Here is a 142,178-nt window from a genome sequence, read left to right on the forward strand (position 1 = left end):
CTTGTGAGGAACTCAGGCTATTGGAAGTTGTCTTAACTGGCAGAGCATTCTTTCCTGTCCATATACTACTCCCTTTCTTCAGTGCCTTCCAAAACACATGTTTCGGGGGCTGGAGAGATGGCTCAGCGGTTAAGAGCACTGGCTGCACTTCCAAAAGGTCCTGAGTTCAATTCCCAGCAACCATATGGTGGCTCACAACCATCTGTAATGAGATTTGGCGCCCTCTTCTGGTGTGCGGGCATACATGGAGGCAGAATGTTGTATACATAATAAATAAATCTTAAAAAAAAAACAAAAAAAAATAAAACACATGTTTCTTGGGGCTGGGCTGTAGCTCATTTGGAAGAGTGCTTGCCTAGCATGCATGAAGCTCTGGGTTTGATTTCCAGCACCATAGAAAAACCAATGGTGTGCTCAGCTGTAATCCAAGTACTTAGGGAGGTTGAGGCAGTAGAAGTTAATGTCATCTGCTATGACTTTGGGATCAGTCTGGGCTCCACGAGATCCTGTCTGCAAAACAAAACAGAAAAAGGAAACAACAATAAAAATAGTTCTTTTTTTTCTTTCTTTTTTTTTTTTTATCATCCCTGCTATGTGAAAAAATAGTTCTTGCTTATACCGCTGTGCCATAGTTCTGCTCAGGGTTTTTTTTTTTTTTTTGTAGTTTTTCGAGACAGGGTTTCTCTGTAGCTTTGGAGCCTGTCCTGGAACTAGCTCTTGTAGACCAGGCTGGTCTCGAACTCACAGAGATCCGCCTGCCTCTGCCTCCCGAGTGCTGGGATTAAAGGCGTGCGCCACCACCGCCCGGCTATCTGTTCAGCTCTTGAACACATAGTGATACATAGCAAGTGAGACAGGTAAGGAGGAGTTTCAACAGAGGGCGGTTGAAAGTGGGGAGAATTTTCTGGATTGCGTGAGGAGGAGGAGGAGTAGGATAATTTGCCTTTGCTTTCCCCAATCTATGTCCCTACCGAAGGTACACCTCTCAAGCCTGTAAACCCACATTACAGCCTCTGGGCTGCCTCTGTTGCCTGTTGGCACCCTTTTTGTTCAGGCTACTCTCAGAATCTGTTCAGCTACTAGCTAGATGATATTTCCCATGTTGGAGTGACTTTGGATCTACAGACAGACACATACACACATCCTTGCCTTACCTCCTGCAGCACCTGACTGGATCTGAAGTGTTTGGAGGGAATCGTGAACATCTCAGCAGATTTACAATTGCACTCTGTAGCAGATACAGTGAAATGTCTGATTTATCTCTCAGTAGATACTCAGTTTTCCCGGCTTACAGATTTCATAGCTGAAAGGCACCTAACAATGTAGGCTGGACACACGGTTAAATCAGTCTGTAGCTGCCTGCCTCTAATCCAAGTACTAACCAGTACGGACTATGCTTCGCTCCTGAGATCTGACGCGTCTAGGTGGTAAAATCACAAACTGCTACACGCTTCTCCTGACCCCGCTCCAAATGGATTGTGTGTGTGAAGGAAATTGGGGCCGGGTAGTTATGATGCACCTACTTTGACTTCCACGCTGCGGAACTCGTAATCCCAAAAGGCCTAGTTCGAAGTCCTCGAAAAATTCCAGGTGGCAGTGTGGGAGATGTAGGAGCCTCTGCTTCGGATGCGACTCCAACTCGTGGCTAGTTTAATTTATTTATTTTTATTTTTGTGGAAGCAGGGGGGCGATCAATGAAGGGGAAGGGGCGGGGAGAGGGAGGAGGTGGACCCAGAGTGCTGACGTATGCGAGGGCGAGCCAATGGCTACTGGGGGGCGTTCCCTCCCATTCAGGACTCCTCGCCTGGTTCCGAAGGTATGTTAAACAGCTGCTTTTAATTTGGTCTCCCCAATTTCGGTCTTTTGGGGGGCTAGTTCCTTTGCTGCTTGCTTTGGCTGGCCTAATGCTGTGTAGGTGCCGTGGTCCCCAAGACCGAGTTGCGTGGAGGCTCGGAGTCCCGCGGCCGAGGTAGGCTAGAGGCAGGCCAGGAAGAAGAGCGCTTGGCGCCGCCTGCTCATAGTGTGTTTCTAAGCCGGACTGAAGCCGTGGGGAGGGGGCCAGCCTGGCCTGGGGTCGCCCTTCCGCCGGCCGCGCCGCCCAGTTCATTTCACCAAGCAGTCGGTTTCGGTAGGTCTCGGCAGCGCATTGGTGAATGGGCCGACAGGAGACCAACTGCTCTTGTAATGCTTTAAAAATATTTTAAAAGAAAAAAATCTCATAAAGAAAAAAATGAGGTATTTTTGTACAGCGAATGGAACAGGGCCGGGCTGCGGCGCGCGGGCTCGGCAGGGGGCGGCGGCCGCAGCCTGGTGGGTCGGGCCCACCGAGCTCGCGGTGTCCGGAGTTGGTTGACCGCTGGAGTTTAGAGCAAGCCGTGGCCGGCGTTCTTTCTCCACTAACCAGGATGGGCGAGTGCAGTAGCCGCCCCAAGGGTTTGTTTCTGTCGGCAAACTTGGTGGGTCGGTGGGCGAGCTCTGGGGAGGCGCGGGCACCATGGGCCCGCGGTTGTTAAGGACTCTGGGGGCGGGAGCAGTGCTGTATTTGCGGGAGATTGGGGGCGGGAGAGGTTCTGGCCACTAACCCCGGGAGCCGCCGGTGTCTCCGAACTCCTGAACCGTGGCAATCTAGCAAGTATTCGGCGCCAGAGCCAGATAGGCTGCGATCCGGCGGGGAGCGCCGGCTGAGTGTCGAAAAGCTCCAGGAACTCGGCGAATTCAATTCGCGGCCCCAGCTGATCCCCTTGCAAACATGGAGCTGCCTCCTTCCCCGCCCACCTCACGGTGGCGGCGACTGCTCCCTCCTCCCCGCGTAGTGTGCTGCCTGGGCTCCTCTTTCCGCGAGGTGCCGCTGCGTGCCACAGGGCTGCGTACGGGGTGGGGGCAGCCGTGCGCGCACGCGCGCGCTCGCTCACGAGGGGGTGGCCTGAAAGGGGCAGTGAAGGTCGGAAACTGGGAAAAGAGACTCCACGCTTGGAATAGGGAAAAGGAAATGCATCAGCGGGCGGGGAGTGGCGCGCCTGTCAGCCGGATGGCGGCTTCGGGCCGAGAGGCGGGGCGCCAGCGCAAAGTGTGGGCAGTGGCGGTGTAGCGAGGGGAGGGGAGGCTCAGAGGCAGGCAGAGTGGCCACTTCGGCCTCTACTGCCTGGCCTAGACTGTTTACTATCTCCTGCGGGGAGCTTGTGCAACCGGCCTGCAGGGGACCCGAGAGGGGCGGGGCCATTTCCTCTTCTACCCTCTTCAGGCTCTCCAGAGGCCCCGCCTTCTCTTGTCTTCCACTGGTTGGGTGCGAGTCCCTTTTTCCCTTCTTGTTTATGGATTGGATGACATTCTCTAGGGCTCCGCCTATTGGGAGGCTGGACTGGAGTTTAAGTTGCTAAGATTTTTTCTTCTTCGAAGGGCGGAGGGAGGATTCCTGGGGCTTATGCGCTGTGCAAGCCCCCGCCCCTTCTTCTGATTGGCGAATTCCATAGGCCTTCCCCTTCTAGGACAAGCTAGGAGGGGACGTCCTCCTGCTCCCTGCCCCCGCTTCTCGTGAGCGCGCTCGGCACATGTTTGCGGCCCGCCTAGCTCCCTGCAACTTCCCTCCCGCCCGGAAGTCTCAGGCTCCGCGCCCTTAGTAAGGGGGGCGGGGAATGCCTTGGAGGCACACAAAGATTCTTCCGAGTGTAGAGATCTAGTAGTCTTACAATTGTGCTTTTGCGCTGGAAAGTGTAGCTCCGGATCTGCCCCATTGAGGGCAGGGAATGAGTTCGGGTCAACCGTTGCTGTTTTTCTTCGTGCCCCTTGACTTCCTTAAATTTAAGTTTGAGAAGGCTTGGACACTGGCCGCATCCTTAATTCCCTGGGTAAGACAGTCGTGGTCCTTAGCCTACGGAATCTGATGACAACCTTATGATGGAACAAGATCTATGATACTTCGTTCTCTTGCGGTCAAGGGAAGTCCAGGAGACCTATTTCTGGCAAAGACTGGGGGGGGGGGGCTTGTTGATACCATTGTGGGAGTTCTGCGTGGTAGGAACCCAGTATAGTGGGTAAGGCGTTTCATTTCAAGGTAGGAATCTGTCAGTTCTAGAGTGCTGCTTTCTCAACCTCTGGACGGTTTGGCCCCGTGTTTTTCTTATTTTTAGAGCCCTGTCCTAGCCTAGGGCTTGGCTTGGTTACCACTGTGACCGCTCCCACCTGTCGGGCACTCTGTAGTTCACAACTCATTACTATGGCCTCGCGGCATGGAGCCGTCCTCGGAGTCAAAACCCACCTGTTGCCAACACTTATGGTAGTCTCCGCAGGATTACAGGAGGGCAGCATTGGGTTTACGAAACGTTTCCCCGTGCAGTATCTCTTGGGGATAAACAACTCTAGGGAGAAATTTTTCTTTTTCTTTTTTTTGTCGGTAGAGCCCTGGAAGACTAGTCCTGCCTAACTGTTCCTCATGGTGCAGCTAAAGCACCCCCAAAGCAACATGGGCTTTGGTCCCACGCTTTATTGGTGAATAAATAAAAGGAACTAGGTATTTGAAAGCACTTCGTGTGCTTCACGCATTGTTACTTACCCAGAGGACTTAGAGACAGCCATTAACGCATTCTGCCAAAGAGACTATGGGTGCTCCCCCAATTTTTTTTTTTAAGAGGCTGGTCTCTAGTTCTTAAATTCAAGCAATATTCCTGCCTCGTTCTCCCGATGAGTTGGGATGGCAGTTTCTTTTCTTTGAACAGTCATTTTCAAGACCACCCCCTCACACAGACACACTGGAATTTTTACTCATCCTCTGAATATGAATGCATGCATCCTCAAGGTTTATTTATACCGTGGTCTGTTCGAGTTATTTTGTATCTCAGTTCTCCTGGCCTAAAATGTCTCTGGATCTACCCTGCCAATAGGGAATACATTTTGCCTCATGCTCCGCCTTCCGGAGGCTTGCCCAGGCAGTGACATTTAAAGGCCTCCGCTTGCTTGTCTCCGCCCTCTGAGGGCTGCGTATTCAGGCTGTCGGAGTGTCACAGAATGCAGCCAGCCGTAGCGACTGGCTTGTAATCTCCGGGTTTATCAGTTTAAAGCTCCAGACCTTAATTTGGGAATCTGCTGCTGAAAGTAGCTGCTGAATGGTCCAGAAGGCTGTATTTAGGAGACAGTAAAAAGTGTAAAAATAAGTGGGTAGAAGGATAAGATTTTCTGTCATTGTTTTGGTAAGTCCTCTACGGTGGTAATACTACTGTCTTTTCCTCAAAGTCCTAAAGCCTCGGGTTTCAACCCTGAGCTCCGCGCCATTTCCAGTTCGGGCCTTGGAACTCTGAGCTTCAGTCTCTAGTGTAAACATTCCACAAAAGGACTGCTAAGGTTCAGCATCGCGCAGGGCGGAATGGGCTCCTTCCTGGACCGGCACCGTGTCCAATGGCGGCTCCTACCGGCGCCAAGATAATCCAATCAGATTGCTGGGGGCGGGGCCTGGCCCAACAGTGTGGTGGGTGGAGTCTGCTTCACTTACAGACATTTTTACCCCACATTGGTTACTTACCTTCCTGGGGCTGTGAGAGAACCGAAGGTAGCCTTCCAATGCGGTGACCGGCGGAGGCGGGAGCCGATTTGTTAGGCCTGTGGCTGGGGCGGTAATGGGGAGGGATATGTGGGACTCTCCAATGAAATGTGAGGAGGTGCTTTTCTTCCTCCAATAATATTGCAGCCTGGGGGAGGGATCCGGCAATCAGTCTCCAATAGGCGGGGTTGAGTTAGGGACGCTCCCCGCCAATAGGGGCGTGGAGAAGGTGAGCGGCTCGCCCTCCCCTCCCAGCGAGGAAAGGAGGCGGGAGTAGGTCTGTACGGCGCGGTGATTGGCTCAACCTTTGACGGATGGGTAGTATATCCCGTGGCGGAGCGAGGTTAAGCCTTCCCTCGGCGGGGCGGGCTGGGAGAGTGGGCGGGATTTCCCGGGTAACAGAGAAGCGGCCGCGGCGGTAGAGGCGGCAGAGACGGTTTCTCCATCTTCCCCCCTCCCCTTCCCCCCTTAGAGTTTCCCTCCCTCCCTCCCTCCTTCCCAGTCTGGGCACCCAGGCCTGTGACCGCTTCTTGAGCGCATAGGAGGTTGCCAGTCCGCTCTTGCGGGCCTGTGCCCGCGCCGTTCCGGGGCCTCCGTGCTGAGTGCGAGGCTCACGCCGGGAGCGACGCGCAGGCTGAGTGGCTGGAGCTTTTGCGGTAAGAGCACGCCGCGTCGCGGTCTGCCCGGCAGCTGGGTGGCGGGTAACCTGGGTCTGGAGGGCGTGTGTTTTTCGGGGGGGCTGACCTCGGCTTCCCGTGCGTGGCTATGGGAGGCGGAGCGGGGCCGCACTCCGTGCGGGAGGGGGGAGGAGAGCGTAGTCCCGGTGCGCACGGAGGGGCGGGCCCTCGTCCCGCCGATCAGAGGCGGGGCCGGCGCGCGTGCAGTGGTGGAGAAAGGGGCGGGACGCACTCGCGCTAAATGCCTGCGGCTGCGGCCCCGCCCCTCCTCCCCGCCGCGTGGGTGGGGCCTTGGGCTGTATCGCTTCGGGCCCGCGGGGTTTGCGGGTCGGGAAGGTGGGTCTCCCGCGTGCGGCTTTCAGGGCGCGGTGGCGAGGGGGCGTGAAACCCATGTTCCCCCGCCTTCGTGGGATCCGGTTGGCCGGAAGGCGCGTTCGGGGCTGCGATGCCACGCCCCCCGCCCCGCCCCCGCCGGGGTTTCCGCCTCCTTGGCAGTGAAGCGGCGCCGGGGAAAGCCCGCTGTTGCGTCTGGCCGGGACTTGGGGATCCGTGTGTGCCCCGCCCTGCGTCCCTGTGGGTGGGAGGGGCTCTCGCCGACGGGGAGCAGTGGAGGTGTTCGGACTTTATATGCTGTGGCTCTTTAGTTTATTCTGCCGTGGGCATAGGGACCCTGAGCTGTAGTCTTCTCTACTTTGCTCCTAACATCGTGGTTGGTGCCGTAACAGCTAAGAGAGTAGAAGCGTGCTCAGCGGCTCCTCTTAGTCGTAATTATTGGGAGGACATGCTCAGCGTCCTCTCAGTGTCCGCGGTGGGGTGCGGCTGATGCTGTGCCCATGCTTCCGCGGCAGTGACTGGTGGGGGAGGGTCAGAGCCATCAGGGGCTGGAAACGTGGAGGGCGCCAACCTTTCCTGGAGTTCTCTTGCTGTTCAGCCACTGTGTGTGGCTTTATGGGCGGAGCTTCGCATCAGCGGGGTAGATAGCTAAAATTTGCGACCAGTTTTGGTGCCTTAGGACTTTAGACTCAGTTTTGTCCTTCGAGCTGCTCACAAATCTGAGATTTTATTTTTATAGAAAGGAATGAATTTAAATTTTAGTCTCAACTGGTTTTTGACAAAGATGATTTTAAAAAAAATGTGCATGTTGGAATTTATCAGAGGCACATAGTCATTGCTCTACCACTAGACTATGTATCTCAGGCTTGATTCCTTTTCTTTTTCTTCTTTTTTTGGAAGATGGGGCGTATTCGAGACAGGGTTTCTCTGTGTAGTTTTAAGCCAGTCCTGGAACTCGCTCTGTAGACCAGGCTGGAGATATCCACTGGTCTCTGCCTCCCCAGTGCTAGGATTAAAGGTGTTTGCCACTGCCAGGCATTCCTTCCTTCCTTCCTTTCTTTCTTCCTTTCTTTCTTTCTTCCTTTTTTTGTTTTTGCTTTTGTTTTTAAGTTAGGAGTTTCACTCTGTATCCCTACCTGGCTAAGATTTTTTAAACTAAAAAACTCTGATTTCTTGACTGATACTCTCACCAAAGGTTTTGTTACATAATCATAGCACCCCAAAGGTAAATTAGAATTTAGTATTCTTTTGATTTTATGTAATGGTTAGTCCATAAAGCTTAATGTTGCTCTTTTTAGATATAAAGTAGGTTGGACTCCTATGGAACCTGTATAGCATACCCCTACCAACCTGTGCTGCAAAATTACTTTGGCCATTATGGATTTAGTGCATAGGTAACCATATATATATATATATATATATATATATATAAAATTAGATGGGATGTTGTTAGATCTTAGAAAAATAACTTTTATATATAATTAGATGGGATGTTGTTAGATCTTAGAAAAATAACTTTTTATGAAAAGTAAACATTGAATCCTTATTTAGGTACTGGTGTCTGAATGAGTATGTTTAAACTGCTTTTTAAAAATGATTTATAGTATGTGGTTTATGTGTACGAGTGTGTGTGCCCACCCGCTAGGGTCAGAAGAGGGTGTCAGATCCCCGGTAGCTGGAGTTCACAGGTGGTTGTGAGCCACCTGGGAAGGGTCTGGGAGCCCAACTCAGGTCCTCTGTATTGAGCCATCTCTGCAAGTTCTAGATTTGTCCTTTGCTCAGTAGAGGCTGAAAACCATGCACTGTGCAATACTTAAAGAGGTTAAGTGTTCACTTTCAGCTAAAGAATTAGCAATAGTAATAGAATTGATGTGGAGGCCAAAAAATAAGAGCTCGGGTGTTTTACAGATGTATAAACTTAAAAGGTAGTGGATGATACTTTGCCTTTGAGGAAAGTTTGGCCAACCTATAGTTAATTCTACCATTTGAAGTTCAGTCTGGGAAATACTGATGACTTTTTTTTTTTTTTGGTCTTTGAGACAGGGTTTCTCCTCCTAGCCCTGGCTGTCGTGGAACTGTAGACCAGTCTGGCATAGAACTCTCGGAACTCAGCCAGCTTCTGCATCTCAAGTGCTGGGATTAAAGGCGTGTGCCACACACCCAGCATAAGATATATTCTTATAGAATGTACAGTATATAGTATGCTAGAGTCACAAATCCTAGGCTGTGGCGCACGCCTTTAATCCCAGCACTCGGGAGGCAGAGGCAGGCGGAGCTCTGTGAGTTCGAGTCCAGCCTGGTCTACAAGAGCTAGTTCCAGGACAGGCTCCAAAACCACAGAGAAACCCTGTCTCGAAAAACCAAAAAAAAAAAAAAAAATTCAAGTAAGAGATGCTTAAGAGACCGCTCAGTGTTTTAAGAGCAGTGTCTGCTCTTCCAGAGGACCTGGGTTCAATTCCCAGTACCCACATGACAGTTCATAACTATAACTCTAGTTTCAGGGGATCCAACACCCTCACAGAGAAATGGCAGGCAAAACACCCATGCACATAAAAATTTAAAAAATAAAATTAAAAAAATTTCAAGTAAAAACTAGTTAGGATTTTTTGTACTTTTCCATACATCAGTATTATATGCTTTAGTTTTGTTCACAGTTAAAATAGCTTAGAATTATTAGCATTGGGAGCACGGACAGGTGGCTAAGCTGTAAGAATGTGTATTACCCTTGCAGACACCTGAGTTCCATTTTCAGTGCCTATGTCAACCTGTAACTGGAGCTCCAGGGCCTCCATGGGCACCTGAATACAGGTACATAGATTCTCCATCTCCATACTCATAATTAAAAATAGTAGGAAAATATCTAAAAATCATTACCATTTTTTTTTCTTTTTTAAGAATCAAGATGGGTATTAATCTAACAAGATCTCTGGCAAAAACAAAGCCCTCTTGACAGAGCAGCCAATATACTGAAAAGCTATCCAGGGCAACTTTAGTCTAGGAATTTTTACTTAAAATTCAGAGGTTGTGTTCATGGCCTTTAGTAATCAAACATAGTGCTTTCCAGTTTCAGATGACTCCCCCAGTTGAAAGTACGTTAAATTATATCTTTTGTATGTTCTTAAAAAATGACAGTACATTTCAAACAATAGCTTCTTCCCTCTGGTAAAACGGGTTTACATTTACTGAATTGACTCTGCCCGAGGCACTGTACATTTGTTAAAGGGTGTGTGTGTGTGTGTGTGTGTGTGTACGCATAGGTATCTGTGTGAGTGCTATACACACATGTAATTTAAGTTTTATGTCAGCTTTGGATTGTGGAGTGGTGAAATAAATGGACTATGCACTCTGTAGCCCAGGCTGCCTAGAACTCAACATGATTTTTTTCTTACTTCGCCCCAGCTGATTACATCTTTGACTTGAAATACATGTTTTAAAAGTGAAGATGTCTGATGAGGTGGCTTCAGTGGGTAAAGACACTTGCTGTGCAAACTCTTAAGACTGAATTAGATCCTAGGAACCCACTTTGGAAGGAGAGACTGATTGCTGAAAGTTGTCCTCTAACCATCACATCTTTGTTACCTTCCCAACAATAATAAATATTTCAAAGAAAACAAGGCATGGGGCCAGGGAAATGTCTGTCAGCAAAGATGCCGTTCAAGTAAAGGACTTGTCCTATTCCTGGAACATACGAAATCTAAATGCTTGGTAGCCTGGGCTTGAACTCCAAACACTGGGGGAGCAGTAAATGATAGGGAGGCTCTTGGGATCGACCTGTGTGGGCCAACCCCAAATCAGAAAGGAACTTGTTTGAAAAATAAGATGGACTTATAGGGATTACAGCTGAGGTTGACCTGGCTCCTACATGCACACATAAATAAATAGGGGCAGCAGTATGGCACAGTGGGTATAGCTCTTGTGACTAGGGCTTGGAGGCCTGAGTGTGATCCCTGGAACCCACATAAAGGTGGGCAGAGAAAACCAGTGGCACAAAGATGTCCTTTGACCTTTGCACAAGTGCACACTTCAAAATCATACATATATACAATAGTAATTTTTTAAAAATATTTATTTATTTATTATGTATACAATATTCTGTCTGTGTATATGCCTGCAGTCCAGAAGAGGGCACCAGACCCCTTTACAGATGGTTGTGAGCCACCATGTGGTTGTTGGGAATTGAACTCAGGACCTTTGGAAGAGCAGGTAATGCTCTTAATCTTTGAGCCATCTCTCCAGCCCCAATAGTAATTTTTTTTAAAGGGAAGAAAAAGCCAGGAGAGATTACAGTACCTGTAATCCCAGCACTTGGGAGATGGAAGCAGGAGGTCAGGTGTTCAAGGCAGCCCTTTGCTACTTAGAGGGTTTAAATCAGCCTGGGCTACATAAGATCCTGCCTCACAAACTCAGACTAAGTGACTGAGGAGAGAATAGCACAGAGCGGCTTAGACCACATCAGTGGTTAAGACAGGATCTGAATCCAGGGAGTCTGCCTCCACTACCTCAACCATGTAAAGTTGCCTCTGCTTTACTGAGAGAGTAGAATGTAAAATGTGTGTGCATATATGTGTGTGTGTTTTAATCACAAAAAATGTGTGTACTTAAGAAAATGAGTTGTGTGAGGGGAATATGAACTCAGTTTATAGAGTGCTTGCTTTGTGTGTCTCAATCACTGATTTCAGCCTCCACAGCCTCATGAGACCAGGTATGGGGACAAACCTGCAATCCTAGTACTTGGGAGGTAAGTTGAAAGTAGGTTTCAACTATATATAGTGAGCTTGAGGCCAGTAAGAAATATGGCCTGTAAGTTGGCTTAGCAGGTAAAAACAATGGTTGCCACACCTGATAGCCTTGAGTTTGATGCCTAAGACTCAATGTGGTAGAAGAAAACTGTAAGTAGGCATCGCACACATGCACACCCCCCACTCATATCCTGTGCAACATTTACCACCGTCCAGCTTCAGAACTTACTCATCTTCCACTGTAGGAACTTTATATACATGAAGCAGTAAGTCTTCTTTAACAGAAGTGTTTATTGTTTAAAGTATACATGTGAATACTTTGGAGACCAGAGACATGGGATCCCCTGGAGCTGTAGTTATGAACTACTTGATACTGTTTCTAGGAATTAATCTCTGGTCCTCTGAAGGAATAATAGCAAGTGCTTCGAACTGCTGAACTCACTCTTTAGTCCCTACCCCTTAATTTTTATTTTATTTTTGAGGCACGGTCTCACGTGCTGTCCTGGAATTCACAGAGCTCTTACCTGCTTCTTCCTCTTGAGCACTGGAGTTAAAGTCCTGTGCCACTGCATAGCACACTCACTTTTATCTTTTGTGATTGGCTTCTTTTACCTAGTTTGTCCTCACCGTTCACTGATGTTGTAGTATATGTCAGAATTTTCCTCCTGTTTAAGGGTTAGTACTCTTGTGTAACGTACCACAGTTAACTTGTTTTTTTTCTACCTTATAGATTCGTTTGTCTATTTTCATTTTCTCTGTATGTTTTGCCTATAAGTATGTATGTGCATTTTTGGTGCCCAAAAAGACTAGAAGAGGGCATCAGATTCTTTGGAACTAGAGTTACAGACTGTTGTGAACCTCCTTGTAGGTGCTGGGAACTGAACCTGGGTCCTTTGGAAGAGCTGTTAGTGTGTTTACCCATTGAGCTGTCTTTCCTACTCTGCTTGTGTTTTTATGAATAATTCTCAAGTTCTTTAGTTCTTGGATCAAGATCTAGAGGTGGGATTGTGCTAATTGTGTTATTTATTTTGAGGAGCTATCAGTCTTTGCTTTGTGAAAAAAGGTTTGGGATGGGGGTGGGGTGACTGCAGAGATGGTTCGGTGGTTAAGAGCACTGACTGCTCTTCCAGATGACCTAGGGTTGAATTCTTAGCACCATGGCGCTCACAGCCATCTGTAATTCCAGATCCAGGTAATCCGATGCCCTCTTCTGGTCTAGTGGGTACTAGGCACAAAAGTAGTACACAGGCAGACATACAGGCAAAATAAATACATCTTTTTTTGTTTTGTTCGTTTTTCGAGATAAGTAACCCCGGCTGTCCTGGAATTCACTCTGTATAGACCAGACTGGCCTCCAAAGATTTGCCTGTATGAAAGGTGTAGACCACCACTGCCTGACTAAAATAAACACATCTTTAATAAAAGAATTGGAGCCAGGCAGTGGTGGTACACATCTTTAATCACAGCACTTGGGACGCAGGGCAGGTGGATCTCTGAGGAGGCCAACCTGGTCTACAGGGCAAGTTCCAGGACAGGCTCCATAGCTACTGGGAAAAACCAGGGGGGGGGGGATTGGGCCTTGAATTCTGAGAGTGAATTGAAGTGCCACCCATTTAATTGAGCACCTGCTTAAATTGCTCTGGGCTGGTGAGGAACAGTCTTTGTCACTAAGAACTTAACATTCTTGTCAGGAAAGACAAGTAGAGACATGCTTTTACCACACATCATTGAACGTTAAATGCTTTAAGAATCAACTGCAACCTGTTGTAGGAGGTGCAGAGGAGGGACATGGCACTTGGATATGTAGGAAGAGGAGACTCTACAGGAGATACACAAGAAAACCATGTGCCTTCTCTGAGCTGTTGAGTGTCCTTAGGTATCTTAACAGTAGTCCTGATGATGGAGGATAGCATCATCGTGAAATTCAGTTCTCTATGTGAAGTCCTTCCTTTAGGAGCAAGTGCTCTTACTTGCTGAGCCCCCCCCCATCTATCTTTTAGATTTATTTCTAAGTGTGTGTGTGTGTGTGGAGGGGGGACATATGGACATGTAGGAGCTCAGGGAGGCCAGAAGAAGTTGGATTCCCTAGAACTGGAGTTACAGCTGCTTGTGAGCTGCTTAACATGACTGATGGGAATTGAACTCAGGTCCTCTGCAAGAGCAGTATATACACTTTTAACCAAGTCATTTCTCCAGCCCCGGAAGTCTAATTTCTTGATGTATGTCTCAGTCATATTATTGTAGTACACTTATAAAAAGTACTTGATAGAAGAGTATTTGTTTATAGTGGTTTTTCACTTGACTGTTTGCTTATTTAGTATGTTCCATAGTGTGAATATCCCTCAGCACTTCTGTGGACATTGGACAGCTTGAAGTTGTCAGTCTGTTCTTCTAGCATGTGGATTCTAGGGATCAAGCTTAGACTGTTAGGCTTGGCAGCAGATGTCCTACCCACCAAGCTATCGTGCTAGCCAGCATTTTTCCTTTTGATGTAACATTTACATAGAATAGAATATATGTGTTGAGTGTGTGGTGTGTGTGTACATATGCGTGAGATCATGGTGTACATATTTTGTGGCCCATTTTCACTTAGCATGTCTTCAATTGAGGATGAACACTGATTTTCATAATGACTGTTCATTTTCTCACAATATGGATGGAGCTCAGTTAGCTAATACTTTTCATACTCTCCTGCAGTAGTTAGACTTGGCAAATGTGTAGGACAGAGACAGGGTAGGTTAAGTAGTGTGCACAGAGATCTACCTGCCTCTGCCTCCTGAGCTCTGGGATCAAAGGTGTGCACTACCACTGTCCGGCTTAGACTAAACTTTTAAAAGCTTTCAAGCCAGTGAGATGGCCCAGCAGTAAAAGCTCTTTCCAACACAGGTGTGACAACCTGAGTTCAGTCTGGAATCCAAGTGAAAGGGAGGATGTGGTAGTGTGCGCTTGCAGTCCCAGAACTCCTATAGCTGGGAGGTGAAGCCAGTATAAGCCAGGTGGAAAGTGAGAACTGACTCCCAAAAGTTGTCCTCTGACCTTCGTACTTGAACCTTGATGCACTTGTGCAAGCACTCAGTTCAGACACTCACCGTAATAAACAATAAGGGGGAGGTACCCCCTATAGTATTAACATACATTCTTATCCAAAGGACCAGCAATTATTTTCTCTTAGTTTTTATTTTAAAGTAGATAGCGTTTTATTTCACATGTCTTTGATTAATTAGGCTTCCCAGCTAGTTCTGAAGCTTTTAGGGGGCAAAGAGTTATCTGTGGTCTTCCTAATCTTTGTGTTCAAGTTTTCCATATTTATAAAATTGAGACTAGAACCAAGTTCAGTGCGGATGTCTGTAATCCCGGTGCTCTGGAGGCACGGGTAGGAGGATTATGAGGCAGGATCCAGACTGCCGTTACACATCAACATCTTACCTCAAAAGCAAAAAGTAAGAAGTGAAATAGAGAACGGCAGTACTTAGCAATATTGCTGGAAGAGTTAATGTTTGTTATTCCATGCATATTAACTATTACTGTCATTTTTCTTCTGCGGTTAGAACATTCAGCCCTTATTTCCACAATACAAGTTCCACATTGATGGATTCAACCAACCTCAGATCAGAAATATTTGGGAAAAAATAATACATCTTTACTCATCACATACAGACTTTCTCTATTTGTTCTCTTGAAAATATAGTTTGTTTAACTTGCAGAGTATAACAAGTTGCCTAGAGATTAAAGTATATGGGATAATATGCTGGGAGATACATAGATTATATGCAAATATTACATCAGTTTGTATGAAAGACTTGATGCCGGTGGGTTTTAGTATCCATGGGTAGAGTGGTTCATATCTTAGAACAAATTTTCTATAGTGTGAGGAGTGTCTACAAAATTAGTGATAGCAGAGCCTTGTGGGTCAAACCTGTAATCCCAGTTCCCCAAGATTGGTCTTCCTAAGTAACAGTGAGTTCAAGGTCAACCTGAGTAACTTGGTTTTTTTTTTTTTTTGGTTTTTCAAAACAGGGTTTCTCTGTGGCTTTGGAGCCTGTCCTGGAACTAGCTCTGTAGACCAGGCTGGGCTTGAACTCACAGAGATCCACCTGCCTCTGCCTCCCGAGTGCTGGGATTAAAGGCGTGTGTCACCACCGCCTGGCCTGAGTAACTTGTTTAAAAAACCAAAATGGGGTGACTGGGTTTGTAGTTTAATGGTACACTATTTGCATTAAATTAAGTTGACCCCAACATTGGTGTTGCCCACTGCCCCAGAATTGGTAGACTAGATGAAGGAATAGGTTCTGAAAGGTAAAGTAAGATTCCCTCCCTCCAGACGTACTTGACTCAAGGGGTTTTTGTTTGGTTGTGGTTTTGAGTATATGCGTTTTGTTTTTGGTGCTGTTTTCTGAAGCAGAGTCATGTAAAACTCTAGCTGGTCCTGAACTTTTTGTGAAAGCCTTGCTAATCTGGTCCTTGTGGTGATGCCTCTGTCTCCTGAGTGCTGGGGTTATAGGCATTCTGACTTCAATGATACTAGTAACTAAACTAAGGAATTCTAGGAATTTGGGTTATACTTTTAAAACTTGACATTTAGCCAGGCGGTGGTGGCGCACGCCTTTAATCCCAGCACTTGGGAGGCAGAGGCAGGCGGATCTCTGTGAGTTCGAGGCCAGCCTGGTCTACAGAGCTAGTTCCAGGACAGGCTCCAAAACCACAGAGAAACCCTGTCTCGAAAAACCAAAAAACAAAACAAAAAAAAAAACTTGACGTTTTTATGTGTAGGGGTATTTTGCCTGAGTGTATGTTTGTGCATCTTGTTTTTTTTTTAAATATTTATTTACTTATTATGTATACAATATTCTGTCTGTATGCCTGAAGGCCAGTTGAGGGCGCCAGACGTCTTTACAGATGATTGTGAGCCACCATGTGGTTGCTGGGAATTGAACTCAGGACCTTTGGAAGAGCAGGCAATGCTCTTAACCACTGAGCCATCTCTCCAGCCCCCTGTTTGTGCATCTTGTGAATGAAGGTGTGGAGCCTACAGAGGAGAGAAGAGGGTATTGGACCCCTTGGAGTAGAGTGACAGGTTGTGAGCTGCCATGTGGATGTCGGGAGTCGAATCCTGGACTCTTAACTGCCAAGCCATCTTTGCAGTCCCATGGGTTGTATTTAAAGTATTGGGAAACTAGTGGTAGATCAGATTCCTATTTGAGGGATATTTTGAAAGCGGTGTAGAGAATAGAGGGCGAGAAATGCTTGGGAAGTATGTCAGCTGTCTTGATGAGGAGTAAAGGAGTGGGTGTGTTACTTAAAGGGAAGTGATTCGTTAGGGAGATAGGAAATTGACAAAATAGCATAATTAAGAGAAAACGCAGGCTCTGGATAACATCTCTTCAGTTTTATATAAATGATCCAGGAAGAAAAGTTCTGAAAATAAATGTGGTTAAATATGTCATAAAAGTAGTTTCTGACTGGGCATGCAACTTTGTGGTAGTTGCTTAGCCTACAAAAGGCCCTGGGTTTGATCCAGCACTGAAACCCACAAATTACAGTTACTTTTACTTTCTGTTTGTTTGGTTGAGAGACAGGGTTTCTCTGTGTAGCCCTGGCTGTCCTAAAGCTTGCTCTGTAGACTAGTCTGGTCTTAAAACCCAGAGATCCATCTGCTTCTGCCTCTGCCTCCTGATTGCTGGGATTAAAGATGTGCAATACCACCTCCTAGCTTGACTTATTTGTATCTCAGGCACCAGGTATGCATGTTATGCACTGACGTATGTGCAGGTAAAACACCCATATACTTGAAGAAAATTTTTAAATATTAAAAAAATAGTAAAACAAATGTTAAAACATGATCTCACAATAAAGATGCTTTTAATACTTAACCAGTGAAAAACTCACTTAGCATTTGAGCATCACAAACAAACAAAAAACCCCCACAGGGCCAGGGCCAAAGCTACAAAAGTTCAAGAGAGTTTGTCTAGAATCTAGTGCCTAACAAATATTCTTTTTTTTTTTCTTCGAGACAGGGTTTCTCCGTAGCTTTTTGGTTCCTGTCTTGGAACTAGCTCTTGTAGACCAGGCTGGCCTTGAGATCCGCCTGTCTCAATCCACCTGTGCTGGGATTAAAGGCGTGCGCCACCACCGCCTGGCCCTAACAAATATTCTATTTTTCATATTCCTTTGCTATGTTCTTCATACACATTTGTTTATTTATCATTTATAAAATATTGGCATTTTGGTAGAGATTAATCTCAAAAGATTAACATCTAAGTTTTAATCCAATAAAAGCTAAGCCAAACTCTGGTTTCATTTGTGGCTAGAAGTAGCAGCCAGCAGTTCTTATGGAATTTGTAGTTTATCCATTTATTTTTTTTAATCTAGTTTCTCTCCCAAAATAGGTGGAGGTTTAGTGATCTGTGACACAGCCTCTATGTGGGTGCTGGAAACTGAACCTAGGTCTTCTGCATGAACAATCAGTGTTCTTAACACTTCCTTAGTTACTTCTAGCTCTCAAATAACATGCATAAACATGCTTAACCCTTTAATGTGTATAATTTTTAATGTTGAACTAAATAAATTAGTTTTTAGTAGGTAATCATAATCAGTTAAGGCATTTTGGCATTTTAAATGATTTCGCCTCAGAGCTGTCTGTCTGTTCAACTCTAGTTAACTAAGTCGGATGTACTATATCACATACAAACTTGGGAATAATTCTTGGATCTAAAGTTATAGACCAGAGTATATCTGTAGCTTGAAGTTTTTGAAAAGATTAATTATTGTATTTATTAAGAGTCTTCAGATATGGGGAATAATGTACTAAATCTTAGCCATTACTGAGTTTTCCTTTCCTGTGTGTGTGTGTATATATGTGTATGTATGCATGTGCACACATGCATGCAAGGTATATTCTTCAACCTGGAGCACTCCAACTTGGCCAGACTAGCTGGCCAGCAAACTCTGGAGATTCTTTCTCTGGCTCACCTACCACTTCTGCATCTGTTGGGTTAACAGATGCTGACTGCCCAGCCCTTTAATAAAGTTGGTTCTGAAAAACAGTCTAAGTTGTCTAAGGCTGCCCTTGAACTTCGAAACTGCAATTCTCCTGCAGGCTGTCCCCCAATACCAAGCTTGTCCATAACTATAATTTTTAATCTTCTTGAAATAGGGTTGATGTCTTTAAGTTTTTATACATTAAAAGTTGTTTTGTGTATGGTAGTTTTTACCTGCATGCTTGTCGGTGCACTACTTGCATGGTTGGTGCCATTGGGGCCCTAAGAGGGTGTTAGATCCCCTGGAACCTGAGTTGCTGAATTATTGTCGTAAGCTGATGTGTAGGTGCTAGAACTCAAACCTGGGTCCTCTGAAAGGACCAGTGCTCTTAACCAGTAAACCGTCTCTCCTGTTCCAGTTTTATTTGTTTTATGAATTCTGGAGATTGCACTTAGAGCCTCATGTTTGCATAGCAAGCACATTACTGATTGAGCTTTCTCCCTAGCCCAAGTAGACAGAATGTCTGCCTGCCTGTTCATTTGTTTTATTTTTAATTGTGTTTGTGTGTGTATATGTTGTAGAGGCAGGGGTGAGGGAGGGGGGACTGTGTCCTTGTGCACATAAGTGAAGTTTCTGCAGAGACTGGATCCTGTTTAGTCGGGGTTACAGCGAGCTGTGACCTAAGAGGTGTGGGTGTTGGGATGGGAACTTTGGTCCTCATGGTTGAAGAGTAAGCACTCAGCCCCTGGAGCATCTCTCTCCAGCCCCTCTTTCATTTGCATAGTGTTTCTTCTGAGTGCATGTATGTATGCGTGCCAGGGAGTGCGTGCCTGTGTGTGTGTGTGTGTGTGTGTGTGTGAGAGAGAGAGAGAGAGAGAGAGAGGAGGGAGGGAGGGAGGGAGGGAGGGGGGAGGGGAGGGGGAGGGGAGAGAGAGAGTGTGTCAGAGTCAGAGGAGACTTACAGTTGCCTTTTCTTTTCCTTTATGGTCCCAGGAATTGAATTTAGACTGTCAGTCCTGGCAGCAAGCACCTTTCCTTACTGAGCTATCTTGCTGGCTTCTAAGTATTTCTTCTTAACTGTAGTATATTATGTTTATGTTAAGGATACTGATGTCAGAAATGTTCAGGAAAAAAGTAGGTTCCTGGACAAAGTGCATTTAGACTTTGTGTACCCTTTGATGAGAATGCCACTCCCTACAAAGGTATTGTTAAGCTGAAGAAACTTCTTGTACTTAAAGAATGTGAGAAAGGGCCAGAAGGAAACTTGGAAGCCATCTATTCTATCTTAAGTTTTTTAGTTTGAGGTGCTAAAAATTACTTGAAAACAAGAGTTTTTTAAAATGTACTTTTTTTTTTTTTTGAGACAGTTTTTCTATGTAGCACTGACTGTCCTGGAACTTGCTCAATAGACCAGACTTGCCTCGAACTCAGAGATCTGCCTGCCTCTCCCTCCTGAGTGCTGGGATTAAAGGTGTGTGGCTCCACCACCTGGCTGTACGTTATTTTTTTTAACATAACCTTTGACCTCATTTTTCTGGCATATCATCACTCTATGATAGCTTTAGTTGTAACAATTGATAATTATGTAACGAAACCCATCTAATACTAGCCCCTCCTTTCACCTTCATAGTGTGCATACTCTGTGCCAGTACTAAATTTTGAGAGTTGTATTTGCAGCATATGAGTATATAACTAGTATTAGCTATAATAGTGTTTTGGGAGCTACCTTTGGCTACTGTTCTACTGATGTGAAGAAACACCATCAGCAGGACAATTTAGAGGAAAAGCATTTTAATTGGGGGCTTCTTTACAGGTCAGGGTTATCGTGGCCAGGAGCAGGTGGGCAGGCATGGGGTTGGAGCAGTAGCTGAGAGCTTATTTGTTGAGGCACAACTAGGAAGGGGGGAGGGGGGGGAAGGGGGGAGGAATAGCTGGAAATGGTGTGGGCTTTTGAAACACCCAATGACATACCTCCTCCAACAAGGTCACATCTCCTAGTTCTTCCTAAACAGTCTATCAACTAGGAACCAAGCATTCAAATATATGACCTAGGGGACCACTGTCATTGAAACCACCACAGGAGAATGACTAGAAAAGGAGATTTTTAAAATTACTTGCAGTTTTGAATTGTAGGATTATTTTCAGCTTAGTGTTACCAGATTGATTAAAACTCTCTGAACCACGTCTCTCCTAATCCCAACTTGCTCGCTGTGAGGTGTGTGTAAACTATTTGGTGATCATTTCTAAGATGAGTAGATCAGTTCTGAAAGTCAGGCTTACATTAAACTTGGGGAACTGCGTCATACTAGAGGGAGATTTTAGTTGTTACTTTTTGGATTTTACAGGTTTGTAGTGCATTCCTGAGCATGAGTGCAGAATGAAGCGACGTTTGGATGACCAGGAGTCACCGGTGTATGCAGCCCAGCAGCGAAGGATTCCTGGAAGCACAGAGGCTTTTCCTCACCAGCACCGGGTACTTGCCCCCGCCCCTCCTGTGTATGAAGCAGTGTCTGAGACCATGCAGTCAGCTACAGGAATTCAATACTCAGTGGCACCCAACTACCAGGTAAGCTAGAGCCAGGGGAGGGAGTAGGAATAAGGGGTGAGAGTGGTGGTTTCATCCATTGAGAGTGGTTTTTATAGAGCATAGAGCTACCCACGAAAAACTTGACGTGAAATACCTATGGAGATGTTTTGAATATATGCATATGGTAGTGTGAAAACCACCAGATAACAAAAGTCATGTAATGACCTCTGAAGTTCTCTGCATATTGCTTGTTGACCCTTAATCTTTCTTCCACCTCCTTAAGGCCTCTCTCTCTCTCTTTGTGAAATTTGTTCTCATGGAGCCCAGACTAGCCTTGGACTTCTGTCCTCCTACTTTAGTTTCCCAGTTGTGGGGTTATAGGCTTGTGCCACCTTACCTTGCTTCTTTGTGTTAGTTGAGGTTAATTCCAGGGTCTTGTGCATATCAGTAACCACTAACCTTTCTTTGTTACTACCTTTTCTTTCTTCCTTCCTTCCTTCCTTTCTTCCTTCCTTCCTTCCTTCCTTCCTTTCTTTCTTTTTCTTTTTTTTTATCTTTAGGCAGGGTCTCACTGTGTAGCTGTGACTGACCTGCAAGTCTTGGTTTAGACCAGGCTGTCTGTCTCTGCCTCCAAGTGTTTGGATTAAAGGCATATACTACTACACCTCACTTGGCTTTTTTATTTTAATTTAATTCTTCAGTGATAGAGATTGAACTCAAACCCTCATGTGCCAGTAAGCACCTGAGTGTCAGTTTCTCAGGAGTCTCCTGTGAAGCAGTGTAATGCTTGCATGTGAGGCTGATGGAGCAGTAAGTAACAGATGATTATTAACTTAGGACTAGAAGAAAAGGGGTTTTGCTTGGGGGGTTATTTTTATTTTCCAAATAGATTTATAGTTATCTTGTCTGTTAGATACAGTTGTATATATCCTCAGTGGTGTGTGCTTGTAGTAAATGCAGCTGTCTCAGATATTAGCAGAGGATAATTAATGGTGCTATCTTGTTACTTCGAAGTTCTAGGGACCTGGTCCACAGCCCTTGCTTGCTGGGCAAGCACTGCCGCTGAGCTCAGATCTTCAACCCATATAATTAAGTTTTTTTGTTGCTTTTTGTCTTTTTTTTTGGGGGGGGGGATGGGTTTAGAGACAAGGTTTCTCTGTGTAACAGTCCTGGCTGTCCTGGAACTAGCTCTGTAGAACAGACTGACCTTAAATTCTCAGAGATCCTCCTGCCTCTGCCTCTCAAGTGCTGAGAGTAAGGCATGTACCACCACTGTCTGGCCATATGATTAAAGTTTTATGAAAACCTGTAAAACACATAATTTGAAATAGAAAAGCTCAGATTGAGACCCCTTATGAAACATGTATGGATTAGAATTTGTAGAATTTATTTAATTTTTTTTTCTTTCTTTTTCCCCCCTTTTTTTCTTCTTTGAGGTAAGGTCTCTTCCAACCCAGACTGTCCTTGAATTTGTTGTGTAGCTGAGGAAGACTTAAACTTTTGGCCTCTGTCTTCCAGCTGTTGAACTTGCAGGCAAGCACCAGCACATCAAGTCTGAGTGCTGGAGGTGGAGCCCGAGGCTTCAGGAGCACTGAGCACATACTCTTTCAGCTGAGCTGCATCTCCAGCCCCTTCCATATTTTCTTATCCATTTTCTTAATAATATAATAATTTTCTTTTATATCTGTAATTTTACACACAGTTGTTTTTTCTCTCTCCTGCACAGAGTGATTTTTATAAACTTGTGAGAATTTGTGAAAAGCCTTGTTGTTTTCTAAGTTGGGGTGTACAGTTTATACTGCATAGAGAGAAAGTAGATTTTACATTGCTCAGTCTCCTCATTTGGAGATGAAACAGTCAGATCTACTGACATTAAAACTGTCCCTCCCCCCATTATTTACTTATTCTTTGTTTTAGAGGCAGGATCTCCCTCTGTAGCTTAGGTTGACCTGAAATTTTCTATATCGATCCAGTAGACCTCAAACTTAGAGCAGCGCCACCTTCTTTAGCTTTTTTACTTATTTATTTTTTTAATTTAATTTCATTCTTTAAAAATATTTATTTATTTATTCATTCATTTATTTATTTATTTATTTATTATGTATACAATGTTCTGTGTGTATGCCTGAAGGCCAGAAGAGGGCACCAGATCTCATTACAGATGGTTGTGAGCTACCCTGTGGTTGCTGGGAATTGAACTCAGGACTTTCGGAAGAGCAGGCAATGCTCTTAACCACTGAGCCATCTCTCCAGCCCCTTCTTTAGCTTTTTAAGTGCTGGCATTATAGGCATGAGCTCCTACTTTCGGCTTTAATAGTTTTGAAATAGGAGAAGTGCTCAGGGAATTTATTACTATTATTACTATTTGTGACAGGGTCTCACTGTATGTACTTATATACACACACATATACTCACTATACATACATATATACGTACGTACGTGTGTGTGTGTGTGTGTGTGTGTGTGTGTGTGTGTGTGTGTGTTGGCTGTTCTGGAACTCAGAGGTATCTGCCTGCCTCCACCTCCCTAGTGCTGGGGTTAAAGATATGTGCCCCACACCTTGCTGAAATTGCTGAAATTGAATTATTTTTAACATCTGTAAAACATTAAATATAGGAGGACTATAACATCAGTAATTCCTTTTTTTTCTGGGACATTTCGTTTTGTTAGTATCTTTGTGCATGAAGGAATACATAGGCATGCTTTGTAGATTTGTGTTATTTTTCAGATGTGTTTGAGGAAGAATGCCCAAGCCTGAATTTGTCTGTATTTTTCTCACTCCAGGTCTCAGCTGTGCCACAGAGTTCTGGCAGTCATGGGCCCGCCATAGCAGCAGTTCATAGCAGTCATCATCACCCCACCGCTGTCCAGCCTCACGGAGGCCAGGTGGTCCAGAGCCATGCCCACCCAGCGCCACCAGTCGCACCAGTGCAGGGACAGCAGCAGTTTCAGCGGCTAAAGGTGGTGTTCTGTTTCTTTACTTGGGTCATTGTGTCTTCGGCAGGAAGTAATGCCTTCACCTAAGAGAGTGGGGTTTGAATTACAAGAGGTTTTGCTTTTGAATCCTATGTGTATTTCCTTTTTTGTATATTTTCCTGTGTCTGTGCCTAATCCAGAAAAACATACACTCAGAAAATGTTGACTGTATGAACGCATGATACTCAAACACACCAGAATTGAAGGATCACTTAGAAAATGAAGTCTGGGTTTGAGGTGCTTTCTTTTAGACGCAAGACTTCTTAGTATTATAAGATTTTTTTTTTTGAGTACACACATATCTGGGAGCAGTCCAATTTGGGAATAACAAATTTGCACCATAATATAAAATATAGCTCAGACTTAATATTTCTATGCTCTGAACATCTGAATTTGTGTGAATTTAAAGACATTCATCTTTAAATCTGTACTTTGTAAAACATGCTGCTTTTGAGGCACATTTTATAATGCAGTTTGGGGACAATAGCTGTGACTGAAGTGTCAGTGTCAGTGGAGTACTTGAGCATCTGGGAAAACTGGTTGAAGCTTGTGTTTCCGGCTAACCTTTTTGTTCATTTTTGTTTGAGTATTGTTGGTGTGTGTGTGTGTGTGTGTGTGTGTAGCATTTGCTTAGTTTTCAATTTTTCTGATTTACACTTAGGTAAATCAGTTTGAAACCACATACAAAACAATGTAAATTAAAACTGAAGTGATGAGAGTTGTTTTATCTTCATTTGGTTATAATAGCTTAATTCTATCTAGGGGCTTGCATATGGGAGGAGCAGTATGCCCCGAAGTGCATCTGTGTGTCAAAAATGCCTGATCTTTGTTTTCCCTAATGTAGTCCTTCCTCTTACCTGACAGCTTGCTTTCTGCTTTTTCATTTACCCATAGTTAACTTGTTGAAAACTGGGGAAAAAATTTCCAGAATAAGCAATATATAAACTTTAAATACTGTGCCATCATGGTTAATATTTTGATGAAATCTCATTCAGTCCCCCATCCCAAGTGGGATATAAATCATCCTTTTTTAGCAGACTGACTGGTTTTAGTTTTGCAGATAGACTACATAAGATTATTCCCTTGCTGCTGCTTCTGACATTCTTCACAGGGCCTCATGTACTTGTTTGCTAATGTGTACTTGTCTTTAGGTTTCAGCTTATAAATCACCTCTTGGATTTCCCTTGCTTTGACAGAGAAAGTGATGCTGTTTCCATGTGCTGTTATGACTTTCGGTCATTGTTTTACACCCATTGTGTTAGGAGTTATACTAGATAAGAGCAGTTTCTGTGCAGTTACGATTTTAACTTGTTATTGAGTCTTCACCACCTGTGTTGGTTGTGCTGTGTTGTATCTTAGCACGTACTTACAAAATGGCTACGTGAATACTATGGTAATATAATTATTAGTCACTGATCATTCCCTATAGAATTATTCATGGCAAGGGTACAGAATTTGAGTTGATTTTTTTTTTTTGTTTTAAATTTGAATCATATTTTAAGTGTTCATACTAATTTCTGGTACTTCATATATAATTCACTTACTGTCTTGATTTGAATATGGATGATCTGTTGTTAAGAACTTTTGACTTCTTACCTATTTGAAATGTATCCCTGCCTTAGGTGGAGGATGCCCTGTCCTATCTTGACCAGGTGAAGCTGCAGTTTGGTAGTCAGCCTCAGGTCTACAATGATTTCCTTGATATCATGAAGGAATTTAAATCTCAGAGGTAAAAAATTTGTGCATTGAAGTTTGTGCTTGGCATTTTTTTTAAGATTTTTATTTATTATATATATATAGTGCTCTGTCTGCATATATGCCTACTCATCAGAAGAGGGCACCAGACCTCATTACAGATGGTTGTGAGGTACCTTATGGTTGCTGGGAATTGAACTCAGGAAGAGCAGTCAGTAGTACTCTTAACTTCTGAGCTATCTCTCCAACCCAGCATGTGGATTTTTAGTGGGAATATATATATATACACACACATCACCCCCTTTTAAAGATTATTATTTTCATCGGGGGAATGCTTTTGAGATTAGGGTCTTGCTATATGTAGTTCAGACTGGCCTTGAACTTTGGGCAGCCCTATTGCCTCAGCCTCTCAAGTGGCATGTACAGCTATGCATCACTGTATTTCGATTTCATGATGGAAATTGGAGAGTTTTTAGGCTTTTTGTTTGTTTGGTTTTTGGTTTTTCGAGACAGGGCTTCTCTGTGAAATAGTTCTGGCTGTCCTGTGTACTAGAAAATTTTAACTAAAATCTTTCTTGGTGCTTATTTCAGTCAGGGAAGTAATAGCGGTAAATTGATTTTATTTACTTATTGTTCTAAGATGCCCTGCTATTCTGGCATGACTGTGTGAGAGTAACTCACCTGAACAGTCTAGACATAAAACCCATTACAGTTCATACTGGTATATTAAAGATTGGGCCCAGCTTGGGAATTACAGAGATGTACTCTCTGTATATCTGTTTGATAGAATTGTGTGCATGAATGTATATTTTATTTAAAATTTTGACCAAACCTATAACTCTAAAGCTAAGTGGCTTTGGAATTTAAGTTCTTTGGCCTTGGTTATTATGTTTTCCTGTTTAGAGAAAATATAGAAGTTAGTTTTCCTCTAGGTTTTCTGTCAAGCCTGCCTTTTATCACTTCTCTTTCTTTGTAATTGTTTTTGTCAGCATTGATACTCCAGGTGTGATTAGCCGTGTGTCCCAGTTATTTAAAGGCCATCCTGACCTGATCATGGGCTTCAATACCTTCTTGCCTCCTGGCTACAAAATTGAGGTGCAGACTAATGACATGGTGAACGTGACAACTCCTGGCCAGGTTCATCAGATCCCCACCCATGGCATCCAGCCCCAGCCTCAGCCACCACCTCCACATCCTTCTCAGCCTTCAGCCCAGTCAGCTCCAGCTCCTACTCAGCCAGCTCCTCAGCCCACACCTGCCAAAGTCAGCAAGGTGAGTCATGGGAAGACACCGCATCCCTAGACAGTACTTCTCAGACATTCCCCTGTATTAGACTCAGATAGATATCCAAGTTACAACAGTGATGTCGTTAGAGAGGATGTTGACATCTCACCCCAATCACATGGTTCATGTTTATACTCATTAAGTCATCATGCCAGCAGACTGTAGGACTCTGCCCTCTGCTTCTGTTTAGTTAGCCTCTGAACTGGCTTTGTAGTAAGTAGTCCTTTGACACCACAGGTGGGAAGAAATGAAAGTATGTGTGTGGTTTGCTTTGTTTTTTGACTAGGGTTTTCTGTGTTGCCCAGGCTGGTCTTATAATCCTGGGCTTTGGTGGTCTTGAGTAACTGTAACTCTAGGTGTTACAAACACACCTAGCTCAGAAATGATTGTTTTTATCATGGTCAAATTAGACTCTACTTACATGATTGCCATTTTATAAACGTTGCAGAGCTGGGCATGATGACATGTCTATAAATCTCAGCACTTGGAAGGTGGAGGTAGTCGGATAAGGAATTTGATGATATCCTGAGTTGTATAAAATACTGCCTCAAAAACCACAATCAAGTTGCTCCATTTGGCAGGTCAGCTGATAATCACAATAAGTGGAAGATACTCTTGATCTAGATAGAATAGTCATTAGCTACATAAGATTGGATTTTAGGTCAAGCAAATTCAGCATTTTAGTCATATTAGCTAAATTTTATGTCTCAAGAACCAGCATGTAGCTGGTGGCTCTTGTGTCTGATGACATTTTTGAGCGCTCTATTGAACAGAGCTGGTGTAAAAACATTTCATATTGGATTATGGGCACAATTAATTGTGGTGTTATTCTTGACATTAAAAATCTGTGTAGGATGAGTTTTTCTTTTCAATTTGCACCTGTTAAGCTAGTGAGCTTAAAATTTGCTTGTGAAAAATTTATAATTAGAAATAGCTTCTTATTTGAGTTTGTATTTAGAAAATTTGATGTTGAGATAGTGTCAGAATGTTAAAAGTCTGTTATATATCATTTGAATTAAACCAGAATGGCTTGGCTTAACTGATCAGTACTTAATGGCTTAGATGAGTAAAAAAAAAAAAAAAAAAAAGATATGTGTTGATCAAATACCTTGATTTTTTTGTTTGTTTGTTTGTTTTTGTTTTGGGTTTTTGGTTTGAATTTTCTTCCCTAGTGTCAAACCACCTATGCTCTTGAGGAAAATAAAGACTTTTTTCTTTTTAGCCTTCCCAACTACAAGCACATACTCCAGCCAGTCAGCAGACTCCCCCACTCCCACCATATGCATCCCCACGTTCTCCACCGGTCCAGCCTCACACACCAGTGACAATCTCCTTGGGAACGGCCCCATCTTTGCAGAACAATCAACCTGTGGAGTTTAATCATGCCATCAACTATGTTAATAAGATCAAGAACAGATTCCAGGGCCAACCAGACATCTACAAAGCATTCTTGGAGATTTTGCACACATACCAGGTAAGGGGGTTACTCATTTATCCCCCTTTAAGCAGGTCTTATACTCTTAGACTCTGATCCTCTTCCCTCAGCCCTCTAAGCAGATGGGATGTTGGTTGTTGCCAGCACACCTAGCTCAGAAATGGTTGTTTTTGTCGTGGTCAAATTAGACTCATACATGTCTGTTAGTCTCCGAGTATTTATCTAGTCTGAGGATAGCTAGAATATCCATTATGCCCAATAGTTCTTACTGGGAATATCACCTGATTAGAACTGTAATGGTGTTTGGGAAGTCACTTGTACTCACCTGCTTTGCTTGTTCTGCAGCATCTTGTCAGGATTTGTTAAGAGGATTTGTTTGCTTGTCACTAGCTTGTTAAGAGGATGCTTGTTTCATGGTGCAAGTCTCTGAGGGTAATTTGTATATCATGATTAATTTACAAGAGAACATGGACAAGATTTTCTTTTTATTTATTTATTTATTTTGTACGGAGTTAGCCAGAAGAGGGCACCAGACCTCAATACAGATGGTTGTGGACCACCATGTGGTTGCTGGGAATTGAACTCAGGACCTTTGGAAGAGCAGGCAATGCTCTTAACCTCTGAGCCATCTCTCCAGCCCCCTGGACAAGACTTTCTAATGTCTTGTGTTTTATCAGTTTAATTGACAGCATTTATATGTTCTTAGTTTTATAAAGACCCATCTTTCAGCATCTTTTTCAAAGGCTGCAATCAAAATAGTAATTAAATACTTCCTTTAATGTAACTTAAGTAGATAACATAATTTAGACATATCACATATTTCAGTAAACAATTGTTCTGTGTGTGGGGTAGGATTCAGAGCAGTATGTATCATGTGTCTCTTTTGTCATTCTTCAGAAAGAACAGCGGAATGCCAAGGAAGCCGGAGGAAACTACACTCCAGCTTTGACTGAGCAGGAGGTGTATGCCCAGGTGGCACGTCTCTTCAAAAACCAGGAGGATCTGCTTTCTGAGTTTGGACAGTTCTTGCCAGATGCCAACAGCTCGGTGGTAGGTCTCATTTAGACAAACTATATTATTTAAGATTGTCACCATAAGTTCGAAAGCTATAGTTAGAGTGGACTTTTTAGATGACGCTTTGATCAGATTATTAATTTCTCATTTGTCTTAATCAGCTTTTAAGCAAAACAACTGCTGAGAAGGTTGATTCGGTGAGAAATGACCATGGGGGTACTGTGAAGAAGCCCCAACTGAACAACAAGCCACAGAGGCCCAACCAGAATGGCTGCCAGATCCGCAGACACTCTGGGACAGGAGCCACGCCACCAGTGAAGGTGAGAGTAGACAGTAAGGTGTCGGAACCTGTATATCCAGAGCAAGTACTATAGGTCACACAGTTTCCCCGCAGAGCTTCTTAGCAGCTTTGCACTGTGTGGATTAGTGTGGTTTTTGTTATTTTTCTTTTTTCAGTCTTTGCATTTTTCTTATATTATCTCTTCTTTGCTGTGAGCCTCCTACTCTTTTTTTTTTTAACCAAGATTTACTAATTCTTCTCATGATCAAATGTGTTAAACTTGCCTTGTGTTGCAGGAAGAAGATTGATAAAATTGATAAACTGATAAACCATAAATAAGTAAATGCTGTCTGAGGAAGCTCAACTCTTTTGAGCATAGTGCCCCTGTAATGGCAGAGGCTTTGTTCAATCACTTTGACTAGGGGTCTGTCCTGTCCTTGGTTCTTTTTGGGTTGACAGATCTTACCTGTTTTATCTTAGTTTTCCAGGAAAGCAATTTGGGCCGTGCTAGAGGGAAATCTTAACCTCCTGTTAGTAACTTCCTACAGTAACTGTCAATAGAAAACCTAGCTTGTTCTCTTTGATTTAGTGTGTTGGTGATAAAAAAGGAAGCTGTATGTATTCAGTGTTGAATTTCTCTAGGAATTCTAAAGTGTGATATGGAGTAGAGGTGTCTGTCCTAGAACTATCTGTTGTAGACCAGGTTGGCCTCGAACTCACAGAGATCCACCTGCTTCTGCCTCCCAAGTGCTGGGATTAAAGGCATGTGCCACCACCGCCTGGCTCAAACATCAGTTTTCAGGTGGAACCTTTTCTTTTTCATTTGTCCCCCAAATGGTCTACTAACATTAGTATCAGAATATAATAAAACATAAATAACTTTAAAAGTTCCCACAGTCCTTACAAATTTAAACACATTAAAAGTTCAGTCTCAGCCCAGTTATTGTAGTGCACTCCTTTAATCCCAGCACTCAGGAGGCAGAGGCAAACAGATTTCCAAGTTCGAGGCCAGCCTGGTCTACCTAGCTAGTGCCAGGATAGGCTCCAAAACTACAGAGAAGCCGGGCGGTGGTGGCGCACGCCTTTAATCCCAGCACTCGGGAGGCAGAGGCAGGAGGATCTCTGTGAGTTCGAGACCAGCCTGGTCTACAAGAGCTAGTTCCAGGACAGGCTCCAAAACCACAGAGAAACCCTGTCTCGAAAAACCAAAAAAAAAAAAAAAACAAAAAACAAAAAACAAAACAAAAAAAAAAAAAACTACAGAGAAACCCTGTCTCCACCTCTCCCCCACCCCCAAAAAAGTAGTCTCTTTCAAATAGCCAGTATTTTAAAAATCTGAACTCTCCTTAAAAGTTTAGAGTCTCTCCATTATGGGCTCCTGTAAAATCAAAAATGAGCTAACTACTTTCTTTAAGTGGGAAGGACCAGGGCACAGCCTCAGTCTGATTAAAGTAAAACCAAACCCGAACTGTTTAAAGAACTGTGTCCAATGTCTGGGATCCTCTCCTAGTCTTCTCTGCTCCTCCAAAGTGTCTGGTTCACTTTTCTGACTCCAACCGCTGCAGCAGACAGATTGTCATCGAAGCTCAGGCCGGTTCTACTCCACTCCTGGTGTTCTCCTAATGGTACTCACATCTCTAGAATGCTCGGTTCTTCTAATGTAGCTAGGCTGCCCTTTCACCAGTAGCCTCTCTTAGGCTTTTTGTGCTGCCAAGTCTCAGGTTCTCTACGTGACCCCTCTAATCTTAGGGCTTCAGTTGCTACTCAGCTGCACCTTCATGTAGCCTCTCCCTGTTTTCTTATGCTTTCCAGTAACACCTGGAAGACTTTGACACATGACCAAATTTGACTTCCACTTCAAGGTGTGACCTTGGCTGCCTCTAGCAGCAGCTTTACCACCTCAGTGAGCCTGGTCTCTTAATTGCTGCCAGTTTGTCTCCAGCTGGCCATCATTAGTCGTCAGTAACGCAGAGGTTTCACTTGAATGTGCGTGTGCCCACTCACTCTCACAGGCGCTCGCTCTCTGTCTCTGTCTCTCTCTCGTTTTTTTAGACAAGGTTTCTCTGTGTAGCTCTGTCCTGAACCACAAAGTCTTAATTAAGGACAGCAGATAGCTCCAATAGAGTCTTTGAACTTAACCTCTGAACTTCACAAACCAGGCTTAAGTTATGGTTTCAAATATTCAGGATTTTCTGAAGGTAACAGAGGCAGGAGTATCCTAAGATTAAAGCCAGCACAATTTAATTCTAAACATTGGTCACATTAATTCTAAACATTGGTCACAAGCGGGAACGTCTGTGAGCAGAGTGATCTAAAAGCCTTTGATGGAAAGAAACTGTCAAGAAAACTAAAGTAGAAGAAAAGGATATGATAGAAATTTGTGGATGAATTCTCATTTGTTCCATGTTATTAGTAGTAGAGCTATTCTAGCAAAATTAAAGAAAATCACTCTGTGTTTGTTTTTGTTTTATTTCTTCTTCTTTTTTAATTCCAGAAAAAACCCAAACTGCTTAGTCTAAAGGAATCTTCAATGGCAGATGCCAGCAAGCATGGTGTTGGAACAGAATCATTATTTTTTGATAAGGTAAGTAATGGGTAACATTTGATAGTAGTTGTTAAGGACGATCATCTGATCTCCAAGGATTTGTTTAAAATATGTCAACTGATGAAGATTTTTTGGTATTGTTTAATTAAAGAATTAAATATTGTATTTTAATTCTTTGATTTTGTTTTATTTGGAGACAGAATTTTTTCTATATGTAACTTAAGTTGGCCTTAAGCTCACCTTGTAGCCTAGGCCTTCAGCTCCTGATCCTTCTTTGGCCACCCAAGTGCCACCGCATAATAGCCCACCTGTTCTTTTTTTATTTTTTATTTATACACACACTTTTTTTTTTTTTTTTAAAGTGAGGATCTTAACTACATCTCACTATGTAGTCTTAGCTGGCCTGGGATTTACTGTGTAGAACAGGCTGACCTCAGATTCATAGAATTATGTCTGCCTTTGCTTCCCTAGTGCTAGGAAACAAGGGTATATGCCCCCATGCCCTGTTTTCCTAGACTGGTTATGGAGCTCAGAGGCTCAGACACACACACTAGGCATGTTCTCAGCAGTTGAGCTGCAGAGCTTTAAGTGACTTGTAATCTAGTTATTCTGCCACTTCCTGGTGGTACAGGAGTGAGAATTCTCTTACATCATCACCCAGATTTGCCTCAAACTTGCTCTGAAACCAGGGATGAGTTTTAACTACTATTCTTCTTCCTCTGCTTCCTAAATAGGCTATAGGCACACACTACTATGCCTAGCTTGAGAATTCTTGACTACTTGAATGTTTTCAAAGATCTTAAGTGTTTTTATGCAGTAGCTAGAGTTGAAGTTTCTGGTGGACACCATGAATTTTATTTTAGTTTGACTATTTCTGTATTTGATTCTGTCCTTAGAGCGAGCTGATGATTAGCAAGCAGTTTCCATCAGTAAAGTGGACAGTTGACAGGATTCTCACAGGACCTCTGGGTGTTGGCAAAAAACAAATTATTTAATGGTTGCATTAATGATAGTTCTAGATAGTTGTCTGTCTCTGTGTCTTCAGGAGCTCTCCTGATGAAGGATAATGGTATTAGTAGTACATTTTTTGTAGATATGTGTATGTATATATACATAGATATATACAATTAAAAGTATGTTTATAGTAACTATCTCAAAGTTTCTTTTTAATTCACTGGAAAAAGAAATGGTTAACGAATGACAAAAGATTTACTGTGCATTTATCATTTAGGTTGAGTGACTATCATTAGGGCCTGTTGGACAGTTTAAAAGCTAATACATTAAAAGGAAATAAATGGCATATACTACAAAAAGTGCAGTCTTCTTTCATCTGTAACATTAAAAGTTCATATTTCAGAAGTTGGGTGTAGTGGTGCACACTCACTCCTAGCCCCTGACAGACAGAGGCAGGAGACGTGCCACAAATTGTCAGCCAGCCTGGGCTATGCAGTGAAATCTTGCCTCAAAAAATAATTTTTTAGGGGCTGGAGAGATGGCTCAGAGGTTAAGAGCGCTCATTGTTCTTCCAGAGGTTCTGAGTTCAATTCCCAGCAACCACATGGTGGCTCACAGCCATCTGTAATGAGATCTGGTGGTCTTTTTTGGCCTGCAGGACACATGCAAGTAGAATGCTGTATACATAATTAATAAATAAATCTTTAAAAAAAATAATTTTTTAGTAAAAAGCCTTTCCTATCAAGGTTGTGCATCTGTGAATTCCAGTCTGTTCTGTGTAGTGCCTGTTTTGTGCCTCCTGCTACATAGGAGGAGGAATCTGAACAGACAAGTGTGTTGGTAAGTCCTAGGCATGCAGGTCCAGAGTGCTAACTACCGGCTTTTAAAACTAACACTCCAGACTTACCACCTCATTTGGTAGTTTTACATTTTCTGTAAGCTGCTAAATATTTTAATTTTTGAGGCTTTTAAAATGTTAGTTTTCAATTCTGTAAGTAGGATAATAGCCTAATATGTGTATGTGTAGGGGGGGCGGTTTGTGTGTGCAATCAAAACATAAATGTCTGTCCTCATCTTTCACCTTACTTTGAGGCAGGGTCTTTTGCTGAGCACCATTGACAGCTTAAGGTAGCTGGCCCTGGAGTTCTAGGGAATCTCCTGTCTGCCTCCTGTAGGTGTGCTGGGATTACAGATCGTACACTGCTGCGTCTGGCTTTATGTGGTCTGCAGATCCCAGTTCTCTCCTCAAACTTGCATTCCAGGTGCTTTATTCATTGAACCATCTCAGTTCCTTGTTTGTTTGGGGTGTGTGTATACACTTTTTCATGTGTGAGTCTGTTTATACGCATGTGTGCATATCTGTGTGTGGAGGTCAGAGGTCAGTGTTAGGTATTGTCTTCAGTTGCATCTCTACCTTATTTTTTGAGACAAGGACTCATCGGGAACCTAGAGCTCACTGATTGGCTACACTGGATTGTCTGTAAGCCTTGGGGATCTTCCTGTCTCTAATTCTCCATAGCTGGGATTACAGTTTTGTACTGCTTTGCCTAATTTTTTATGTGGGTGCTGGGAATACAAACTGGTCCTCTGCTCATGGAAAAATCCCTTAGCCATTTGATCCATATTCTCAGGCTTTTTCTGTTGTTGCTTTTAAGATTTAATTATTAGGTGTATATATGTGCCTTTATGAACTCCTCTATGCCACACATGTATAGGTGGTTATGAACTACCTCATGTTTGTTGGGACCCAACCCTGGGTCCTCTGCAAGAATGGGAAGAGCACTTTTAACCACTAAGCCATCTTTCTAGCCCCCTCAGCTCATTTTTGGTTTTTGAAGCGAGATCTTGTTGCACCTCTGGCTGGCCTCAGGAGCAGATTGGTCTTGAAATTGTTCCTGCTGCCCCACCTCAAGAATGCTGAGATTCCACACATTGAGGAGGAAGAGTATCCAGAATTTATAGGCTATCCTTGGCTATATATAGCAAATTTAGTGGTCTGCCTCTGCTATATGACATCATGCCTGAAACAAAACCAAAAAAAATTTATTAACAAGAATATGAAAACTATTAATAAAAATTCCTGTAAATATCTGTTAGGACGGGCTACTGAAGCTTTGTAACTGTCATGGTCTGGAGTAGCAAACATTTGAGAAGGTATTGTGCATGATCTCATGATTTAATTATAGAAAATTCTAAACACAAGTAAAATTAAAGAGACTAGTGAAACGACCCCTTGTGTTCTCACCATCCAGTGTCAGTGGTTCACATGTATTCCTATCGATTTTAGGCTGTTTAGAGACATATTACAGTGTCTTTTTTTTTTTTTAGGGTGATTTTTCTGATTGTATCTAAACAAAGTAACATTGATTCCTTTGTAAATATCAGATTAAATTTACCCTATTAAAAAAATTGATGACCCTGATTCTACTTGTAATTATTTTTCTTTTGATTGTTTCTGTAAGGTCCGAAAGGCTCTTCGGAGTGCAGAGGCCTATGAAAACTTTCTGCGCTGTCTGGTTATCTTTAACCAGGAGGTGATCTCCCGGGCTGAGCTTGTACAGCTGGTCTCTCCTTTTCTGGGGTAAGTGAGGTGAACAGCCTAGCACTTCTGATATGACAGTACAGAGACTGTGAAGGCATGTAATAGACAAAGGTATTTGAGTTGCCACAAAGGACAGTGCCAGAAGGGGCCTCATGTCTTCTAACTTTCAGGATGTGTGTGGTGGCACAGGCCTTTAATTCCAGCACCAGGGAGGCAGAGGAAGTTGAGTTAGACAGAGAGATCCTGTCTCAAAAACAAAGAGAAGAAAAGTGTTGACAGCGTATCAGCTAATGATGCAACAGTCATGGTCTCTCGATTGTCTGACCAGCACTAGATGTTTATAGACACTGATCACCCAGGCTTTAGAATCTTGATTATATTTGCCGTCCTGAGGATTATATGCACAGTGAAGCAGCATTGAGCCAAAGAATGGCTTCTTAGTTTCTTACTGTCTTGTTGGAGAGCATTATTATATGAGGAAAGTGGAACCTAACTAACTAAAGGATGCTTCTCAGGGAGAAAATAATTGTCTCTGGTAGCAGTTGTGATGTTGTTCCTCATAACTGCATCCTGCTTCAAATTGCTTACCAGTTTTTTGTTTGGTTCTTCAGGAAATTCCCTGAATTGTTTAATTGGTTTAAAAACTTTCTGGGCTATAAGGAGTCTGTACATCTGGAAAGTTTTCCCAAGGAACGAGCTACAGAAGGCATTGCCATGGAGATCGACTATGCCTCTTGTAAAAGATTGGGCTCTAGCTACCGAGCCCTACCAAAAAGTTACCAGCAGCCCAAGTGTACAGGACGGACTCCTTTGTGTAAAGAGGTAAGGGTCAGCATTGGATCTTCAGATTCTTCAAAAGAGCGTAATGATAGTACCAGGGCCAGAATTTTTTAAGTTTTCATTTATTTGGTTGATAAGTGTATAAGAATGTCAGCTGTGGTCTGCTTGTGGCGAGCAGAGACAACTTGTCAGCTCTTTCTCTCCTACCATGTGGGTTCCCAGGTTCAGACACAGGTGGTCTGATCTGATGACAAGTGCTCTTACTTATCTGCTAACCCTGTTACAAGAAAGGCCAGCGTTTATATGAATTGTGAAAGCATGTACCTTCTCTTTTTTTCAAAAGAAAACTTTTAATCAGAACTTTCTTTTTTCTTTTATCAACTAGGTGTCTTAGCTTGGTTTCTAATGCTCTAACACCATGACTTGGGCAAAACTGTCTGGCTTGTGCTTCCCACATCACTGTTCATCACTGAAAGAAATCAGGCGAGAACTCAGACAGGGCTGGAGGCAGGAGCTAATGCAGAGGCCATGGAGGGGTGCTGCTTACTGGCTTTTTCTCATGTCTTACTCACCTGCTTTCTTGTAGAACTAAGGCCAGCAGTCTAGGGATGGAACCATCCATAATGGGCTGGGCCCTTCTTCATCAATCTTTAGTTAAGAAAATAACTTACAGGTTTGCATATAGCCAGGTCTTACTCCTCTTATGAAGGTATTTTCTCTCAACTGAGGTTCCCTCCTTTCAGATAACTCTAGCTTGTGTCAAATCGACATAAAGCTAGCCTGTGTTTTTTCAAACTCTTTGTAGCATTGTCTTTTTATTGAGAGTGTTTAATTACCAGTAAATTTTTACAAGCTTTTCTGCCTCCTCTTTTTCTATCCAAAGGTTTTAAATGATACCTGGGTTTCCTTCCCATCATGGTCTGAAGACTCCACTTTTGTTAGTTCCAAGAAAACTCAGTATGAAGAACATATTTATCGTTGTGAAGATGAACGATTTGAGGTATCCTCTTTTGTGATTTGAAATTTGGGGAACAAGGAAGATATAAATGAAGGGGTATTTAAATACTGTGTATGAATTAACTTAAAAAGATGGGTCTGGAGAGATGGCTTAGTGCTTAAGAACACTGGCTGATCTTCAGGAAGATCTGGGTTCAATCCCCAGCACCCACATGGCAGCTTACAACTGTCTGTAACTCCAGTTCCAGGGGATCTGACACCTTCACACTAATGCACATAAAATAAACTGAAATAAATTATTTTAAAAAAAGATTAAAGAATTAACCCTAGTGGTACATGCCGGTAAGACTTAAATCGTAAAGGTAGTCACTGGGATGGGTAGATCTAGAATGAATGAATCGGCTAGCAGAGATCTCCTATTGTAGGAAGAGAATTTCTGAAACTAGGCTCAAAAAACATCTCCATTATCAGATGACATTTACTAATACCACACTGAAAGGAGTTAATTGTGTTTTGCATGTATGTATCTGACTTAGTATATTTATTACACTGTGTTGACTGGGCCTGCTTCTTTAGATCAGTGGGAGAGAGCTCATTCCCTCTGCAGAGCAATCATGCTGTCTCCCTGGTGACTGGTGGTTGTCATCTTTCCCCCATCTTAGTTACATTCCTATCACTGTGATAAAATGCCATAACCGAGACAACCTGTAAGAGGTTGGTTTAAATCTTCAGAGGGTAAGAGTCCATGTGGTGGAGGGGAGCAACAACTGAGAGCTCTCATATTGGTCCTGAGCCATATCCAGGAGGCAGAGAGAATCATATTAGTCTTTTGAAACCTAAAGGCTCACCTCCTAGTGATATACCTCCTCCAATAACACTGCACCTTCTTATTTTTCCTAGACAGTTTTACAACTAAGGATTAACTATTTAAATATATGAGCCTATTGGGGCTATCTTCATTCAAACCACCCCAGGCCTGGAATTAATGACCTGATTAGTCATTTCAGAAAACTAAATTGTATTGTTAGTTTCTATGGGAAGTTTCATTCAATCATTCATTTTTCAACAGGGTTAGCCCTGGCTATCCTAGAACTCTCTCTGTATACCAGTCTGGCCTTGAACTCAGATCTACCTGCCTCTGCCTCCTGGGTGCCGGATAAATGTGTACACCACCACACACCACCACACCTGGCTTCTATGGGAAGGTTTTTTTTTTCCCTGTTTTTTTTTTTTGTTTTTTTTTTTTTTTTTTTTTTTTTTTTAGTTTAGTTTTTCGAGACAGGGTTTCTCTGTAGCTTTGGAGCCTGTCCTGGCACTAGCTCTTGTAGACCAGGCTGGCCTCGAACTCACAGAGATCCGCCTGCCTCTGCCTCCCGAGTGCTGGGATTAAAGGCGTGCGCCACCACCGCCCGGCCTTTTTCCCTGTTTTTTAAAAAGTTTTATTTATTATGTATACAGTGTTCTGATTGCATGTATGTCTGTAGCCAGAAGAGGGCACCAGATTTCATAACAGATTGTTGTAAGCCACCATGTGGTTGCTGGGAATTGAACTCAGGACCTTTGAAAGAGCAGGCATTGCTCTTAACCCGTGAGCTATCTCTCCAGCCTCTATGGGATGTTTTTAATCAACTGAAAATCATTTTTAAGCAAGGGCAATGGAGTATAGCTATAATCCCTGGGAAAGGGAAGGCAGAAGGATTTAAGAATTTATGGTCATCCTCACCTGTATGGACAGTTGAATGCCAGTCAGGGCTTCATGCTAACCTGTTTCAAAAGGAAAGGATAATCCTGAATTTGTTGCTATTGGATGTGAAGCAGTAACTTAATGTTTAAATCTTTTAGACATATTTAATACCCCCAAACTTGTTAATCTCATAACTGTCTTTTGGGATTGTTTTCTTATACATTAGACCAGATATAGTGGCTCATATTTGTAATCCCAGCCTTTAAGTAGCAGAGGCAAGAACTTGCCATATGTTGAAGGCCCGTCTAGTCTATATTGCAAGTTCCAGGTCATACATTGTAAGGCCTTGTCTCAGTACAAACAAAAGTGTAAGGAAATATATCAGTAGAGTAGACTTCTCTTAGGTCCCACTGGCCTGTGGTCAGCAGTGCTAAACAGTGTGTGGAAGTTGTGATAGGTGTGATGACTGTTGATCACTTCATGTGCTTCCAGAAGACAGCTTTATGAAAGTAGTAGGTGCCATTGTTCACATGTTACTATAGCGAGTCTTACGTGGCTTGTATAGACACCATGACTCCAATCTCAAGGGATTTGACACTCTCCTTATTCTCCCAGCTCTGCTATGTTATGGTTTTGGCCTGAGCACCCTCTTCTGTTCTGTTCTTTTGTTTTGTTTTGTTTTAAGCTTGATGTAGTTTTAGAGACCAATCTTGCAACAATCCGGGTTCTGGAAGCAATACAGAAAAAGCTTTCACGCTTGTCTGCTGAGGAACAAGCCAAATTTCGCTTGGATAACACCCTTGGGGGCACCTCAGAAATCATCCATCGGAAAGCACTCCAGAGGATATATGCCGATAAAGCCGCTGATATCATCGATGGTCTGAGGAAGAATCCCTCCATTGCCGTTCCAATTGTTCTTAAAAGGCATGTATCTTCTGGCTTTTGTGTGTCTTCTGAGAGGTTCAGTATCCTATTAAATAGGGTTTTGATTTTCCACGTGCTTTAGAGTTTCAGTTTTCTTCCTTAGTTGTTTTACTTTGGGGACAGAGTAGAATGGTGGAACTTGGTTAAGGGTTTTGAATCCCAGATGGAATAAATGTTGACAGGGAACGGATGAGGATGAGAGATGCACCTCAGTGACAGGTGTTTGTGTAACACCCATAAGTCCCTGAGTTGTTTCCTGTGCCAGAGAGAGAGTGAGTTAGTGTATGACAGTGTGCTTTGATTTTATATTTGAAGGTTATGTTTTAGTTTTTGTTTCTCAGTAGAGGAGATTGAATTTAGGACCATTTGTGTAATATGCTTGGTAAACAAATGTTTTACCATATCCCAATCTGTGTGTGCGTCTGTGTCTGTATCTGTATGTACTTAAGAACTTTGTTTTGGAATAACATCTCACTATATTGTCCAGACTGGCTTTGAACTTGCAAACTTCTTCCTTCACCAAATGCCCTCTTTGGGACTTTGGATTTCATTAGCTCAGTAAGCATTCTGAGTCATGACGTAGAAGCAACTTCAATGTTGGCTTTAGTTGGACAAGGAGAACTTAGTTTTTTTTTTAAAAAAAATTATTTATTTATTATGTATACAATATTCTGTCTATGTGTGCCTGCAGGCCAGAAGAGGGCACCAGACCTCATTACAGATGGTTGTGAGCCACCATGTGGTTGCTGGGAATTGAACTCAGGACCTTTGGAAGAGCAGGCAATGCTCTTAACCTCTGAGCCATCTCTCCAGCCCCGAGAACTTAGTTTTCAAGAAGATTTTTCGGAGCCATATGTGGCTCATGCTTATAGTCCTCATGCTAGGGAGGAAGTTTGCTGTAAATTTGAATTTGATGTTAACTTGGTCTACATTGTCAATTTCAAATCATGCAATGCTTCAAAGTGAGTCCTTGTCTCAGAAACTGCTCCATGCTCCCTCATGGAGACCTCATTGATGTTACCATTTTTTTTTTCTTTTTTCCTTTTTTCCTAGACAGGGTTTCTCTGTGTATCCTTGGCTGTCCTGGAACTTTTGTAGGCTAGGCTGGCCTTGAACTCACAAAGATCTGCCTGCCTCTGCCTCCCAAGGTCTGGGATTAAAGGCATCTGCCACTTCACCCAACTTTCACTCAACTTTCTCAATACCCAGGGTAGGAAGCCAGGTGTGGGTTCTCGTTCCTAAAATGTCATAAATGAGGAGGTGGAAGACAGAATTACTGTAAGTTTGACCACTTGTGTGGTCTGTATAGCATGTTCTAGGCCAAAACTTCACAGTAAGACTTATCTAGAAAAACAAAATCGCCCCACTTTCCAAAAAACCTCATTTACGTAATACCAATGATATTATGCCTAGTATCAACCATTGATCAGAATTTGCATAGGTTCGAGTTTACATCAAATAATATAAGCCTGGCATATTTCCCATTCCTACACCTTCTAAATTCTCAATTATTATTTACATTTTTCCCACCCTGCTAAGGTTGAAGATGAAAGAGGAAGAATGGCGAGAAGCTCAGAGAGGCTTTAACAAGGTGTGGCGAGAGCAAAATGAGAAGTACTACTTGAAGTCTTTGGATCACCAGGGCATTAACTTCAAACAGAATGACACCAAGGTCCTGAGGTCTAAGAGCCTACTTAATGAGATTGAGAGCATCTATGATGAGGTAAGCTGGGTGAGCTACATCTCCGTCAGCTTTGGTCTCTGTGTTCAGCCTGGCTTTCACTCTCCAGTCACTGAGAGCTGCTGATTCTTTCTTCTTGAGTAGAGTCCGTCATAACTTTTGATTCCTAGTCTACATCTTAGACCTAAGACTCGTTGTTACACTTAGTCCTTTCTCTAGTTTCTTAATTTATCATTCTGGTTTCAGTTTTGGTCCCCTTCCCCCCACTTCTCCCAACAAATATCTTGTGTCTGTGGAAACCCTCTTATCTACCTCAGTTTAAAAAGTGTTGGCAATCCCTGTTACTCTGCACACTTACCGGGAGTGTAAATAGTACTAGGAGCCAAGAATCGGGTAATAGAAGTTGACCTGTCTCAGGAGGTAGGAGGCTTTCTAAAAGTGAATCTGAGTTTCATAGAATAAAAATAGTAAGTGAACTTTTTCACTTAATTGTCTGTTTGACCATGTTAACCTCCATGTGACAAACTCCACCCTAATATTTTTATATCACTCATAAGTGCTAATCTAAAATTTTAAAGACTGTTCTTTTAAGTCTTCAATATCTGAAGGTACCAATCTTTTTTTTATCAAGCCACAATGACCATAGTACCCATGAATATTTGGAAGAGAGATAAAAATTAAGCTAAGTTCCTGTATTTCAGATTGGGTAGCCACTATTATGTATCTGTCTGTCTGTTTTGAGATGGGAATCTCACTGGATAAGCCCAAACTGCTTAGCATGTTCACTTTTTCTGTCATAGCCACCCAGAGGCTGGAGTTACAGGCAGTGCCAGTGTGCCTAGTTCTCACTATGGTTCATAATATAATGTGCTGCTGGTGTAGTCTTTTGTTTGTTTGTTTTTGTTTTTCAAGACAGAGTTTCTTTGTATAGCCCTGGTGATCCTAGAACTTGGTTCTTAGCTTTTTAGACCAGGCTGACCTTGCTTAGAATCACCTGCCTCTGTCTCCTGAGTGCTGGGATTAAAGGTGTGCTTCACCACTGCCTGGCATTGCTGATACAGTCTTGTAAGCTTGTTGCTGTATACATGTCACAATGGTTTTGTGTCTATTCCTTCAGAGACAAGAACAGGCTACAGAAGAGAATGCTGGCGTACCTGTTGGCCCACACCTTTCCCTTGCCTATGAAGACAAGCAGATACTAGAAGATGCTGCTGCTCTGATCATCCATCATGTGAAGAGGCAGACAGGCATTCAGAAAGAGGACAAGTACAAAATCAAGCAAATTATGCATCATTTCATTCCTGATCTACTGTTTGCTCAGAGAGGTGATCTCTCAGATGTAGAAGAAGAAGAAGAGGAAGAAATGGATGTGGACGAAGCCACGGGGGCACCTAAGAAGCACAATGGTGTTGGGGGCAGTCCCCCTAAGTCCAAGTTGTTATTTAGTAACACAGCAGCTCAGAAGTTAAGAGGGATGGATGAAGTATATAACCTCTTCTATGTTAATAATAACTGGTATATCTTTATGCGACTGCATCAGATTCTCTGCTTGAGGCTGCTACGGATTTGTTCTCAAGCTGAGCGGCAAATTGAAGAAGAAAACCGCGAGAGAGAGTGGGAACGGGAGGTGCTAGGCATAAAGCGAGACAAGAGTGATAGCCCTGCCATACAGCTGCGTCTCAAAGAGCCTAGTGAGTGCTTAGACTGTTGGCTTTCAGAATGTATGTAGGTTGGATGACTGGCTTCAAGGCCTCATGAAATTTGCAGTTGCTTTAGTTTGGTGCTAGGGTTTATATCATACCTCTGCAACTTAATTGGTTGTGTAACCTTCCTTAAACCCATGAACCCATAAATGAACCAATACAATGGAGGCAGTAATTGTTACTTTATGGGGTTGCTTGAGGGTTAGGGAAGGATGTATACATAGCACCTTGTGTAGTCCCCAGTTTCTGGACACATGGGTCCATTGTTAGCACTGTGGAATGTGAGGGATGGGTGATTCATTGGCAGGTTAATGAGTAGTGTTTCAGATGAGAAGAAATGTCATAGTTCATTCCATTCCATAACAATATATAAATTCCTCATTATTCATGCTTATGGCAAATAGGAAAGTTCCTAGATGTGTGTTAGCAAGCTTCTCTTTAATGGGCTTCATGGCTCATTCTGATATTTTCTAAAGAAGAATTGGGAGTCTAAATGGTGTGAGACACAGCAGAGGAATAAAGAAGATTAAAAAAAACCAAGGGCTCATTAAAGAAGCTACCATATGCTTTGTGCCATGCTGTGCTGCATGCTTCCAGATAACGGTTTCACTCTTCAGTTATGTATTTAACCTATGAGCCAGACGTCTCCTCCAGGCTTCCCTTCCGTGAGCTTCATGAACTAGTAAATCGGAATCCTGGGTACAACCCTAGCTTCTTATCTTTTGAACTAATGACACCAGGAATCTCTTTGAAAACCCTTTATCTGTATTAGATCTAGCTTGAAAGTAATAATTTTGGGGCTTAAGTGTGGTGATTCTTTCTGTATTGGTAGAAATTACAAATACAGTGGCCAAATCTGGGCTTGATAACTGTCTTAGCCTGACCTAGACTGCAATGTCTGCTCTTCAGTGATCATCCAGACCTCATCTCAGTTACAGCTGTGGCTACAAATCTATGGTTTGGACTCCACTTTATCCTACATATTTCAGAGGCTGCCTGTCTCTTTCATGGGCTTAGAGAAAGTGATATTCTGTGATAGAACTCCAGCCAGTAGCTTGTTGTAAACAGCAATTGTTCGTTTTGCCTGTCTATTATAAGATCCACCCAGTTTTTCTTAAGTGGATCTTCCTTTGTTTTCCCTTACAAATTTGGTGGCCAGTTAATCAACGAGAAGAGTTCCTTTTGTGATTAACATTTTTAATGAATTTTTTTATTGAAGTGCAACATATATGAAAAAGGACACAAAATTTTTTGTATGAGGTGGTGCATGTGCAGTGAGGCTAGAGAACAGGGAGTGTCCGTTAGTATTTTGTACCTTACTCCTTGAGACAGGCTCTCACTGAACCTGGAGCTAGGTTGGTGGTCAGGACACCCTAGTGCTTCTCTTTTCTTCCCACCCCGCAGTGCTGAGGGTACAGGTGATCATAGCCAGGTTTTTATATGGGTTCTGTGGCTCCTTTTATGTCGGAAGTGTTCTTACCCACTGAACCATGTCCCCTGCCCCACAAATAGAATTTTACAGCTCTATAAAATTTTCTATACTTCATCATTAAAGAGAACAAGGAAGAGAATAAAGCTAAGACCCAGTAACAACCTCATGCCCGCCCCCCTCTCTATTTGAGACTCTCCTGCTTCAAAATGCTCACTGTCCAAAAACTTGTTATGTAGTCTATGTTGGTTTCAAACTCTGAGAAATCCTTTTGCCTTAACCTTCCTCAGGTATAGGCATGTGCCACAATGTCCAAGATGAGGTTAGTTTTTGAACTCTGCATAAATGGGTGCTAATTAGTAAGTTTAGGCGACCCCATTCCTTGTGCCCTGTCCTAGCGGCTATCTCTTTACTAGTAAGATTCATCCCAGCTATTGGTTGAAGTGCTGCATGTGCAACAAGTACAAATCATTTAATGTCATTAGTTAGATACAGCATTGCAAATCCTTTTTAAACAAGAAGACATTTATAAAAATCATATAAGTTCATTCATAGGGGTCTTAATTTGAATAACTGTTCTGTGGCCAAGAGGTTTCGAAGTGCTAGCTAGCACTTTTCTATGCTTTACTTTTCATTGAAATAGCTTTATGTGCAAATATCCCCCTTGAGAAATGGTTCTGTGTAAGTGGGGGAGCCAGCAACTTGAAGGACCCTCTTGGGATATTTGGCTCTCAGATGACATAGAACTCAGCAGTGCGGTCAGTCTGTGTTGGAAGTCACTGTTCTTGGATGGCCAGTGCTGGTGATTACAGTCTATCAGATTTCATTTCTGTTTCAATTGGGTTGAGTCGTATCTGGTATTTGTCTTTTCAAATGGTGTATAGATCAGCTATGGGATTCCCTGCTCTCTGTCCTTGAGCTTGTCTTAGCAGAGTAAGGTCTTACCTATCTCATCTTTCCTATAGTGGATGTTGATGTAGAAGATTATTATCCAGCTTTCCTGGACATGGTGCGGAGCCTGCTTGATGGCAACATAGACTCATCACAGTACGAAGATTCACTGAGAGAGATGTTCACCATTCACGCCTACATTGCTTTTACTATGGACAAACTAATCCAGAGCATCGTCAGACAGGTGAGAGGGTATGGTGGAGCCTAGACCACCAAGGGAAGGTGTCCTTACCTGAAAGTGGGTTAGGCAAACAAAAAGCAACATTTCTATGGGGAAAGGAAAACAGCTTAACCATGTAACTGTGTTTATAAATTATAAAGGAAAGGACCAATTTTAAGGGAAGTAGGTTGTGTGGCTTTTCCTGGGGAGACAATGAACAAACGTCTCTTTACCCCTTATGATGCACTGACAACAAACCAAAGAAATAGTTCTAATCAAGTCTAGCTTGCTGAACTATTATGTTTATTGTGGTTACTTAATGAACATAGGTAACCCAAAGGCAGCCACATCATTGAAAAGCCCAAAAGCCCACTATACACATTCCAGCATGGCTGACAATTCATAGAAGTTCTTGAATTCTGCCAGTTCCTGAATAACCACGCTCTATTATTCTATATTTTACCATGAGGCTCATGACTTGTTACCCCACATCTTGCTTCTCTGGTAGCTGCTGGTGTCTCCCAGACTTTGCCTTCTTTTTCTTTGTATCTTTGGATCTTCCACTAGCTATATTCTGTCCTGCCATAGGCCAAAGCAGCTTCTTTATTAACCAATGGTAGTAAAACTTATTCACAGTATATAGAAGGGTATCCCACATTACTTTTTTTTTTTTTGGTTTTTCGAGACAGGGTTTCTCTGGTTTTGGAGCCTGTCCTGGAACTCCCTTTGTAGACCAGGCAGGCCTCGAACTCACAGAGATCCGCCTGCCTCTGCCTCCCGAGTGCTGGGATTAAAGGCATGCGCCACCACCACCCGGCTATCCCACATTACTTGTGCACAACCAGAAGGCAGCTTGACCTATGAGAGAATGTCCTCTCCCCAGATACTGTTACTACTTTTATGAGAGGATTAGAAATTCAAGGTATTTCTCAGCTACATTCTAGGCCAACCTGGGATACATGAGACCTCATTGTGTATTGAGGGGTGTTATTCTATGTTTTTATGTTTATTTACTGAGCCTTGTATGTTTTATGTTCTTCCCAAGTCTGATGTTTCTGTTCAGAGGAAATAACTGGACAACATCTGTTTCTCCTGTTAACAAAACACAGCCTTGGATTTGGATCATATATTGTTCTGTGTTGTAGTAGTGTGACCCTCCTTAGAGCCTGTCCTAATGGCCATGGATAGAGTACATAGGGGTTCACCTAACATTTTTTTTAATTTATTTATTTTTTATTTATTATGTATACAATATTCTGTCTGTGTCTGTGCTCGAAGGCCAGAAGAGGGCACCAGACCCCATTACAGATGGTTGTGAGCCACCATGTGGTTGCTGGGAATTGAACTCAGGACCTTTGGAAGAGCAGGCAATGCTCTTAACCTCTGAGCCATCTCTCCAGCCCTCACCTAACATTTTTTAAGAAGAAAACATAGATGTAACATTGCCTTCTATTTGCCTTATTTAATATTAGAAGTCTTTTATAATGCTCTGCCTACCTCAATTATCTGAGACTGTGTACGGTTTGTAGTTGCTTTTACATTTTATTCTTGGGAATTTTAAATATGTGGAGTTGTTTGTTATAGGATCTCACAATATAGCATTGGCTGATCTTGAGCTAGTATTATTTCTGTGTCAGCTTCCTGAATACTGAGATTACAGGTGTGAGATGCCACACCCAGCCAATGTGATTCCTTCTAACCGTGTTATCCTTCTGACAGGGAGGTCTGTCATAGGTTTTCTGCTTCAGGGTTAGACTTCATACTAGTATTTGAACTCCTAGGGGATCAGAGCACATAAATGCTGTGATCTAGAAAGATAGAAAAAGCAAATTCTACCCTGGAATCCACACTGCTACAGTAGAGGAAAAGGCCGAGAGTTCCCTTGAGGAAAATACTAACTGTTGCAAAGAACCCTTGGTTTATTCTTGGCTTTGGAAGGATACCGGCCTCTGAATGCTCACAGAATCTTGTTGGGATGGGTGAAGAAAGCTGCATGTATCTGAATCTTGTGTCTTGCTGAAAGTTGTTAGTGAGACATCTCTGAAAATTGAAAAGCTCCTCGGCCTTCCCTTTAAAGGGGTCTGTCTTGTTGGTGAGTGATAGTCAGCTATACTCATAATTTGAGAGACAAATCCCTATTGAGTTCTTAAATGTATATAAATTACCAGCTCTGTTTCCCCCATATATATTTCTGCTTCCAAGCTTACTATTGGCTGTAACTAGGAACAAACCGTTTTTCATAGTACTAACCCAGTATTTTTAAAAGAAAGCTGATAAAATTAACTTTTTATAAGCCCCCGGTTAATGTTTGAAATAGAATTAATTTACTTAGCAGAATCTGGTTATGAATTTGTGTGGTTAACACTATCGGTATACTTTTACAAACTGGAGAACAGGAGTTTCCTTCAGAAACCCAAATTCATGTGTCTTTAAAAGTGTATTCAAGCTGGGCGATGGTGGCGCACGCCTTTAATCCCAGCACTCGGGAGGCAGAGGCAGGCGGATCTCTGTGAGTTCGAGACCAGCCTGGTCTAGAAGAGCTAGTTCCAGGACAGGCTCCAAAACCACAGAGAAACCCTGTCTCGAAAAAACCAAAAAAAAAAAAAAAAAAAAAAAAAAAGTGTATTCAAGCTTCTTGTCTTAGGGTTTTATTGCTGTGAAAGAGATACCACAACCACAGCAATTCTTTTTGGTTTTTAGAGACAGGGTTTCTCTGTAGCTTTGGAGCCTGTCCTGGAACTCACTCTTGTAGATCAGGCTGGCCTCGAACTCACAGAAATTCACCTGTCTCCCAAGTGCTGGAATTAAAGGCGTGTGCCACCACCGCCCAGCTTTTTTATTATTATTATTATTTTAATTTTTTTCAAGACAGGATTTCTCTGTAGTTTTTGCTGTTTTGTATTTTGTTCTGTTAGATTGGGCTGGCCTTGAATTCACAGAGATCCACCTGCCTCTGTATCCCAGTGCTGGGATAAAAGGCTTGCACCACCACTGCCCAACTCATAGCAACTCTTATAAAAAGAAACATTTCATTGGGGCTGGCTTACAGTTTCAGAGGTTCAGTCCATTGTCCTCATGGCAAGAAGCATGGCAGCGTGTAAGCAGACATGGTCAGCAGGCAGCTGGTCAGATTGGTCAGCAGGCAGCAGCAGAAGACTGTATTCCATACTGGGTGTAGCTTAAGCAAATGAGATCTCAAAGCCTCATTCCACAGTGACACACTTCTTCCAGCAAGGCTACCCACACCTAATAGTGCCACTCCCTATGGGCCAAACATTCCTGCACATGAGTCTATGGGGCCATTCCTATTCAAACCACCACACTTGTCATAACTCTTCAGGGAATAGAGAGTTATTTTTTTATTTATTTTATTTTTTTTACTTCTTGGTCCCCTGGAGTTCAATTCTGGTTGAACAAGTTTCAAGGTCAGGCCATACATTCGTCTTACCTTTTTCAGGTTGGGACTTTAGTTAGCTGAATTGATAGAGTTAATTCCCAAGCATACATGAAGCCCTGGGTTGGATCTCCAACACTCCATAAAGTGGGTATTGTAACATGCTTATAATCTCAGCCGTTTGAAAGAGGAGGCAGGAAGACCAAAAGTTGGTCATCTTCAGCTATATTATAGGAAGTTCAAGACCAGATTGATACATAAGACCTTGTCTCAAAAACAAGGAGGGGTTAATTCTTAAGTAGGCAGTCTCAGATCTCTTATGATAGAGCTCAGATATGTCATAATGTGAGGACCTGACAAGGGAAGCATCCCTTTATCCTTGAATCCTCATTCTCATGTTTCTCTGCATTAGACATAAGCCTTCTCCAGCCCTCGAGACTTCAGCACCTCTGGCCTTGGTGCTGAAGCTTTTCAATGCAGGTGTTTCTCTATTTAAAAAAGAAGAAAAATTACTTGTTTAAAAATAAAAATGAATCCTCAAAACTATCCCTACAACATTTCAGGTTACTAGATGAATGTCTTAACGTGGGTGTGAGTATACTTGCTGCCGGTTGTGTCTGGATTTATAGTTTTTCCTTTTCCAAAGATTCTGAGAGGCCAGAAACCTAAAAGAGGATATGAATAGGGAGTCAGTCCACTTTAACAAGGTTTAAGCCGGGCAGTGGTGGCGCACGCCTTTAATCCCAGCACTCGGGAGGCAGAGGCAGGCGGATCTCTGTGAGTTCGAGACCAGCGTGGTCTACAAGAGTTAGTTCCAGGACAGGCTCCAAAACCACTGAGAAACCCTGTCTCGAAAAACCAAAAAAAACCCAAAAACAAAAAAGGTTTAAGCCAGCAGGGTGAGTCTTCATGGAACAGAGAGTTCATGTCTTAGATAAACTTTTACCTTGCTCCTTTCTCCCCCACTTAAAACTTGTGAAGCTTTTACTGTGCTCCCAGGTCAACTTCAATGGTAATGTCCAGATCGTTTATACTTCACAAAAATCAGATCTTCCTAAAAGTAGAATGGCTTGGTGGCTATGACAGCATAAGAATGACTAAGTAAAATAGATAAATCAATATTGAAATTATCATTTATGCTTTCTGTTTCTAGGGCTTGGTCAGTTAGGTGTTAGGGACTAAACTCAAGGCCTTGTCTTGTTAGGCAAGCCCTCTACCACTAAGCTATATATACCCCAGTCCTAACATATTTTTCTCTGGTATTTTTATGGGTAGGGTTTCATTTCACTTGTGAGAGTTACTGTTTTTACATTTATTTAAGTATTTTGTATATTATGTGTCATGTGGATATGTGAAGGTCAGGGGAATAGCTTATGGGTGTGTGTTCTCTTCTTCCACCATGTGGATTTCAGGGATTAAACTCAGGATATCAAGCTTGAAGTCAATCAACTTTACTCTTGGAGTCATCTAGGAGAATTTTGATTTCATAGTAAGATTAGTGAGGAAAATCAAAACAAATAGTGGGGTGGGGATGTTGCCCATTATTGAAGCAAGCACTTGTCTAGCCTGTGTCATGGTCAGGGTTTGCCCACAGGGTGCATTAAAGGTTCAACTTTCTAGGGCTGTTAACATAAGCCACTAGGTCTAGTAAGCCTCCTGCAATCCTCCCTTAAGAGAAAGGTTAACAGTTTTCAACCACATGATTAAGGCAAAGGGTGTAACCTTTTATGGTTCTGGGTTTAATTTAACCCAACCTTGGGGGTAAAAAAAATTTAAAGAATTAACATGCACAATTTAAGGATTATACTTCTGCCAGGTGTAGAGTGGCCAGTGGACTGATGGTGAGAAAGTTGGCCTTGGGTTAGGAACTTGACTTCTAGTTTCAGCTCTGCTCATTAGGTGAGCTCCTGGGGGGTGAGGAGAAGGGTCTCTACATAGCCCTACCTGTTCTGGAACTCACTCTGTAGACCAGACTGGTCTTGAACTCAAAAGTGATCCACATACCTCCCATACCTCTGCCTCCTGAGTGCTGGGATCAAAGACATGGGCCACCCCACGTGGCTTATACAGCAACCTTTTTGTTATTGTTTTGTTTTTCTCTTTTTTAAGACTGTGTTTCTCTGTAGCTTTGGAGCCCGTCCTGTAGCTCTTGTAGACCAGGCTGGCCTTGAATTCACAGAGATCACGCTTCCCGCGTGCTGGGATTAAAAGTATGTGCCACCACCACCTGGCCATACAGCAACTTTTTCAGTTTTAGGTTTTGTACAAGGATTAGGAATCCTGCTGGGCGGTGGTGGCTCACGCCTTTAATCCCAGCACTCGGGAGGCAGAGGCAGGCGGATAGTTCTCTGAGCTACCTCTCCACACTCCAAGTCTCATAAAGTTTTATTATTTAACAACAACAAAATAAAATTCTTACAATAGGGCTTCTTTCCTATTCCAGCCTGTTTTCCAAAGTATTTGTGGATTGGATAAGAAATATATGTGAAAACAAAATTGTAAATAATTTAAAAATACATGGAGGTGGGGATACAAATTATGGAATCTGGTATGGTGGTACATGTCATAATCCCCAAACATGGGAAGTGGAGGCAGGAAAATTAAGACTTTAAAGGTTATCTTCAGCTACATAATAAATTTGAAACCAGCCTAGACTACATTAGACCCCGTCACGAACAAAAACAAAAGCCAGGCAACTGCAAAACATTTTGTAAAAAATACTTGGGTAACATTTTATTTACTCTGTTAGGAAACATGAATGGAAAACATACCATTGAGACTTGGTTCTGCTTTATATATATGTGAGTTTTCTTTATGAAGTGTTCATAAAGGCAGGAGATCCTGACTTGGTTCATTTCCATGAGCATGATAATGCTTAACTTTGTAATTAAAAAAAAAAATGCCTTTAAGTTGAATGGCTAGAGGATAGGAAAAGAGCTTTCCTCGCTCACCACTGGTCTGTTCTTCGTTCCAGCTACAGCACATTGTCAGCGATGAGGTCTGTGTGCAGGTTACTGACCTTTACTTGGCAGAAAACAATAATGGAGCCACTGGAGGCCAGCTGAACAGTCAGACATCAAGGAGCCTTCTGGAATCAACATACCAGAGGAAAGCAGAGCAGCTTATGTCAGATGAGAACTGCTTTAAGGTAGGAGCTGCTACTGAAGCTGATCTCTAAAACCAAGTCTCCTTTGGACAGTCTACTTCGATCCTTTCCTGCCATTCATTCGCTCACTCACTTGTGTTTGTGTGTGTGTGTGTGTGTGTGTGTATGTATGTGCGCAGCAGGAGCTGTACACTATACAGGTTTTGTGCCCCTCCCCTTTTTTATATACTCTGTCTCATTGGCCTTGAGCTCACTGAGTTTATTTTTTGGGTTGGCTGTCTCTTCAGTGCTGTGCTTATGAGCCAGAGTTGTGCATAAGTATTGGGAATCAAACCAGATCCCCGTGCTTCTTTGGCACCAAGCATCTTACCAACTAAGCTGACTGTCCCAGTTACTTTTACTGCATTTAAAACAAAACAAAACAGTAAAATAAACAAAAAACAAGCTTCCTTAGTCTCAGCTTTTAAAAAATTACAATGCTTTGTAAATATTTTTTGGAAAATGTTTATGTGTAAAAATCAATGGACCATTGTCCTGCTAGCCCAACCGAATATTCTTTTTAAATTTTTAAATTTGTAAATTTCTTGCGTGAATACCATGTTTACATCATGTCTACCCCTTTCTTTTCTCCGTTCAATTTCTCTTGTGTTCCCTTCCGACTTGCTTTCAGATTCATGGCCTCTTCTTTAATGTTCACTGTCATGTATGTATACAACCCACGGAGTTCATTTGGTGGTGTTCATATGTACATATATTTAGGACTGACACCTGGGGTAACCTATCGGGGCTTGTCACTGGAGAAAATAGGTTCTCCCTCTCTCAGCAGCCAGTGACTACCTGTATCTCTTCATCTAATAATGGTGGGCCTTTGTGAAATTTCCCTTCCACGTTGGAATATCAGCTCATGTCATGCAGGTCTTGTGTAGGTAACCCTATTTTTGAGATTTCGTGAATGTGGCTTCCGTGTTATGTCTAGAAGACACTATCTCAAAACAGATGTCTTGGTCTTCTGGCTCTTAAAATCTTTGTGACTCTACTCTTTCCTGAGCCTTAAGCATTGCAGATATATCAGCAGCTTTTCAATAGCCTCATCTTTTTCTTTGGTACAAAATCTTATCATTTTAATGCCTTTCCACCGACATTATGACAGTCTAGGTTTATAGCCTTGGGAATTTTGTTTTATGTGTTTACGGTCTTCTTCTGTTTTCAGCTAATGTTCATTCAGAGTCAAGGCCAGGTTCAACTGACCATTGAGCTTTTGGACACAGAAGAGGAGAATTCAGATGACCCTGTGGAAGCAGAGGTATGGACAAGTATATCTCACATAGAGCTTGCCTAGTTGCTCTGAATTCCGTAGCTCCGTAGGGTTTCTGTGATTATGTTTTTAGGATTTACTTTTTATTTTATTTTACTTATTTTTGAGAGAGGGTCTCTCTGTGTACTCCTGGCTTTCCTAGAACTTGCTCTGTAGACTAGTCTGACCTCAAACTCAGAAATCTACCTGCCTCTGCCCCCCAAGTATTGAGATGAAAAGTGTGTGCCACTATTGCCTGGTGAGCCCAGGAATTTTTAACTGAGGGAATATATTATCATTGGTCTGCAATGGTAATATAAGTAGGGGCCAGGCCACATAGATGATGTTTGGGAGAATAAGAAGAGACCATTTGGCTTATGCTTGTCAGAACTTTACTTTTTTTCAAGAGGTGTCAGTATTCCAATTATTAGTGTAGAATGTATCAATGACACTGTTTTGCAGTTTCTACAAATTTATTTTTGATAACTATCTCAAATGTGCTATCTTGTTGGCTAATAGCATTTAAGTAATAAGCACGTTCTTTAGGGAAAAGGATGTTACTTTTTATTTTCACAATTCTGGGGTTCAAAGGCAAACTCTTTACCACTGAGCTATAATCTGAGTGGTGATCTCTTCATACACACACACACACACACACACACACACCCCAGCCTTCATTGACCTCACGTTTGCAGTCCCTCCTGTGTTAGTCTCCCGGGTGCTAGAATTACTTTTGTATACTATCACACTAGGCTATTTTGTCTTTGGACAGTTTGTGGTAGGATTAGACTCATGTAGCGTTTTTATGATCTTTCTCTTACATTTGTCTTCCTAGCGTTGGTCAGACTACGTGGAGCGATACATGAGTTCTGATACTACATCTCCTGAACTTCGAGAACATCTGGCACAGAAACCAGTATTTCTCCCAAGGCAAGTCTGCAGAGTCACCTCTGGTGGTGCTACATACTGTTCATAGCATGGAGGGGGCAGATGGAGGGCAGATTGAGAGTCTTGTTTTTTTAAATTGTTCCATCGGTTATGTCTGCTGAGGATGGTATTAGAGCATTTGCTGGCTTACCTGTAAAATCTCCAACATTCAAGAGGTGAGAACACTAGAGAACCTGTGGTCCTCACTCCATCGGGTAGAGTGTGTGTCCATGGATCAATGATTCACTAGCAGGACTCAGCATGCAGCCATACTCAGAACTCCAGTTGTCACAAGAAAATACAGAACAGAATCAGCAAAAGGAAAAGGCTTCTAAGAGTCCTCTCCAGCAGAGTCACATAGGACAAGTCCTATAATACCTCCAAACCATCACTGTGTTTGGAGCTCTGCCTCCCAGAGAAGCTCATTGGACTGGATGCCAGGCGTTTTATTGAGGTTGACATGTAGGCACACCATTGATCCCCGCACAGAGGAGGCAGAGGCAGGCAGATCCCTGGGTTCGAGGCAAGTCTGGTCTATAGAACAAATTCCAAGACAGCCAAGGATACATACAGAAACCCTGTCTTCACCTTGAAGGGGGAAAAATAGAGACCGTCTTCATGACATGTACCAAAATTCCAGACAGAAGAATAAACATTTTAGATTCATTGAACCACTTTTGTAGTTTTGGGGATGATAGAAAGGGCCTCCAAATCTCTTGTAGCCGCTGTGTAATTCTTTTCTGTTTAGAACTTTAAGTTTTTCCCCATATACATACAAGTTTAATGCTAATCCTCTGATTTTGAAAACTATTTTAGAAGTAGAAATTGGATAGATGAGCCAGTTATGTGGTTTATACCGGTGATCATGGAATTGGAAAATTCTGGCACAAGGATTGCTGGGATTTCAAGACTAGCCTGGGCTATACAATACAACCCTTCCGTATAAATCAGGATTCTCTAGGGGAACAGAACTTAGAGAATGAATGTATTTAGAAAGGGGATTTATTAGAATTGCTATCGGGCTGTGGTCCAGTTAATACAACAGTAGCTGGCTATGAATGGAAGGTCCAAGAATCTAGTAGTTGTTTGGTCCACTTGGCTGAGTGTCTCAGCTGTCTTCAGTATAAGTCAGAATTTCAAAGAAGTAGGCTCTAATGCCAGTGAAGGAATATACTTGATAGCAAAGCAATAGAAAGCAGGCAAGGAGTAAAAGCTTCCTTTTCATCTCATATAGGTCTCCATCAGTGTGGCCCAGATCAGTGATGGAGCTTCCAGTTCAAAAGATCTGGAGTAAAGGGTTATCTTTCCACCCCAAAGATCCTGGATTAGAAGTAAATCTTTCCACTTTAAGCAAAAGTCTCTCGCGGGTATATCTTCTGTTTTAGGTTTTAGTTAATTCCAGATTAGTCAAGCTGACAAGGACATCATACCCATTATTTTCTCTTAAAACTGAGAGCAAAATCTCTATTTTAGAGCCAGCCATGATGGCCCATGCCTTTAATCCCAGCACTTAGGAGGCAGAGGCAGGTGAATCTCTGATTTCAAGGCTAGTCTGGTCTACAGAACAAGTTCCAGGACAGGCAGGTCTACACAGAGTGAAACCCTCAAAAAAAGTCTCCAAAAAAAAAAGACATAAAACCCAAACCCTCAAATTCCTAAACACTGTATTCAAGGATGACCGGCTTCGTCTCAGCACATAGAGAAAAGGGTTTCCCAGGTTCTGTACTCAGCGGTCTGCGTAGCCGGCTTTGAGCATTTGCCAGGCATTTCTCAGCAGGGTGGAGATCAACTCTATGTCATCTTGTCATGTCACATTTTAAGATTTATTTGGTTGGTTTCTGTTGTTTTCAGACAGGGTCTCAGTATAGAGTTTTGGTGGCCTGAAATTCACAGAACTCTCTGCCTTTGTCTCCAAGTGCTTGGATTAAAGGTGTGCACCACAGTTTTCAAATACTTGACAATAAAAATTGTTTCCCAGGGGCTAGAAAGGTGGCTCAGTGGTTACTACAAGCACTTGTTCTTACAGACTACCTGGGTTCAGTTCCCAGCATTTACATGGTGGTTTACAACCATCCATAACTCGAGTTCCAGAGAATGTCCTCTTCTGATCTCAGGCACCTGGTACTCATATGGTGTGTTAACATACATACATACATACATACGTGGGATCAAAACCATAATACAACTTTTTAATTTTTAAATATTTTAAAAGTCTGTTTTCCTTTAATCTGGTTAGGAAATGGAAATAGTTGGTAGAAATTTTTCTTAATATGATTTATTTAACATTTAAAGGCAAAATAGTTTTCATTCACAAATATAAGAACCATATAACATTAAACCATTATCGTACAGCCATTTTAATTTAAATCTGATTTAAAAGAGAAAATGGGGGCTGGAGACATGGCTCAGTGGTTAAGAGCATTGCCTGCTCTTCCAAAGGTCCTGAGTTCAGTTCCCAGCAACCACGTGGTGGCTCACAACCATCTGTAATGGGGTCTGGTGCCCTCTTCTGGCCTGCAGGCATACACACAGACAGAATATTATATACATACTAAATAAATAAATAAATAAAATTTTTTGAAAGAAAAAAAGAGAAAATTGATGTGTAGAATAATTTTACAGATTTTTATTTTTAATTATGTGTATAGTGTATATTCACATGAATGCAGGTGATCACGGAAGCCAGAGATGTCAGATCCCCTGGTTGCCATAAATGCTGAGAGTTGAACTCAGGTCCTCTGGAAGAGCAGTAAGTGCTCTTAACTGCTGAGCCATTTCTTTAGCCCTTTATTTTTTATTTTTATTTAATTTATTTTGATACCGGGTCTCACTATGTAACCTTGGCTGGCCTAGAACTTGTTTAGACCAGGCTGGCCTGGAACCTGCAGAGATCTGCCTGCCTCCGTCTCTGGAGTAGAGGGATTAAAGGTGTGAGCCCCCACACTGGCCCATGAGAGTAATTTTAAAGTTGGTTACTTCACCTCTTGAGTCTAGTTCTTGTCGCATATGTATATAGTACTCTAGGAGCAGAGGCGGGAAGACCCTGAGTTTCAGCAATATAGTTAGACTTTATCTCAGGAATTTTTTTTAAAGAATTACATAATAAAGACATTAAGAAAACTGATTAGTGGTCAAACAGCAAATATAAATCAGTTAACAAGGGTCCAACTTCATCTTCCATGTAATTTATTAGCTTTTTTTTACTAAAGAGCAGATTAATTCAAGCTTTTTCTTCTATATCTACTGGTTTATATTTCCATCTGAAATTAATATTTGAATTGAACACAGTAATTGTTCGTTTTTCTCTTGAAGTTTAAAACTCACCAAGTGATTTAGACAAACATTAGTTTATAGTCCATTACTTATGAACTTCATAATGTACTAGATAACGTTTTTCTAAGTATATAATATAGGCAAAAATACAAAAGAATAAATTTAGTTTATTTCTCTAATTTAAAATAAAAAGTAAATATTGATGGATTTAGTCTCAATACCCTTTTACAAAGAAAATCAGAATAAGCATAACTTTGGGATTTTGATACAGGGTCTCTTATGTAGACCTGGTTGTCCTGGAATTCACTCTGTAGACCAGGCTGGTCCCGAACTCAGAGATCCACCTGTCTCTACCTTCCAGATGCTGGGATTAAAGCTGTGTGTCACCACACTTAGCAAAGTAGGACTTTTAAAAGAGCCAGGTTTTAGTTGACAGTGATTTGTCTTCAGCTGAGGAGGTAGGTATGATCTGGTTTGTGCATGTATCGTAGAGCACCTGTTGAAGCCAAAGGACAGTTAACTTGTGTGAGTTGGTTCTTTACTTCCACCATGGGATTGAATGCCATCTGATGTGCCTTCCAACCAGGGCTAAGCCAGCTCACCAGCCCGACTCCTTGTCTTTGGGGCCTTTGTGCATTCTTAGGGCTTGAGTTCCCAAAACACTTTTATTCATTGTGATCATGCTAATTGCATTTGCCAGATTAGAGATTAAAACTGAAAGATGGGCTGGGTGGTGGTGGCGGCTCACGCTTTTAATCCCAGCTCTCGGGAGAGAGAAGCAGGCAGATCTCTATGAGTTTGAGGCCAGCTTGGTCTACAGAGTGAGTTTTGGGACAGTCTCCAAAGCTACAGAAAAACACTGTCTTGAAAACAAAACAAACAAAAACCCAGCCAATGCTTAGAGGCATAGAGTTCTGAGTTTGGCTCCGAGGCTATACAAAGCAGGCATGGTGGTGCATAACTGAATTCCAGCACTTACACAGGAAGATCAGAAGTGATGTCATTCTTAGAAGCCAGACACTGTCTTAAACAAACATAAAAGCAAGATATGAAGCCCCACTATGTTTTCCTAAATGATCTTTCTGCAAAGCTAATTTAAAACAAAGTTTACAAACCTTTTTTTAATATAAATAAAGAAATTATAGCCTCACTTGTATATAGAGCTGTAGATTATTTTCAGGCTTTTTGGACTGTGGTGGGTCCTGTTCTTTGACAAGTATTTTCCAAGTGGGTGGACCATATGGTAGAAAAATGCTTGTTGAGCATGCTTGATAGATCTGAATTCCTACTCAGAATCCATGGTGGAAGGAGAGCAGATTCCCAAACCTCGTCCTCTGACTCCACACATATGTGCAAGCATTTGTGTACACACACACGCTTTTAAGTTTTTAAAAAAGACTTTGCAAGTGGTATTATGCAGGGTCTATGAGCTTTATAGGACATTAGCAAACACCGTGGTTTGTCTTGTGCCTTGAGTAAATTGTTTTCATAGATGATTAATTATTTGGGAGGCATTAAGTCTACTAAGTATGCTAAATAAATATCAATGTGTTTTACATTATCCCTCTAAAAGTCACCTTTGTTTCTGCCAGTGCTTTTATCACAGACAACTTTCAGGTACCTGGAAGCCATGGAGCTTGTGGTAGTTATTGTCACTTTCTCCAAAGCTCTGTTTTATTCAAAAGTTCCAATCTTATCATTGACAATAAATATGTTGTTTGTCTTGATGTAATGTGCACCTTTGAGAAAATATCTTGCATGTTCCCAAGGCTAAGTTTTTATTCTGTTGTCTTTCATTTGTAAGTCTGGTAATTGCTCAAGTACCTTTCAAGAATACTTTTTTCCTTCATTACACAAAGGGGCTTTATGGGTAGTTCCCATTTCATCACAAGACACACTAAAATGATGGAGATGAGAGCTAGAGAGATGGCTCAGCAGTTAAGAGCACTGACTACTCTTCCAGAGACCTGGGTTCAATTCCCAGCACCCACATGGTAGCTCACAACTGCCTATAACTCCAGGATCTGACACCCTCACACAGATACGTGCAGGCAGAGCACCAGTGCACATAAAATATAAATAAATTATTGAGAAAGGATATAGACCACTGCACATTTTTATGTATGTGTAGCTAAAATTGTAGTAAGTAATCGTGAGGCACTTACATAAGGAAAGAACATTTGGTAGGCGTCATGGAGATCTGTATAGAGATGGTTTCTCAACCTCAAGGGCTTTTCTGCTTTGTAGAAATTTGCGGCGTATCCGAAAGTGTCAGCGTGGTCGAGAGCAACAGGAGAAAGAAGGGAAAGAAGGAAACAGCAAGAAGCCCATGGAGAATGTAGAGAGTCTAGATAAACTGGAGTGTAGGTTCAAGCTGAACTCCTATAAAATGGTGTATGTGATCAAGTCAGAGGACTACATGTACCGGAGGACCGCTTTACTCAGAGCTCATCAGGTGAGAACTGGTGGTTGGGGTTTCTCTTCATTGCCCCCAGTCCTACTGCACTGGTGTGAATTATTTCCTTTTTATAAAAGCCTGTTTCTGGAACAGTCCTTATGTGAGCAGGTGTGTTTGTTTGTTTAGGATCTTGTAATAGAACCACAGACTTCATGGCTTAAAGAATAGAAATTGCTGGGGATCTGTAGTTCATGGAGGAACACTTCTTAGTAGAAGGTCTTGGCATGGTTCCCAAATACCTGTTTCCCACACATACTTAGAACATCTTTGGATTCTCAGACCTAAAACCCCCAAGATGTGTCAAAAGTGTTGGAATCTTTCAGGCCCTGGGGGAGAAGAGCTGTTGGTGCTGTGTTGTGTTAGTGTCCTGGGTCATTCATAGATTTCTCTTGGATGTCTAAAGAAATGTCATTTGGAAGGATGGCTGTGTGGGGTGAAGGCTTCAGAGTTTTGCCTATAGCTTAACCTACAAGAGCTTGTTAAACACCTGGTGTTACTTTCTAAAAAAAGCATTTCCCAGTGTTTCCATTTCAGTGTCTCATCTTTTGTTTGTGTGGACCCTGTTTTCAAGGGCTGTCTCACTTTTTATGTAGCATGTGTTACAGCAGGTACAGCCACAAACTAAAGCAAGTGTGTAGTGTTTCTGTGCATTATGAAGGAAATAAAAAGTCAAAGGAACCGACATTTGGGATTTCAGTTGTAGCTTCTCAAGACCAGGATACTTGAGACCTAAATAACAAGTTGTAGAGTTAAGGGAGAAGTGTTTTCTTTGCAACAGAAATGTAAGATGCAAGGCTGGGAAGAAGGGAAGGCATTGGCATATTAACGAAAATAGAAACAGTGGGTCAGGTTGAAGGCTATAGAGAAAGGAGACATTGTGCAGTTGTGAGGGGAGGTGAAGGCACATTCGTCTCAATGGGTCATGCTTCAGATTTTGTTTCAAATATACTGGGACCCCTTTGTTTACATTTATTTTATGTGTTCATTTGTGTTTATGTGAGTGTGGAAGTTATAGGATGAGCTGTTTCCTCTGTTTGGGTGCAGGGATGGAGTATAGGCCATTATGCTTAGTGTCAGGTACCTTTCTTTACCCACTGAGGTATTTTGCCAACCTACCTTACCTTATTTATTTTTGTTTTGTTTTAAAGATAGCATTCTACAGGCAGGTCTGGAGAGATGGCTCAGTGGTTAAGAACATGGCTGTTCATCTGTAGGAGCCAGGTTCAATTCCCAGCACCCATATGGCAGCTCACAACTGTCTGTAACTCCAGTTCCAGGGGATCCAGTGCTCTCTTAAGACTTCTCAAACACCAGGCACATAGATGGCAATGCACATACATACAGGCAGAATTGCCCACTATACACATAAAGTAATAAAATTAGCCAGGGGTGGTGGCATTATTTTTCAATCCCAACACCCAGGAAGCATGAGCAGGCAGACCTTGAGTTTGAGGCCAGGGAGCACTACATAGTGAGACTCTGTCTCGAACAGACAAATAAATAACTGGCTTTTGTATTTGAAAGGTTTGTTTGCCTATTTTATATTCTCTCTCTTTTTTAGTCCCATGAACGTGTAAGCAAGCGTCTGCATCAGCGGTTTCAGGCCTGGGTAGATAAATGGACCAAGGAGCATGTGCCTCGTGAAATGGCAGCAGAGACCAGCAAGTGGCTCATGGGTGAGGGGCTAGAGGGCCTGGTGCCCTGCACCACCACCTGTGACACAGAGACTCTGCACTTCGTGAGCATTAACAAGTATCGTGTCAAATACGGCACAGTATTCAAAGGCCCTTAACTCCAGAGCCAGAGCAGGTAGCTCAGAGGGGTGTGTCTGTGTGTGTGTGTCTGTGTGCATATGTATGCACACACTGAAGAATCAAGGAAGATGCCTTTCAAGCCACCAGTGCAACCTGGCACCAAGCAGGATATACACAAGGAATGTGGACGGATACCTTAGAAAGCTGGAACTGGCACTTTTCCTAAGGGTACTAGCCTGCCCAAGAGGGAGTGAAGTCCATGCAAGCACAGAGACAGGCAGCTTGCTTGCACACACCAGCAGAGCTCAAACCAGAACTTCTGTGACCTGACCTTAGATGAACAACCAGATGCTGTTACTCTTTGGATGGATGGAGGCGCATTTACAAAACAGATGGACTGTAACTGATGGTCACTGCTCCTCTCCCTACCCCCAAAAGGTGGCGAGGAGACTGCATTTGATGACACCCTGACTTGAGCACATCTAAGATCCCCTGTTAGATTTTATCTGAGATCTGCTGTTTGGCTTTGGGATTGATACCTTGTGGATTTCATTTCTGAGTCCTTGCAGCCCACCTTCCTCCCTCTTCTGGTTCTCAGCCTCAACAAATTCCAGTCAGTCCTCCTTTTTAGCTCCTGTGGACTGTTTTGTACCTGCTTCTTTACTAGTCTGCCCTAGTGCCATCCACCAGCTTTACCCACTCACACACATACACACACACTCACACACACAATTTTAACTTGGATTTTCTTTTTTTGTAAATAATGTACATACTGTCAATTTTTTATTAAAGGAAATATGCTTTGATGTGCTAGCATAAGTGCTCTAGCTTCTTGTGTACCATAGTACTATGTGGCTCCAGATTTAGTACCTATAAAGAGATGTACAAGACATTTATTACACTTTTTACCAAAGGGAGATACCATTGTAGTACTTTTGTGTAAAACTTGTCTCCCCCTCCAACTTTTCTTCTTTTTTTCCCTTTTTCTTTTTTTTTAAATGTAAATAAAGCTTGGTTCTTAAGGAAATAAGTAACCCAAGTCCCTTGTCCTCACCAAAGAGCTACTATAGAGATTGACTTTAGTTTCTTTTTTAGGTTACAAATAAGATTTTGCTTTAAATAAATAGGTACTTGAATTTGTCAAATCAGCATCTATCAGAAGATGGTTCTGTAGGTAAATGTGCTTGCCACACAAGCCTGATAACCTGAGTTTGATCTCTGGATTCCATGATGGAAGGGGCGGGCTAACTCCCAAAATGCACTCATACACAGGCACACCCAGGTTTTTTGCTTTTATCCTTTCAGAATTTTAATTTTCCTTACTGGGAATGAGGCAGCAACTCAAGATACCAAGCCGAAGTAAATATCAAGTTGGAAGAAGTTGGAAGGGAATGAATTTTATATTTTGCTTAGCAACTTCAATGATCAAACATTTTTAAAAGTGTAGCGATAGGCTTTTAATCTTAGCACTCAGAGGCAGAAGCAAACAGGTCTCTGTTCAGGACCAGCCTGGACTACATACATAATTTCAGGATGGCCAGGGCTACAGAGAGACCCTGCCTCAAAAAATGAAATTTTTAAAAAAAAATTATTTTTGTGTGTACACTTGAATGTATATGGAAGTTAGAACAACTTGAAGTCAGTTCTAAGGATCAAACTCAGATTGTCAGGTTTGACTATAAATGTATTAATCTGTGCTGTTATTACCTTCACCCATCTATCTAGACCCCACTTTTTAAGTTACATAAGTTGAAACATGAACATTAAGGATCTTCAAATATGATTGACCTGGACTTCCTAGCCCTCATAGTTAGAATTGGGTATCATGTTATTCTCCAGTTAAAGAAATAACTGGTACCTGGGCCCCACATGGTAGGAGGAGGGACTGTCGTTGGCAGTCCCCACCCCTCCCCCATAAAATATAGCAACGTTTTATAGATTCTCAACATTACCATAATGGAAAAAAATGACTCCTGAGTTTTCAAAATACAAAGTGAGCTTCTTTTATTTGTCTGACGCAGGGCGTGTGTAGCCAGGGCTCCCAAGTTCTAGAATACAGGTTTTTGTCACTCTTGAAGGTGATAGCCTAATGAAAAAGCATTTTCATTAGAACAACAGCTGAGACAGCATGCCAGGAAGACAGAATCTGATTTCCTCAGCCATAGCTCACCCCTTGCTCTGCTCCCTCAAGACCATGCTGGCCTGGCAGGAAATGGGTCTGAGTAGAGGCAGCCTTGCCTGTTGCTACCCATGGTTAGTCTTACTATGTACAGCACCTTCCTGCAGGTCAGGATAGGATTTTAGGTCCAGTTCAGGAGAGAAAGTTCTTGGGACCAATAAAACAGATAACTTTGGTCAAGCTTTCACAAAGCAGAAAGTTATCTTTAAATGACATTTGGACAGCCGTGTTTTTGGTTGTTGTTTTTCCCAGACGGCTTCTCTGTACAGTCCTGGCCGTCCTGGAACTCGCTTTGTAGACCAGACTGGCTTTGAACTCAGAGATCCATCTGCCTCTGTTGCCCTGCTCCCTGCCCAGTGCTGGGATTAAGAGCGTGCACCAACCACGCCCAGATCTTGGTCGTTTTTTCTAAATAACCTGAATTTGAAATGCAAACCCAGTTACTTCCATTAAAACAGGCTAGTTCTATTGATCCTCTGTTTTCTTCTAGCGGTTTTACAGATACTCTGGCAAACGTTAAAGCTGGGGGTCGGCTTTTGACATTAAAACTTCTTGCACTTGTTGACCTGCTGCATCAGGTCAAAATTCCAGACATTTTGGTGATGGACAACAGTGATGTATATAATGTATGTAAAAGCCCCTTTCCCCTACTCTTAATACACTGCCGATTAGGTTGACCACACACTCGAGGCAGCCTTGCCCTTTTCATATTAAGCAGATATTAGTGCTCCCGTAAGTGAAGCCACAGGGAAGCAAATTAACTCGATTTGGGGAATCCCACATCAGGGCCTAATTTTTTTTTTCCAGGACCTTCCAGAGGTTCCACACTCTTCAGTCTTACACAGCCCAAGCTGTTCTCAAATCCCTATGGCGCCATGGATATCCTTCAATTTACACTCCCGCCTCCACGAACCCAGGACTTCGTGCATGCTAAGCAAGCACTCTCCTTACCGAACCACATAACCAGCTCAAACTTACCATTTTATTTAAGGATAATTTACCCAGCTGTCTGACAGCTGGGATGAGAAGAGAACCGCGAAGGCGCAGCTTCCGGTTTTCACCAGGATAGCTCCCCAAAGTCAGCATCTTGCAAAAGCTGCTGGTGTCCCAAGAAAAGTTGCTCGGGCTAGGAAAGGTGCTGGTCAAATGCCGGAACCTTTGGTTCCAGGCGGTGCAGCGACACGGCAGCACTAAGGGTTTTCCGGGGAGAGAAGTGGGCGCTTCGCCATGGCGGTAGCCCCGTTTTTGAAGCATTGGCGTACCACTTTTGAGCGGGTGGAGAAGTTCGTGTCCCCGATCTACTTCACAGACTGTAACCTCCGCGGCAGGTGTGGCCCCTGTTTCGGCGTGGCTGCAAACCGCATCCGCGCGTTCTTTCCTTCCCTTCCGGAGGGAAACCCAGGCTTGTGGCTCCCCGGGCCGCGGAAGAAAGTGTCCGCCGCGGACAAGGCAGGGGCTGGGGAGCAGTGAGCAGAGGGTGGTATGTGCTGCTGAGCTGCCAGGTAGTCCTCAAAGCGTTAGGCTGAGAGAGAGCTTTTCCGACCGGTCGGCTGGCTCACGGGTGAAAAGGGGGCGGCTTCAGGCACGCGCCCATTGGCTCTTCCCACCCAGGCTCTTCGGGGACAGGTGCCGGGTGACACTTTCCAGCTTCCTAACGCCGGAGAGACTTCCCTACGAGGAGGCGGTGCAGCAGGACTTCAGCCCTGCGCAGGTCGGCGACAGCTTCGGACCCACGTGGGTAACACCCAGTTTCGGGAAGCCCTGCCCCTCTAAGTCCTCACCACCGAAGGCCACGCCTCATTGTCTTGGTCCCTAGAGTGCTATGTGGCAGAGCGTAGCGCCCTCTGTTGGGGGAAGCATCTTTATCCTTTAGTGTGCTTCTTTTTTTCTCCACTCATTTCTCTGCTCTTTGGCTCAAAGCTTATGATGTTGCAGATGCATGGACAAAGTCTTCAGGCCCTGCTGACATTTAATTCAAGGAACTACGTCAGAACAGGGTTTCCACTCCTAGGTCCATCACAATAGCTCTCTTACAGATGGTGGACCTGCTGGTTCCGGGTAGAACTGGTCATCCCCGAAGCGTGGGTGGGCCAGGAAGTTCATCTTTGCTGGGAAAGTGATGGAGAAAGCCTTGTCTGGCGTGATGGGGAACCTGTCCAGGTGAGGCACCCCCACCCCCCAGACCCAGACATAACTGCAGACTAGCCCTGGTTTTTGCACAAGCCACGGTTGAATTACCAGGCCTCCAGACTGGTTTCATGAGTTCAGAACTGAGGGGATTGCCATTTGAATGTTATGAAGCCCCAGTTTTCATAAGCTATTTTTATTGTATTTAATATATATTTATTGGAGAAACTTCAGATCATTCTAGGATAGTATAAAGTAAGGCATTAAATTATCTTCCCATGAGTAATGTATCTCTTATCTCCACATCTCATTCCCCAGATATATAACCGCTTCTGTATGTTAAATGCCATGCCAGGTTTAGTCTTTGTAATCCTATATGATAGGACTTTATGTCCATTTATAGATATAAAAACCAAGAGGTTTCGTTTATGGTTCATACAACTTCCATTCCAAATTCCAATATCTGGGGTGGGAATGTCCTAAAAGAAAGCAGGACCCTACCCAACTTTCCTCCCTTCATAGTCTAAACACCTGGGAACATCTGGGACCCATCTCATTGAACACCAGGGATGAGCAATCTGTCTCAAACTTCTTGAGCTTTTTTTTTTTTTTTTTTAGTTAGCTGAACCCAGGACCTCATAAGTGCTAGACACACGTGTTCTTACTACTTTGTTAATCCACCCCTCCCCCTCCCCCACCATTTAATTTGAAAAAGGGTCTTGCAGAGTTTCTGTGCTAGTAGCCTTGACCTTGTTATCCTCCCCCATCCACCTCCCAAGTAGCTAGAATTATAGACCTGTATCACCATATCTGACTCATTCCATGGAATTTCCTTTTATATATTCACGGGAGAGGCCATCAGAACCCAATCCAGTCCTTCTAACCCCTGCCAAGGATCCTTCCCATTAGGCCATCAGCTAACAAACTTACGCTGTGTGCTGGTCATCAGTAGGTGGGGCGCTCGCTACCAGGTGTCCCTGATTAGTTTATCCTAGCCTTTCCTGGTAGAGAAGACTTGGGGTTGAGCAACTGGACGGCAGAGCCTGGCCTCCTTCGGCTTTACACTTCCACTGAATTTTCCAAAGTCCTCAGTCCCTGCCTTTCTTTTATTTACCAGGGTTTGACCAAAGAGGGTGAAAAGACCAGTTATGTTCTAACTGATAAGCTGAGAGAAGGAGACCCTCGGAGGTGAGCGAGTCCCAGGGGCCTGATAGGCTGGGAGGAGCTGAGGCCGAGTGACCTCAAAAGTACCTCCTAGCACATCCTTTGGTTATAGGAAGCTTGATTTTTTTCCCCCATGACTATAAAAATATTTACTGTGTAAGGCTAGAGAGATGGCTCAACAGTTAAAAGCACTTACTCCTCTTCTGGAGGACCTGAGTTTGATTCTCAGCACCCACGCGGGCAGCTCCTAACTGCCTGTGACTCCAGTTAAATTCTGAGGGTGCCTCTATGCATGTGGCTTTCATTTACACAGACATAGATACATAAATTAAATCTTAATATCTTCTTTCTTATGATAAACATCAAGAAACGAATCACTTCTACTATCCCTCCACTCAGGGATGACCGTTCTTCACATCTCAGCATTCATATTCTCAAGATTTCTTTCGGCAAACTCCTTTTACTAATTGAGAATCACATCTTTGGGATTTTGCACTCAGAGCTTTTATAGTCCTCTTTTTTCATATTGAGGGGCAGCTATGATACCATCAAAAGCTAAGACATTATTGGTTTGTTTGTTTTTTTGTTTTGTTTTGTTTGAGACAGGGTCCCCCTGGGTAGCCCTGGCTGTCCTGGCACTCACTATGTAGACCAGATTGGCTTTGAAGTCACAGATCTACATGCCACTTGCTTCCCACGTGCTGGCATTAAAGTTGGATGCCACCATGCATGATTACATTATCGTATTTTATATTTACCTGTACACGGTTTCAGATACGTTCAAACCCTGGGACCATGGTAAAGTGCTCTTGACAACAAGGGAGGACAGGTATTCATAGAATTATGAAACTGCTGAAGATTCTGGAAGAATCTTTGTACTGAGAACTCCATATGAGAATCACCTAATTTAGGAGGGGAGGGGCTGGGAGAAGAGTCAGAAAGTCTTCCCTCATGACGTTGAATGGGAAGGTGTCAACTGAATGCCTCCTCCTTGCCCTCTTCTCAGGCTCCCAGAATCCTCTGCCAGTTCATTGTCCTGAAACTGCTTCTCTACATTTATAGCTTGACCCTCTACATAGAAGTGGCCTGCAATGGGCTTCTGGGGGCTGGGAAAGGAAGCATGATTGCAGCCCCTGACCCGGAGAAGATGTTCCGACTGAGCCAGGCTGAGCTGGCTGTGTTCCATCGTGATGTCCACAAGCTCCTGGTGGACCTGGAGCTGCTACTGGGCATGGCCAAGGTACCGTAGCCTCCCACCCCTCATCTCGAGCCCTGCTCCAACAAGATTGTTTCTCGGGTGGGATCACTGGGAATTCAGAGTCAGAGTAGAGTTTTCCTGTGCAAACAGGGCAGGGATGGTATTGATTGGAGGAATAAAGGATAAGAAGTGGGGGAGCTTTGCTGAGACCCCCTGCGAGACCACCTGGAGCCTAGTTCTGTAGTAGTGCTTGAGAAGGCATTAAAGTCCAGAACCCTGCCTCAGGGCCTCGGGGAAGACAACCAGCGCAGCTTCCAGGCCCTGTACACAGCCAATCAGATGGTGAATGTGTGTGACCCTGCCCAGCCTGAGACCTACTCAGCAGCCAAAGCCCTGGCCTCCAAGTTCTTTGGCCAACATGGAGGTGAAAGCCAACATACCATCCATGCCATGGGGCACTGCCATATTGATACAGGTAGGTTGTTGGGTATCAGGTGTGCTTGCAAACACATAATTCTTGGTAAGTTTTTGCCCTCTTTGGACCTTATTTTTTCTCATGTGTATAATGACTCAGGGATATTGGCTCATGGGCTCTGCCAACTGTGGCTTAATTATTCTTCCAACAAAAACGCAGGCCTCAAGAGGCCTTGTGACAGACACTGAATAGTTCGTGGAGGCTGACGGCCCCAGGGTGGCCAGGCATGGTGATGTTGCTTATGAAACTTGGGGCCAGAAGAGGCCCTAGCTAGATTAGGAAGTCCAGAGGGGTTTCGTAAGCAAACTGATGTTTGAATTAGTGAGAATGAAAAAAATGGAATTAGTGGGGACAGGGATCCCCCAAGCACAGGGGCAGGTTTCTAGGAAGGGTCAAGTATTCAGCTTTGAACTGATGAGTTTGTAATATCTCTGAGATCTTTGGGTTTTTGTTTGTTTACCCATTGTTATTGTGCTTAAGTTCGGGTTTTTGCTATGTAGCATTGACAGGTTTTCATAGCAGTCCTCCTGCCTCAGCCTCCTGAATGCTGGGTTACAGGTGTGAGTCATCAGAACTTGAAATGCATGTTTTTAACAAGATCCTTGCTGTATCGATTCTGATTCAGCTAAGATTTCTGAACATGCAACAAGGGCTCTGTCTGCTGAGCCACCATGTGGTGTCCTGGGCTAATGAGGTTGGACCTGAGGCCTAGAGGTCAGCAGGCACTCGAGGTACCTCCCATAGCACAGCTTGTACAGACGGTCCTGTGCTGTGTTCTGGTACCTCTGCCTCTGGGGAATCTGAGCCTTAATGTTTGTCTATGGTCTGGAGCCTGTGTCCCGGCAGTTGCTCTCAGTCCATCTTCCCCCACCCTTTCCTACCCTGCAGGAGGGATTCCATAAGGATTAGCAGGGTAGACATGGATGGGAAGAGGGCTTGGCAGACCCTCTGGAACCTTAGGCTGGATCTGAAAAGATTTGGGGGTGGGAAGAGAGGGGGTGGGCTGGAAAACTGTAAAGAACAGGGGCCTCGTTGTCTCTCAACTCTGGCCCCCTCTGTCTCTAGCCTGGCTTTGGCCCTTCAAGGAGACTGTGCGGAAATGTGCCCGGAGCTGGTCAACAGCTGTGAAGCTCATGGAGCAGGACCCTGAGTTCATCTTTGTCTGCTCTCAGGTCAGAGGGCAACAACGTGGAGCATGCTGGGTGGGCCTGAAGTTCCCTACGGTCTGGGGACTTCAAAGGCCAGGAGTGTTCTTCACTCTCAGCTACCCACAAGGCCACAGCTGCTGGACCGTGAGTAGGATCCTTTTTACTCCAGGCCCAGCTCCTACCCCATGTTCCCTACAGGCACAACAGCTCCAGTGGGTGAAGAACCACTACCCTGGCCTGCATGCTCGGCTCCAGGAGTTTGCCTGCCGCGGACAGTTTGTGCCTGTGGGGGGCACATGGGTGGAAATGGTAAGTGTCCATTCCTCGCACCATCCTCCAGCGGCTAGTTAGCTGAGCATGAAATGAGCAGGACGGGAGGCTGGAGAGATGGCTCAGCGGTTAAGAGCATTGCCTGCTCTTCCAAAAGTCTTGAGTTAAATTCCCAGCAACCATATGGTGACTCACAACCATCTGTAATGAGGTCTGGTGCCCTCTTCTGGCCTGCAGGAATACATGCAGACAGAATATTGTATACATAATTAATAAATAAATATTTAAAAAAAAAGAAATGAGCAGGACGGTCTCCTCTGGGGTCATAACCCTGGGTTAGAGCACCCCTTGCACCATGACAACCAAGTGAAGTTGGCCCAAGCTCCTGCCTGAGTTCAGACTGCTGCTAATGCCAGCTCTCTTGCTGTGCCCCCCATCAGGATGGGAACCTTCCCAGTGGAGAGTCCATGGTGAGGCAGTTCCTGCAGGGCCAGAACTTCTTTCTGCAAGAGTTTGGGAAGGTGTGCTCTGAGGTAGGCTGAGAGCTGCCACACCAGGCTATACACAGACCACTGGAACCTGACCCACAGTACAGAGGGCTGAGGTTGGGGTGGCTCCACCCAGAGCTCAGAGCCTTCTCCCTGCAGTTCTGGCTGCCAGACACATTTGGATACTCAGCACAGCTCCCCCAAATCATGCGTGGCTGTGGCATCAAGCGCTTCCTGACACAGAAACTGAGCTGGAACTTGGTCAACTCCTTCCCAGTAAGCAAGCCCCAGGAGACAGGGTCGCAGGGTTTGGATCCCACGTAATCCATTTACCCCTTTCCAGTCTCTTGAGAGGGCCTGGACAGACTCCCAAAACCCAATCTGGGCTGTGGTAGGCCTCTAACATGGATGTGGATGGCCCACGCGGCCTCAGACCTGACTCTGGCTCCTGCCTATTTCTGCCGGCAGCATCATACCTTCATCTGGGAGGGGCTGGATGGCTCCCAGGTGCTGGTCCATTTCCCACCTGGAGACTCATATGGAATGCAGGGCACTGTGGAGGAGGTGAGGGGCTCAGTAATGCTGGGGATTCAGGGAGGGCTGGGTATCCTGGCCTAGGCTGACCTGTCCCTACCCATCTAGGTGCTGAAGACCGTGACCAACAACCGGGACAAGGGGCGGACCAACCACAGTGGCTTCCTCTTCGGCTTCGGGGATGGGGGTGGTGGCCCCACACAGACCATGCTGGACCGCTTAAAGCGGTTGAGCAATACCGATGGGCTGCCCAGGTCAGGCCTGATCCAACATCAGCCCTAGGCTCTCAAGACATCTTCATGTAGCCCTGCCCTTAAGCCCTTGCCTTGAGTCTGCTCTTTGTTTATATATGAAGCACAACCCCTCCCCTGGACCTTGTGTCTCTCAAGCCCTGGCCCACCAATCTTCCAAACTTCCACCCTGGGGATAGGGTGGAGGGAAGTTCTTAACCCCACCAGAGTGCAGCACTGTCTATGGAGTTTTCTAGGGCGTGTCTTCTCTGGCCCCTCAGGTCTGCACCATAGACCAAGGGCAAACTGTAGGACTCCCGAGTGGGAGCCCAGGCTTGTGGTCTTCCTCAGGGTGCAGCTGTCGTCTCCTGAGCAGCTCTTCACAGCACTGGAGAGAGATTCGGGACAGCTGTGCACGTGGGTTGGGGAACTCTTCCTGGAACTGCACAATGGCACCTACACTACTCATGCCCAGGTCAGGGCCAGGCTACCAGCCTAGCAGAGGCCTTGGTCCGGGAGGGACTGTGGGGGAAGGATGGGGAGGGGCAAAGGTGGAACTTAGTGGCCTCTTCCAAGTAGGGGCTCAAAAAAGGCATAATGCAGGGTAAATCCTGCACACAGGCAAGGGGTGGGACAGGGCTTCTGTGGATGATGGTTCTGGTGGGAGGCCACGTGAGGTTAGTTTCCTGTGAGAGGCTATGTCCAAGTGACCTTGGGCGACTGTCAAGGGTTCTGAGCAAGAGAGAGCTTTGGAAGGTATCCTGGGTCACAGCAGACTCCAACCTGACTCTCCCACCCTGGGCACAGCTCAAGAAGGGGAACCGGGAATGTGAGCAAATCCTTCATGATGTGGAACTGCTGAGCAGCCTGGCCCTAGCCCGCAGTGCCCAGTTCCTATACCCAGCTGCCCAGCTGGAGCACCTCTGGAGGTCAGTCAGGTGTCCCTTCCTGCTGCTCACCTAACATGTCACCCCCCCCCCCCATTGGCCGCCCTTCTCAGCCTTCCCTGTCTCTGCCTTTGGTCCCCACAGGCTCCTACTCCTCAACCAGTTCCATGATGTGCTGACCGGAAGCTGCATTCAGCTGGTGGCAGAAGAAGCCATGAGCTACTATGAAGGTGAGGCTGGCCTGAGTCCATAGTGGTCCTGCTGCTCTCCACCCAGGGCCAAGTGGAAACACTGCCCAGCCATGATCAAACCCATCTCTCCTCAGACATCCGTTCCCATGGCAATACACTGCTCAGTACTGCAGCCGCGGCCTTGTGTGCTGGGGAGCCAGGTCCCGAGGGCCTCCTTATTGTCAATACGTTGCCCTGGAAGCGCACTGAAGTGTTGGCATTGCCCAAGCCCGGTGGGGCTCACAGCCTAGGTATGAGCTGGAGGGGAAGGCTAGTCCTGTAGCAGGAGGAACCAAAGCTAGGCAGCATGGCAGGGATACTCCCCCAGGGATCTCTATTTTGGGCTACCCCAGTCTAGAGAGAAGTAGCTACATCCTATCCCACTCAACCTATCCTTAACCTGTGTGAGGTCTCCAGAAGGTCAGAGGGATTACACTGATGCCCAGGCCTTGTCCCCAGCCCTGGTGACAGTGCCTAGTGTTGGCTATGCTCCTGCTCCCACCTCACTGCAGCCCCTGCTGCCCCAGCAGCCTGTGTTTGTGGTGCAGGAGGTAAGTCCTAGCAGCCCCCAATGGGGTGAGGCCTACTCTGGGATGCTCCTTGGTCTTGAACAAGGTACTAGGGTAATGTACAGCTTTAAGAGGGTTGGACTGGAGGTGGGGAACACAGCTAACTCAGCTTAAGGCCTTTCCCACCCAAGACTGATGGTTCTGTGACTCTGGACAATGGCATCATCCGGGTGAGACTGGATCCAACTGGCTGTCTTACTTCCCTGGTCCTGGTGGCTTCTGGCAGGTGCCAACCCTTCTTTGTTCTTAACCCCATGCATGGCAGATAGATCCCAAGCTCTGCCCTCTTCTCTTGTCCCCTCGCCACCACACTGTCCAAGCAGTGCCTCTAGGCTGGGACCCACGCATGGGGCAGGGCAGGTTGGGCTACCTGGAGAGAGCAAGGTTATAGCGACCCTGTGTCCTTCCAGGGAGGCCATTGCAGAGGGTGCCCTGGGGAACCAGTTCGTGCTGTTTGATGATGTGCCGTTGTACTGGGATGCATGGGATGTCATGGACTATCATCTAGAGACACGGTACACACTGGGCAGCTCCTACGGGTGATTGTGGTTGTGGATACAAGCTGCTCTGGCTTAGTACCCCCCACCTTCATCCCACAGGAAGCCTGTGCGGGGCCAGGCAGGGACCCTGGCAGTAGGCACTGAAGGTGGCCTTCGGGGCAGTGCCTGGTTCCTGCTGCAGATCAGCCCCAGCAGTCGGCTCAGCCAGGAAGTTGTGCTGGACATTGGTTGCCCCTATGTCCGCTTCCACACTGAGGTAGAGGGGCAGGATAGTGGCCGTCTTTCCCAGAAGGGGCTGGTGAGGAGGCCGGATGTCCTTCTCTTGTCCCCACCCTCCATCCCTCTCCCAGGTGCACTGGCATGAGGCCCACAAGTTCCTGAAGGTGGAGTTCCCTGCTCGCATACGGAGCCCCCAGGCTACCTATGAGATCCAGTTTGGGCACCTTCAGAGGCCTACCCACTATAACACCTCTTGGGACTGGGCTCGATATGAGGTCTGACATGGGGGATTGGGATGGGGGGAGGCTTTTAGTCACCCCTGACTGAGGAGAGACTAGTGTGGTTTGTGAGCAAGAGGAGGGAAATGCCTGACACCGTGATTTTCACATGGGCCAGGCATCTGCTAAATGCTTTACTTTGGTTTGATGCCATGGCCACTGTTGCTATTTCACAGATGAGGAAGCAGGCACAGGTGGGATGGCGTGCCCAAAGCTTCCTTGAGAGTCAGCTAGGGCACAACCATGGGCTCCTACTGCAAAGAGCTTTGGGGTAGAGCCACCCATGGGCGTGGGTCTGCCCTTCAGGTGTGGGCCCAGCGCTGGATAGATCTGTCTGAGTGTGACTTTGGGCTGGCCCTGCTCAACAACTGCAAGTACGGAGCATCCGTGCAGGGCAACGTCCTCAGCCTGTCACTGTGAGTGCGGGGCCTGTCGGGCGCAGGGCTGGCATGGGTGCGTGCGGCTTTCCGTGCTGGAACTCCAGCCCTCCCATATTTCCCACTCCAGGTTGCGTGCACCCAAGGCCCCAGATGTTACTGCTGATATGGGGCGCCATGAATTCACTTATGCCTTGATGCCTCACAAGGGTAAGTACCAGGGAGATGGGGCCCTCCCTTCTCTGCCCTTTCCTGAACCTCCAGCAGTCTCTGTGGTAAACTGAAGCAGCCTAGCCCTATATCTCCTCCAGAGGCATGGTGGGGAGCTCCCAGCGGTCACATGTGTTTCGTTGTGGTCATTCCCCAGGTTCCTTCCAAGAAGCTGGTGTTATCCATGCTGCCTACAACCTCAACTTTCCTCTGCTGGCCCTGCCGGCCCCAGGCCCAGCGCCTGCCACCACCTGGAGTGCCTTTTCTGTATCTTCACCCGCAGTAGTGTTGGAGACCATCAAGCAGGCAAGGGCAGGATAGTCTGGGAGGTTCCTGGGAGGCACAGGTTCTTGGCTGCCTACTGCCCTGCCTTCTTTTCACAGGCTGAGAAGAGCCATCAACACCGCACACTGGTTCTAAGGCTGTATGAGGCCCATGGCAGCCACGTAGACTGCTGGCTATACACATCTTTGCCCATTCAGGAGGCCATCCTGTAAGTGGGAATAAGAGAGGTCGAGGTGGGAGCCCTGCCCTTGTCGGTCCTTATGGCCTCTCCTTTTCTCCGTCTAGTTGTAATCTCCTGGAGCAGCGAGACCCTGCTGGTCACCTGTCCCTTCATGACAACTGCCTGAAGCTTACCTTTTCTCCCTTTCAAGTGAGGTCCCTTTTGCTGGTGCTTCAGCCTCCACCAAACTGAGTCATGTTGTGGAAAGCTTTGGGAACTGCTCATTTCCACCTCCCCAGCCCAAAACAAGCATCTTGTGCAATAAATGCTTAGATTAACAGCCCTGTGATTGAGCCTTGCTGCTCCTCTTAGGACCACTTCTTGGCTTGTAAGGAGGATGGAGAGAGGTGTTTTCCAGGGGCAAGATCTCAGGTAACCTGTGTATGAAGGGTCTGGCCGTTGACCCCATCTGAGAGACCGGAGACCTCAGGTGACCTTAAGATAAAGGGTTCCTCCTGTATCCACAGCAAAGGTGCTAAGATTGCCCCTACACACATCCCCACATCTTCCCACCCCACCACCCTCAGCTGGGAGGAAGGCTTTCGGCAAGTGTTGGCCATAGGCTCCGAAGAATCCTGGACTGCCTGAGTCCAGGTCTGCAGAGGGCTGGCCCTGCAGAGGCAGACTGTCCTCTTGAGTAAGTCTTGAGTAGGTGAGGAAGGTGGAAGGCAGAATTACATTTATAATTAGGTGGAGCCATGCAGCATGCCTTTCCAACCTGGCCTCATGCAGCCAACCCAAGAAGTTCAAATTTACTAGTCTGGTAATGTTTTCATGTGGGCTTTCAAATAATGTGTGATATTTACAATCATCACAAACCAGGCGGGGTGGTGTCATACACCTTTAATCCCAGTACTTGGGAGGCAGATGCAGGCCAATCCTGAGTTCAAGGCCAGCCTGGTCTACAGATTAAGTTCCAGGACAGCCAGGGCTACATAGAGAAACCCTTGAAAAGACAATAGAAAAATCAGTTAGCAGGGTCAGGTGGCTCACACCTGTAATCCCAGCAGTTATGGTATGGAAATGAAGGCTTGAAGATCGGTCAGGAGTTCATTGTCATCCTCGGGTACATCCCAGCTCAAGGCCAGCCTAAGATATATGAGACCCTGCTTCAAAAAACAGCTGCACAGGAAAAGTCAGATGGCCTAGGGCACACAGCCCTACAAATACTGCTTCTGGGGGATCAGACAAACCCTTAGATCCACAGCAAGGCAGCAGGGAAAGGAGTGCCAAGCAAGGAGACCTCCCTCTATGAGGCTGAAGTTTTCCCAGCCTCCTGGGATCGGGTATCGGCCTTACTCTTCTTCGGAGGTCTGCGGCGACCTGTGGTGAGAGCAGGCAAGGCAGTGACCATGTGTCCTGTACTAGGCCTTCCTCCCTCCACCACCCTGTGCTACCTCCCATCCGCCCTGAAGAGCCACTCCCAGGGGTCCCTTCCCAGCTCCAGGAGGATGTTTAAAAAGGTCCACCTGTGGCTGCTAGTCGCCCCCTTCTCTTTCCTTTCTTGGGGGCTGTAGCGGTTTCCTGGTTTTGTTGGAGGCTGGTCCCTTCAGACTGTTGAGCTATACTCTTAGGGGTGTGTTTCCTGTCCCTCCGAGTCCTGGAAATGGTCTTGCTCGAAAGTGGAAGGTCCTGGATAAGGAAGGTGGTGCTTACTAGGTTTCCCTCCTAGCAGTTTACAGGTTCACTAGGACCCACCACTGACATCCCCACCATGCACTGACACACCCTTGAGAGGGGGGGGAGACCGCTGGCCAGGAGTAAGCACAAAAGAGGCAGGGCCGGCTCTCCTACCTCTTTTCTGACCTCGGCCCCCAGCTGTGTCTCCTTTGACTTCTTTTTCCGGGATCTGCCCCCTGCAGGACATTGCTCTGGAGTTAGAGAGCATCCCTCTCTAGACTCCAACTGCTGGGTGACTCCAAGGCTGGAGAGGGATGGAGGATGGGGTGCAAAGCCAGCCCTTGGTCTTCCAGCTCTTTATCTCTTTCATTAAGAACTGCTTACCTTTGGGTGCCAAGGGTCCAGGATCACCCTAAAATGGAATGAGAATAATTCTGGAATCAACCTGGTCTGGTGAAGGGACAGTTTTCCTTGGAGTGGCAAGGACATATCCTTTCAGATCAGTACAGTTCCCTGTCTAGGAAGCCTTTGAGTCCCTCCAACCGTGTGTGTGTGTGTGTGTGTGTGTGTGTGTACATATGTGAGCACACATGCGCACACACAAACAGCTGCTTTCAGCTGTTCTACTGGCTTGAACCCTGGGGCTCCAAGGAGAAGAGGATCACATTGGAGAACTATACATTCAGGAATGATGTTATCTTTGGCAGACTTCCACCTGGCTAGACCTCTGCCTCCTATCTTGTTGCCCCACCAGCTTCCCTAGGGTCTCCATGTGCTTATGGGAGCAGTAGGGCTCAAACCTTGAACCAGATGGTACGGCCGTGCCGGTCTCGCAGGGAACTCATGCCTGGCACGCCATAGCACTGCAGCCAGGCTCGAAAGGCAGCAAAATCCTCCTCTCCACGCTCTGGCCCATAGCCTTTGCCCCCTGAGGGACAGAAGAACCAGTCAGGTGAGGGAGCATTGTGGAGTGGGAGGAACAAAGGTTCACCATGGCTCAGAGCTCAGCTAAAGAAGCTGATGGACCGAGTCAGGGCCACACTGTCTTCTCCCACTGTGACTGGGCTGGCACCCTCCCACTCTGGCTCCTGGCCCCTCTCCATCAGCAAGGATGAATCCTTGTCCTTCCTACTGCATGGGAAGCTGGGAGGAAGTGGGAACTTGCCAAGAGACCTGGTCTGTTTAGCAAACTCCCATTGTCTAGGGTCAAGAGGTTAGCTGCCCAGTATCTCAGAGCTAAAGCAGAGAGCACTGGCCATCTTGGCTTCCCAGGCCTCACCCAGCTGAACCACTTCCTTGGGTACCAAGTGACACAGTTCCAGCAGGTCTGGGTTCTGCAGTTTGGCCTTGATCTTCTGGCTCAGAGTCAGCTCTGGGCTCTGAAGGGGGAATGGGTAGAACCAAGGTGTTAACACATCCCACCTCACGCTGAAAACAGTGGACTTGCCCTCTGAACTCAGCAAGACCTCTGATGTGGTTCACACCCCCTCCTCACCCTCCACACACTTAGTGAGCTGAGGTAGAGACACCTGGCTCTACCCTTGCCACACAAACCCACACACATTCTTACACACCGTCCTCACCGGCCGGGACTGTTGCAGGGCCTCTAGAACTGTGCGGGCCTTCTCAAAAGGGGGGATCTTCAGCCTGGAACAGTGGGGAGGGCCCAGGCTAAGTAGTGGATAGGATCACCCATGCCCCACCCCAGCCATTGTTCCCACAGCCTGCCTGCTGACCGGTACAAGATCTCTGCCCTCAGATAGTTGCCAATGCCATTGAAGAATCTCTGGTCCAACAAAGCCTCACAAATGGGCCGGTCAAAGGCTTTGTTTGATAGGTTCCGAAGTACGTTGTCCCTGGGGGAGGGGGGGCAAGCCGGATGCATGAGACCCATCCCACACCTCAGGATAGGGATAAAGGGCAGCGGGAAGGGGGGGGGGGGAGCAATTCCTGAATGCAAGGAGGAACGGTCTCAGTACTGTCTGGTTTCAGTACTATTGGGACAGCTGGAGCCTCAGTTTTCCTATTTGCTACATGGGAATAACATGGGATTGTTTATTATTATTATTATTATTTTGGTTTTTGGAGATGGTTTCGCTGTAGCTTTGGAGCCTGTCCTGGAACTAGCTCTTATAGACCAGGCTGGCCTCGCACTCACAGAGATCCACCTGCCTCTGCCTCCTGAGTGCTGGGATTAAAAGCGTGCACCATCACTGCCCAGCGGGATTGTTTATTATTAAAGAATCAAAAATGTTCAGCTAGGCATGGTAGTTCACACCTGAAGTTCCAATACTTGGAGGGGCTGAGACAGAAGGACAGAGGCAAGTCTGGGGCCTGCCTTACTGACATAGCTAATCCCAGGCCAGGCAGGGCTCTGTGATAAGACCCTGTACCCCTGTACACACACACACCTTGGTGAGGCAATAACCCCACTGCTATGAGTATGTATCAAATGCCAGGCCGTCCTGGGATAGGGTGAAATCCTGTCTCAACTTGCCCCTACTCCCTCAAAGTATGAAGACTGGCTGGGTGGTGGGCATGAGTGTGATGAGACATTCTAAGAAAAAAAAAAATGTAGCTGCTTCTGTGTGGTTCTAACCCCCCTCCCACCCAAGGCACCCAGCTGGAGGACCATGGAAACAGCTTTGAAGTCAGTCAAGAGATAAACTAGAACCTCCTGGCAAACAGTCCATAGCCCTCACCTCCCAAGGAAAGACAGACAATGACAACCGAGAGCTATGGATAGTGGCTTTCCTGAGTCAAGTGCTTCTGTGACAGAGATGTGACCAAGTCTAGGGCTCGACAGAGGCACAATCTGTTCCCAAGAAGGAAAATGAGAATGTGCCAGGTCCACCCCAGACCTGCAGAGACACTTTCATTTCCTGCCAAGACTCTCCTGGAGTTTACATAGTTGACTTCACCTCCACCAGCCAGATCTCAGTTCAAAGATCACTTCCCGTGAGTGGCCGTTCCTGACATGCTCCCCACACTTGGCTAAAGGTCTGTGAATTTATTTTGTGGTGTCCTGGCCCCATGCCTTATCTGCGTATCAGTGCCATGGACAAAGGGACACATTTACCCTGCCCACTGCTGTACCCTACAGGGTCTGTTTTGGAGTAAAGACTCTTATTGCCTGTTTAGAGGAAAGTCTGAAAACGGACAATCAGAAGAGGCCCCAGGCAGACTGTGAGGACCACCAAAACCTGACTAACAGTCACTAGACCACCCTCTCCCCACTGTGCAGGTCGTTTCTTAGGGTGCTTTGAAAGCCCTCCACCTTCCTTGATGGCCTGGGGCCACCGGGAAGCAAGGTGGGATGCTGGGCCCCAGTCCAACTCTAATGCTGTCTCTGTGTCCTCAGACCTTTGGCTGTCCTTCCTTTGGCCTGCCCTGACACCATCTCAATCCATAGACAGGAGACTGAGGCTCATTCGGGGCTAGGATTTGTCTCTCGGGGGCCTGGATGGTATTCTAGAATACATAGTCCTACCTGAACCGTTCATACTCCAGCAAGACACAGGGTCCACGGCCTGGCTGCCATTCACCCTCAGGATCCCAGTGGCCAAAACGGCGGATGTCCACGAAACAGAGGGCAAGCCGGGGGGCAGGTGGGGCCGTGTAAAAGCGTAGATGGGCATGGGGCGGCAGTGCATCTGCAGGTGCCAGCTGGAAGGATCCAGACATACCGAAGCGGAAGACAAGGGACAGCGGCTTCTGAGGGGGCTGGGCACCAGGCAGGGGGCTCAAAGTCAGGCGCAGCTCCTTGCCTCGGGCTACGGCTGAGATGTGGTAGGCACTGCTCTCAAAGGGCACCTCAGGGTTGCGGCTGACAGAGGACTTCTCCACACACCCGCCAAATACCAGCCCCTTACATGTCTCATTTACAAAGCAGCTGGCGAGGTGCAGCTCTGGGCCCTCCGGCATTCTGAAGGCGGAATGGCGGCCCCTGTAGTGGGAAGAGGGCAACAGGTTGTGCCAGAAGATTATCTTGTTGAGTAGGAATTGTCACCAAGGTTTTACAGAGGGGGAGGCAGAGAGGCACATGGCCATCTAGGATAGGCAGGAAAATGCTGACCTAGTTGCATTCTCTGTTTCCCATCCAAAGTGCTAGCAAAGCCAGGGGACCAGGAAGCTAAAGCTGGAAGGCAGGATGGCAGGATGGCTGTCTTGCTCACCAATGCTTTCCTTGCATGGGCTTCCACACCCGCTTTTAGAATACAGTTCAGATCCTTGCTGAAGCCTGTTACCTTGTGTCCTCCGTGCTCACCCACCCACCTGTCCCTCCCACTACACACAGTAGAACAGTGGAGGGAGGCTTGCTTTCTCCCCATCCACATCCTGACTTCAGAGCTCCCAGAGTTCAGTGGTTCTCACCATCTGTTCAGCTGGCTCTATCTGCTCGACCACAGCTTAGACTGGCTCTGAGTTTCTCTAGCATCCACGGAGGTGGAAACTCAACTGTGTGTTGGGCCAGCAGCAGCAGACCTAGCCTGCTGTCACCACAAATACAGGGCGGAGAGGCTCCCTCCCAGCTGCCCTCTAGTCTGGGCAGGGAGCAGAACTAGGAGGGAATGCCTCATTTGTGCACAGCCCTATTCTTACACCAGGTGTGGGGTGGGGTAGCTGTAGTGGGGGGTGCAAGAAAGAACCGCGGTCTGGTTCTTTGCCCTCACGCCCTCTTTGCTACTTGCAAAGAGGAGAACTTGCTACTTGCTATTTGAGGAGAAGGTACGTGTCGAGAGGACAGGCGGTTTATCCAGGGCAAAAAAAAAAGTTCGGTTAGGGGAAAACCTTTAGGGTCCTAGTTTTCCGAGGAGGCGGAGTTCTCTATGGGACTCCCTCCCCACCCCAACAAAATCTTGGGTTTCCTGCCTTCCCAGGCTCCCAGGTAATTTAGATCTTCAGTTCCACCGAGGACCCGTATCGCCCGCATCCAAGCTGGATACCTGTGCTGGTTGTGTTTCAAAAGTAGGCTGCTGCTACTAAGGGGTTAATTGCAGCGGCTTGCCGAACCTTAGAGCACGCTGGGAGAGGACGTAGCGGCCCTGGTTTCTTCTGGGAAGTGTAGTTCCTCGGGCAGGCTGCGCTGAAGGGAATGGAGTTCTTTAGTTACGGAGATCTCAGGGTGGTAGGCAAGCTTTGTGGCAGTCGCAAGGCCCAGAGGTGGCAAAAGAATTCGTCTTACGGTGAGCGCGGTCAGAACTGGTGCCCGGAGTCGCAAGTGTCTGCAGTTGAAGTTACCAGTTAGTCTGGCCAGGGTTGACACCCGCAGCCGGAAACAGCACTGACTGTGTAGAACCACCTGCAAGCTGTGTGCAAGACACACACAGGTGCACGATAAACTCCCTGGGGACCCGAGATGACCGTAATTGTCAGTGCAGTCAGGCTTAACATATAAACAACATTATCACTATCTGCGGAGCAGGAAGTGCTTCCGGCAATAACAGGCTTTTAAATTGAATCCGCGGTTCTGTAGGGGAGGGGCTCTGTGACAGCCTTAGGTAAAGTCGGGATTTAGACCCAAAGGTTCGCTTCGTCTGACTGTCACAACCTCAGACGTACAAAGTGTAGACAAGATACTTTTTTTGACAAACACAAGGGATCAATGCAAAGTGCAGGAACAGAACCTGAGGAAGTCCTGTGTGTAGCTGCGGCAGGGAGTGGGCTAGGTTGAGCACAAGAGAAGAGAGAAGTACTATTCGGCCTGGGCCTCAAAAAGCCTGGGTCCTGCCTCGAAAAACAAAAGCAAAAAGCCTGGGTCCTGCCTCGAAAAACAAAAGCAAAAAGCCCTGGGAAGTGGAAGCAGAAGGATTAAAAAGTGTAACGGAGAAAGAAAGCCTCTGCAGGGTGTTTTGCATTTACCCGGCGCTGACCAACAACCATGATTGCCCTTCCGTTTATTTACTTCTCAATTTTTTTTTTGTTTTTATTTTTAGGTGAGGAAGGCTAAAGAAGGGTCTTGCTATGTATTTCTGATTGGCCTGGAACTCAAACTGGCCTCCAATTTACTCCAATCCTCCTTCCTCAACCTCCCCAGTAAGAACTGGGGTTCTAGGTGTGAGCTACTGTGGTGGTTTGAATGAGGATGGCCCCCATAGGCTCATGTTTTTGAATACCTGGGTCCCACGTGCAGGAACTGTTTGGGAAGAATTAGGAAGTGTGGCCTTGTAGAAGGTGTATCAATGGGGGCGGGTTTTGAGGTTTCAAAAGCCCACACCATTTTTGTCTGTCTCTGTCTCCCTCTCCACCCCCCTCTGCTCTCTGCCTCCTGCTTGTGTCTTAACATGTAAGCTCTCAGCTACTGTTCAGTGCCATGCCTGCCTTCCAGAGGTCATGCTCCTGGCCATGATGGCCACGTACTCACCCTCTGAAACTTTAAGCCCCAACAAACTCTTCTATAAGTTGCCTTCCTTTGTAGCACGATTAATAAAAACCCAGAAACAGATATTGGGGTTCAACCTGAAGATCAGAAAAGCAAAGCAGCCAGCTACTGGCTCTTACTTCTACCTCAGGCTGAAATGACTATCCTGCCTCCATGAATCCTCAGAATAAGACTGAGCTGAGAGCTGTTTCTTCCTGTTTTGCATTCCTAGCGCTGGGATTAAAGGTGTGCACCACTACTGCCAGCTTCTTTGGGGAACTAGTGTAGCTGCTGGGATTAAAGGTGTGTGTGACCACTGCCTGGTCTGTAAGACTGCCCAGTGGAACTGTTGTACTCTCTGATCTTCAGGTAAGCTTTATTTACTAAAATACAAATGAAATATCATGACATTTTTTGGTCATGGTGTTTTGTCGCAGCAACAGGAAAGTAAGACATCCATTATGCCTGGTTTCAGTATGCGCTTTTAAAAAGATTTATTTTGTTTTTATTTTAAGTATGTAAGTGTTTATCTACATGTATGTATGTGCTTCATGTGCCTGTCTGGTTGCACTCTGAGGTGAGAAGAAGGCATTGGATCCCTGTAACTAGAATTATAGATGGTTTTGTTCCACCATAGGGTGCGGGGAACTGAAAGCGGATCCTCTGAAAGAGCACCAAGTGCCCTCCATCTTTCTAACCATCAAGTATGAGGGGGTTTCGCATTTTGTTTTGTTTTGTGTTTTTGAGACAGGGTCTCACTAGATAGCCCTAGCTGACCTGAAACTTGCTGTGTAGACCAGGATGGCCTCAAACTCAGAGATCCACCTGTCCCTGCTGGAATTAAAGATGCTGCCACACCTGGCTGAGTGTGACAAATACATAATTATGGACCCTAGATTCCAATTACCGAGGAGGAGTCACCCCAAGAGACCATCTCTTACACCACAGCTGATGTAAAAGCATGAGGATTTTATTAATTCTGTCATGACAGGGTCTTTCAGCATTCGAGAGGCTAGAAAGACCCCGAATGGCTGATACAAGCTATTTTTAAAGGAAAAAAACACAGAAGCAAGGGGGGTGTCTGGGGGTTGTTTATTAACTATTTTAATTGGCTTATTCAAAAGGTCTATTATCAATAATTGCCTGGAGAGCCGTTGCCAGATCAGATGAGGTAAGGGGAAACATCTGAGAGTCACTTTGCCCCTTTCCCAGGGACTTAGTCAACACCTAAAGGTTATCTTGCCCCTATTCAGGGAGATGGAAAGTTCCCAACATCTCAGTCCGTGCATGTGTAGCTGTTCCATTCTTGGTTCCCAGGGGGAGGGAGGAACACTACTGCTGAGAGGCCTCAAACATGGCTTCAGAATTGTCTTAAATTCTGCTCCTCACACTCAGGAGATTAGACCCATATATATATATGATATATATATCATTACAGAGAAGAAACCACCGTGCTAGCTATCTGTGGATACACAGATTATTATAACATGTGGCATAAAAAAAAACAAACAAAAATGCATTGGGGGGGGAAACATGTGGCATATATACTGGGCTGGAAAGATAGCTCAGTTGTTAAAGCACTTATTCTTCAGATACTCTGCCAATCATAGTGGTCTTGGTCACCTTTCTCTTGCAGTGACAAAAGGCCAAGACTGTGACCAAGCTTGGTTCTCAGCACCCACATCTGACAGCTCACAACTGTAGCTCCAAGGGGATCCGAAACCTTTGGTCTCATCAGGCAATTGTACTCGCGTGTGAGAACATGAACTAGTGAGCGCACGTGTGTACATACACCTGGGCACACGCACAAGTTATAAAGATGAATCTTAAGAAACAGCACGAGGGTTATAAGCAGAGTAGAATGTTATTCACTGCCCGCCACAGGCAGCAGCATAGATAACCTTGAGGACATCATGCCAAGTGGTAGATCGGTCCAGAAGGACCCTGAGATTCCATTTACATGGGGCATCTAAATTAACCAAACATACAAAGGGACAGTAGGATGGCTGCAGAAGGGAGGAAGTTGATGGTAAGAATAAAGTTTCCCTTGTCCAAGATGAACAAGTGCAGCATGGGATCTGTAGGTAGCACTGTTGTGCAGCAGAACTTTGATGGGATGGCTCCCATGTTGTATTCTTTTTGTTAATTATGTTGTTGTTGTGACGTGTATACGATGGGGGGCATTTGTGTTCCACAGTGCATATGTGGAGGTCAGAGGTCAACTTGCAGGAGTCAGTTCTCTCCTGCCGGTTGCAGCAGCCCTCTCTCATTTATGCCGCTGTACCCCAGCCTAGCTATCACCAGGGCTTCTGGGCAATTCTCCTGTCTCCGCCCCTTGTCTTGACTTAAGAGTGCTGAGATTGTAAATGCTTGCTACTGCATCCTGCTCTTTTACATGGGTTTCCAGAATCAAAAGCATGTACCTTGACCCCTGAGCCATCTATGTTAACTGCCCTTATCACAGCATAGGGAATATATTTTACCTTCTACTCCCAGATTTGCCTGTGCTGTTATACTCCCTAGCTCATTCCTCTTGAAAGCCAAAATGTTCTCTTGTGAGACAAGCTACTTTGTTTATGCAGTTCCTACCTGGGGGCAGCTGGGTGTAAGACTGATTATTTCCTCAGCATCATGCAAATATCCACTTTCACATCAACATTTAAAAAAAGTTTTTAAAGATAGGGCCTCACTATATATATAGCCCTGGCTTTCCTAGAACTGGCTGTGCAGACCAGTCTGGCTTTGAGCTCACAGAGACTCACCTGCCTCTGCTTCAGGAGTGCGGGATTAAAGGCATTGACTGGATTAATGGTATTGACTACCATGCTCATCTTAGCTTGCTTTGTTTTCCAAGACAGGGTTTCTCTGTGTCGCCCTGGCTGTCCTGGAACTTGCTTTGTAGACCAGGCTGACCTTGAACTTATAAAGATCCCCCTGCCTCTGCCTCCTGAGTGCTAGGATTAAAAATGTACACCACCACCACTCAGTTTCCAGGTCCATCTTTTACAAACCGCCTTTCACTCTGTGGGTGGGGGCTCACACTGAGCGGTGGGGTACACTGTCAGTGTGTCTTCAGTGTGTCTGAAGGTTAGGGACAGTTTTCTGGAGTCATCCTTCCTTCCCCATGTAGGCCACCTACTCACTGTACCCTCACAAGGGCCCTTCTAGATACATGGACAGAGGGGTGGCTTCAGACATGGTGTATGCGCATTCGTGTATGTGTGTGTGTGTGTGTGTGTGCATGTGTGCGTGTGTATACATATGTGTGTGTGTGTGTGTGAACATTGAGTTTGCAGCACCCTACCTCTTGCTAAGGAGGAGTTCAGGCTTGGAGTCTTCTCATCCTAGCAACCACAGCAAGGAGATTCTCTTTCTTTTCTCTGCCCCAGGCACCAGCCCCACTGTCACTCACTTGTTGGGAGCCTGAAGACAAGGGCAGAAGGGGCAGAGCCAAAAGCCTCACAAGTCAGAGTTTGTACCCCAACTTGCCTAGCTGTAGACATGCTGTTCACTCTGGTCCTTGGTCCCAGGGTTGAGGAAATAAGTGATGGGCAGGGTAGGACGTAAGAGCTTGCCCGACACGCATGAAGCCCTGGGTTTGTTCCCAATGCCACATAAACCAGGTGTGGCGGTGCATGGCTGTAATCTCAAGAAGTAGAGGCAGAAGGATTACAAGTTTAAGATCGACCTCAACTAGATACCAAGGTGGAGTCCAACTTGGCCTCAGGACTTCTTTCGAAAACAACAGAAGCAAGCAAGCCCCATACGCGTTTCTGTATACAAGTTTATTCTTTTTTTCCTGTAAAAAATGGTCAATAAGTATTTTTTTTTTCAAAGGAAAGAAGGGAATTCTATGGAAGATCCCCAGGAGTCCCATGGAGAAAGCCAGCAGCCAGAGGGCCAAGAGAACAGAGCCACCTTTGGAAGTGACGTGTGGAGGGGAGCGACTCAGTGCAGGTAGGGCAGCTCCACAGAGGCCGGGAACACCCACACCCTTCTCAGCTCAAAGCCGCCATCAGGGTCTGGGCTTGCTTCAGTTCTGCAGGGAAAGGGGGTCCACGGGGGGTGACAAGGAACAGAAGCTAGTCTAAGGCCAGCTTGGCCTTTATAGCCAGTTCTAAGTCAGCCAGACCCAGGTGGGTCCCCACCCCCTGTAGGTCCAGTCTCACCTGCCAGGAGAACCTGGAATTTGTCTGCCGAGAGGGACATGGAAACAGGTTGGGCTAGGGCACCCGGTGCAGGCACAACCTCTAGCTGCAGGTGCACCATGGGCTCCTCGACAGAACGCAGCAGGCTGGAGCTCAGGGTGTAGTCCACCCGCCAGCTCACATTGGCCAGCTTGTTCACTGCAGGCAAGAAGTCAGGCAGCTGTCAATCAGGCAAGCCAGGAAGACACCCACCTCACTCCCCGATGGGGCTCATTTCACAACCCTTCAACCCAGGCCTGTAGGACAGACAAGTACTTGAGTATCAACCATGGGCCTCAGAGAAAAGAAACTCAAGCCATAGTCGTGAGATCCTTCGCCAGTTCTAAACCCTTCAACTGCTCTGGGTGCACCAGTGGTTCAGGCTTCCCCTGGAGCCAAGGCGTTTGGCTTGTGTTTGTACCTTCAAGAGTACAGCCCAGCCCCGCCCACCCCACCAGCTGTTTTCCTACTCACCGCGCAAGCTGCAGGCCCGAAGGTGCTCCTGTAGGGGGCTCTGCTTCTCTTCATAACAGCGGCACAGGCTGGTGGCGTGCTCTGCAGGTAGACGGAGCTCTGTTGAGGTGGCAGGTGGAGCCTGGCATCGGGCTTAGAGGGTGGGTCTCAGGATCCAGGGCCCATGAAGCCTCAGTGTATCCTCCGGGAAGCCCTCCCCACAGGTTTCCCACCTGCCTGTCCACCCTGCATACCTCTGGGCAGCCCCAGCTGCTGTAGCTCACTGGACAAGGAATCGCTGTCCACACTGTGCTTGGCTGCACTCGAGAGGATGAAACTCAGCACCGCGACTGTGGCCTTTACATCTCCAGACTCTACAGTTGGGCACACAGGTTGGGCAGGGGATGGCACAGTGACCCCGACCACCCCCGTGCCCTGTTATCTTCAGCTTTGGACCCCAAGTTTCTTGAACCCTGGGCAATACTACTGGACCAGCACAAGCTGGGAGAGGATGGGGACAGGACTAGCAATATGGTTCTTCCCTTCCTGTCCTCCTCTGAAGCAGGAGGGTCAAGGAAGGTTGTGGTTCCCGGAACGGGGTACTCACCAAACTTGGCATCAGCAGTAAGCTTCAGGATCTTCTCATACTGTGGGGAAAGGAGGTCCTCAGGGGGTGCTAGAGCCCTGTCTCCAGCCCCTTGCCCCTAGCCCAGATCCTTCGGTAAGGAATGTTCTGGGAAGGAAGGGGATGTCCAAGGGGGCTGAGAGGCTTCAGAACAGACTTCTATGGGGCTCATAAGGTTATCGGTCAATGGAGTGTTGGGTCCTGTACTCACATCAATGCCCTGCCCCAGAAGCTCCTTTAGCACCTGGCTACACAGCAGCCGCAGCTTCACAGAGGACTGCAAAGGATGACCCTGTTTCAGACAGACTGACCCACCCACCTTACCCCTCATTTCTGGAGGATTGACTGAAGAAGAACGTGACCACAGTCACAGTCACATAGCATGGCGGTTCCACGAGGGAGACTCGGTTCCCCCCACTCCCAACTCCCCCCACCCCAGGCTCCCAGTCTCAAGCTCCTCCCTCCTCCCCCCCAACCCCAAGTAAACTGGTGCACTCAACAATCTTGGCCAGTGTGCTGATCTCTGCCAGGACCCAGTCAGGACAGTCCAGATCGCCACAGAACCGGAATCTCTGTAAGAGGGTAAGGTGGGAAGTCAGGCTGCAGAAAGGGCTGAGGTGTGCCCAGGATCCATGTTCAGGATGCGCACTCTCTGGCCACTTGTTCTCCTTATCACCAGACTGTCTTGGGTGCTGCGCTCTCCCTGCCCGCATGCCACCTGACCTTGTTCTGACTTTTACTCTATCTGCTCAACAAGCATCAACAGGTGGCAGGCCCACCATGCTCCAGCCCAACAGCTTGCTCGATGCTACCTGATTCTAGGTTTTTGGGGCCTTGTTGTTGGCAGTGCTGGGGCTCAAAATCAGAGCCTCGGGTATGTCTACCACTGAGTTACAGCACCAGATCCTACTTCCCATAATTTCCTCTTTATTACAAGGCACTGTGGGCGGTTGGAGGGAATTCTAGTTTGATAAATGGTAATCCAAGTCCCATCAAGATTTGATCTTTGCTTATCTTGCCCCATCTTCACGAAGCTCTAGCGAGACAAGATGTGCACTCTCCCAGGGGCCTAGCTCTTCCAGAGGCTGTACAACTGTTCTGTCTTAGGACACCCTTCTGTTGCCGCTGCTTCCCGAAAGGATTACACAAACGACCCTTCACTGAGAGGGCTCAAAAAGTCTCCGTGGTTGGAGAAAGAACTATGCCTGCCAATCCCTGCTTCTGCCTTGCCCTCTCCTTTTGCAGCTGAAATCGCGGTGCCTGTGCTGGCTGGACGCTCAACGTGAATCTGCCGAATGAATGGATGTATGAGTCAGGAAGCTCATCCAATCAAAAACCACTTCCTGGCTCTGGAAAGCGGAGAGGTTTCCTAACGGTGTGGACCGATCCTAAGCATATTCTCGTCTTGATCACCCGACATCTGGGGAAGTGGGCTCCCGCGGGAGGTCCTCGTAGGACCGTGGTGAGTGCGTGAGAATCCGGGTGGGTCCTTCCAGGCCCAGGGATGAACGCGGTCCCCTACCCATGCTGTGATGCGTGGCTGAGCCTGCGGACTCGGCCGCCCCGCCGCACCCAGAGGCGCCAGTGAAGAGTCTCTCCCTACTCTCCTAGAGCCACCAAGCCTCTTCTCACCCGAAACTCATCTTCACATCTCTACTAATCCCTCACCATGGTGCCAAGAGACCGACTCCTTTCAGGGATTCTTCCGGCTCAACACAGGTCAGCTGACTAGGCGGTCACGTGACACCGACTGGTAAAGGCTTAGAGGGCGGAACGTTAAGGCGAAAACCGACTATGGAGACTACTGAGAGTACGTACGCGTGTACCTCCTGATCCCTCCCAGAACAACCAGCCTGCCCGCGTTTCACCGGAATTATCAAGGCAGGAAGAAAGGGGTGGGAAAATTTTCATTAGGTTGGAGTCAGGATCCCACAAGCCAGGCTATTTCAGGTGGGTTCCGTGATTTCCTCTGTGAACAATACATAAAGCGAAGGAGCATGGGATAATGTTTTTTTTTTGTTTTTTTTTTTTATTAAAAAAAAATCTTACGGAATGCCCAGGGAGTGAGGGCTCGCACCGGTAGTGCCAAACCTTGAGAGACTGTGAGGCAAGAGGATCAGAGGTTCAAGCAAGCCTGGACTACAGAGTGAGAACTTGTTTCCCCAATCTTAAAACTTCCCAGATGGCTTAGAGAAGCACCCAAGTTCGATCCCGGCACCTGCGAATAAAGGCTTCCGTGAGAACCGACGCACAGAAATTGTCCTCGACCTCCACATACGTACCGTGGCACAAATATGCCCACACATACATCACACACATACAAAAATAAATTAATAAAATTTTAACGTAAAGGGAGGGAAACCTAAGTCCAGGTTATGGAGAAAGTCCCAGTCGATGAACTGTATGCAGGACAAGCCTGAGGACCCAAACAAGTTCAGGTAGCACCCATGTAAAACGCTGGACTGCGGGGTGGGTATGTGTGGATAGAGACAGGTGGATCCCCAGAGCTCACCAGCCCCTTAGCCTGACTAATCTGTGCGCTCCTAGTGCAGAAAAACTTGGGTGGGGGCGGGAAGTGGAGCTCGAAGACTCTGGCAAAAGATGCCGACCTCTGACCCCCACGTATACACTGGTGCAGTCTCACATAACCCCAAAAACAACAAAAAGGCCCCCCAAACCCCACATATACAGAAACAAAAATATTAATGAAAATGAATAAGACTCTATTAAAATATGATGCACATACAGGAAATTATACATAAGCATTAAGCCAAGAGAATCTACATTTACTCCACTCTCCCTCATAATCACATGACCAGTACCCAAATAAGGGAAGGGAACGTTACAGTACCATTCTCCTTATCTCCAAGTGTGGCTGTGCATTTGACTCACTTCTGTGAATGCTCTTGGGTGCTTAGCTCAGAGGGCCAAAGCATTTTAGCTACCCAGGAAAGATTCCCTGCAGGTTTCCTAGCACCGGACATTAGTTTTAATTTAAAAATGCATATTATTTATCTTATTTATGTGGGTGCGTATTTGCCTCTGTGTGTGTATGTGCCCCATGTGCAGAGGCCTGAAGATGACTTTAGATCCCCTGGAAGTGGAGTTACAGCCACCTGATGTAGTTGCTGAGAACCAAAGTTGGTCCTCTGGAAAAGCAACAGGTGCTTTTCACTTTAACCCTTGAGCCATCTCTCCAGCCCCTGTATGGTAATTTACATCCCAATGAGTAGCAAAGCTGCTGTTTACCTTTCTGGTGTTATTAGGATATCAGGAGGTAGGGTGAGCCAATTCATAAGGGAGGAGTCAGTCCTCATGGCCTGAAACCCCTGGAACATCCTCAAGAACTACAGATTTATCATTTGACCAGTAGGTTCTTACCTCCTACATCCCATAGGGGGTGGAAGAGCCATTTGATGGATTTTCTGGGTCCCTGGATAAAGATCGTTCCCAGTGGAGGTCTTTGTTTAGGATGCTTGGGGCCATTGGGCATTAGGCTGGAATTACTTGGGCGTGGGAGGGGTGCTCACACTGAAGGGAGGGAAATAACCTCAGCTGGGTGCTGAGCTCTCCCTTCCTGCCCTTTGTTCCCATGCAGCACCTTTATGGATGACTGCAGGCCTGATGATCAAGCATTGGGCTGATAGAAATGGACAAGGTAAGGAGCATGTGCCCCTAATGCTATCAGTGCCAGGCAGGGCAGGCCGGGCAGGCAGGCAGACAAGTTAGCACTTATGGCTATATTATCACCCTTGCTTTGTCCCTGAGGCTTCTGGGAGTGAGTCCCCCAAGCACTGCTATGCTATTTGTTCAGATGGGAATATTTAACCTGGCTTAGAAAAGCAATCTGGTGTGCACACCTAGAATCCCACCTCTTAGATGCTAGAAGGGGGAGGATGGGCAGAATGCCCAAGAGTTGAAGGCCAGCCTGGACTGCATGAGACCCTGTCTGAAACAAGGGGAACTCTGTTGGCCGTGACTATGTAGCAGGTATTGAGAAACTGCTCTTACACTGGTTCACGGGGCCCCCAGAGGACTAAAGGGGATGAAGCCTCCCCTCTTTGACTTCATTTTGGTTCTGTCTCCTTTAGGCATCTTACTGCCAGCATTTCCAGGGTCTCCTTCCAGGCCTTTAGAGGACGCCTGATGTTACCAGGATTTTAGGATAATAGACTGAACCTTGGGAGCCCCAACAAGGTAGGCTTAGCCATCGCTGTTCAGTACACCAACATGTTCTTTGGGGTCTTCTCTAGACCAAGGTTTGGAAGAAGGTTCTTAGCTGTCCCTTCCTCAGGATCACTCTGCCCGTGCCTACTCACCTGGGTGATCAGGCTGGGTCTCTGCACTACCATGGTGTCCCTTGTGACTGTGGGCCTTACACAGTCCTTCCATCTCTGCAGCTTGGTGACTTAGGGCCAGTGTGGAGGGAGTGACTGAGGCCTTGCCCAGGGAGAGGCATTATCAAGAGCTTTAGGGCAGAATGGGTGACTCCCTCAGACTGACTTAGCCTAGGGTCCCATGGTAACCAAAGGTTCTGTCCCCCTGCTTGTCATATGCTCATGTCTTTCTGCCTGGTTGCCACCAGATGGCAGAAAGAGGCTGAGGTACTGCCGAGCCTGTTCCCTGTGTGTCTGCTCGACAAGGTTGATTGTACTTCCTGACTACTCAAGTAATATTATCTCCCTTCTCAGGCCTTCAATGGGGTTGAAGATTAGATAGTCTTAGTTACCTTCCTCTTATGATTTAGCCAAGCCAGTTTCTGATGCAAGACTTAGACTCTTTAGAATAGTGTTTATTAAAAAACATTATCATGTGTTCCTTGCTTAATATTGTTTATATTGGTTGTAATTTATACTTGATATCTGTTCCTATTGTATATAGTTTTGTGTTGGGTTTGGAATGCTCTTATTTAGACAAAAGGGGGAGATGACTCAATCTGTGAGAGACTAAGCCCCCTGCAGCTGGCAAGGCTAGATTCATTCTTAGAGACCCCCTGAGCCCTCCATCCAGGGACCCATGTGAATCCACACTTGACCTACAACTTTGGCAACCAATGTGGGGCTTGAAGAACAACAGTGGATTTGGACTCTTTAAGGACTGGAGGAAAGTTTGCTCTCAGGGTAAGAGAACTCCAGCATTGGTAGGATTATGGGGAATTTAAATTCACCATCTCAGGAGCAACAAAAGGCACAGTTGCTAAATGCTTGTCAAAAGAAAAAGCGGTAACTGCGCAGTTTTTGCAAATATTAAAGATAGGAATGGAATGGCTCCTGAGACAGAGAATAAATGAAGGAAAAGGGCCCTCTCAGTAGAGAAAAGGAAAGACAGGAGATAAAGAAGGAAATCTTTTCAAAAGAGAAGAGGAAAGGAAAGGAAATAAAAGACAAGAAAAGTTATTGATGGAAAAGGAAAAATGTTTAATAAAGGATTTTCCCAGTAAGAAAGGGTAAAATACTGAATCAAGGCCTAAAAATTAAAAGGTCTCATAAATGAAAATTAGGAAAGAAAAAAAAGACATTTCCCAGGAAAAGTAGAGGATGAAAGAAGACTCAGATGTAAGAAATTCAGGACAGCTGAAACTCAGAGCTCCCCCTGCCGGTCAGTCTGTGAGGTGGCAGAGAGCAAGGGCATCTGAGCCACAGACTGAGGGCAAGCGGTCTCATTGCTGCACCCTGGAGAAGCACAGCAGGCCCAGGATTTAGAAGTTTCTTGTTGTCTGTTTGCTAAGCTTTGGTTTAAATGGTTTTTGGTTGTTTGTTTTTTAGCTTTTAGTTTTTTTCCCCTCAGATGGGGATTAAAGATTCCTTCATGGAAAATGTTTTTTAATTTTCCCTAATAGTGGAAATAACTCATCAATGGTCCTCCTTCATGGGAGAAAAAAAAATTACACAAGCCCAACTTCTAGTAGAAGACAATTGTGGTCAGGGCATAAAGTACTAATCCAATGCTGTTTAAATTTCTAGAGATATCAAGCGTTCATTGTATCGATGTTCTTTCTTGATTGTGTAATTACTTCTCAAATTTTGCATGCAAATGGATGGAAATAGAAAACACTATCCTGAGTGAGGTGTCCCAGACCCAAAAAGATGAATATGGGATGTACTCACTCATAATTGGTTTCTAGCCATAAATAAGGACCACGGAGTCTACAATAGGTGAACCTAAAGAAGCTAAGGAAGAAGGTGAACCGAAGGAAAAACATATAGTTGTCCTCTTCGCTAAGGGAAGTAGACCAAATTTCCGGGGAGAAAATGGGATCTTGGGGGGGGGGGTGGGATGGGGGTAAGGGGAGATGGGGAGAGAAAAGGTAGAAGGGAAGGAGGGGGGACCTGGGAAACGGGAGAATTGGGATAAAGGAAAGGTGGATAGGGGAGCACGGAACCACAATTCTTAGTTAAGGGAGCCACTTTAGGGTGGGCAAGCGACTTGACCCTAGAGGGGCTCCCTAGTGCCCAAGATGAGGTTCCCAGTTAGTTCCTTGGGCAGCTGAGGATTGGGAACCTGAAATGACCCTATCCTAGAGCAATACTGACGAATATCTTGCATATCATCATAGAATCTTCATCTGGTGATGGATAGAGATCGAGACAGAGACCCACACAGGAGCACTGGACTGAGCTCCCAAGGTCCCAAGGAGGAGCAGAAGGAGGGAGAACATGAGCAAAGAATTGATTGTGTAATTAATGTTTAAATTTTAATTTTGACAATAAATGAACTAAAAAGACAAAATTCATGATTTTTTTCTTTGAACGTGTTTCTTTATGTGATATGAATAGAAAGGTTACCCATAAAAAGTTAAAAAAATTAAGAGAAATTATATATTAGTACACAATTATATAAAATTCCACCTAATGCACTGTTATTTCAATTTACACAATAAAAATGCCTAGATATGGCAGATGCCTTCTACCTCTGCATGTATTCTCCCCGTAGAAGGCTTACTTGTTGAGTCACTTTTTATAAGTTTTATTTAACTGTTAGCTTATTGAATTATCAGTACACCCAGCTAATAAGGACCCACTGTTACTCCATGCTTAGTTTCTCAATGGCTTTGTCTAGACTGTCGTTTACAATGATCACATCAACGCAGTGACTGAATGCTCTTGAATGCGTGTGCTTTCATTCACTGTTTTCTTCAAATCAGAGTCCGTCAATGGCTTGGTGGTGATTCCTGCATCCATCACAGCTTTGTGCATGACAGGCAGGGTCTCTAGCTCTGGAGCAACAATAAATACCACATAAGGCATGAACTCAGATGTCCTCAACACTTTGAATGCTTGTGGGTTGACGTCTAAAATGCAAGTACGTCAGTCTGTACAACTTCAAGGATAGAGTCAATCTCAGTTCCATAGGGCTTTCCTTCATATTCCCCATGCTCCAAATACTTTCCAACTTTAGTATCTGCTTCCATTTCTGATCAGGACACAAATTTATGTGCCTGTCCATCTTTTTCATCTTCTCTAGGCTTCTGTGAAGTAAATGGCACCGTTGTTCCAAATCTAGCAGGATTCAGCACTATGAATCTATTTTTCAAGCTTCTTCTGCCCGCACCTTGAGCTCCTATCAACACTAATGTTTTTCGCTGGAAGGGTGGCATTTTTGCTACTTCCTCATAGATCTGAATCTCATGGTGATCAAACTCGGCATTCCTAGTTGTGAGGTACATCATTATCATCTTCTTTTTGTTGTTGTTGTTGCTTATAGTTCCACAAAAGGGTCCTGAATTGTCCCAGTCTCTGCGAACAAATGCCTTTCTCTTCTCTTCCAGGAATTGGCTTGGGGTCAGACCAGCACTTCCGCCCTCTTTCACATGGCTAGCCTGCTACCAATTTGGGTCTTCTCTGTTTACAATCTGAAGAATTTCTCCTTTGGAAAACTTCAGTCCCCTTCTCTGCAGGGTATCAGGTTGTCATTGACTGGATTATAATTGAAATGACACTTGACAAATACCTGTTGAGGAGTAATAGTATCTCTATAACTTGGCAAAATTGTTAGTGTGACACTTCCACTACTATTTTGCGGCAACTCTGGTAATTCCTTTGGATTGTTTCCAACCTCATGTCCATTGACTTCCTTATGATCTCTCCCATAAGAAGAAAGGAAGACAGGAAGCAGACCTGTCGGTCTATCATTCCTCCATGAAGGATTCGGGCGATTAGCAGATCATTATTTTCCACCCTAAATGTTACACCCAATGGCTCTCCAGCTCTTTTGTGAATACCAAGAATACGGATGGCATCTACTGGCAATAACTGATGATTGAGAGAAGAATTACTCATTTCTGGACTTGAGGGAGGCGAATCATAACATTTTGATGTCACAATATCATGGGCCTCCCAGAAGCGACTGGAAATGAGGTTCTTTGAATATTCCAACCAGTTCTGCCACATTATCATCCACATTATTAGAGAACTGATATCTTCAAGAATTTCAGTTACTAATTCCAAGTTATTATCACTGACAGCTTCTTATTTTGAATCTTCAAGCCTGTCATGAGGTCGGGCGGGCAGCTCCCACTGTCCCCACCTGCTGTGGTTAGCCTCTCTCTCAGTTGCTTGGCTCCGCTGCCAGCGCAGCCGCCAAAGGGGCGCTCTCCTCCTGGCCTCGCGCCCAAAATTCATGATTTTAAACTATATATTAGGTATGCTATTTTTTTTGGGGGGGGGTTAAATAGCATGTTTGTTTGGGTTCGTTACTTAGGAATTACAGCTCCATGCTGTCAGGAACCTGCCCATTCTGCTGTCTCCAGTCCAGGTATGGAGCAGGGTGCTTCCATCCACAACCCGTGGGGCCTGTGCTCATGCCACAGGCCCGCTCTGCCACAGAGGTGCCCCTCCCACCTGTGCTGGGCTCTCAGTGGCTCCACACTCTTCAGACAGGTGCAAGCCTGTCCCTGAAGCCCAGAGTATTCAACTCTTGAGATGGGGCTGTATTCCCAACTCTGTTGCCACTAGTATCTTCCATTGCTGGGGGTTCAGGGAAAGGAATGGGTTTGGGAATATGGGCATGAGACAGAGCCACGCTGGACCAGGTCAGCTTTTTCTCAAGAGAGCCGCTCAATGGTTGCAAGTAGCTCAGGCCTCAAGACAGATGTGGCTGGGCTCAGTTCCTGCAGCTCCCATGTCCTCCAACACCGAAGAGGAGAAGAAGGTCAGCAGGGCAGATGGTACCAGCCCACATTCATTCAGGGTCAGGGCCTTTCACCAGGCTCTGTCAGCCAGAGGCGCGCAGCTCAAAAGGCAGCCCATTCTGCAGTGCCTCACATACGAACGGGAAGAGCACAGGTAGCCAGCTCCAGGGAGTAGAAGATCCCTTGCAGCAGGCAGCCACCAGGCGGGCTTAGGCACATGCAGTAGGGCTTAGGTGTGTTTGCGCCCCTTCCGCTGCTCCTCCTCCAGCACCGCCTTGGTCCACAGCGAGCTCAACCGCTCCACAACCTCGGTTCTGAGCCTCTGCTCGAGTTTTACCTCCTCAGCAGTGAGGCTAAGAACTCTATGAAAAAACGACTTTTCCTTAAGAAGTTAAAAAAAAAAAAAGTCGGCAGGGAGCTCGAAGTGCGAGACCAGTGCCGAGGGGCAGAAGACAGGGCGCGCTGCCGGTCCAGCACTGACTCCGCGTCCATCAGCAGCTGCTTCTGTTGCTCCAGGCTCTCCGGCTGTGCCCGGTGCGACCTCGCCTAGCACATAGAACTCTTGGGAGCCCTCCTGATCTGGAACCGGCAGTGTCACCTTCTTGAAGCCAATGTCGTCGAAGAACTCCCGGGTACCCTTCAGGCAGTTGATGAGCTCTTGGAACACCTTGCTCTGCAGTTTGATTTTTCTAGTACCTTTCCTCCTTTGGGTGAAAATGGATGTTTCCAGGTACCTGGCAGTGATATCCACTCCCAGCTTCACCCGCTCCCGGTCTCTGTTAAATGTATCTTCATGATGGAGGCAGCAATCGGGTCTGTGGAGAAGTGCGACAGGATAGCCTCTTTGATGTGGGCATCTTGCTGGTCCCTCTTCAAGGTGACACCTGGGAGTGGGCAGATGAAGTACATACCAGGCACGCTAGGTGGAGAGAGATTTCCTCTTTGGGTTCAGGTACCAAGTTGGACCCGGGAGCTCCTTGACTGTCGCGGTAGATGGCTTCGGCCTGAAGTTCCTTTCTCACCTGGTTCCGGATGGAGTCCCGAGATGTGGGGCCCAGGGCTCGGGACTGCTTCTGTTCCAGCCGGGCCAGGGCAGCAACAGCAGCCATTTGTGCCTCTTCAGAGGCAGGGCTGCCCGAGGGCCAGCTGTGGTGACTTTTCGTTGGGGTTTTTCTCCCCTGTGGAATCCGTGAACTCTGGCAGGGTCCCGCACTCTTGAATTTGATGTCAGCCTCCATCTCCTGGAAGAACTTCATGGTGGTGGCGGCCGGACCATTGGTATGCCCTTGTCTGTTTATCATTACTGAAAATTTGGTGATGCTCTTATGAGATTGAAGGATGATTAGATTCCGGTGCTCTCTGAAAATTCTTGGTTAAATTCTATAGAAGTAGAACACCTGAAACAGAGCAAGTTATTAGCTTATTAAATAAAGTGGTTCCTAAAGTAAAAGCGCATAAAAACAATCTCTTACTGATAAAGAGCTTACAAAATTATTTTTGCCACTAAATAAAATACAGATAAATTGTTTGTCACACAGTTAATAATTGGTAAGTTACATTAGCATGATACTTGAGATCTATAAAGATCCTCTTTTTAAAAATTTTATAGAATTTATTATTTTATAAACTCTATAGCATTGCCTACAGTTATCTCTTAAAATTCTATAGAGATGATTTCTTTTTAATGCTTTTATAGATGGTTTATACAAAAGGACTATGCAAATAAATGCTGGTGATAAAGTTGCTCAATTGTTATTACTCTCGTATTTTGGCAAATGATCATCAATGATGTAAGGCCTAAATTAAAAATAAAACTAAATGGAATTGAGATAGAAGGATTATTACATTCTGGTGCTGGTGTATTTATAATTTCTCAAGAATCCTGAGATCCCAACTGGCCTTTGCAAGAAGTCTCCATTCAATTTGTGGGCATTGGAATCTTATCTCAGGGAAAACAGAGTGTAGACTGCATTAAATGTATAGAGCCTGAAGGATAAATAGGGATGTTAAAACTTTATGTCACTGATATAATCATGAATTTATGGGGGAGAGCTTTGTTACAACAATAAGGAGCACAGATTAATATTCCTACAATTTCAGAAACAGCTTGTAAAATGATGTTAAAAATGGGGTATGTTCCTGGATAAAGGTATTGGAAAAAAACTGCCCCCAAAAGTCAGAGATTATAAAGGTTGTTTAACAGCAGGACAAAATAGGAATTGGCTATCCAGATTTGGAGTAGGGGCTCCTGCTTGTAACCTCAGGGCTCTGCCTCTAAAATGGCTAACTAATAAAGAAAAATTGCAGGTGCTCGAGCAGTCGGTACTGGGACAGTCAGATGCTAAGCAGAGTGAGGAAACTATTAGTCCTTGGAATTCTCCTGTATTTGTCAGAAAAAAGAAAACTGGAAAATGAAGAATACCTGATTTTAGAGTTATTAATAAGATAATCCAACCTATGGGTTACCCTGTTTGGGATTACAGATTTCTCCTGAAAAAAAAAATACACATTTATTAGAGGCAATGGCTGTGATGGGCATACCGATACAACTTAAAACTGATAATGCCATAGCTTATGCTTCCAATATAACGGAGGGATTTTTTTTTTTAGGCATTACAACATAAAAAATAACAGGGATACCATATAATCCTACAGGACAAGCAATTGTTGAAAAATTTAATTGCACATTAAAGGGGATACTTGTTTTACAGAAGTGGGACAGACTGAACAATGCTTTACTAACTTTTAAATGCTAATGAAATAGAAACAACAGCTCATGAAAGACAGGGTTGTGTAACTGAGTCAACCATGTATTATAATTGTTTTAACATCAAAATAGTTCGGGGAAAGTATTAAGTTAGCATCAAGGGTAAGCTTATATTTCCACAGGAGATAAAAAAATTATGGATCCCATCAAAACTGACAAAAATCTGGCATGAGTGAGAGGAGTCTCTCGGATGCTGCTAAAATGCCTCTGGGAAAGAGGAAATAAGGAGGCCTGTGGAGCAGCCACCTGAGCCTCCCGCCTGGGAACAGTTGTTTAAGAGTTTGTGTGAACAAGGGGAGGTGATAATTCAAATGACTCAGAAACCTTTGTTCCTTGCTGTGCTGTCAGTGGTAAATGTACAGATAAAAGGGACTCATCGTAGTTACTGAGCATATATTCCCAATCCTCCAATTAACTTAGCAATAAATTGGGGGGAAATGGGTATTCTTGCAGTAGTTAATGTATCTTCTTGGCTGCCTGGTCCTTATGACAGCGGAGGTCCTACTCAGCCAATGGAGGAGGATAAAGAGATTAAAAATTATACCTGGAAGTACAAGGAATCCCTATTTGTATGGGAAATGGATTTCAATGCCTGAATATAACCTTTCAAGGATGGCTGTATATAGTCAATACCACCCAAGATTATCACAATCAGTTTTATATTTTTCATGCATCTGGTTTTGAAGGACAGGAGATTAATGTTACTAGTTCCATCCATCCACCTTTCTGTGAGATGAAGGTTACCAACAAGGAATCTGACTGGGTGCCTGGACAACAATGGAAGAGTGAGAAACCTTGGGTGCTGATTAATCTCTCACAGAGACTTCATTGACAGGAGTCCTTACGGTCCCTCAAGGGAAATACGCTCAAAGTTATGGTGGCAGCGGTATAGTTTGAATGGAACTGTAGGAATTAGTTCTTCTGTTAATGAGCCTACTGAATGGCGTGGACTTGCAATGTCAAGACCTCTCCTGCAGTAAGTTAAGGCTTACTAGGCCAAGAGGAGCCAACCCGGAGTCTGCCTGGTGCTGTCAGAAGCCTTGATTGTACCTAGCCAACAAGGGGCAACTATGTGATGCTGCCTAAGAGCCTAGCAACAGATGCTGTCAGAGATTCTGATTATGCTACCAATGAGGGGCGACCACGCAAAGTCAACAGATGGGAATACCTTGGTGCTGGGAGGATATATGTTTTCCCTTGATGTTAAATGAGTCTGCTGTATGCCTTCTACCTGACTCCCAGTGTCTGAGCCATTGATGTCTTTTCACCCCTCCCCCGAGGAAGACATTAGGGTGCAGACATACCTGGCACCCAGCACAGGGACTTCTAGCATAGGTTTTGAGCTAGCCTGGTCGAGTCCTTTTTTTCATTGCAGTTGTAATTTGGGGGTTTTGCCTGGAACAGGTCCTTGTCACCCCCCTTTCCTTGCTCGCGGTGCTGGACAGTGCCTTCAAGACAGTGTATTTTCAGTAAGATGTTGTGTGATCTCGGGCCCTTCAGCGGCGGAAGCGTTGGGACTCAGGTCCTTTCTTTCTTTTGGGTTGTTTATCAGGTCTGGCTGCCTGTCTGGTTAGGAAGGCATGTTTTTTTCTGTTACACAATTTCCCACCCATGATGACGATTATCTCCTTCTACAAATTGTCTCCTTCATCCCCATCCCCTCCATGTCTGTTCTCTATGTCTGATGAAGGGGAGACACACAGTTCGGGCTCCAGGAGGCCTGCTGCGGCCACAGTTAAGACTGCACGTGCTGCCTCCCAGTCAGCTCCGTTTCCACTGTGGGAAGCCACACTTCTGCTGTGGGACTCTTGTAGCTACTGACCGAGTTGAGTGGCAGCAGCCCCCATTGGGTGTACGGAAGGGCTGGGCTGGACCAGCAGGTGCCGCAGCACTGGGCCTAGACAGCTTAACCTTGTACTCACAGCAGTCACCCTGGCCTTGCTGGCCGTGGGGTGAGTGTGGCTCGCTGGGGCCTCAGTTGTGAACTCCACGGCCCACAGGGCCTATCATCATTTGTGCGTGACTAGTGCCACCACCTTCAGCCCAGCTTACTGCTTCGCCACCTCAAGTCAGCCGTCAGTGGCGACCTCTGTGAGCCCTGCAGCCTTCTTGGAGACCCAGACCCACTGAACTTCTACCCATGAGCAGCTCCCTGGGCAAGCCTGGCCCACCATGGACCAATGGGGCCAAAGGGAAGAACAGTGATTATTGAACATAGTTGTGGAAGTCCAAAAGTAACAAAAGATGGGGTCACTGTTGCAAAGTCAGTTGATTTAAAGGAGAAATACAAAAATACCAGAGCTAAATTTGCTCAAGGTGTTGCCAATAATACAAATGAAGAGGCTGGGGATGGCACTCCCACTGCCAAGTTCAGGCACATTCTATTGCCAAGCTCAGCAAAGGGGCTAATCCAGCAGAAATGTGTGGTGTTGGCTGTTGATGTGGTAATTGCTGACAGGGCCATTGGTCAGCAGCACCTCCTCAGACTCCAAACCTACAGCCTTCTTCCTAGGGCTGACTCCTTCCTCTGCAACACCACTCACTGTCACCAAATCCCCTGGAGTCCCTCAGGCTGAGCAGTCTGTCAGCACCCCAGCCTCCATGACTCCTTCCCCTACCCCAAAGCACATGATGCTTTTGGGGGTGTTGAGCCTATCTGACAGCTCTTTCTCCCCTGCTCCTGCTGCTGGTCCAGCTTGTGTTTTTTCTGTGTTAAATCCATTTTTATGGTTACACCTAAAATGAGAATAATAGTGAGAATAAAAGCCGCTTGCCATCTAGCTCCTCAGCCACCACTGCAGCTTCATCCGGCACATACGCACTATGCCCCCCTTTGCAAAGTCACCTAGAAAAGGAGCAGCGACATCAGAATCTCTACACCTCAATGTCCCAACTCAAAGTCACCTAGAACAGCAGATGGCATCCACAGTGTCACAGATATCGGATATGGCTCTTCTTCCCATGTGCCCATTGTCCAAAGAGACAAGCTCCTCGCCATGGTGTGTCAGAGCTCCACCTGAGGAGGACACAGCTCAGGAGAGGCTGCTTGGGTTCAAAAGCAAGAGGAATGGAATGTCTCAGATCAAGAAGCATTGGCTCCAAAGTTTACCACTCAGCAGGGTGAACTGAGGCATGGAGAAAGAAGGGTGGCTCATACACCAGGAAGCCATCATCCTTCTGCCAGGAGACCCACAGTCAAGAGGCCAGAACCCTGAAGGGATTATCTGAAAACTGCTCTAGAAGGGAGGAGGAGTCAGAAGGCAGCAAGGGAGGCATGGAAACCCAGAAGAGAGAAATCCATGGACAACCTTGTAGGAGGAGCATCCATAAGCCTGGGAGGGATGTGGTCTTCAAATTTAGTTAAGCAGGCAGCTTAACTCCTGGGCTCAGATTCCCAGCGAGCAGGTATTCCAAGGAAAAGGACCTGACCTCTCTGGGCCTCAAGATAGAGTAAAGGCATAAAGAGGGGATTGACTGATTTTCCTGAGTGGCCCTGAGCTACCTACACTTGGTAGAACCCTAACACTGGCATTTCAGCTCAACCCAAATGAAAATGTGGACTCAGGAATATGCAACAGCCAGACCCTGAGTTTCATGACAACACCGTACCTGTGAGCTTCTCCTTTCTGAACCAGCAGATACCCATAGCAAATAACCCAATTTGGGGGTACTGGATTATGGCACCCAGAAAAGGTTGGACAGACTCTAGGTCGTTGGAATGTGGGGCTGCAGGCAGCAAAGACTGTAGAAAGGGCCAAGGGTTCCTGATCTAATTTACCAACACAGAAAAGTTCATGCCTTCCTCAACTCTGGGTTAAATAAGTTGAGTTTCTCCAGCACCAAATATTGAAGTTTGTGTATCTTCTAGGACATTAAAATAACAAACAAACAAATAAAATCTAAAAACCAAACTGGAAAACTGATTTTGGTAACACACACCTAATCCCAGTCCTAGGGAGGCAGGAACACCCTAACTCTGAGGCCAGTCTGCATTGTTTAGTGAGACTCTGTACCAAAGTGGAGAAGGTAAAAAGTGCAGCTGGAGAGCCAGAACCATGCATCATTGTAAGGAGAAGAGAAACACAAGCAACCCTCTAGCTCAGAGCAGCATTCCCTTGCATACAAGTACCAGGAGACAGGAGAGAAGTCCATTCAAAGGACAGTATTTGTGGGAAGGAGGGTGGGGCTCTGTCAGATCCTGAGCAGAGGTCAACAGGGATGCTCCACTAGGATTGGAAAGACTGCAGGCAGGAAGTAAGCTGAGAGCAAAGCTGAGGCTTGTGGATGGTGATGAGGACACAGTGGGAAGCCCTGGTACCAACAGCCAGAATGAGGTGGGATATTTGGGGCTAGCACTATGAAGCAGGGATGGATGGAAGAGAAAAGCTCAGATGGAGGAAACAGCCCAGCCAAAGGCTCAGGAAGGAGCCCACACAAGACACAGAAGTGGGCATCCAGGAAAGAATTTACAAAGGTTTCATGGAAACAGAGATGGCTGATGCTTAGAGACTCAAGAGGGTGAGGGGAGTCATGAAGTCCCAGGAAACCTAACCCTTGCCCAGCTTAAGATCTTAGAATCACTCAGCCCTCTCTTAATCCAGCCACACAGCCATACTCATCATTTCATAAATAGCTCTGTTGTCTGTAGGGCTGCCCCATGCTTGCCAAGCTGGTGACAAACACGATGATACCACTGGAGGCCCAGCAGGTCAAGGAAGATGCTTAGCAGCTGACTCAGTGACAACTTCACCACCCACGTGTGAGGTGCAGTCGTGCAGGGCACGGTTCTGAAGCTCATACCTTTAGTAGGCGGTGGACAAGTTCCACAGGTGCTTGTGCAGAAATCGGTGCCCAGTGGTTGCCGGCAATCTTGTAAAGAGCTGCTCTTGTACCAGGTGAATGGGCGCTCACGCCACATGCGTATGCAGGAGAGGTGCACTGCGCTGTGCACTGCTCTGTGCACATGGGACAGCAGCTGGCCAGGGAGATGCTGTAGTCCTGATACACAGCCTGGGCCTACAGCCCAACTGTCTCAAGCTATGCTGTAGATTTCCGTTGAAGTGAGCCACAGATGGAATGGTGTGTGCATCTGCCAGTGGTGCCCAGCACAGTGTCATCGCATCATGGGCACTGAGAGGTAGGAGAGAGGAGGATCCTAGTGCACTTCACATAAGTTTGTGGGAAGGCTTGGGAATGATCTCTACACCCACGCAATCCGCGGGGGTCCAAAAGGGCCTTCTCCCAGTTCTGCTGTATCTGGAAATAGAGTAAGTTCAGTCAGGAAACAGAGATGAGGTTTTCATCAAGTTTTTTATCAGACTGTAAGATGTTACCTGGAGGACCAAGGTGACTCCCCCCTCCCTCAGGTGCTGTCTTCCTTGCTACTCGCATGTTTGGGGAAATTTCTGCTGGTTTTATTCTTTTTCTATGTCTTTCCTCATCTTGGAACAGCTCTTCCCTCTTGGTTCAGTTCTCCTGCTTGAACAGCTGGTCACTAGTGGCCTTCACTTCTGCTCCCTAATAAAAGGACCAAATCAGGTGGTGTACTAAGTCTCAGGTGACTGTCTGCCTGGGAATGTTCCTGTGAAGTGCTCATTTCTGTCCCCTCACGGCTGGGCCTAAGGCTGTGTGAGCAGCTTTGTGAAGGAGCCAATAGGGCCGTGAATCAAGGGGACGGGGACAAAATACTCCATGGGTGACTGAGGATCTATTTATATAGCACTCAGTTCTGAGGCTGGGGAATCACAACATGGTTAGGTCAGGTCATGTGGACAATGAGGTGAGGCCAGCGATACAAGGTCAGGAACTAGGTAGCAGGTGAAAACTATACAAAAGCCTCCATGGACTGCCAGGCACAGAACTCAATGACAAAACGGCCTAGGACAATGGAGAGGGGGACTCTGGGTAAGAGACAATCAGAGAAAGTGTGACTGAAGGATGTGGTCAGGCAGGTGGTTCCCTGGGGCTCTAGGCAGGACCACAGGACGGACTGAGTGCATGGACAATGAGAGAAGTTGGTCATCACTCTTGGTGATGAGCAAAGGCTACGACATTACTGCAGAGGCTCCTGGGAAGAGAGTTGGAGGACAGAATACTCAGCTTACAAACTAGTGCCTGCAGAAGAGGAGGACTCAGAACTCTCTTGAGTAGAACACAGGAGTTCCACAGACCTCAGAGGACAGAGGTCACAGACATGACACTGTAATCGGAGAAGATGGGGGTAGTAAATGAGGTTTACACATGTGTGAGTCTAAGGCCCAAGAGAGGTGATGCCTAAGTGTCCAGGCCTTTTAGCTCTATGAATGTCTACCATAGTTGTAGGTAGGACTGTAAGGCTCACCCTTTGTGTCTTGAGTACTCAAGCAAGAATATCTAAAAAGCAGGCCAAAGCTGGACCAAAAGCCCATATCCCTCAACACTCACTCCGTCTGAGGCTCCCAGATGGACAGGCAGTTCTCTAACCTTTCTTGCCTGGTGCCCATCCATGCCCCTCAAGAGTGGAGCACAGGTTGCAAAGGAGGTGAAAGTAAGCTCTGTGCTCCCCTCCAAGCTTCACAGGGAGCAGAGCACAGGCAAGAGTCCTTCTGTTCTCTCTCCACGTGTGCCCTTTAAAGAGGCACTATAAGGACAGAAAGAACCTGCATGTGGTCCTACATGTATGGACAGACCAGAAAGAGATCTGCCTCTCTGGCACTGATGAGCCCAATCTATAGGACTTGTGTCTCTAGGTTTGTGCCAAGTGCCCACGAGAGAGCTGTGCCCCACCAGGTAGATTCCCTTTGCCACAGGTCAGCGTCCCAAAGTCAAACCTTGATGGACCATTGACTGGAGTAAGCACAACAAAGGAGACAGGAGGGAGTAGGGATCATCCTTAAAGGGCAGAGCCAGCAGCAAGCACAGCAAAGTCCACAGACAGCACTGCTCATCCTAATGCACGGAAGGAAAAGCACGCACACCTCCACGTGTCTCACCCCCTTCCCTGCTCCCTCAGCCTCTGAAGCAGGGTGTGGCCTGACTGCTCCTGGTCACACTGCATCCCACAGGGATGCTTTGACTTCACCCCATTCTGCTTCTCCCTCTTCAGGGTCATTAGATCCCAATGTCCCCTAACTGCTGTACTTGTCAGACGGCGGCTCCCTCATTCCTGCCTGAGCCAGGTGAAGCCTCACAGGTTTAACAGCTTTCCTCTGATTCGTGGTTCCCTCCTCTTTCATCACTATCAACATACAAAATTAACTTGTCCAGTTTTTCTCATATCATTTTGTGTGGACCCTGTTTTGTTTCCCTGCTTGAAGTGGTAGGACTTTTGTGTCTCTCTCTGTTGTTCTTGAGGTCTGGTTTTATTCACAGTCTTCATGCTCAGTGAACTTTCTAGGCACCTGTGTTACAAAGCTAAGAGTCATATTCCTGAAGGCTGTGTGCAGAGGAAGTAGCGATGTAGGTAATTGTTGCATAGTGTACTTGTGAGTGTATCTGGTCCCATGTATGGGTGCAAGTGCTGTGTTTAGGCCAGGGGAGCACCTTGGGTGTCACTCCTCAGGCATTGCCTCCCTTTCCCCCTTTTTTGAGAAAGGTAGGCAATGACCTGGGATATGGCAGGTTGTCTAGGCTGCCTGGACATGGAGCCCGAGCTCCTGACAGAAGGAACTGATAACTACAGCTACTACCACAGTGCACAGCTTCTCACATGAGCTTCTAGGACTACAGTCAGGGTCTCATGCCTGCAAGGCTGGGACGTTTCTAGCTGGGTTATCGCCCCAATGCTAGAGAGAAAATTCAGAGTTTTGGCTAACTATTGCTTGCTGGTGAGGCCTGATCTTTTCACCCAGCGAATTACATTCTTGCATTGAATTTCTGTGATTTCAGACATACAAATTCTTAAGACTTCAGACTGGTTGTGTGCTTTGCTTTCCTCTTGTCTCCATTCTCTATGTCAAAATAGATTCTGTCATGCGCACACTTTCAAAAAAAGAAAATCTGCAGCACAAAATCCGCCACACATAGCAGTGCCCCAACACGAAGGCAGAGCTAAGCAAACAGGCTTTGCTTTGATTGCCTCAGTGATTGGTGGAAAACATGAAAATTGCTGACAAGATGACTCAGCAGTTAAAAGCACCTGCCAACTGTTCCAGAGGACCAGGGTTCAATGATAGGCACCAATATGGTGTCTCACCATCATCTGTAGCTCAGGTCCCAGGACCTCCAATGCTCTTTTCTGGGTTGCCTGGAAGTCATGGTGCACAGACATATATGCAGGCAATACACCCACAAATATAACAATAATTAATAAAATGTCCAAAAAATTTAAGCTGGCTGGGCGGTGGTGGCACATGCCTTTAATCCCAGCACTCGGGAGGCAGAGGCAGGCAGATCTCTGTGAGTTCGAGGCCAGCCTGGTCTACAGGAGCTTGTTTCCAGGACAGGCTCCAAAACTACAGAGGAAACCCTGTCTCGAAAACAACAACAACAACAAACCTAAACTGCCTTAACATCTTGAACAAGTGAAACCCAGTGGCTTAGAGCATTTGTTCCTCTGCATCTGACTTTGGTTCAGTTCTGGGTCCCTACATGGTCTTTCACATCTATCTATAATCCAGTTCCAGGGATCTGATGTGCTCTTCTGACCTCCACAGGCACAGGAATGCAGGTGCTACATTTACATACATCCAAGCAAATAACAGACACATAAAATTTTAAGCTATAAAAGAGAAAAAAGCCAATTAAATAAGTCCACAGAGTGCTATAAAAGCAAGCAAACAAACAGTGAGTCCAGCAGACAAGTGGAGATCAGGAAGAGGTGAACTGACAAGTTCATAGTCAACTTCTACCTTGGAGAATATGATAATTCAGAGAATAAGCTATTCAGTTTATATGTCTTTTGACATACAAAATAATGGTGAATCCTCTTCTCTCCCCATTTTTCTTTCTTTGACATTATGTGTATTCGGTGTGGCTTCCCTTGTGTCACAAAAGATTTTGTTTTTCACAAGTGTGGTTCCAATGAGAGGCAACACATTTGAAATTACCCAACTACTTATTAATAAGAGAGTACCATGAGGATGAAGAGGCAATTTGTGCTAGGAACATACTCTCTTCTTCAATGGAGGAAGGATGATAAAAATGAATAATTAGAGAAAATGAACTCTTGAATTTGCACTGAGAATCCATTACATGACGTGAGATGCTCAATATGACAATGTCATAAAACACATAGGTTATATTCAGGGTTTGCAGGAGAAGTGCCTCCTAACGTGTTTGATCTCAGCTGGGGGTGCAGTAGGGAAGAGTTGGGAACATTCAGAAGATGGACTCTCACAGACAGATGTGAAAAGTGCAGGAAAACCAGAGGTTAAAGAGTTGAGCCCCAGTTCTGTTTGCTCTCTGCTTCCTGAGTATGGATGCAGTGTGTGCAGTCTGCATCCTGGACCTCTGACCACACTCTCTCTGCCCACTGTCATGTCTTCTCTGCATGGATAACATGATAGCCTTGAATCACAATCCAGAATAAACCCCATCTACCTCAAATTGTGTCTTGTTGGGCTTTTGGTTATAGAGTCTCCCCATTATCCTATGTCGACCAGGGAGTTCATGTAATTACTTTCTCACTTCGTCTGCCTCTCTGGTAGGAGGAGTCCCCCAGTTCCTCCTACACCCGGTTACACTTATCTGACTAAGAATGCCAGTACCTACCGATAAAACCTTCCGCTCTATGGATCTCCAAACTGTAGAGATCTTCCTCAAGATCCTCATAACTTTCAGTCTCCTGAAACTCCTCTTGGTCTGGAAGAAAGTTGGTAGAGAGAGTGGCTCACAGACACACGTTGTTGTATATCATGTGAAGTCAATGCTTCCTATGAGAACAGCAGCTTTGGCAGGCCAAGAGAGAGCATGTTGCTGCATTTCTCTCCACTTTACATTTATTGGTCACAGATTTCCAGTCTAATTAATCACACTCAGGAGTTCAGTATAGTACATGACCTCCCTGTTTGCCTTCTTAGAATTTAAAGCTCTTAAATTGACCTTTTCATCTCTTAGAGTTTCCTGAGCAGTTTATAAGCCATGACTCTGTTGATCCATGAATTAAGTTGACAGTGTTGCTTTGTGCAGCTCTTATCTGTTTTATGACTGTGAGAAATGCAAGCCTTGTAACCTTGCTATTTTCAGACAAATGCTGATGGAGAGTATGTGTGTATACATCTATGTATCTATCTATCTATGTATCTATGTATCTATCTATCTATCTATCTATCTATCTATCTATCTATCTATATTAGAAACACTGCAGAACACCAGAAGAATAAAGACACTGATTTGTAAAACTATGTAGTAAGAGAATTCATTCACCTTCAGAAATCCTGAGTTCCACTGTTTGCTGTTGCATCACCTATGAACCCTGAGAAGGCCTTGAGACTGGACCCAAGAGTTTCTCATTAGTTCTTCCTAGCAGAGGAAGTTTTTCCATTCAGTATCTATGCCATTTCACATATAAAGTAAGGTGATGCCACACCTTCCCTTTTATATTTCTTCGATATATACACATTCTGTGTGACATTGTCAATGTCACAAAAGATTTTGCGTTCTGTAACTGTGGTTCAAATCAAGGTAACACATGTGAAATTACTGAATTACTTAGTAATTAAACCAAGCCTGAGAATGAAGAGGCAATTTGGGCTTGGAACATATTATCTTTTACAATGGAAGAAGGAGAGTACAAATGCATCACACGCTCAATGGAGGCCTTGCATTTGCACTGAGAATCCAATACATGACATGCGATGGTCAACATACATAAGATAACAAAGCACATAGGCTGTGATCTGGTTTTGAAGGAGCACTGTCCTCCACAGCCTCATGTGTCTGAACACAGCTGGAGGCAACACAGGGAAGAGTTTGCAACCTTTAGAAGATGGAGTTGTCTATGTTAATAACAGCATTGTTTGTCACAGCCAGAAACTGGAAACAACCTAAATGTCCTTTAACCGAAGAATGGATAAGGAAAATGTAATATATATATAATATATATATATTATATATATATTGGAAATCAAAACAACTCTGAGATTCCATCTTACACCTGTAAGAATGGCCAAGATCAAAAACACTGATGACAACTTATGCTGGAGAGTTTGTGGGAAAAAGGGAACACTTCTGCATTGCTGGTGGGAATGCAAAATGATATAACTTCTTTGGATGTCAGTGTGGCGATTTCTCAGAAAATACCTTCCTCAAGACCCAGTAATACCACTTTTGGGTATATATCCAAAGGATGCTCAACCATGCCACAAGGACATGTGCTCAACCCTGTTCATAGCAGCTTTGTTTGTCATAGCCAGAACCTGGAAACAACCTAAATGCCCTTCGACCAAAGGATGGATAAGGAAAATGTGGTATATTTATACAATGGAGTACTACAGAGCAGAAAAAATAACATCTTGAATTTTGCAGGAAAATGGATGGAGTTAGAAAACATTATTTTGAGTGAGGTAACCCAGACACAGAAAGATAATTATCACATATATTCACTCATAGGTGGTTTTTAAACATAAAGCAAAGAAAGCAATCCCACAATCCCAGAAAATTTAGACAACAATGAGGACATTAAGAGAGATTTACATAGATCTAATCTACATGGGAAGTAGAAAGTATAAAAAGACAAGATCTCCTGAGTAAATTGGGAGCATTGGGACCTTGGGGGAGGGATGAAAGGGGGAGAGGCAGGAAAGGGAGTGGAGAAAAATGTAGAGCTTGATGAACATCAATAAAAAATGAGAAAAAAGAAAAATTGGTACGTTTACACAATGGAGTACTACACAGCAGAAAAAATAACAGCATCTTAAATTTTTCAGGCAAATGGATGGAGCTAGAAAATATCATTTTGAGTGAGGTAACCAAGACACAGAGAGACAACTATCACATGTACTCACTGTTAAGTGGTTCTTAAACATAAAGCAAAGAAAACCAGCCCAAAAATAATCACAATTCCAAAGAACCGGGACAACAATGAGGAACCTAAGGGAGAAAACGTAGATCTAATCTACAAAGGAGGTGGAAAAAGACAAGATCTCCTGAGTAAATTGGGAGCATGGGGATCTTGGAAGAGGGTTGAAGGAGAAAGAAGAGGTAGGGAGGAGAGTAGAGAAAAATGTAGAGCTCAATAATAATAATAACAACAAAAGAAGGTGGAGTTTTCCTGATAGAAGTATACTGTAAAAACCAGAAATTAAAGAGTCAATCCTAGTTCTGTTTGTCTCTGCTTCCTGAGTATGGATGCAGCGTGAGCAGTCTGCCTCCTGGACCTCTGACCACATTCTCTCTGCCCACTGTCATGTCTTCTCTGCATGGATAATATGATAGCCCGAATCACAATCCAGAATAAACCCCATCTACCTCAAATTGTGTCTTGTTGGGCTTTTGGTCATAGAGTCTCCCCATTATCCTATGTCGACCAGGGAGTTCATGTAATTACTTTCTCACTTTGTCTGCCTCTCTGATAGGAGGAAACACCCAACTTTTTCTGCATCCTGTTCCACCCATCTTAGTAAGAATGCCAGTACGTACCGATCACCCCTTCCTTACTTTCAACAGTTCCCAAACTCAGTAGACTGTGAGTGTTGTCAACATGATACGGCTCCTCTAGGTATGAAAGAAAGTTGGTAGAGAGAGTGGATAACAGACACATGTTGTTGTATAACACCATGTGAAGTCAATGCGCTTCCTAAGATAACAACCTCATTTTTGCTTTGCTTTTTAGAATTCAGTTAGAAACTCATGTTCATTTAAATGCTTTTTCATAAAGGTTTTGGTGTTGTTATATTAATGAACTATGTAAAGTCACACTTTATCATATGGTAAAAAAAGGAGAGCTAGACACCATCCCTTTTAGATGTGATGTGCAGCACCACACAAAGATGCTGTGTATGACTCTTTGAGCATTGCATTTTAAATACTGCCTCTAAAAATTCTCCCATAAATTTCAAAGCACTTTTGACCTTTGTCCTGATCTATACCACAGCTCCACATGAGTTCCCTCAGAGGTAAAGGATCACGTTAGCCCACAAGTGCTATGCTAGGGTTCTTGTTCCACTGTTGAAGGTTGGATAGATCACACAGCCTCCAAAATCCTTGGATACATTTTTTTTTAGACTCCTAATATCAACAGCAGACTTCCTCATTACTTAAAAGTTCATGGCAGAGTTCAGGGATGACACAGAACCCACAGAATATAGACAACCCACATGCTGACCATCAACACTCCAATCAGCATGGGTTCTATCTATGGGCTGTCCACACTGGTCCGACGATGAAAACCTGATATCCCAGCAGCATTATCTCCTCCCCACAACAATGGACTGTGGTAGCTGGGATTCTCCCTCATCACATGGAATTCAGTGTGCTTCAGAAAGTCAGGTATTTAACAGAACTTGGACCTTTCATGTAGAATCATAAATTATGATTCTACAGCTGAAAAAAGAGCAGAGATTAACAGGATTAGGACCCCAGAATCATGATCCATATTTATGATGCCAAACATGGCCATCTTACATGAGCATCATGAAACCGGGTCCACTTATTGCTGGGTCTGTTTGATGACAACCAGGCAATGCGCATCACAAGAAAGAACAAAAGACTGTGCTTCCTTACCAGCTTAATGAAGGTCAGGCACGTGGTATTAATGTCTAGGAGTTTCAACTATTGGCAGACGATCCTGTTATTAGCCTCACACATTGCCATTTTTCAAAGAATCACTAATACCCTGGTTTCAAATTCTCAAGTCAAAGTTCTTCTATGATATATATCTGCTTCCCCTGACTCAAGTCCAAAAGAGTCAAATATAGGGATTTAAATGATGTCTCTGTTAGCATGCATGCATTCTCTGTGTGCACACCTAAAGTAAGGTCATTATTACTGTTAAGACTGTAACATTTTCTGACCATGGTTCTTAGGTCTGTTGGAAAGAGATCACCCTAGAACACTGGGCAGATTGTGTCTAGATATGAATGGTTGGTCTGGTATCAAAAGACCAGCAAAACTCAGCATCTTTCTTTAATGCCTCACAAAATTGAGTACCTGTCCACATATCCATTAACTGGGTCATAGGAGAGTCCTTGTACATGAAGGCAAGCGCCTTGTTGTCTGAGCTCTCCACCTGGCCTTTCTTAGGGACAGGGAGGGAACAGGATCAAGTGTGTATTGATGACAGCCTGATCTTTCTCTGCTGTGGTCCACAGGGTTATGCAATGAGATTTCAGCTGACAAATCAGAAGGACAACCCTCCCGAAATATGCATTCTGATGGAGACAAGCTCAGATGCAACACTCTGAGAATACTGCCTTTTGAATAGTGGCTGTTTTTGCTTCAATCCCTTGTGAAGCCACTGTTCATCTTCTATAATGAAATTCATCCCAAAAAGCTTCAGCAGTGTATGAATCAATTATTGGGCACAATTTTCTCATGTACCAGTATAGGTCACTTTTGCCCACATTGTGGGACCCTGGTAAGAAAGCCTCACAGGCAAAATCTTTGTTTCTACAGTCAAATCTCTATTCCTTTGCCTGAGATATACTTAAAAGCCAGTGCCCTGCAATTACCTTTTATGGCAGGACATTTAGCCAGGAGAAGAGTCTTACAAGTAGATCACAGTTGGACCTTCCCTTCCAGATAGGCACAAGGATGAAAGTATGGCATGTGTGGGTTTGTTGATTTGTGACCCGCACAGATAGGGAGGACTGGATGTCCCCAATTCACCCACAGTTGACGTGGGAAAGTGCAACCTCAGTTAAGCCCGTTGACACAAAATCTTAGACTAGGAAACTTACTTTTGTGACTTAACCCTGAGAGATAACAGGAAAAGCTACGGATCACCTAAACAACTATGGAGAAAGGTAATTCTTTCCACAGAGGCACCATGGGAACAGATGCTGCCATTTGGCCCCTGGCTGCCTCAGATTTTGTACTATATCACCATAGATTTTTCCTTTGTTCTAACCAATTAGGTTGAAAGATGCAATTCTTAGATCTGAGATGTCCCCTCATCTAGCTAACCTTTGGTGAAAATGCTCATGTGGACCAGGCTCCGCATATCTCCTTCTGCATTTTATGCCAGTTGCCATGGCTACCAAGATGCGGTTCCTAGGTGCCACAGCTTTGGCAGGCCAAGAGAGAGCATGTTGCTGCATTTCTCCCCACTTTACATTTATTGGTCACAGATTTCTAGTGTAATTAATCACACTCAGGAGTTCAGTATAGCACATGACCTCCCTGTTTGCCTTCTTAGAATTTAAAGCTCTTAAATTGACCTTTTCATCTCTTAGAGTTTCCTGAGCAGTTTATAAGCCATGACTCTGTTGATCCATGAATTAAGCTGACAGTGTTGCTTTGTGCAGCTCTTATCTGTTTTATGACTGTGAGAAATGCAAGCCCTATAACCTTGCTATTGTCAGACAAATGTGATGGAGTATGTGTCTGTGTATATATATATTTATATATTTGTGTATATATAAATATATATCAGAAATATTGCAGAATGACAGAAAAATAAAGACAATGATTTGGAAAAATATGTAGTGAGCATTCATTCACCCCCAGAAATCCTAAATTCCACTGTTTGCTGTTGAATCCCCTTGGAATCCTGAGAGGGCTTTGAGACTGGATCCCAAAGATTCTCATTATTTTTTCCTTGTTCAGGGAGTTCTTCCATTCAGTATCTATGCCATTTGACATATATAATAATGGTGATGCCACTGCTTTCCCTTTTTATTTCTTTGATATTTGTACATTCTGTGTGATGTTGTCAATATCACAAAAGATTTTGCTTTCTGTAAGTGTGCTTCAAATCAAGGTACCATGTGAAATTTCCGAATTACTTAGTAATTACCCCAAGCCTGAGGATGAAGAGGCAATTTGGGCTTGGAACATATTATCTTTTATAATGGAAGTGTGATGATATAAATACATCACACGCTCAATGGAGGCCTTACATTTGCACTAAGAATCCAATACATAACATGAGATGGTCAACATACATAAGAAAATAAATCACATAGGCTGTGATCTGGTTTTGAAGGAGCACTGTCCTCCACAGCCTCATGTGTCTGAACACACTTGGAGGTTACACAGGGGAGAGTTTGCAACCTTTACAAGATGGAGTTGTTTATGTTAATAACAGCATTGTTTGTCACAGCCAGAAACTTGGAACAACCTAAATGTCCTTCGACCAAAAATAGATAAGGAAAATGTGGTATAATTACACAATGGAGTACTACATAGCAGAAAAAATTAACAACATCTTAAATTTGGTGGCAAATGGATGGAGCTAGAAAACATCATTTTGAGTGAGGTAACCAAGACACAGAGAGAGAACTATCACAGGTATTCAGTCTAAGTGGTTTTCAAACATAAAGCAAAAAAAAAAAAAAAGCAGCCCACAAATCACAATCCCAGAGAACCAGAACAACAATGAGGACCCTAAGAGAGTCATACATAAATCAAATTTACATGGGAAGTAAAAAAAGACAAGATCTCTTGAGTAAATTGGGAGCATGGGGACCTTGGGAAAGGGTTGAAGAAGAGGGGAAAGGTATGGAGGGGGTAGAGAAAAATGTCAATAATAATAATAATAATAATAATAATAATAATGGCATTTTACTGATGGAAGTGTACTGTAGAAAACCAGAAATTAAAGAGTTGAGTCCCAGTTCTTTTTTCTGTCTGTTTCCTGAGCTTGGATGCAATGTGAGCAGTTTGCATCCTGGACTTCTGACTACATTCTCTCTGCCCACTGTCATGTCTTCTCTGCACGAATAACATGACAGCCTGAATCACAATCCAGAATAAACCCCATCTACTTCAAATTGTGTCTTGTTGGGCTTTTGGTCATAGAGTCTCCCCATTATTTTATGTCGACCAGGGAGTTCATGTAATTACTTTCCCACTTCGTCTGCCTCTCTGATAGGAGAAGACACCCAAATCCTACAGCATTCTGTTCCAGCTAGCTAGGAAGAAATGCCAGTACATACCGATCACCCATTCCTCACTCTGGATGATTTTCATGCTCAGACGACTGAGCTTGTCCTCATTATGGACCTGCTCCTCTTGGTCTGAAAGAAAGTTGGTAGAGAGTAGATTGCAGGCACATGTTGTTGTATAACACCATGTGAAGTCAATGCGCTTCCTAAGATAACAACCTCATTTTTTTAAAATATTTTTTTAATATTTATTTTTTTATTTATAATGTATACAATATTGTTTGTGTGTATGCCTGCAGGCCAGAAGAGGGCACCAGACCTCATTACAGATGGTTGTAAGCCTCCATGTGGTTGCTGGGAATTGAACTCAGGACCTTTGGAAGAGCAGGCAATGCTCTTAACCTCTGAGGCATCTATCCAGCCCCAACAACCTCATTTTTGCTTTGCTTCCTAGCATTCAATAAGAATCTAATGGACATTTAAATGACTTTTCATAAAGGTTTTGGTGTTGTTATATTAATGAACTATGTAAAGTCACACTTTATCAAATGGTGAAAAGGAGAGCTAGACACCATCCCTTTTAGATGTGATGTGCAGCACCACACAAAGATGCTGTGTATGACTCTTTGAGCATTGCATTTTAAGTACCTTCTCCAATATTCCCCCATCAATTTAAAAGTACCTTTGACCTTTGTCCTGACCCCCTTGAGAGATCTATACCACAGCTCCACATGAGTTCTCACGGAGGTGAAGGGTCATATTAGCCCAAAAGTGCTATTCTGGGGTTCTTGTTCCACTATCTTAGTTTGAAAAAATCTCACAGCCTCCAAACTCCTTGGATACATTTTTCTCGACTCTTAATATCAACAACTGACCACCCCATTACTGAAAGTTCAGGGCAGGGTTCAGGGATGACCCAGTGCCCACAGAATATAGACATCCCACATGCTGACCATCAACACTCCAATCATCATGGGTTCTATCTATGGGCTGTCCACACTGGTCCGACGATGAAAATCTGATATCCCAGCAGCATTATCTCCTCACCACAACAATGGACTGTGGTAGCTGGGATTCTCCCTCATCACATGGAATTCAGTGTGCTTCAGAAAGTCAGGTATTTAACAGAACTTGGACCTTTCATGTAGAATCATAAATTATTATTCTACAGCTGAAAAAAGAGCAGAGATCAACAGGATTAGGACCCCAGAATCATGATCCAAATTTATGATGCCAATCATGGCCATCTTACGTGAGCATCATGAAACCGGGTCCACTTATTGCTGGGTCTGTTTGATGACAACCAGGCAATGCGCATCACAAGAAAGAACAAAAGACTGTGCTTCCTTACCAGCTTAATGAAGGTCAGGCACGTGGTATTAATGTCTAGGAGTTTCAACTATTGGCAGACGATCCTGTTATTAGCCTCAAACATTGCCATTTTTCAAAGAATCACTAACACCCTGGTTTCAAATTCTCAAGTCAAAGTTCTTCTGTGATATATATCTGCTTCCCCTGACTCAAGTCCAAAATAGTCATTTAAAGGGATAAATGATGTCCGCGTTAGGCTGTATGTATTCTCTGTGTTCTCACCTAAAGTAAGGTCATCATTATTCTTAAGACTATAACATTTTCTGACCATGGTTCTTAGGTCTGTTGGAAAGAGATCACCCTAGAACACTGGGCAGATTGTGTCTAGATATGAATGGTTGGTCTGGTATCAAAAGACCTGCAAAACTCAGCATCTTTCTTTAATGCCTCACAAAATTGAGTACCTGTCCACATATCCATTAGCTGGGTCATAGGACAGTCCTTGTACATGAAGGCAAGCGCCTTGTTGTCTGAGCTCTCCACCTGGCCTTTCTTAGGGACAGAGAGGGAACAGGATCAAGTGTGTATTGATGACAGCCTGATCTTTCTCTGCTGTGGTCCACAGGGTTATGCAATGAGATTTCAGCTGACAAATCAGAAGGCCAACCCTCCAGAAATATGCATTCTGATGGAGACAGGCTCAGATGCAAGACTCTGAGAATACTGCCTTTTGAATAGTGGCTGTTCTTGCTCTACATCTCCTGTGTGGTGTAGGAGGTCCTTCTGTTTATGTGTTGCTTTCATTGGTTAATCAATAAAGAAACTGCTTGTCCTAATAGAGCAGAACTTACGTAGGTGGAGAAGACAGAACTGATTTCTGGGAGGAAGAAAGCAGAGACAGAAAGTCACCATGGAGATGCCAGATTGGACATGCTGAATTTTTCCTAGTAAGCCACAACTTCATGGTGACATACAGATTATTAGAAGTGGCTTAAATCAAGATGTGAGAGTTAGTCTATAAGAGGCTAGAGATAATGGGCCAGGAAGTGATTTAATTAATACAATTTCTGTGTGATTATTTTGGGTGTAAGCTAACTTGGCAGCTGGAACAAGGGGCCCTTTCTCCTCTTACACCTTTGAAGCCATACTGTTCTCCTTCTATAGTGGAATTTATCCAAAAAGCTTCAGCAGTGTATGAATTAATTACTGGACACAATTTTCTCACGTACTGGTATATGTCACTTTTGCCCACACTGTGGGACCCTGGTGAGAAAGCCTCACAGGCAAAATCTTTGTTTCTACAGTCAAATCTCTGCTCTGTGATAAACTTAGAAGCCAGTGCCCTGCAATTACCTTTTATGGCAGGACATTTGGCCAGAAGAAGAGTCTTATAGCTGAATCACATTTGGACCTTCACAGACTTGTACAAGGATGGCATATCTGGATTTGTTGATGCATGACCCTCACAGATAAGGAGTACTGGGTGTCCCCAATTCACCCACAGTTGACATGGGAAAGTGCAACCTCAGTTAAGCCCGCTCCTACCTTAACAGGCTATTAACAGCCTGCACTCACTCTCACCTTGGTTCATTGATACAAGACCTTAGACTAGAAATTTACTGTTTGTGACTTAACCCTGAGAGATAACAGAAAAAGCTACGGATCACCTAAACAACTATGGAGAAAGGTAATTCTTTCCACAAGGCATCATGGGAACAGATGCTGCCATTTGGCCGCTGGCTGCTGGAAAGTGTCAGGCCTCAGATTTTGTACTATATCACCGTAGATTTTCCTTTGTTCTAACCACTTAGGTTGAAAGATGCAGTTCTTAGATCTGAGATGTCCCCTCATCTAGCTAACCTTTGGTGAAAATGCTCATGTGGACCAGGCTCCACATATCTCCTTCTGCAGTATATGTCATTACCATGGCTACCAAGATGCGGTTCCCAGGTGCCACAGCTTTGGCAGGCCAAGAGAGAACATGTTTCTGCATTTCTCCCTACTTTACATTTATTAGACATATTTCTAGTCTAATTAATCACACTCAGGAATACAGTATAACACATGACCTTCCTGATTTCCTTCTTAGTATTTAAAGCTCTTAAATTGACATTTTCACCTCTTCAAGTTTTCCATGCAGTTTAAAGCAAAGCTCCTGTTGAGCCATGAGTTAACCTGACAGTGTTGTTTTGTGCAGTTCTTATTTATTTTATGACTCTGAGAAATGCAAACCTTTAACCCTGCTATTCCCAGACAAATGCTAATTCAGAGTGTTTGTAAACATATACATTTATAAATTTGAATGTGTATTTATATACATATATATTAGAAACATTACAGAACCACAGAAGATTAAAAAGGCTGATTTGTAAAGATATGTAGTAAGAGATTCCTTTGCCCTCCACTGTTTACTGCTGCCTCCCCTCTGAATCCTGAGAGGGCCTCATGGCTGGACCTCGAATGTTCTCATTATTTTTTCCTATTATAGAAAGCTTTTCCATTCAGTATCTATGCCATTTGACATTTGACATTCCTTCCTGTTTTTATTTCTTTGATCTATGTACATTCTGTGTGACATTCCTGATGCCACCAAAGATTTTGCTTTCTCTATATGTTTTTCAAATTAAGGTAACACGTACGAAATTATCGAATTACTTAGTAATAAAACCAAGCCTGTAAATGAAGAGGGAATTTGGACTTGGAACATATTATCTTTTTTTTCTTTAAATTTTTTAATTTTAAAATTATTCTTTTATTTTCTGATATTATGAAAATAATCACATAATTTCCCCTTCCCTATACTCCCTCTAAAATTTCCCATATACTCCATCTCTTTCAAATTCACGACCACTTTTTCATTAATTATTGTCACATAAAAATAAACACATATATGTTTATGTTTATTCATTCCAAAATACATAAATACAACCTGCCAAGTCTCTATAATATTACTGACCATTTGATATTGATTAATCAGTTTGGTATGCTCTTCCTTGGGGAAGACTATTTTTTTTTACCATTGCCTGTGTTTCTTATTTATTTATTTTTTAGGTTTGAGGCCTCATGGGACCCTCCCTCCACATAAGAATATCTACTGATCTTGTCTTTGTTCAGTTCATATCTAGTCAGTCAGGCTGGTTGGACTTTATTGGTGTAGCTTCTAACATTCCTAGGAAATATCATCTCACATATTATCTTTTAAAATGAAAGAAGAACAATAAAAATTCATCACACGCACAAACAAGGCCTTGCATTTGCACTGAGAATCCATTACATCACATGCTATGGTCAACATACATAATATACTAAAGCACATAGGCTGTGATCTGGTTTTGAAGGAGCACTGTCCTCCACAGCCTCATGTGTCTGAACACAACTTGAGGTAACACAGGGAAGAGTTTGCAACCTTTGGAAAATGGAGTTTTCCTGATGGCAGTGTGCTGTAGAAGACTAGAGATTAAAGATCCGAGTCCCAGTTCTGTTTGCTCTCTGCTTCCTGAGTATGGATGCAGTGTGTGCAGTCTGCCTCCTGGACCTCTGACCACACTCTCTCTGCCCACTGCCATGTCTTCTCTGCCTCGATGACATCATAGCCCTGAATCACAATCCAGAATAAACCCCATCTACCTCAGATTGTGTCTTGTTGGGCTTTTGGTCATAGATTCTCCCCATTATTCTATGTTGACTAGGGAGTCCTTGGAATTTGCTTTCTCACTTCATCTGCCTCTCTGTTAGGAGGATACACCCAACTTTTCCTGCATTCTGTTCTACCTATCTGATTATGAATGCTAGTACATACTGATCACCCCTTCCTCACTCTGCAGGGTTCTCACTTCCAGCAGAGTGAGATTGTCCTCATCCTGTTTGTGCTCCTCTTGGTCTGGAAGAAAGTTGTTAGAGAGAGTATCTCACAGACACATGTTGTTGTATGCACCATGTGAGGTCATAACGATTCCTTTGAACAACCTCAGTTTTGCTTTTCATCTTAGCATTCAATTAGAAGCTAATGGACATTTAAATGATTTTTCAGAAATGTTCTGATGTTGCTATTAATGAGCTATGCAAAGCAATACATTATAACATGATAAAAAAAGACAATTAGAAATCATCCCTTTGAGATGTGATGTGCAGCATCACACAAAGGTGCTGTGTGTGACTCCTTTGAGCATTGCATTTTAAGTACCTTCTCCAAAAGTTCTCCCATTAATTTCAAAGAACCTTTGACCTTTGTCTTGACCACCTTGGAGATCTATACCACAGCTCCACATGAGTTCCCACAGAGGTGAAGCCTCATGTTAGCCCAGAAGTTGTATTCTAGGGTTCTTATTCCACTGTTCTAGGTTGGATAGACCACAGCCTCCAAACTCCTTGGATACATTTTTTTCTAGACTCCTAATATCAACAGCAGACCAGCCCATTACTGAAAAGTTCAGGGTAAAGTTCAGGGATGACCCAGAGCCCACAGAATATAGACATCCCACATGCTGACCATCAACACTCTATTCATCATGGGTTCTATCTGTGGGCTGTCCACATTGGTCCAATGATGAAAACCTAAAGCCCCAGCAGCATTATCTCCTCCCCACAACAATGGACTGTGTAGCTGGGATTCTCCCTCATCACATGGAATTCAGTGTGCTTCAGAAAGTCAGGTATTTAACAGAACTTGGACCTTTCATGTAGAATCATAAATCATGATTCTACAGCTGAAAAATGAGTAGTTTAGGTCTCCAGAATCATGATCCAAATTTATGATGCCAACCATGGCCATCTTACAAGAGCATCATGAAACTGGGTCCATCTGTTTGCTGACATCAAGGCAGTGTGCATCACAAGAAAGCCAAATGACTGTGCTTTTCCTTACCAGTGTAATGAACATCAGGCATGTGATAATAATGTCCAGGAGTTTCAGCTATTGGCAGACAGTCCTGCCATTGGCCTCACAGTTTAGCATTTTTCAAAGAATTACTACTGCCTTGGTTACATTTCTCAAGCCAATGATCTTCTATGATATATATCTGCTTCCCTGACTCTAATTGTGTTTGCACTGATTCCTGAATATGGATGCAGTGTGAGCGGTCTTCCTCCTGGAGCTCTGACCACACTCTCTCTGCCTACTGCCATGTCTTCTCTGCCTGGATGACATCATAGCCTTGAATCACAATCCAGAATAAACCCCATCTACTTCAAATTGTGTCTTGTTGGGCTTTTGGTCATAGAGTTTCCCCATTATTCTATGTTGACCAGGGAGTTCATGTAATTACTTTCCCACTTCTTCTGCCTCTCTGTTAGGAGGAGACACCAAACTTCTCCTTTATTCTCTTCCACCCATCTGAGTAGGAATGCCAGTACCTACCGATCACTCCTTCCTCACTCTTGGTCAGCAGACTGATATTGTCCTCATCATACTCCCGCTCCTCTTGATCTGGAAGAAAGTTGGTAGAGAGAGTGGCTCACACACATGTTGTGTATATCAGGTGACGTCACATTCCCTCCTATGGAAACAATCCCATTTTCCTCTGCTTTCTAGTATTCAAAGAGAGGATAAATGAACATTTAAATGCTTTTGAAAAGCCTTGGCCATTGTTCTATTGATGAACTAGGTCTTCCATCCAGTAAAGTGTAGGGTTAGACATCGTCTGTTTTACATGCATGATTAAGAATCCTCTAGAACTACTGTGAATGTGTTAGGTGGTCATTCCATTTTGTGGGTACCTTCTTTCATGATGCTACATTGCTGCTCTTTTTCAGGAGGATGTTGTGTTGCAGTGAAGGCACGCTGCCTCAAGGAGTTTTTCTCGGTAAATTGTAGCCTTTTCATGATAGCCGACACTGGACGCCATCACAAGGAAAAAAAGTTGAGAGCTGAATACTATGAAGAAATCCATGAAAACCCATAACTGCTCTGTGTTTGAGCATTGGTATCACTACTTTCTTGAAGTTCAATCACCTGTTCCCATTGATGCTCCTGGAGGACCGCTGAGACCCGTGTACACCTCACCCATCCACTCCATGGTAAGTGTAGGGAAGCGTCAGTGTATATGGGTGGAACAGTAGACAGGGCAGAGCACTGTGAGTGTGGGTGCAGGCATGGTACCAGGTACCCACATGCAAATAGCTTTAACAGACACTTGAACAGAGGTAGATTTGTGCAGTTTCTCTACTCCATTCTTTCAAAGCTGACACTTCCCTCGAGGACTCATTTTTAACCCCAATGAGCCTACAATACAACAACTACAAAACATCACCAACGAAAACCCAATGACTGTAAAGCCTTAAAGAGAAGCACAAGTCTACAGAAGAGCTGTGTGTAGTCTCCTAAGTGCCAGAGAATCAGCTAGACCTCAGGGCTGGGACCAGAGATGGTGTTCGCACAGCCGTTGGGTGGCACACAGTGCTCTTCATCCTTTTCCCAATCACGATGTTTCCAGTTTCAGGGAAGTACATACTATCACCTCCACGGAGGAGGCAGGGATGGTGCTATCTACACCTGCTACTTCTCACCTCTAGGGTCTTCCTCTTTAAGTCACCTTCATTTCATTGCCACCTAACCACTTCCTTAAGTTTAATATATGCAGTTCCTTTTTTCCATCTATGAAACAAGAGAGGCCATATCCATGGTGTGATGGGTCCGGGGGAGTTCTGCCTTCATGCTGTCAGCTGTCTCTCAGTGAACGTGTGCAATGGAAAGACAAGCACCCGGGGAGGAGAGCACACAGTGACTCAGGCTCCACCTCATTCTAACGTGGTTGTCACACAATGTTTGAGACAAAGACACAAACTACTATAACATCAAGTTCCAGGACAAGAGGCATGGTGCTCTGGTCACTTAATGGCCTTTGTGTCCTCACACCCCTTTCTGATGACAAGCACATCAGAACTCTCATGATCCTGGCTGGGGCCCAGCTGGGAGAATGAAGAATGCTGTGCTAATTTGTGTGTGCACCTTTCAGGCTGTGGCCTTCCTCACCAAAGTCCAATTTCCAGACAAAAATCACCTCTACCATATGCCGGCCATCCAGGAAAAAGACAGTATTAACTCCCCTTGACCCAAACCCTCCTTTCCAATGCCTCAGAGCTGAAACGGCTTGAAACACCAGGTGGTTGAGAAATGATGTCATGAGGTCACACACCAGTCAGTTCTGACTGTGTATACAGCGAGTGGGTGGAGATCTCTGTGTCGGCTTCCTTTGCTCAGACTCGCCAGTCAACACGGAACCTGACTCGGCGCTGGGAAGTATTGATAGGCAGAGTCTAGCATGTCTTTGAAACGGTATGGACAAGGAGCCTTGGGTGATAATCTGGCATTGCCTGGAGTCCTTAGTAGATAGTAGGCCATAGCAGACTGTGTGGTGCTGTGTGTGTATAATAAAGACCTTCTTATTGATGATGCATGATACCAGTTATTACTAGAATTATCCATGTTTAAATGGAACCCAAATATGACACACATCCACTTTGTCTTTGGGGATAGACTTTTCTGATTGTATGTTTCACTGTGATTAGATTCAGGTGGACTCTTTTCTGGGTTTCATCACTGTGGTTGCTGTTTCCACCCATCATCTCATGTCACTGGCTTGGAAATGCCTGAGACTGAAGTTGACCTTGAACCCCTGACATGCAGAGTGCCACAATAACCCAGTTTACACAGGACAGAGTAACAAACTCAGGATCTCATGAGAGACAGGCTGTGCAATTTTCTCCCGGCACACCTGGACTTTCTCAACCCTTCACAGCTGTGAAGACATGCAGACAGGTGCATGGACCCTGCACCGGGTGTCTGGTGTGCATGGCAAGAACCACAGCGTTTTTGTTCTCTGCAGGTTGTCCTTGTTCTGGGTTTTCCTGGGAGGTAGACCTCTTCCCTAGTGACTCATGTCCTGGCAAGGTATTAAGTAGAGGGTGACACCTCATATTTGGAAACCCATTTGCTCCAGCCCTCCATAGCTTGCCTGATTCCAGGCACAACCTGGTGTCTTGCTTGGTTCCTAAGTTGAGAGGGTAAGCTGAGAAATCTCCATATATGACTGGACTAGGTTGCAGCAATGTAATGTAGGCAAAGTGTGAATTCTGACTTTTTCGTGAAGATTGGGTGATAGACTGGGAGCTCATAGGGGAAGCCCACTTGCAAGCATCCCCAAAGAAGCAAATTTTACAGGTAAAGGCAGGAGTTAGTGGGGCATGAACTTGATTTGTTATTGGGTACCAGTTGCTGTTTTGTTATTAAGGCTACACTGACTCTCTCCATTGACAGTCAGCTACTCAAAAAAAAAAATAGTGGTGAGCAGGCAAAGGACAACCAGCATTTGCAACATTCTCCTCTATGAAAACTGTGTCCTAAGGAAGTTATGCTAGAATACATACAGGATCTTCTCTTTCGGGACTGGATCTGCAATGGAGAGAAAATAGTCTTAGGCCAACATCACTTTGAATTATAGTTGCACAGGTTTTTTTCCACTAATGATTATTAAAAGGCGCGTTTTTCTGTATTTTATACACGTAAACATTTTGCCTACGGGAATGCAATTGCAGCACATTGTGTACAGTGTCTGTGATTAGAAGACGACGACACAATCCCCTACAACTAGAGTTACAGATATTTGTGAGCCACCACACCGGTGCTAGAAACTGACCCAGGTCCTCTGCATGCCCAGTCAGTTCTGTTAACACCCAGGCCTTCTCCAGTCCCTTCTGATGATTTTGGCAATGGTGAACCAATTTGTAAGACTATTTAAACTGAGATTCCTTGTTTTTCTGTTCTAGGATGTTGTTCCTAAATGTATACCATGTGGTTACATACCATGTGGTGACAAAAAGTACAGTTCCCACATCTACCTGTTCTTCCAGACCCTGCAACTCTACAACTTTGGCTGTCCCACGGGATTTTCCAAAGTACCCTGAAAAGTGTCTCTGAAACAGTGCTCTTCTGACAGGAGTTCCTCCTAAGGATTCTTCCATGTCCCAATTTTCTACTCTAAGCTCTCTTTAAAGGGCTTATGACCGCCAGGTGTTGGTGGTGCACGCCTTTAATCCCAGCACTCAGGAGGCAGAGGCAGGCGGATCTCTGTGAGTTCGAGGCCAGCCTGGTCTAGAACAGCTAGTTCCAGGACAGGAACCAAAAGCTACGGAGAAACCCTGTCTCGGAAAAAAAAAAAAAAAGGCTTATGATCATAATGATCCCTAAGGGACCTAGAAGTCACTGACTGTCTTGGCATTTAGGAAACATATTCCTTGGCAGTTCCCCTGAAGATTGCTGTACCCCGTTGTGGAGGGCTGTTATGGCCACAGCATTGGACCCTGGCTGCTTTACATCCTGGATGGTGCAGTAGATGCTAGTTGGGGCAGTTATCCAATGGTTTGAGAAGCTGGGCTTCTAGCTGGTGGGGATGAAAATGTCCCAGGCACCAGAGAGCATCCTTGCTGTGCACCTTTAGGGCCTGAGGAGGAAGCAGTTCTTTCCAGTCCTGACCAGCTACTTGAGCTCTTGGCCTGTGGTGTCTACAGTTCGGAAAGGGTACAATGTGATCCCTCTTTTAAGTAAGGACCATTCTAGGACACACTCACTAAACTGGTGTATACCTCCTGTCCACCACTGGAGGCACTATTGTTCACATCATCAACAGGTTATCTTCCATGTTAGTGAATGTTGCAGTGGGCCCAGGAGATACCGCTGTGGTTTAGAGGGGCAGACTGTTGATCCGGACAGAGAGCTGTCACCCACAGCAGCTGCTATCCAGTCTGCAGTTTCCTTTTCTACTCCTATTTTTTTTTATCTCATTTAATTGTTTGGGTAGGAAGGTGGTATACACCTCCCTCCCCCACTCTCCTTCCCTCTTCTGCTTTCCACTTCCACCGTCCCTCCATACTCCATTTTTCAGTTGAATGGTATCCAGGTTGTTTCCAGGTTCAGGGTATTACGAATAATGCTGATGATTAGATAGTTGAGCAAGTGTTCTTGTGGTGTGAGTGTACATCCTTCTGCATACGGCCAAGAGTATTAGTGCTGGGTCTTGAGGTAGATTGAGTTCCAATTTTTTGGAAACTGCCAAACTGCTTACTAAGCAGGTTGTACAATTTTGCAGTACCATCAGCAATAGAGGAGTGTTTCCCCTAAGTCCACACCCTCTGCAGCATAGGCTGCAACATCATGTTTGAACTGCCCTCTGTACTTCACCACTCAAGACCAACTATGTGTGCCAAGCTGAACTCAAGCCCACCAACTTTCCATCTCCCAAACCATGCCCTGTTCACCTTTAACCCAACTCCAACCCCGGGTATTTGAGCTCCACGTTTACTTGCCATTTTGTATCCTAAGCTAGTGCGTTATTGGATCATATCCTTCTGTCCCAAATTACCAGACTACCTTGGTGGCACTGTGAAAGTTGACCATGCCTGCCCCATATTACAGAATTTAAAATCTTCTTTTAAGAAGAAAAAAAAGAATAGTAAAGAATACCTCGAGAGCCAAGGGTAAATACCCACCAAAAATTCAAGGTCACTGTTAATTTGCCAGTCAACTCTTGAGTGACAAATCACAGAAGATTTAGTCAAAATAGAAATCCTTGTTTCAGGAGAAAAAAAATAAACTAACATAGAGCGTGGACCTGACACGGGTCCTTTATATGAAAAGTTATCTATGTGCTGGTACGACTCCATCTCTTCCACATCCCAAGTGAACACTCCATTATCCATAGTGTACATGTCCAGTTGGTTTCAAGAATAAAATCCAATGAACAGGAAGGAGTCAAAAGTGCCACTTTTCTGTTTAGAAAACGCAAAGGCCACCTCACCTTGACCAGGAGTGGAGCTGCTCTATCCTCAACCTTCATGGTCTGCATAGCTTGCCCAGGGAACACTAGGAAGACACAAAATAACATTAGTGACAGCCAAGTTAGCCCTAACTGAGTTGTATGGCTCACATAATGGTTCTGCTGTGTAAGCAGCTATGGTTGGGGTGCTGTACACCATCCTCATTGCCAGAGAAAGGAAAGCAGGTGAATCGCTGAAGAGGGACAAGAAATGGAATTTTTCGTCTCTCAAATGATGAGAATCTTGAGCCAAATGAAGCAATCCGTCTGTGATTGGGTTAATGCTGAAAGCAATGTTGTGATCAATTGACTGATTTCCATCCCTTCTGCTAGTCATACTGCAGTCAGGAATTAAGACACTGCTTTCTCCATAGCAGCCAAACATATTTGAAACAGGACTGATTAGCAAACCAGATCATCTATCTACCTTAGGTATATATATATATGATTTTATCTTGAAATTTAACTTCCTCATCATCATCGGCATCCCCGTCATCATCCTGTATAGATGTGTGTACAGGGCCTCTCTTCATGGACCAACTCTCTGCACTTCAGATAACACCTTTATGGACTTGATTCTGTCCTACACTCTCCCCATGAATTCCAGGAATCCAACTCAGTTGCAGGCACCACCCTGCCCAAAAGGCTCATTAATCCACTGAGTCATCGCTTGCTCCCTGGGAGTATGGACCTTACAAAAAAAATTCATTCATTTTATACATGAGTCTGAGTGCTTTTGCCTGCTAGTGTGTATGTGCAACACATACATGCCTGGTCCCTGAGGCTTGTTTGATTTCCTGGTACTGGAGTTACAGACAGTAGTGAGGGGTCACATGGATGCTCAGACACCAACACATGTCCTGTGCAAAAGCAGCAATTGTTTTCTCTTGCTGTTCAATGGCTCCAGCTCAAGCTTGTATGATTTGAACCTCTACAATATACACATTGCTTCAAAGAAGGATTGACACTGATCTGATTTTTTTTAAAAATGAAATAACATGGTAGGTAGATGAGTAAAAGATACTGATATCATTACATTTTCTAAACCTCCCCCTCCACATATCATCTATATCTGCTCTGGATTTAGTAGACCATTCTTCGTATTCATCATGTAAACTGGATGCCCATCTGTATTCAGGTCCACAAAGTGATGAACTTCTCTCTGCTGAGCACTGAGGGTCTGCACCACAGCTCCACCTGAACTTAACACAGGGGTGAGGCAACAGAAATCCTGGAGTGCTATTCTAGGTGCTCATATGTCGCTATCCTAGATTTGTTAGATCACTCAGCCTCAGGTCAATAACAGACCTCCCCAGTTGCTGAAACTTTCAGGGTAGGTTTCAGAGATGATCCATTATCCACAGAGAATCCCAAATGCTGTGCTCCAACACAAAGATCAGCTTTGGGTCTATCTCAGGTCTGACCACATCAATTGTTGCCAAAACAATTTTAAACAGCATTGACCAGCAAACATAAATTCTATAATCACCTTATGCATATATGATTCATATTTAAAATGCTTTTGTGATTATAATATTTGTCTTGGGCCTGAGTAAAATGTTTACTGTTTGAGTCCTACTGTGTTGAGCTCATTCTCTATGTCTCTGTGTTCATGGATTGTTCAACTGGATCTCATAATGCCTGGCTTGGCAGACAAGTTTATTTTCATGTTCATTCACCTTTTCAACCTCAGTATATAGTTTTGACCTTGATATTCTATGTATTTTGCCATAGAAATAGATTATTGTCAGGAATATGATATAACTGCCTTGATCCATTCAAACTTTGATATACAATGGTAGCTTATTTTATAGTGAAATTATGTTCCGAGATCTTGACTGTACTTAGTACATTTACTTCTCTCTCTCTCTCTCTCTCTCTCTCTCTCTCTCTCTCTCTCTTTCTGCGATGTCATTTAAACTCATAGTTAGAATTCAATGTTAGGCTGGCTTACTGTTGTTTATCTGGAGGGAGAATGATGACCTGGCCCCTATAGACCACTGTGGTTTGCTAACATATTTCCACATGCACATTTCCACTATAGAGTCATGGTTATAAGTAAGATGATACATGCTACTAAAATGCCACTGTCCCAGTATATACCTCACAAACTTCAGAACCACTTGTCATACTGTATTTAAATACCAGTAAATGGTCTCGTGCTTCAGGGCAGACATGAATAATGGCCCACTTCTCACAGAGTGCGAACATCCCGAATGGTCATAATACATACTCCCTTCCAGCACTGCATTTATCTAGATGTTGTCTACAGTGTGACTACGATAAAACCTGACGTCCAGGCAGTGATACCTGCCCTTGGCTACATTAGCTCAGAATCTCCACGATCACATTTCCTATAGGCTGCAGAGGTCAGAGATTTGAAAAAAAAAAAAAGACTTCACTGTATGGAGGCTAATGAGCCCCACCTAAAGGCTGAACATCACTCCACAGTTTACAGCTTCTCAGAACCAAGAGTGTGGAGGTGCGGTGTACCTCAAAACCAGCATTTAAATTGCTTTAAGAGATACATGAACACAGGGAGCTTTGTGTAATTCCACCGTTCCCTGTCCTTTGCATGATGACACCAACATTTTGCAATGACTCCTTTTAAGCTGAATAAGTCTAAAAAACAGCAAAGTTAAAGCTTGGAAGAAAAAAATACTAGAAACATAACTAACTACCCTGTAGCATTCACTAAGTGCCAGAAGAACCCAATAGACAGGACAAGCTGGATTCAGTGATGGGGTTTGTGTGGTTTCTTTCCAGTCTCCACCTAACATTATCTTTATAGTTTATAGATAACATATCACCTTAAGGGAGGATTGCAGGAGAGAGAATGTCTTTGTATCTCAATCTCAGAGGACTGTGTCATTTATTCTCATGTCACTATGGCCAAATGATCTGACAGAATAGGACATTCCAATTCATGACACAAACACGTGACAGTTTATAGGAAGTGGGGCTGAGGGAACTTGCTTACTTTACGTACGTGGCCTTCCTCTTCCACCGCCTCAACACCATTGCCTCTTAGTGAGCGCTTCTGGTGATCAAACAGCCACACTGGAGACCACACGCTGACCGAGATTCAGTTCTCAACTAGTTTTCATGTTTTGGTTGGAACAAAATATTTTTCTTCCTCTGTCAACTGACCAATCCTAGACAAGTCCACACCAACTGACAGGGCAAGAGGCCTCATTCTTCGGTGTTTTAGTGAACTGTGTCTATGCCACCACTTTTTTGGTGACAAGAGCCTTTAGTACCTACTGTGCAGGCTGACTTAGGCCTGACTGAGAGAGGGTGGAGATTGCCAGCTCTTAGCATGCACCTTCCCTGATAGCTCCTCCATCATCAATGCCCAGTTTCTAATCTACAGACCCTTTCATCCACAGGATGACCTGAGACTCATTACACTTTTATGTGTCCCTTCTTGAGTGTTAAGATTACAGGTCTACGGGACAACACCCCATTGATGCAATGCCAAGGAACAAACTAACCTTCTGCATAGTAAGTCAGTATTCCACAAGTGACTGAAAAACTGCCAACACACGTGGGCTTCCTCTTTCACAGTTATGAGGGACTTCAGATGGAAATATATATATGCTACCTCGGGTTTGGGGCCACTGTGGCAGTCACGGCAGTTTTGGGGTTCTCTGTATGTTGCGTTTAGTTTGGATTTCTGCTGGGAAGAAGTCGCTCTTCATGGTGAGTCTCATGTCTTCATAGGGTGAGAAGTGGAAGTTACAGGTAAAGCTTCACTTTTATTCCCCGTTGGGTAACATAATTCCTCTTACACCCTGTAGCTAGCCACTTGGTGGTTAGCTTCAGTGTCCTGGTTGGCTCTTCTATGGTAGGGAATGCTGAGAAATAAGTCCATCATACATGCCTGTGATGGGGTTTGGGCTAGTATAGGGAAAGTGAGAACTCTAATTTTTTTCCGTGAGAATTGACATTGGAAATTGAGTTAGATAATTGCATTATCCACACACATACATACATGTTTCCTGACATACAAACTACAAACAAAGGTGAATATAGAGACTATAGACACAACCCTCGGTTTGTTACTGCGGTGTTTGTTGTTATTTTAGACTAAACTAGATTGCTCACGGCCAGCAGGTGGACAGAACCTAGGGGTGGACAGAGCCGGAGAAAAGAGGCAACCAGTGTGCACACAATTCTTGTATACTGTGTGTGCTAAGGAAGTCATTCCAGAGTACTTACGGAGGCTGCTCTTCTGAGGCTGCACCTGCAATTTAGAGAAAACACTCTTAGGACAAGGTCAAGCTGAGGCTGTTGGCACCTGGTTTGCTCTCCTTTGACTTAGCACTATAGCAGACAGGAGGGGAAGCGTGGTGGAGACAAGACGCAGTCTGCTTTGCCGTGCTGATATACAACACCCAGCCCGGGGATTGGGTGAAGAAAACAAGTCGTTTTCAGTTTTGCACACTCAGCCCAGCAGGCAGGCCTGTCTATACCAATGGTTCCCTGAAGGTACAGAGAAACATGACAAAGAATGTTTTTTTCAATATACGTTCTTACCTTAATTTGATCTGATTCCATTACATTCATGCTACTTTTAAATCATTCCTCCTAATTAATAACTCTATCTGTATGTATCAGGGGCCTAGCTAATTCTTAGTTATATAACTAAGTCTTATATATTTATATATATTTAGTTATATAACTAAAACTTCTAGCAGTGGTGGAGAGGGTGCTTGAACTGGCCATCTATTGTAAGCAGATTGATGACTTCCCTTGACATCAGAGATACTCTACCCAGTAATTTATGGAAGCAGAGACAGAGATCCACAGATGAGCACTGTGCTGAGCTCTGAGAATCTTGCAGAAGAAAGGGATGAGGGATTGTATGTGCCAAAAGGAGCCAGGATTGGGGAACCCACAGAGACAGCTGACCTGAGCTTGTGGGAGCTCATGGACACTAGACCCTTTTGCGGGGGCCAATGACACTTTCACAGGGGTTGCATATCAGACATCCTGTATATTAGACATTTACATTACAATTCACAATAGTATCAAAATTACAGTTATGAAGTAGAAACGATTTTATGGTTAGTGGCCAACACAACACGAGGATCTGTATTAAAGGATCACAGCATTAGGAATGTTGAGAACCACTGGACTAAGATCAAGTTGACTTCTGTTTCCACGTGCCTCTGGTTCCCTTTTAAATTATGGCAATGGTAACAGAAAGGGAAGAGTGCTCAAGTCAACACTCCATGCTAGTCTGTTGTGTGATGCTGCAACCAGACATCCAAGGCTGCATGCCACGTGAAGAAAGTAAGTATTTTTCACAGTTTTGCTGAGTCAATCTACATCAAACAGCTCGAACCCTTTGGCCTGCACTAAGCGTTCCCCCAAAGCATGGCAGAGGAACTTTATATGAGCCTGCTCTTATGAGATGAATCCCTAAGAGATGCTTCCTTGTCCTAATCATCTACTCTAACCTTCTTGCTTTAAAGATTTCACTAGCTTAGTGTTCTTCTGACGGGCATAGGAACCTTCCACCACATCAGCATATGGGGAACATATTCCATCTGTCTTGACAACTAAAATGTCCCCAGAAGAAAGAGGAAAGGGCACCGAAAAAATTTAAAATGGGTTTTTGTTAATCTATAATGTACCTGCCAACTCTGGAATGAAAATGACACAACTATCAGAAGAAGGGGCCCTAACATTCACTGTAATGTGACACTAGCATTTGCACACCGTCCTCAATAAAGGATGAACTGATACAATTCCTTTATGTCCCCTCCCACAGGAAAGTCTGCAATTCCTATAATGTACATGGTCAGTTTATTTTACTCAAATGTCATATCCACTAAGACACTAAGACATAAAAGAATCACTAAAGTAACCCTTTGATCTTAGAAAAAGCAAGTGCCGTCGTACCTTAACTAGTGATGATCTTGCCTCCTCATCTTGAGCGGTCTCCATTTGGTCTCTTTCAGGTGACACTAGGAGAACACAATTAACTCTTTACTCTTGGTATTGCTTATTAAATACTAAGGTTTCCTGGCCTGATATGGACAGTGGTCTGTAGATTTAGTTTGTATGGCTAGCCTTAAGGGGTGTAGTTGATTAGCAAGCTGGTTGTGTTGCTGTATTGAAGACAAATGAAGAAAAGACCTTTTCTCCTTTCCATACAGTGGTAATCAATGTAAAGTAACATGAAACAATCCATCTTTTTTTTTTTTTTTTTTTTTTTTTTTTTGGTTTTTCGAGACAGGGTTTCTCTGTGGCTTTGGAGCCTGTCCTGGAACTAGCTCTGTAGACCAGGCTGGTCTCGAACTCACAGAGATCCACCTGCCTCTGCCTCCCGAGTGCTGGGATTAAAGGCGTGCGCCACCAACGCCCGGCTGAAACAATCCATCTTGATTGTCTAAATACTGGGATAAATGTTAGGTTGTTAGGTTGAAATGACAGATTTCTGCCACTTACCCAGACAATTTTGAGGTCAGGAAAACTGACTCTGCTGTGTAGATAGCTGTCAGACCCATTTTAACCACCACGTGTAGATATATGCATAGATTATAATCATTATTGAGCATTAGGAGGTTTTATAAAATTATATGTGTTTATTGTTCTGTGTGTATATGTATACATGGTGCATGTGTGGAATGCTCATGTTACGGCACGTGTATGGAGGTCAGAGGACAAGTTTGAAGGTTTTCTCCTAATGTTTTAGATTTATGTGTATGGGTGTTTTGTCTGCACAAATTTATGTGCACCACATGCATTCTGGTGCCCAGAGAAGCCAGAATAAAGCATCAGATCTCCTGGAACCAAAAGTTAGAGATAATCGTGAACTACCTGGGGATACTCGGAATTGAACCCAGGTCCTGTACAAGTTCAGTAAATGCTCTCAGCTGCTGAGCCATCTCTAGAGATCCAATTTTCGCAGGTTTTTCTTCCCTCTCCTATGTATGATGTGCATTCTGAGAATAAAACTCAGACCACCAGCTTTGGGAAGCAAGCACGTTTACCTCCTGAGCTATTATTTCACTGGCTCTGGCATAAAGACTTTACTCTTCAGAATGTACATTCTGTTTAGGGAAACAAATGTCAGCTATAAGATGCAATAATGTGGACCTATTCATCCTTCAGCATAAATAATAGCGTATTTAAGGGTAGAAGAACAGACACTCTTACATTTTTAAAGTCGCCTCTACACATCACATACTTCTCATTCACCATGTCATCATTTGTATTCATTGTATGAAGTGACCGCCTGGGTTCATCTCCGCTTCCTGAGTATCAAGGCAATGTGAAGATTTGGCCCCTATACTTGCTTCTACAACTTCCATGAGTCCTGCCATGTATTCTCCACACTTGTGGAATTATCCTCTTGAACTAAAATACAGAGTAAACCCTTCCTCCTCTAAACAGTCTCCCGTCAGGCCTTTGGTGGCAGCCATGAGGAAAGTAACTGACACACAGTGACTCGGGATAGAGTCTCTCCATTGCCTTTGCCTAGCTGGAGGTAGAATAAACTGTCTCATTCTTTCCCACTGCCTCTCAAGCAGCTATGTAGCATGGCTGTTCCTGGACTCTTCCTTGGGATCAGCCTAGGAATGCCATCCTTATCTACCTGTTAACCCCTTTCTTGCTTTGCTGGTCCCCTACAATTGCTCTGTACAGTCTTGTCACTGTTTAGTCTGCTTGGACCATTGCTGTCTGGATGAAAGCCAGAATAGAGTGGCTCACATGTGCACACCTGTGCTACCTGCATGCATGTCTGCAGCAGTGCATTCCTGGTAACCGTGGAAGCCAGAAGAGATTGTCAGGTCTCCTGGAGCTGCCATTACAGATGGTCACGAGCCACAGTGTGGGGGCTGGGAACTGAATCCACATCCTCTGCAAGAGTAGCCAGTGCTCTAAATCACTGAGCCATTTGTTCAGACCCTTTAAATTCATTTTAAAATACCTTTTTAAATGACGTGTGTAGTTCTCATGTGGGAGTTAAATTAACATTCACCCAGAAATACTGCTTCATTCCTTTTACATATGAGATGCATGTATAATCTATAACTATAGCTGACGACAAACTTCTAAATTTCCACAGCACATCACAAGTACTTCAATTTATTTTGATGTATGTACTTCAAGTACAGCATGGTGTCGCGTCATTTTTTCTTAAAATTTAATCTTCTCACCGCAGCTGAAAATGGAATGCATTCACAACAAAAAGAGTTAGGCTAACTGAGGAAAATGAGTTAACTCTTCTATCTTTATATATTTGACCTCATTTTTTGCTTCCAAGTGCACTCATTTGATTCCGAATGGGATTTCCAGAAGATAATGGATGGGTATACACTTAAAATATGTGCTGCATGGCCAGTGTAGGTAGATGGCAGTTTAAAATAATGAGGTTTAGTACTGATATAACAGCAGAGTTAATGAGTGTGTGGGGTAATACCTGATGGCCACCCTCTCAGTACTAAAGCATCTCACAACTTTTTACTAGAACTCGCATTGCAGAAGTCACCCGATGATGACAAACACGCCAGGTGACTTCCCGTGCACAGTCTCCCATCCTCAGGTTGGTGGTCTAACAGATGTGTTTTCCTGTACACAGTCTCCCATCCTCAGGATGGTGGTCTGACAGATGTGTTTTCCTGTACACAGTCTCCCATCCTCAGGATGGTGGTCTGACAGATGTGTTTTCCTGTACACAGCCTCCCATCCTCAGGATGGTGGTCTGACTGATGTGTTTTCCTGTACACAGTCTCCCATCCTCAGGATGGTGGTCTGACTAACAGCAGGTTAACTTTCCCTCATTTTTGTCTCTGTCTCTCTCTCACACACACACAGTCTGTATCATTGCATATAGGATTTTAAACTTAATGGTATGCACATTGTCAAAAATAAATTGATTTAGTAGCAGTCACAAGATGTAATTATATTCATACACTCATCCTTTGATATACAATAAGAGATTACTAAATAGTGGAAGGAACTGGACTTCACATAAAGAATCCATGACACATTTTGTTCTCTTTTGACCTTCTTTTGCTGTGTGTACATTGTGTGAGTGGGTGTTCAGTTTGCAACCAATGAACCCTCAGAGATAGATGAGAATGAGAATCTGGACCCTTCTGGCCACTGTAGTTATTTAACCCAACTCTATATATGACAGGCCAGAAAATCTGACGCACTGTGCTACTGTGGGCTTGATGTGTTCTTAAACAGTCTCCACCCTCTGCTATCTCTAATGGACACCCCAATCTTCTATGGTGATTAAAGACCCCACAACTGAATGATGATCCCGGTCAAGAGTCTATAATGCCAGCATCAGGGCCACAATCTGGATTTCCTCCTTGACTCTTGCACAGAAGATCAGAGGAGTTTGGACACGTTCATCACTATCTGTCGCTGATTTCACCCCTGGAATGTGAGCAGCAGCAGACAAGCACATATGTCTGTGCTGCCGGTGTGTGACTTAGAGAACAGAGAGCACCAAGTGTAGATGCTCGGGAAGGTTACTCATGGGGAGAATGTACTGCCAAAGTTCTCCCAGCGCAGTCTGAGTCAGACTCATGATAGTCTTGGATTCCAAATTCCCAAGCCATTTTTCGCCTATGACATATGCCTGCCTGGAATGAAAGCAGACATTTTCATTTTATCCAGACTCAGTTTAGCAGTCCTGTCTGAGTATGTACTCAGTGTCCACTCCTAGAGTAAGGTCAATATTGCTCTCTTCAGTATTCTACTTGTCTCACAGTGATGCTCAGTGGGTTGTTTCAGTGAGGTAAAGTCCAGAATACTGGGTGGATCAATATTCTTTAGCAAGATATCTAGTATTGTAAGCACGAGAACGTCCACCACCTTACATTATTAATGTCTCACAAGCTACTGGCCATAGATACAGAAAGCCTGTAGTTCAACTCTCAGGAGAACTAAGCCACATCACACATGAAAACATGTTTAGCCATTAACATCTTTTCAATGCTACAAGTTTATATGCAGACGAACACAGTTATTTCTGTGAACAGTTTGCATTGGCCTTTCTAAGACACATGTACACCATTTACTCACTGCTGAATATAAGTCAATATTAAATATACATGTCTTAGTCATCAGTCTCTTTAACTGGTCCCAATTCTCTACTTTTGCACCTTGAAACTGTGACTTCTCACGGAAATAGCAATTCCATCCTTGAAAATGCTTACCTCTAGAAGGAAGGGAGACAGAAAATTACCTATAACTGGGATTTCTAGTGATATACATAAGACATAGAATATGTTTTCAGTTCAATTACATACAGGAAGTATAAACCCCTGTGAACTTTCAAATGGAAAACACATGTCCATAATTCCCTGAAATTAATACATCTTTCCAGAAGAAGAGATACTGTGTTAAAAATAAGGATCTAGATACATAAAATAGCTCAGAACATCAACATTTTGGATTCCCTCCAGTTTTCTGAGATTAATTTAATTTCAATAATATAATCTAAATTGTAACATATATTAGCTGAGTATTGTGGTATAAGCCTTTCATACCAGCACTCAGAAGGCAGAGATAGTGAGATCTCTGTGAATTTGAGGTCATTCTAGTCTACATAGTGAGTTCCAGGACAGTCAGGATTACTTAGTGAGATCCTGTTTCAATTTTTATGGAAGAACTTGATGAATCAAATAAATACATTATAGAATAAAACTATAAAGCAAAATCAAAATTGTATATATTACAGGGGAAAATTATTTGAACAAAATATGTTGCGAAAGAATGGCCAGTTTGGTTCAAAGGGGAGTATTACCATACCTTTACAAGACCATCTAGTCCCCATTGCTTAATCTCTCTATTGAATCAATATACTCAATTCTCTACTCTGTGTGTATGCCGAGACGTCTCAAGATACACTGAAACCGAGAACTGAAGTACGACTATAATATATAATCACATAGCCATGGCAACACCATGTCACAGAACTTTCAGAGTGAATTCCACAATCCATACTGTGACATTCAGCATCTGCTTGATCACCGAGCTCCATTTGTAAGAGAGCTTTGCCATATCAGCCTATGACTCAAGTATGGTCATCGAACCTATGGTGGAAGGAGAGAACCAGTTCCCCCAAATTACCCTCTAACCTCTATCCCTGTACCATGGCATGCTCGTGCCACACTAATATACACACCAACCATGCACACGATAGTGATTTTTAAAAGAATAGGTTAACTGGGACAGTGTGCCTGAGCTAATGGGAGCTCACCAACTCCAGCTGGACTGGGAGTGAGCAAGCATGGGATCAAACTAATCCCTCTGAATGTGGTTGACAGTTGGGGCAGACAGAGGGGCCACTGACAGTGGCACTGGGATTTGTCTCTACTGCATGTACTGGCTTTTTGGGGTCCCATTCTCTTTGGATGTATGCCTTGCACAACCTAGATGTTGCAGAGAGGGCCTTGGAATTGCCACATGGCAGGGTGCCTTGTCTTCTCTTAGGATTGGAAGCAGGAGGGGTAGGAGGGTGTGTGGAGGGTGTGGGGGAGGGGAGGGAGTGGGAATTTGGATTGGTATTTTTTGAAGTAATAAAATAATAATAAAAATAAATTAGAAATAGAAGAATAGGTTATTATAAGTGATGGTTATATACAGAATTCTCTCCCTAAGAATATACCTATCCAATTACATATTTTGCTTCATCTGTTGATGTTGCTCTAAAGTTCCTTGAATACATCTTGGCTTTACTGAAAACGCTTTCACTATGTATTTATGAGCTACTACTCACTGAGAAAATAACAGGAAAAGTAGTTGTCTAAGTCCATTGTCCTTGGGCATAAGCATAATTTTACTACTCAATATAAAACTTGAAATAATCTTCAATGTGAAGCTCCACCTATAAAGTCTCATCAACACGACGGCCTAGACATGAGTTGAAAACAAGGACAGCACTATTAGAAATGCCAAATAGGACAGGAGAAAGCCCACACATCCTTAAACCTACACAAAGAACTATGAAAAACTAAGGAATTCTTTTTTTTTTACTTTTCTTTTAGTTGTTGAAAAAAATTTTCGCCTCCTCCCCATGTCCCATTGCCCTCCCCCTCCTCCCACACATTGCTCCCTCCCCCCACTGCCCTCCCCCTCTCCCCACTCCTCTCCCCCTCCCCCACTTCTCTCCCTCTCCAGTCCAAAGAGCAGTCCATATTCCCTGCCCTGCGGGAAGTCCAAGGTCCTCCCCCTTCTATCCAGGTCCAGGAAGGTGAGCATCCAAACAGGCTAAAACTAAGGAATTCTGACAGGAGAAATAGTCTTCCCCTGGGAAGAGTACACCAATTGGATATCCGGTACTAAGTGGTCAGCCCTGAAAACATCTCCTCTTACCCCCACCCCACCCCCACCCCCGAGCTCC

At 44.6% G+C, this 142,178-nt stretch overlaps 4 protein-coding genes, 1 long non-coding RNA gene and 2 pseudogenes across 10 annotated transcripts; 3 read left to right on the forward strand and 4 right to left on the reverse strand.

The window, feature by feature from the left end:
- The first annotated feature begins 6,014 nt into the window (after window positions 1–6,014).
- Window positions 6,015–62,801, forward strand: Sin3a (SIN3 transcription regulator family member A). Its single transcript, XM_041638406.1, has 21 exons — window positions 6,015–6,186; window positions 20,603–20,823; window positions 23,570–23,746; window positions 25,384–25,490; window positions 26,446–26,728; window positions 27,963–28,214; window positions 29,073–29,225; window positions 29,351–29,509; window positions 31,964–32,053; window positions 35,431–35,549; window positions 36,122–36,332; window positions 37,174–37,290; window positions 39,617–39,855; window positions 41,395–41,578; window positions 42,654–43,227; window positions 45,634–45,803; window positions 52,148–52,321; window positions 53,490–53,582; window positions 54,409–54,503; window positions 60,021–60,228; window positions 61,793–62,801. Exons 2-21 carry the CDS (start codon window positions 20,635–20,637, stop codon window positions 62,021–62,023), a joined length of 3,825 nt encoding a protein of 1,274 aa, XP_041494340.1. The 5' UTR covers window positions 6,015–6,186; window positions 20,603–20,634; the 3' UTR covers window positions 62,024–62,801.
- Window positions 62,802–65,362: 2,561 nt separating this feature from the next.
- Man2c1 (mannosidase alpha class 2C member 1) lies at window positions 65,363–75,847 on the forward strand. The gene is made up of 26 exons (XM_041638407.1): window positions 65,363–65,492; window positions 65,776–65,898; window positions 66,201–66,324; window positions 67,409–67,479; window positions 68,518–68,695; window positions 68,939–69,128; window positions 70,194–70,300; window positions 70,475–70,585; window positions 70,987–71,079; window positions 71,194–71,310; window positions 71,503–71,598; window positions 71,677–71,822; window positions 72,150–72,273; window positions 72,606–72,727; window positions 72,830–72,915; window positions 73,011–73,166; window positions 73,375–73,466; window positions 73,616–73,710; window positions 73,895–73,999; window positions 74,084–74,240; window positions 74,335–74,478; window positions 74,788–74,897; window positions 74,989–75,068; window positions 75,226–75,374; window positions 75,452–75,561; window positions 75,639–75,847. The coding sequence occupies exons 1-26, from the start codon at window positions 65,392–65,394 to the stop codon at window positions 75,763–75,765; spliced, it is 3,114 nt and encodes a 1,037-aa protein (XP_041494341.1). The 5' UTR covers window positions 65,363–65,391; the 3' UTR covers window positions 75,766–75,847.
- Window positions 75,848–76,409: 562 nt separating this feature from the next.
- Window positions 76,410–82,515, reverse strand: Neil1 (nei like DNA glycosylase 1). Of its 5 annotated transcripts, XM_041638731.1 has the most exons (11): window positions 82,379–82,515; window positions 82,140–82,279; window positions 80,684–81,139; window positions 78,930–79,049; window positions 78,768–78,840; window positions 78,473–78,572; window positions 77,994–78,121; window positions 77,578–77,605; window positions 77,368–77,429; window positions 77,043–77,205; window positions 76,410–76,896 (listed from the first exon to the last, which is right to left on the reverse strand). In XM_041638731.1, the coding sequence occupies exons 3-11, from the start codon at window positions 81,115–81,117 to the stop codon at window positions 76,823–76,825; spliced, it is 1,182 nt and encodes a 393-aa protein (XP_041494665.1). In that variant the 5' UTR covers window positions 81,118–81,139; window positions 82,140–82,279; window positions 82,379–82,515; the 3' UTR covers window positions 76,410–76,822. The 5 variants fall into 5 exon arrangements, with proteins under 5 accessions (XP_041494665.1, XP_041494666.1, XP_041494663.1 ...); XM_041638732.1 differs by lacking the exons at window positions 82,140–82,279; window positions 82,379–82,515 and adding an exon at window positions 81,568–81,600; XM_041638729.1 differs by lacking the exons at window positions 82,140–82,279; window positions 82,379–82,515 and adding an exon at window positions 81,369–81,462.
- Window positions 82,297–90,332, forward strand: LOC121438402. The gene is made up of 3 exons (XR_005973092.1): window positions 82,297–82,379; window positions 87,392–87,511; window positions 90,065–90,332. It is a non-coding gene; the product is annotated as an uncharacterized LOC121438402 (long non-coding RNA).
- Commd4 (COMM domain containing 4) lies at window positions 87,325–90,562 on the reverse strand. Of its 2 annotated transcripts, none has more exons than XM_041638736.1 (8): window positions 90,488–90,562; window positions 89,320–89,391; window positions 89,031–89,096; window positions 88,802–88,841; window positions 88,449–88,568; window positions 88,216–88,296; window positions 87,724–87,900; window positions 87,325–87,593 (listed from the first exon to the last, which is right to left on the reverse strand). In XM_041638736.1, exons 1-8 carry the CDS (start codon window positions 90,488–90,490, stop codon window positions 87,553–87,555), a joined length of 600 nt encoding a protein of 199 aa, XP_041494670.1. In that variant the 5' UTR covers window positions 90,491–90,562; the 3' UTR covers window positions 87,325–87,552. The 2 variants fall into 2 exon arrangements, with proteins under 2 accessions (XP_041494670.1, XP_041494668.1); XM_041638734.1 differs by having other exon boundaries at window positions 88,216–88,314.
- A 5,250-nt stretch (window positions 90,563–95,812) lies between these two features.
- Window positions 95,813–97,440, reverse strand: LOC121438234 (annotated as a pseudogene).
- Window positions 97,441–97,862: 422 nt separating this feature from the next.
- On the reverse strand, window positions 97,863–99,438 carry LOC121438340 (annotated as a pseudogene).
- Between the last annotated feature and the right edge of the window lie 42,740 nt (window positions 99,439–142,178).

The sequence above is a fragment of the Microtus oregoni genome, unplaced genomic scaffold (genome assembly GCF_018167655.1).
Source record: "Microtus oregoni isolate MIOR12 unplaced genomic scaffold, Mior012 000055F_ref0000237, whole genome shotgun sequence".
Lineage (NCBI taxonomy): Eukaryota > Metazoa > Chordata > Mammalia > Rodentia > Cricetidae > Microtus > Microtus oregoni.

Bases quoted from the DNA above. Each gene is read 5' to 3' on its own strand.
- Man2c1 (XM_041638407.1), top strand. From the start codon at position 65,392: ATGGCGGTAGCCCCGTTTTTGAAGCATTGGCGTACCACTTTTGAGCGG. The intron at 72,274-72,605 runs GTCAGGGCCAGG...CCCTGGGCACAG, and splicing joins CCTACACTACTCATGCCCAG to CTCAAGAAGGGGAACCGGGA. The intron at 73,167-73,374 runs GTATGAGCTGGA...CCTTGTCCCCAG, and splicing joins CGGTGGGGCTCACAGCCTAG to CCCTGGTGACAGTGCCTAGT.
- Sin3a (XM_041638406.1), top strand. From the start codon at position 20,635: ATGAAGCGACGTTTGGATGACCAGGAGTCACCGGTGTATGCAGCCCAG. The intron at 28,215-29,072 runs GTAAGGGGGTTA...GTCATTCTTCAG, and splicing joins AGATTTTGCACACATACCAG to AAAGAACAGCGGAATGCCAA. The intron at 43,228-45,633 runs GTGAGTGCTTAG...TCTTTCCTATAG, and splicing joins GCTGCGTCTCAAAGAGCCTA to TGGATGTTGATGTAGAAGAT.
- Neil1 (XM_041638729.1), bottom strand. The intron at 79,050-80,683 runs GTAGGACTATGT...CCCCTCCCCCAG, and splicing joins CTGGAGTATGAACGGTTCAG to GGACAACGTACTTCGGAACC. The intron at 77,606-77,993 runs GTTTGAGCCCTA...ATTCCATTTTAG, and splicing joins GCCGTACCATCTGGTTCAAG to GGTGATCCTGGACCCTTGGC.
- Commd4 (XM_041638734.1), bottom strand. The intron at 89,097-89,319 runs GTTGAGTGCACC...CATCCTTTGCAG, and splicing joins TCAGCACACTGGCCAAGATT to TCCTCTGTGAAGCTGCGGCT. The intron at 88,842-89,030 runs GTGAGTACAGGA...CTTTCCCCACAG, and splicing joins TTCTGGGGCAGGGCATTGAT to TATGAGAAGATCCTGAAGCT.